Source organism: Perna viridis, chromosome 7 (assembly GCF_037379345.1).
Source record: "Perna viridis isolate PV_CMFRI_1.1 ecotype Kerala chromosome 7, ASM3737934v1, whole genome shotgun sequence".
Classification (NCBI taxonomy): domain Eukaryota; kingdom Metazoa; phylum Mollusca; class Bivalvia; order Mytilida; family Mytilidae; genus Perna; species Perna viridis.
The window spans coordinates 13,261,906-13,394,542 of NC_142451.1; the positions used below are offsets into that span (position 1 = coordinate 13,261,906).

The 132,637-nt window shown below is 32.3% G+C and overlaps 3 protein-coding genes across 6 annotated transcripts; 1 reads left to right on the forward strand and 2 right to left on the reverse strand.

Moving 5' to 3' along the window:
* Positions 1 to 3,405: 3,405 nt before the first annotated feature.
* On the reverse strand, positions 3,406 to 18,522 carry LOC148611391 (uridine phosphorylase 2-like). The gene is made up of 8 exons (XM_088591897.1): positions 18,238 to 18,522; positions 13,165 to 13,276; positions 11,062 to 11,223; positions 9,159 to 9,279; positions 8,437 to 8,507; positions 8,033 to 8,168; positions 5,973 to 6,119; positions 3,406 to 3,923 (listed from the first exon to the last, which is right to left on the reverse strand). Exons 1-8 carry the CDS (start codon positions 18,270 to 18,272, stop codon positions 3,775 to 3,777), a joined length of 933 nt encoding a protein of 310 aa, XP_088448023.1. The 5' UTR covers positions 18,273 to 18,522; the 3' UTR covers positions 3,406 to 3,774.
* A 6,648-nt stretch (positions 18,523 to 25,170) lies between these two features.
* Positions 25,171 to 32,669, reverse strand: LOC148611392 (uncharacterized). Of its 4 annotated transcripts, none has more exons than XM_088591900.1 (10): positions 32,576 to 32,669; positions 31,412 to 31,737; positions 30,814 to 30,996; positions 29,989 to 30,215; positions 29,283 to 29,450; positions 28,807 to 28,922; positions 28,251 to 28,305; positions 27,148 to 27,375; positions 26,443 to 26,572; positions 25,171 to 25,458 (listed from the first exon to the last, which is right to left on the reverse strand). In XM_088591900.1, exons 2-10 carry the CDS (start codon positions 31,684 to 31,686, stop codon positions 25,356 to 25,358), a joined length of 1,485 nt encoding a protein of 494 aa, XP_088448026.1. In that variant the 5' UTR covers positions 31,687 to 31,737; positions 32,576 to 32,669; the 3' UTR covers positions 25,171 to 25,355. The 4 variants fall into 4 exon arrangements, with proteins under 4 accessions (XP_088448026.1, XP_088448025.1, XP_088448027.1 ...); XM_088591899.1 differs by having other exon boundaries at positions 32,580 to 32,668; XM_088591901.1 differs by having other exon boundaries at positions 31,412 to 31,708; positions 32,580 to 32,632.
* A 2,210-nt stretch (positions 32,670 to 34,879) lies between these two features.
* On the forward strand, positions 34,880 to 119,017 carry LOC148611393 (E3 ubiquitin-protein ligase UBR4-like). Its single transcript, XM_088591894.1, has 115 exons — positions 34,880 to 35,010; positions 38,359 to 38,456; positions 39,160 to 39,263; positions 39,685 to 39,817; positions 40,249 to 40,615; positions 42,114 to 42,357; positions 42,637 to 42,696; positions 43,039 to 43,193; positions 43,934 to 44,042; positions 46,000 to 46,137; positions 46,502 to 46,631; positions 46,908 to 47,095; positions 47,350 to 47,435; positions 48,854 to 48,936; positions 49,734 to 49,819; positions 50,050 to 50,290; positions 51,020 to 51,143; positions 51,977 to 52,079; positions 52,408 to 52,540; positions 52,923 to 52,996; positions 53,371 to 53,493; positions 53,975 to 54,157; positions 54,737 to 54,859; positions 55,270 to 55,407; positions 55,878 to 55,969; positions 56,161 to 56,386; positions 56,665 to 56,825; positions 57,434 to 57,524; positions 57,926 to 58,154; positions 58,387 to 58,482; positions 58,797 to 58,918; positions 59,261 to 59,343; positions 59,720 to 59,911; positions 60,203 to 60,266; positions 60,741 to 60,817; positions 61,117 to 61,162; positions 61,405 to 61,470; positions 61,829 to 61,899; positions 62,236 to 62,383; positions 62,615 to 62,848; positions 63,124 to 63,294; positions 63,655 to 63,906; positions 64,154 to 64,243; positions 64,603 to 64,695; positions 64,962 to 65,021; positions 65,381 to 65,605; positions 66,322 to 66,406; positions 66,598 to 66,670; positions 67,592 to 67,769; positions 68,182 to 68,229; positions 68,427 to 68,744; positions 69,576 to 69,707; positions 69,889 to 69,973; positions 70,374 to 70,581; positions 70,959 to 71,022; positions 71,739 to 71,873; positions 72,304 to 72,469; positions 72,940 to 73,104; positions 73,789 to 73,910; positions 74,101 to 74,209; positions 74,458 to 74,579; positions 74,854 to 75,021; positions 75,894 to 75,950; positions 76,592 to 76,781; positions 77,293 to 77,422; positions 78,418 to 78,622; positions 79,265 to 79,498; positions 79,739 to 79,906; positions 80,137 to 80,214; positions 80,636 to 80,854; positions 81,341 to 81,419; positions 81,701 to 81,880; positions 82,288 to 82,459; positions 82,728 to 82,961; positions 83,385 to 83,472; positions 83,889 to 84,017; positions 84,603 to 84,667; positions 85,412 to 85,472; positions 85,691 to 85,869; positions 86,874 to 87,012; positions 87,715 to 87,837; positions 88,130 to 88,270; positions 89,120 to 89,280; positions 90,267 to 90,378; positions 90,694 to 90,876; positions 91,426 to 91,510; positions 91,929 to 92,041; positions 92,840 to 92,969; positions 93,394 to 93,679; positions 94,489 to 94,630; positions 94,768 to 94,849; positions 95,119 to 95,292; positions 95,700 to 95,821; positions 96,086 to 96,239; positions 96,852 to 96,895; positions 97,448 to 97,531; positions 97,814 to 97,901; positions 98,779 to 98,860; positions 99,488 to 99,641; positions 101,278 to 101,403; positions 101,603 to 101,793; positions 102,376 to 102,448; positions 102,880 to 102,989; positions 103,276 to 103,375; positions 105,495 to 105,623; positions 105,777 to 105,866; positions 106,234 to 106,356; positions 107,495 to 107,628; positions 108,377 to 108,502; positions 108,768 to 108,962; positions 109,238 to 109,322; positions 109,741 to 109,880; positions 110,523 to 110,616; positions 116,870 to 117,029; positions 117,576 to 119,017. Exons 1-115 carry the CDS (start codon positions 34,901 to 34,903, stop codon positions 117,638 to 117,640), a joined length of 15,408 nt encoding a protein of 5,135 aa, XP_088448020.1. The 5' UTR covers positions 34,880 to 34,900; the 3' UTR covers positions 117,641 to 119,017.
* Positions 119,018 to 132,637: the final 13,620 nt, after the last annotated feature.

Sequence of the window (132,637 nt, forward strand, 5' to 3'; positions counted from 1 at the left end):
CACCTTATTTTTAATATAAATTTCTGGATCTGCTTCTGCTTCAGGATGTACTAATACATATTGTTCATGTCTACTTTTATGGGAATATTAAAAATTAAATGAAAATTTTCCCATTCTTTAAAATATTCCTGGACAGCAAGCCACTGCATTTAGCCAAAGAAGGCCACTTTATTTAAACATCCAAATCGTCAGTAAATCAAAAGTGTAAGTACAATGCTGTACTTTCATGACACTGTGTCATAATTTAAAGGTTGCTACATTGGTGTTAAAGACATTTATTAAGAGGCTGAAAGTGCTCACAGTGAACAATTCAATTTACTGTGTTTTTTTGCTGTCATTTTTTTCCAAAACACATTGTGTATCTATACAGATAAAGTCTAGCTGTAATAGTGGACTAAGCACATACAATGTTGCCATATAGATGTCACAACTGAACCAGTTCAAGTGCCACCGAAAGAACTACCAAAACATTTGTTTTGCAAAAATTCTAACATTGTGATATATCATTGCATTGTAAGGTTGTATTCAGAAAATGTGTAAGTCCTGCTTTGTAAGTAAATCAACTAAATAATTATAAACAACACAATAACTAAACATTAAAACTACTTAATATTAAAAAATGCTTCTGGAAAGCTATAAAGCTACTAAAAAAGAAAAAATATGAATAAGAAAATACAGTAGGAACTATGAATCATTAAATATACACATAAATATATGAACATCTTAAATAAAAAGGAAAGAATATAATTTCTATATCACAGTGTTACAATTTAGCTAGAGTATGATGGCTGAGGGTAGTATGATATAATGATCAGACTTGCTTGCAAAAGCTCTAACTAGCAAGTTAAATGTACTTATCCACATGTAAAGAACATGATTATTGTAGTTTCTCGCAATTTATAATTTAGGCCCATATGGTTGAATGCTTTTTGGAACAATACAAAAGTATATCAAAAATTTACATTACATAAAGAATTTTTAAGATAAAAATTTTGGTAAATAAGAATACTAAAAGCTAGAGCTAAAACATTTCTTATTAATTAATTTCTAATGAATGACAGTCTAAATACTAAAAGATTATCAGTAATCTAAACAGGATTTTGTTCAGGATTATGTGAATCATGGAGTGTGGACCAATCGACACTAATGATGTCATAGTTCAAAGCCAGATTATACAAAATTACCTGGTTTGCTCTAAAGAGAATCAACCAACTAGAAAGCTTGTTACAAATTAAAAAAATAACTTCACAACATTGTAATTATTTATAACAATAACATCATGCTACACTTTTGAAACTTTTTTAATTTCACCCTTAAATTAAAAGGAAAGAAACACTGTACGGTGTAACCTTACTATAAGCATGATGAATCACAGCAACCTTAGATAATCTTTGGCAAGCCTTCAAAACTCAGACAAAAAAATATACATGTACCCAAATATAGCACAAAAATATTTGACAAAAAATATACATGTACCAAAATATAGCACAGAAATATTTGACAGCTAGTATTGGTGTATGAATACCATAATTATAGGACATAATTAAATAAAATGTGATAATAATTACAACATGTATATAAGGTAAACATACTAGGTAACATTAAATACAGGATGTATAACTTAATGATGAAATTGTGAACTTTGAGATCAAAAGTCATGTAGGAAGATATCTAATCTTGATTAAATCATTGCAGAATTAGCTTTTGAACTAAACTTATCTTACATGAGCATTAATGACCATCAACTGATTTATTTCAGATGACTTTAAAACAACTGAATTGAATACTAGTATGTAAAAATTACAAGTTTTTATGTAAGGCTATTCAAAGTTATTTTCCTGGTTATCAGGCTTTATTTCATTACAACTGCATTCAAGGACTCATAATGTAGTAAAAGTATTTTTAACATTGTTTAAAACCCTAATAATGAAGAGGAATAGATTTGAGCTCAAATTTTATCAATATGGAAACAAAGATGGACGATGACCACCATTTTGAGATAAAAGAGAGCCTGAAACCAAGAAATATTCATAAGTTGGCCTGGTTGATAAAATGGTGAAAAACATTTCTATCATTATGCACTTTTAGAACACTTTGGCTTAAAAATGCTGAGTTGACATATCAAATTTATACATATATCTATGAATATATTAATATTAAACTCTGCAGAAGCATTAAATACCAAATGCTCAAATACAGACACAAAGCTATCAAGTTTTTTTTTTTTCTAAATAATAATATAATATAAACAACATTTCAGCTAAAAAAAAATTTAAATATTCAAGTAATTAAACTCTTCAATAAAATTTAAACAAATAAACAAATATTGTACGTTGTGTATTAACTAACAATATGGACTTTAATGGTCTCATCTTTATACATGTACTTAGTAATCTTATAAGTACAATATCACTATAGGACGAAGAGGAATAACTCTTTCTTTTCGACTTGTTATTGACTGGGAATATTGAGTGATGAAAACTGGTCTAAATTTCTAACAATACCATTGTTTAAACCACAGGGCCATATTTTCATGAAGAATTTCCTCAAATTCTTCAACTCAAAGTTCAAGCCTGATTATAGTTTGTTTACGGTTTCAAAGTTATCTTTAATAATGGAATATATAGTATTAAAACATTCCATAAACACACAACTTGCCCATATCTATATATGTATGTAAGAGTAAATAGTCAAACTTGCCTTAGGGACCACCTGTATTCAGTAATAACCTGTCTTGGGGATCACCTGTATTCCGTAATAACCTGTCTTGGGGATCACCTGTATTCCGTAATAACCTGTCTTGGGGATCACCTGTATTCCGTAATAACCTGTCTTAGGGACCACCTGTATTCAGCAATAACCTGATGGAAATATCCATATGTAGTGCATGCTACCTAAAATTATCCTGTATATAAAGACCAACTGTCTTATGTTACCATGATTTTTTTCTCCCTTGGTAGATTACATAAAACAGATTTGACTGTATGTACTTAAGTATAGTACTGCCTTTAAACCAGAAAAGAAGTAATTCATTGTATCTCAAGATAATCAATGAAACTGTTCAAATACATTTGTCAGGTCCTAAAAACAACCTTTTTATGTTCATTTCTTTCAATCCAATATATATCGTGAAATAATTTTTGACTGGTAAAAGTGTGAAAATTCTGGCTTTTCCCATACTTTTCTGCAGTAGAATGCAACCAAATTTTATGTGCTAAAGTTTCAAGTGGGCAACTTTTATTTGCATTGTTATTTTCAAAAACTGAAAATGCACAAATTACTAATCATAAGCTTCTGCCTGGTTTTAAGGAAGAGGTGTACTTACTACTTCAATGTAGGAAATTCATGCTAAGTACATGCAATGCATTTCTATTTCTCAAAAGAGAAAATAAATATAACAAATAATCTAATATTCATTTTTATCCAATATCATATTCAACAGATGTAAAAGGTAATTTGCAAAAAATGTAAAAATGAAGACAACTGATACTTTAATAAATCTTCTTCAAAAGATATGTTTAAAGGATGGGATATTATTTTGATTTGTTAGAGGTAGACATTTAAACCTGTTATCTACTGTAACATTATACTACAGTCCACAGGTCCAGACAGTGTCAGTGTGAACCCAAAACAGTCTGAAGAAGTGTTGGTTTACATTATTCCATGCTGTTACAGTAAACAACAGGAGATGTGCCCGTAAAACCTATAGAGATAAAAAAAACAAAAAAAAACAGAAAATTTGACAAAGCATATGTATCTTAATTAATCGATCCATCAACTTTTATATGGCATTCCAAGTTTCTTCTTTATGTACGCAGCTACAATTCGCTGAGGCCGAGCCTGCCACTCCTCCATTACATCATGTGGTGCATTTATTTGGTCACCAAGCAGACGATTCAACAGTGTAACACACAGTACTGCACCTACAAATAAAATAATTCTCATGAAATAAACTATTAAAATGGTTAACAGGGAAAACAGTGGGTTCAAAAGTTCAAAGGTAAAAAAAACCACAAGTGCTAAACAAATGTTGGACCGTAAATAATTGACCTGATTTAAGATAAAAAATTCTATGCATCTGAAAAAAACCTGATAAAGACACTATGATCTAATGAAACACACTGTTTATGATAAACATTTTCTTGAAAAATCCATACATTTGTTGAATTGACAATAAGTTGCGGCTGACAACTTGCTGAAAAAAAAATATCACTTTATAGTCTGAAACATATGTTTACTAACATCAGTAACTTTAAGTCATTAAATAATGTTCTTGTTTATGCAATTGTCTGTTTTTTTTGTTTTTTGTTTGGTTTGTCATTTCTGTGAGTGCTACATTTACTTGTTATTTAAGAAAGGTTTCCAACTTTTAAACATGTTTTTCAGAGATAACTCGGTTTGAGGCAGTTTACACTCCAATAATTTAATATGACCAATTTTTTATGTTAGGAAAGTTGCCAATGTTTCATTTTATCTTGGATACAAAGTTTTTCTATCACATGATTAATACACAAGGTCATGAACTTTAAACCATGCCTCTTTTAACCAGACTACTTTTAACAATGAAATAATCATCAAGTGGAGTGTGTTTTGGAATAAATTAATATAAATTCATCATGGTTTTTTGCCAAAATATTAAATTATAATGAATGTAACTAATATTTGAATATATTATAAAGAACTTTGGTTCGATGTACACATAACATAGACCGCTTCACAGTTTATTCTGCATAATTGGAACCAAAGTTCTTTATATAAGATACACTACTCGAGACGTTAAACGCTAAACGCTCACCAAACTCATGATAAACGAATGCTTCTATCATGCCTTTAAATGAACGCTCCTATCGTGCGTTTAAATGAATGATAAATGGATGTTTCTAGCATGCGTTTAAACACACGATAAACAAATGCTCCAAGCGTGCATTTAAACACATGATTGACAAACAATCAAATTGTGTGTTTAAACGCATGACAGATGAACGATGGAAAGTAATCATTTTGACAAGTAATGAAGACAGAAAAAGTAGAAAATAAAATTAATGAAATTATATAAATTAATAATAGCAAAAAATATAAAAATAACAGTTAAATAAAAAAAAATAAACGAACGCTTCTATCTTGCCTTTAAATGAATGCTCATATCGTGCACTTAAACGAACACAAAACTATGTGTAAATGCACGATAAACGATGCACGAACGCTGAAACTGGAAAAGTGAACGTCTCAAGGAGTGTAACATATCAAAATATTATTTAAATTCCTTAAATAGATTCAAATCCAAATATTCAGAATTGATCTGTAATCTGAACGTTATTAGAGGGATTATTTAAATAGCAGAGTGCTGACATAGATGTTAATGACAATACAAAACCAGTTTATGCAAAATAACCTGGTTTGCTTAAACAGAACCAGTCAATCAGAAAACTTGTTACAAATCAAATTAAATTATCTAAGGATTGTGTTCAATTGTTGGTAAGATAATTGAATATTAAAGACTTTAGGTTGGTTTGTGCTGACAAAGTACAAAGTGGTTTATACTACAGTGTTAACTGAATAAATGTTGTTTATATCCAATATTCTAAACCATTCTTGAAAACATTTTTTTTTTAAATTTCATTAAAAAAAAAACAACATATATAATATTTGAACATTTTAATCAATACTGTCAATGTCGTCAACTGATGATAAGCATCATTCTAACTTACATACATGATTTAGTGTATTGGGATACTATCAGAATAGTTCTGTAGTTAGGGGGTGTGGCTATACTAAACGGACAACGCTGCTCGTTAATGCTGAACTATTCAGCATTTCAATTTAAATAAAAAAATATACAAATAGAGGAGATGCTATATTAAATAATGTATCATTCACTGTAAACTTCAATGTCACAATTTTTTTCAAAGAGGATAAAATTTCGTTGGATAAACTGAAACTTTTGTAGTTCTGATCATTTTCTTAGCACTTACTTTTGACACCAGCTCTGTGTGTCATAGCAGCAAAACAAAGAGATTCCATTTCAATATTTCTAACTCCTCTTTCATAAGCCCTTTTCAGAAAACCTAGCTTGTCTTCCTCTGAATAATCACAAAATGCTCCATCTAATCTAGCCTGGCCTACAAATAAAAATTTTTGTTTTTGTTTTTGTTTTTTGTTTTGGTCTGGTGATAGTTTTCATCATATTTAGTTATCCAAAAGAGTAAAAGAGTAAAAAAGGGAACCAAAATTTCAAGCAGAAATCATAAAAACATATTCCAAGGATAGACTTAATAGGGAAAACAGACACACACACCACAAAGAACATGAAACAACCAAAGACAAGAGTAAATAAGCAACCTGGACTGCTCTAAAATCTGTTGGCATGGACCAAGTGGACCAATGGGGCAAGTGTCCTCTGCTTTTCAAGAAACACCCATCAAGTTGCTCATTAAATGTCATATCCAGGATACAGTCTAGTTAAAGACACTTGAAAGTTTACAAAGTATCTTGATGAACACCCAAATATCCCGTGCTTACTCAGCAACACTGATTTTTACTCTGTGTCATTTACTTTTTCCATTTACTTTTCTAACATTCCATCCAATCCAGCTACTGAAGTTTTCATACCACTCGTAGAAAATTAAGAAGTTGTCTGAGTTGAAAACCTTTTGTACATCTACAAACTCTTTGACGGATCTATGGCTGCCATCAATTAAACTGGCCCCTTGCAGGTCCGGGTGTTAAAAGAATAGACCTGCAGCAGCGCTAAGCTTGTCATAAAAGGCGACTAAATAGTGCTCATAACCCTAGCCAGGGCTAGGGCGCTCTGCCCACAGAGCAACTGGCATGTGTGCCCCAGGTGGTGGAATGGGGTACTCCTGGCGTGTTACATGCTGGGGTTGTCAGGCTATAATACGGAAAACCTGTCCGCAAACCATAGTGGTGCACCATGTTGGGAAAGATGCCACGTTCCTTGCACGTTAAAGAACCCTACTGTGGTATTCTCCCGGAGTAGGAACCATAGGGCTCTGCCACAGAAGGCTAAATTGCCCGACCCTACCCACCTCTCCCTATTTCCAGTGGCAATCAAAATTTGTCGACCCCTTTGTCCTTGTGTCCCACCCCTTTTTCATTCCATCATTTCATGTTCATTTTATCATCAATTTCATGTTCATTGTCTGAATATAGCTGAAATATTGCTGCTCAGACGTTAAACCCCAACAAACAAACAAACAAAAATCAATTAAATTGTCCATTGCCACAATGAGACAGGGTAAATTATTTTGTCATACTTTTCTTCTTCTGTTACCAACTGGGAATGGGATAAAACATTTAGTAGGTGTCTCTTGGTAAAAACAATAAGGTGCCTTTCCTACTGAAGTACCTGGTATATACTCCAATTTTAGTCTTCTGTGTTTTGTTTCAATTTGTAGTTTCTTGACTTTCCCTTTTTGTTTCATTCGGACTCTAGAGGATCTCTTTACCTTCAAGTTACCTTGATTTCAGTTTGACCTAATGATAACCCTAAGGTTGTGCATATACCAATAAGAAAAAGTAATAAAATGCTTTGCAGTACACAGCTTAATACAACTGCAGAGGTCAAACCATGAACAGCTGGGGCAAGTATGGACACACATTTCAAGCTTGACAGAGATGCTTGTTTTGGCCCCTTTTTGGCCCCTAATTCCGAAACAGTCTGGGTCATAACCTTCAAAATCATTCCTTTTGTGTTTTGGAACAATGTCGTACAATTTCAAAAATGATCTACTTACTTTTACTAAGTTATATCACAATAAAGAGCTGCACTTTATTAAAGCTGATGATACGCCTGTTGCCCTTTTAACTTGTCCTTATGCTTTTAATGAAGTTATATGATCAAATAGAAATACTGTGAGCCCCGTCATATACCAATGATAACACCATTACACATCTTTTTTTGCAGTAAAATAAAAACACCAAAGAAAAAATTATGGAGCAATAAAACTTTCAAAGTTTGTTTTTCCTTATCAAGTAACATAACCATTTCTTCAAAAATCACATTAAATTCTACCTTCATAGAAGTCATATGTACACATAGTCATCCCCATATCAGCTGATACACCAATCTCTGAAGCAATCTCCATCAATTCTTTATTTAAACTCTGATCTAAGATTGCTGGGTGTTGAATAATCATCCCCAATGTTGGCTGAAAAAAGAGGTAAATAGAACAATATCTTGGGGATGCTAGCTCCTTTTACAATGCATCTCCTATGGTTGTTCTGTTTTTTTTTTAAAGATAATACTGAAATTGCTGATCCAATCAAAACCTGCAGAGATAATAAGTGCTTTTTTTCAGACATTAAGTCACATGTTAAGAATGAAAGTGCAAAAACAGTTAATTGTCGTTAAATGATCCACCAACACATCTAATGATAAGTTTTGCACCTGTTTTTACACAAATTGTTTTTACTCACAATTTCCATGTAAGATCTAAGAATTCCATCAACTGCTGCCTCTGATATAACAACAGTGCCAGCATCAAATCCTTAAAAAAAAAATTTTTTTTTGTGTTTTTGTGTTTTAATAACCAAATAAACACTGTATCTTCCCCTTCCATATTGTGCCTGTATCAATATTTAACCATTTAAAAAATCACCTAACTTAGTATCTCATATGGTAATTTTATTGCATTATCTGAAACACTAACTTGACTAAAACTTTGCAATTGACAAGGAGAATTGTTTTCTGGCCCAAGTTTCACCTTCTTATATCCTTCCTATGGTATTACTGACAATGTTTGATATATCTTTCGCTCAAGAACAATTAAAACTTGAACTCAATTTTCTTCAGTTTCTTCCTTCATGTAGGAAATACAATAGTTCAAGAGATTGTATGCTGTATTTTTCCTACACAATGGGTATGGTTTTGCCCTTTACCCTTTAACTTTAACAATGCTATGGAAACGCAAGTCACTCTATCATAATTATACTTCTTTACTGGCCAAACACAGTACCTTAGTTCAAAAAATTGTATCAAAATTATCTCGTGTGTTATTTGCAGAAAAATAAATTTGAGTGCGTTGGCTATGTTCTTTTTTTAAGATAGTATTTATTTCATGCGAAACTGAGTATACACAAACATTATCATAATTAAGTTCAACTAAGCAAAAAGAAGGACTTATCAATATAAACTGTACCTAATCCTCCACTGGTTCCAAGCCTAAAGAATGTCACTTCTGATGGGTCACACCCAGCATGCTGCAGTAGCTTTAGGATTTCATGAATCAGTATAGACAAAGATGGAATACCCATACCATGCTACAATCAAATAAAATTCTACAATATCATCCTTAAAACAGAAGTTAAAATGGGATTAATTCATTCTGGTTTAATGAAGTAAAGTTAACATAAATTAAACTTTTCATAGATTCTCCTTCAGTAATGAAGTATTTCTCCACTTATTATAAAATGGAAAACTTTAGATTTTTAAGATGCAAGCTTTAGCAAGCATGTTAATATCTAAATTGTACCATAGAGAATGGAAAAATAGTTTAAACTAGATAACATTAAGATGGAAACCATCTCTAAGGACCTCACCTTAGCCTAAATAAAGTCAATAATGAACACTTTGGATGATCAAAAATATACTGAAAATCTAAGCTGATCTTCCCTCATGCAAAATACCAAATGCTTATACCAAAATACAACGAAGTTACAGCCCTGACACAAATCATTAATTTGACTTTTTAGATTAAAGTTCATGAACCAATGGTACTCAATACATTGTCTTGAGCTGATATACCCTCATGCCAAATATCAAAAGCCTTCACCAAACAAAAACAAAGTTACAGCCTGGACATGGACCGACATAGTGGTAAGGCCCTTATAAAGTATCAGGTAAAGAAGAATTGGTTTCTCTCAAGAAATCTGTAGAAAGAGCAATCAAGGGAACAAAGGTTATAGCGGTAATCAAAAGAATGTAATCCAGGGACAAAGACCAGACATGGAAAACAGACATACACAACAAAGAACATAAAGTAACTGAAATCATAAATACAAAGTCACAAAAGCAAATGAGCAACTCGGACTCTACTAAAAACTGGGAGCATGCACCAGGTGCACCAGTAGGGTAAGCGTCCTCTGCTTTTCTAGAAACACCCACAGAGTTGCTCATAAAAAAGTCAAGTCCACGGTAGATGAAAGAGGAAAGAAAAACTATGACACATTAAGCAAATCAGTTTTCATGGCACAGAAAACTAGGAAAATGTAAAATAGTGAGAAATCCCTCAAAGAAATTTAATTACTAGCCACTGGCTAAAAATGGAAGAAAATAAATTTACTTATTTTGTTCTGTTTCATTTTTGTCATAATACATCTACAGAATTCTGATAATTATGTCATCTAAATATTTTTCCAATCATCTGATTAATGATGGCCTCAGTTTTTTTTTACTTTAAACATCAAGAAGATTTTTATTTCTATCCATATTCTGGAAACTTTTATTACAAATAACATATTCTATGTCTCATGCAAGGTAAGCAAGTAAATGAAATCAATTGACAGATTGTCCACCACCACCCCCCCCCTCCCTTTTCCCCAAAACAGATTCTTCAAATTTCTATGGTATTGTTTGCTCATTGACTACAAAAATCATAAAAGGAAGTAACTTATCAAATACATGTACATGTACAACTAATACAATCTATATGTACAACTATCTTTATATCTGACACCTGAACAATTTTAGGCCAAGAAAAAAGTCTGTTTCAGGTTACATTGGATGACAAAGTAGGGTAGATAGGTAAATAACATCATTTTATTTTTTATAATTATTTTATAGAGAAACTCATGGGAGTATTTCTTTGCTTTAATAGTGCTAACTAAAAAATGATAGTTAAGTGACATTTCATCCAAGAAATACATATAAAATGTGCTAGGGTAGGTAGGGTAACCTTAAACAGACAAGTTTTTTTCTGGTCTTATCTATCTAAAAATTCAGTTGTTTTTTTTTAAATCTCCATTTAAGCAAATGATTTTCCTGGAGATAAATTGTTTAGCCCTACATGTACAAATTGAAGGATTGAGTCACACCAAACTTACACTGACGGAGATGATAGGTCCAACTTTATACAAAACATATCGATCAGAGCCTTTACAAATATTATACAGAGTCTGCCCAGGGGTTAATTTAACATTCAATTGGTCTCTCATGTAAAAGGCAAACTTTTCCATTCTAGATGGAGATCCACCAAAACATACAAACTGAAAAAGAAAATACATGTACTAATTAGAATACCTAATAGGTTATTGATCATTTTTAAATGAGGTATTAGGCCAAAAAAAAAGCTCATACATATTTTCAGATTTTTTTTTAATTTCCCCACAAGACCAGGTGGTCCACATTTACTTTCAAGAACAGAAGGTCCTGTGGCCCTTTTCACCAAAGATCCTCAGAGTAAAATTAGTCTTAAGTTACAATACTTTTATTTACTATGACGTCATAACTTACAACTAATTTTACACTTACGATTTTTTGTGAAAAAGACCACTAGACTTTTTCAAGTTTAAGATTAATGACGAAAACCAAAAATCCTTGATAAAGTGTCAGTTGAAGGTCCTGTACCTGGGTAAATAAAATTTTGAAGATTCAAGGTCAGAAACTGAGGGTCCAAGAACTTAAACTTTCACCAATTTAAAACTCTAAGGCCCTGGCTAAATATCTGTATCTGAAATGAGTATTCTGTTTTCAATATTTGGAAATATTTGGAATACAAATGCATATATATGTACATTTTCCTGCTTTTAAAACTTTAGTAAATTTTACTAATTGGGGTTTTATTTTATTTTTTTTTTTCTAGTAAAACAATTATTCTAGTATGCTGCTTTAAAATTTTACATTTTCAAAACCTTAACAAACTATTACAAAAACTAAGTTTGCTTTGGCCTCATTCATGTACCAGCAATAATAAATGAAAATATGTATGCATGCACATACATGCGTTCTAATAAATAAAGGCATTATGAATATAGAATGAATCAATAGGACTTTCAAGAAATACATGTACATGTATGCTATTTTCTGGTTCAATTTATGAATATTTCTCTCATAGTTCTGCCCATAAACAAAATGTTGGCTAAAGATTGCAGAATTTCTAGCCATAATTAAGTTGTCATTGATTTTGTCTTAAGAAGGAATTAAGCTTGTCTCTTAGTAGTTTCCATAGTAATGAAGTATTTTGCTTGAATAATTTCAATATAATACTGACAAATGAAAAAAATAGTCGTATCATTGATCTACTGTGATCTAAAGATTTATTCCCAAAAACTGGAATATCTAAAATGATATGAAATGCAAGCCAGAAAGTTATTTGTTTTGAGACATCTTTGAAATAGACATATTTCCAACCAAAATCACTATTTTTTTACCATATATGTAAGGTCAGTAAATCCATAAGTGCTTTTGCTTTTCTTGTGTTTTATTTCATACACAAAAACTTTTAATTTTACAAAGAAACCAAATAGACCACAAGTGAAAACCATTTCCTGAAGTACATTATGTAATTTTATATCTGTATAGGATATTGTTTTCCTTTAGGGAGAGTACAGCATCATGTTGTCTATACATGTATACATACAGTACAGGTCGGTTATTGTAATTTATTGACCTGAAAAACTGTACAGTATAATCTGGCTAAACCAAACCCTGAATAACTGTCTTAATTGAACTTGTTTAAAGAGTCATTACATGACAGTCACCCTGCATTATTTACCTGTGTAAACCAACCACCTGTCTATAAACACAATGTTCAAAAATGTTCGGGTTTTTCACAAGGTTTAACTGTACAGTTGTATATAGAAACAAACCACAAAAATGCTATGTACATTTTGTAAGTATAACATCTATAAAAAGTTACATAAAATCCCAGTATAGCATCCTGTAAATTCAGAAAGCATTATGATTTTGTGATTTATGGTTAGGGTTTAATTTTGCTTCAGAAATAGACTTCATTCCATAATGGGACTAACATTAGTTATTGCAAATGCAACCAAGCATTAAATTGTTTCAGCAATAAAAAGGTCACATAATATATGAAAAAAAGGAAAATGAAGCTATAGATAAGTTAGTGCACTGTTTACCATAGTAAGAATCTCATTTTTTTTGGGTTCTCAATGCTTAATGATATATACAATGTACATACTGACCTTGACATCCCCAAACATGTCCTTGAGATCATTTGCCTTGTTGCTAAGGGCGATGTGATATAGAACATCTTCTTCCATAGTATCAAGATGGGGATTCCTCACAAAGGATATCCTGAAAATAAATACATTTAACAGTTACCCCTATCAAATACCAAACAAATACAACCTCAATATACACATCCTCTTGTAAAGTTTACAAATCAATCATTTTGAAGTTGTACTCAGGAGTACACATAGTTGTCTTAAAGAATTCTTCTTTGTTGATATAATTTTTTCTAATAATAAGAGTAATTTGTTGGTTTGTACAAGAATTTTTTTTTATATCAATTCCCACATTTTAATTAAAATTTTATAAATTAAAAGCCTATTTGTTATTTGAATTTTATCAATAAAAATTTGAACCCAATTTTACCACTAGAGAATCGGATTACAGTTAGTTTGCATGGCCACAGAATTATCAAATTAACATCACTGAAATAATTTCATGTCAATTGCACAGTACATGTATCTGATTTTTTTATTTGAATAAGTGTTATGAAAATTACAGATCATTTCTGTCTAAGAATATATATGATAAATTAAAGAAGATGAAGTACTTCTAACTCAATATGTTTTCATTTCTACCTTTTAAACATATAAATGTATTAAGCATGTAAAAACTTAAACTTAACAAGATTTTTTTCTTCTTGAAAATAAATATAAGTTTTTAGTCATTTACACATAATATTCAATTTCATTAACTTTTATCTTGATTAGTCACACAAAGTTCACACACACTACTCTCAGTGGAATTCCTCCATGACCAGATCAATTAGCTAAATACATGTACCTTTCATCAAAGATCACCCTACCAAATTATTTAGATAGAAGTTAGATAATGAACTCAACCCATTATATCTAATTGTACAAACATGCTGTGTATTTATAGCTAATGAATTACGATACCAACCACAGATATAATAAGATGTGATCATTCCTGCTGACCATGATGCTGATCAAACCTATAAGTTCTAATTTGATTAAATAAAAGGGGTACACAAGGGAATATATATACTAGAAACATCTATAATGTTCAATGGCATATGAAACTATAAGTTGGTACAGATTATATTGCAATACTGAGAAATCTGTGCGAACCAAAACCATAGAATTTAAAGAATTCCTGTAAAAACTGTACATGTTTTGAAATATTATACCTCCAAATTGTACCTACATGTACATGAATATAGACGAAAAACATGTATATATGTACATTTTGTAACTGTATGACCTTCAGTTTCTGATTAGAAATACTGTGTATAAGCTCACAAAGAGAATACCCCACTTCAAATGACATAAATGAAAAAAAAGCTTGTTGGATTATTTCCCTTCGGAGTATTCCAATACATGTAGTAAATATATTCCTTCATGCATATCTATATATGATACCTAACCTTCTTAAAAATATCAAACTATCTTGAGCAGTATAGGAGGAGTTGCACTTAAAAATTTTTTACCATGTTAAACCCTTAATTTAAAGATAATCTCCCTATGGAGTCCTCCTACAGTAATTATATTTCTTCATGCATATATTCACATGATACCCCAACCTTTTTATATAATTTTATCCAAATCCTTGAGCGGTTTAGGAGGAGTTGCTCTTACAAGAAATGTGGACAGATGGATGGACGGACAGACCGGGTGATTCCTATATACCCAAAAAATTGTTTGTGGAGGGTATAATAAGTGGGTTCATTTTACAGGTTTTACTGTATCTAATAAATGGTGAATTACTGAAGAAATTACTCTGCATTAATTACCCATGAGTGAAATAATCTACTGTCCACCAAAAGTTCTTGTTATATACAGTTCATATATTGAACCATTATCAAGGAAGAGCTGCACAAATTTCCATTACCTGGTCTTTCACCTTTTACACTTTTTGTACATGGAATTTGTCATATCGAGGATTCACAATTTAACAAAATAATATACTAGTAAATGTATTAAAATGTATGAAGCCCTGCAACAGTGCAATGAAAATTTATCATTTTGCATTGTATAATATTCTTATAAAATTTCTGTGCACACAATATCACATGGTGTACAGGAAAATTATATGTTTGAAAAATCTCTACAATGTGCCACCAATGTATGTTCAAAAGTTCTTGCTTTATTCCAAAATAATGATAATGTCCAATCCAGGTACAGCTTAGAGACAATGTGGACTAAAAACTTAGCTATTAAAAAAACAAACAAATAATACTTTACAGTTTTACCATCTTTATATTACATATCAATGAAAGAACATAGTTATTGTAAAAGATGACAGCTGATAATAGCTTATGAGAGACTACCAATAAAAATAACACAAAAAGCAAGATAAAAAATATTATATATATGTACATGTACTATAACACTTAAAAAATCATACTAAAATGAATGCATGTTTTTTTCTTACATCAAAACATTTTATGTACAAAACTGACTAAAATATGAACCATTTCTCTATTTAATATTAAAAATTCCAGTACAGGCATTAGTGAATAAATCTTCCTGTAAATCTGTGTAAAAATTACATTCAAACAAAAAGTGTTTCTCATCTTCAATACTATATTGTTACAGTAAATACATAAAAAGTTTATTCAGAGATATATGTGGTCTATCATATCTGCCAGTTTTAACTTTTAGTTTTATACAAAGATTTTATTGAGAAAAAAACTTTAACATTTGAGCACACTGCTTATTTCGTGATAATAGTGAAGTTTTTTTTCTACAACAGAGTAAGTCCTGGTTCAGACTAGTTCAGATTACAATATCTGAGAATCATAATTAATTGAAACAAAATTTCACTTCCTTTTTAAAACTTGTGTTTTATTTTTAATCCTATACCCAATTCATACTAACCAAGGTTTGACCTTATTCAATTAATTCTGATCATTTGTTTAGAGAAGAAGAAGAATCAAGGACCATCAAGGGACATGAACATTTATAAATAATTATAATTATATGACATTAACATAAACAAGAGGCTCCCAGGAGCCTGAATCACTCACCTGGTTAAATGTTTGACTTTCAAGGGCAATAACTCTAACAAGAAGTTGTCCGACAATTTTGACTCCATGAAGACTTTGGTAGGACATATCATGAGGATCATTTCATCAATCCAAGGCTTCATTTTATCTATTATAGTTTTCAAGATATTGATTGAAAACTGCAAAAAACGTAACTTTTTGCCTTTCAAGGGCAATAACTCTCATATGGAGTCGTCTGACAACTATGATCCCTGGAGCCCTTTGTAGGCCTTATAATAAGAATCATTTTAGCAATTGAAAGTTTCATTCTATCTATCATAGTTTTCAAGATATAGGCTAAAAACTTTAAAAAGAAAAAGTCATTTTTCACCTCTCAAGGGCAATAACCCTTACATGGAGTCATCTGACAACTTTGATCCCTTGGAGACTTTTGTAGGCCTTTTAATAAGGATATTTCAGCAATTGAAAGATATTGGCCTCATGATTTTGGAGATATATGCAGAAAACTACTGTACAACCCCTGTTCTATTTTTAGTAAAGGCGGCAATGTTTTTTAACCGATCATTAATTCAAACCGTTATTTTGTTAAGGATACCCTAAAAAACAAAAATACCAACTTTAATTGAATTCTGTAAAGTAGTTTCTGAGGAGAATATTTTTGAAAGTAATAACATCAAAACAGCAAAAAATTCCCAAAAAGGGCAATAACTCCAACATGGGACAACAGATTTTCACCAAAATTTGACCACAGATAGATTACATCATGCTGAATACTTCTACACAATGTCAGAATTTAGCTAATCCTAACGGTTTTGGAGATACATGCAAAAATCTGCTATTTGACCCCTATGTTCTATTTTTGGTAATGGCTGCCATATTTTTTAACCGATTTAAAATCCAAACAGTCATTTTGTTAAGGATACCCTAAAAAACAAAATTACAGCTTTCATTGAATTCAGTTGAGTAGTTTTTGAGAAAAAGATTTTTGAAAGTAATTACATCAAATACAGCAAAAAACGACCAAAAAGGGCAATAACTCCAACATGGGTCAACAGATTTTCACCAAAATTTGACCACAGATAGATCTCATCATGCTGAATACTTTCACTCTGGCTAAATCTAATGGTTTTGGAGATATATGCAAAAATCTGCTGTCTGACCCCTATGTTCTATTTTTAGTAATGGTGGCCATGTTTTTTAACCGATCAAAAATTCAAACGGTCATTTTGTGCAGGATACTCTAAGGAACAGTCATTATAAGTTTCATTTCTATTCAGTAGTTTCAGAGTAGAAGATGTTTGAAGAAATTGTTAACGATGACGACAATGACAGATGCCAAGTGATGGCAATGGCATACATACATACATACATACATACATACATACATACATACATGCATGTTTAAACAAGATACATTTATACATGTTTGTATAATATGCTTATTACATGTAAGAACAAAAAATAATTAATCATGTTTGTTATTTGCTCAGTGCAGTTGACATGAACTCGCTAGGCTGTTCCATATTTCCTGTACTTTATGTATAATAAATATACAATGTATGTGACTGATCAATGGACAAAAAATCAATATTCCTTCCTTAAGTAGAACAGCCTATGTACAGGAAGCTGTTCCTCAGGAGACACGAGCCAGGGGACAGAAAATAATAGATCTATGAAAATGAACATGCATTTGGAGTATCCTTCCTGTGTTTAAAGCAAAAAAGCTAGCATATTTGGTAGCTTTAATACAATTAACACCAGGGGACTGTGCCAATGGAAATATATGTTAAGCTTTTATATGGAGCATGGTAAATGTGAAAGCCTTAATATGGGGCGAACCCAGGTTTAAATTAACCCACGAATTTAGGTGGATGTAATGTGAATCTGACCCCGAATAGTTATCTAAGGTGCTCATGTGACCATGGAAGTGGGGTAAAATTGAAGTTGTGGCACATTCGTCCTAGAGCAAATTTTCAAGTGTCAACGGGTGTTATCTAAATTGTCAATATAAAGTAGCTTATTAAGTCAACAATGAAGCAAAATAGGCTATTAGTATTACCCTTCTTGAGAATCGAGTCGTAAGTGCCTATCCATTGATCTGCTTCTCTTTTTCCTGGCAGGTACTCCTGGCACAGAAAGGGATTCTGCCACACTGCCTTTAGCTTGCTTCACCTCACCGTTATACAGCTCCCTTAAAACAATCAGTCGTATTGTGTGATTTACTTAATCTCAATTGAAGTTGTCAATCCTACATGTATATATCGGAAAACTGCGTGACCACTATTATGTACTTTACTTTCCTTTTCCTTACTTTCGTTTTTGTTTTTACGGTCGCTCACAACCTCAACGGTCAAGGACGGTTGAATAAATTGACCTTGTTGTTCGTGCGGTTCCGTAAAAAAGCGGTATCAGTCGAGCTTTTTGAGCGGGATATTTCAAATTGGAAATAAATACCCCTCACCAAGGGATCGCTTAGTAGCGAGCGCCGCGAAGCGGTGTGAGCTCTACGGTTATTACGTGTATTTTCTAAATTTCCCTTAAGACCAATATACTAACGAAAAAAGTCATGTCCCGGGAGTAACAAAAAGTGATTGTCCTTACGTAGAAAATGCATCATTTCCTTCAATCAAATAAATAAAAAAAATATGGGTTAGATTACGTTTCAGTAAAAATGAATTCATCTTTTCTGATAGTTTTCAAGTCTTTTTTTTCTAATTTGTTTTAATTATTCAAAGAAGTGAATGCTATGTTTATAAAAACTTCGGGAAACACTTGGATGTAGGTTACAGACCACCAATTCAACCAATGAGCATTTGGAACGTAGGCAAAAATAGTCCTACGCAGAAATTACCCCTGTTCCTCATAGTGCTGTGAAAAAAGTTCTCATCTCATTTAAAAAATTTAAACAGTTTCTGAAAGGAAAAACATTTCTGTACATTTTATAGGTGCATTTTGCTTCTTGTGATGTGAAGCCTAATCTCCATAATGATTTCTAAATATACCCCTATCTTGTGAAAACACTGGGATTTCCCATGCTATTTATAGACACTTCACTTCCGGTGACCAGTACTGCACTGCAAGTCTGCTAACCCCACATGCCATTCTGAGGATTGTGAGCTGACATATGTAGAATCATGCTGATATATAGTCCTCTGCAGGTTAAAGTTAAGGTAAAGTCCAGAGAAGCCATTGAATATTGTGAAATTAGCATAGAAGCCTATGGGAAGTGGAATTAGTGGTTTTTAGCCTGTACGTACGTGTATATCCGCTGTTCCGCTGTGGCTGTTGTCTAGAACCTAACCCGCCTCGGAAAAAATATAATTCCGATTATATTATCAAAATCGCAGCATAGTAAGGTAATCATTTTCTTGTTTGGAATTTGCAGATGTCGTCTGAATTTTGTTTACGCCACATGTAAAAGCCCCGTGTAGGTCCGGGTGTAAGAAGAATAGGCCTGCAGCAGCGCTAAGCTTGTCGTAAAAGGCGACTAAATAGTGCTCAGAAACCTAGCCGAGGGCTAGGCGCTCTGCCAACAGAGCAACTGGGATGTGTGCCCCAGGTGGTGGAATGGGGTAACCCTGGCATGTCACAAGCTTGGGTTGTCAGGATATAATACGGAAAAACTGACCGCAATCCATAGTGGTGCACCGTGTTGGGAAAGATGTCACGTTCCTCGCACGTTAAAGAACCCTGCTGTGGTATTCTATAGGAGTAGGAACCTTTGCGCTCCGCCACAGGAGGCTAAATTGTCCGACCCTACTCATCCCACCCTTTCATCTTGGGCAATCAAATTTGTCGACCCTATTATCCTTGTGTCCCATCCCATTTTTTATTACATGTTCATTTTATCATCTATTATGTTCATCGTCTGAATATAGCTGAAATATTGCTGCTCGGACGTTAAACCCCAACAATCAATCAATCAATCACATGTAAAATATTCCCACCATCCGTGGAGAACTGTAATATTTTCGGTATCTGTACAGATTGAAACTGAAATGGATGTTGCTAGCGATGCCCTTAAGGGATAAAAATGAAAAGTATTGCGAAGTATTGTAAAGTTACTGACCATTTTGAGAGCGAGGGTAAAGGGGGTATGGGGTTGGATTTTTTTTTTTTTTTTGGGGGGGGGTGTTCAAGTTATTCATTTATTGCAAAAAGCTCCCCCATAAATTAACAAGACAGTTTTTTTCAATAGAAATATTGATTTTTCTTGCTGCTTTAATATAAATAAAAATATTGCACTTCCGAAGCAAAAATTTTCATCCGGGTTGAACCCCCCTCTTTGTAATGTCCTTTATTATTTTTACGAGTCTCACACAGACGGTACATATATGGTAAAGCTCACGGTGCTCGCTGATTTAGGCAATGCCTATCCCATATTATTTATAAGACTGCTAGGCTGGTGCAAATGTATACCGGGCACATATTTTTTTTACAGCTGGGCATAAAGATTTGTTGAAACTGTACATGTGCTGGGCAGGAACTTTTTTAAACATATAATATATAAAAAAAAGAAAAAAAATCAACAACGAATATAAAAAAAGTAATTATGCAAGTAAAGCTGGTATGGTTCCTGAGAGACAGGCGCGTAGCTGAAATTGGCAAAATTAAGTACAGGCAAAAGCTTTTTTGCCTAACGGCAGCTACGCGCCTGAGAGAGAATAGATCCATTATACAACTTATTGCTGTATTTGCAAACACTCTCCATTCAAATATGGTCCTTCCGGTCACGTCATTACGGGAGATTTGTCCATCATCGAAAACGAATCTCTGCGTAATATCCTTTCTAAACATCGCAAGTACTGTGAACCGCGCTACATAAATTAGAATTATAACTTTAAAGTTCTTATGGATGCCGTCGAGGACTAGGCAAGAAAATGGATAAAACGAGAACAAGAAGACATTGATTCTCTGTCAGAGTGATTAAAGGCCGTGAGGTCCTTAATTTTGAAACGAATGAAAGTTTTAAGTAGGTTAATGAGTACCAATGCTACATCAGTTTGCAAGGACCCTGATGTACCAAAAACATTGTCTACTATACATGACAGATATGTTGTCGTACCAGCAGACAAAGCCCAAAACAACATTGTTCTTGTCTGCAAAACATTTTACATCCAATGTTTATTATCAGAGGTAGATGTAGAAAATAATAGCAGTGATAAGACATATACTGCTACCACACTCTCCAAAAAAGAAATTGTGGAAAACCATAAATCTGTGCTTTCCTCTTTTGGTCTCTCTACCAAGGACGATGACTGTGATTTACCGTCTATGTACTGGATTCCTAAACTCAACAAGAATCCATACAAACAACGTTACATCTGCAAAATGTACCACCAAACCTCTTTCAAAACTTTTAACATCTATACTCACAACTGTCAGAGAGGGTTTGCAGTCCTACCACAACACGTGTTACTCCCGTAGTGGTATTAATTCAATGTGGATCCTGAAAAATTCGAAAGATCTTTTGGAGACAATCAGTTCAAGACTATTATCATAATATAATAGCATTAAAACCTATGATTTTTCAACACTGTACACTTCTATTCCACATACTCAGTTAAAATCCCGACTTAAAAACATTATACATCGTTGTTTTTCCAAAAAAGATGGTACACCTAGATACAAATATATAGTTCTTGGTAGAGATTCCTCATACTTTGTAAGAAATAATTCCAAATCATCTTCCAAATATACAGAAGAAGATGTTTACAAAATGCTGGAATTTTTAATCGACAACATATTTGTACAGTGTGGTGGACGCGTCTTTCAACCAACGGTCGGCATTCCAATGGGAACAAATTGTGCTCCTCCACTTGCTGGGCTACTCATACCTAATCTGAACCGAAAGAAAGAATATCGTTTAGCTAGATCCTTTAATCTCAGTTTCCGCTATATCGATGATGTATTATCTCTAAACAATCCCAATTTTGAGGATTTGATACATCGCATCTATCCCAAAGAACTTGAGATAAAGGATACTACAGACACTGTAAAGTCAGCCTCATATCTTGACCTACACTTAAAAATCGATGGTAAAGGAAAACTATTGACCAAACTTTACGACAAACGTGATGACTTTTCATTCAGAATTGTCAACTTTCCTTTCATTTGTGGCAACATCCCTTCGGCTCCTGCGTATTGAGTATTCATATCACAACTCATACGTTATGCCAGAGCTTGCCGAAACTACGCAGACTTTTTGTATCGCGCTAGAATTCTTACAAATAGGCTTCTGGAACAGGGTTATGTTGCTACAAGATTGAAGTCATCACTACAGAAGTTTTATGGTCGTCATCATATTGTTATTTTAACCAAGACTTCTGGTTTGTAATAGTAATCAAGGGAACCAAGGTTATAGCGGTAATCAAAAGAATGTTATCCAGGGACAAAGACCAGACACCATGAAAACTGATTTATTCAACGGGTCATAGTTTTCCTTTCCTCGTTTGTCTACCCCGGACTTGACTTTTTATGAGCAACTCGGCGGGTGTTTCTAGAAAAGCAGAGGACGCTTACCGGTGCACCTGGTCCATGCTCCCAGTTTTTAGTGGAGTCCGAATTGCTCATTTACGTTTGTTACTTTGTATGTATGATTTTAGTTACTTTATGTTCTTTGTTGTGTATGTCTGTTTTCCATGTCTGGTCTTTGTCCCTGGATTACATTCTTTTGATTACCGCTATAACCTTGGTTCCCTTGATTACTATTGCAAACCAGAAGTCTTGGTTAAAATAACAATATGTATGAATAAAACAATAAAGCATTTCAAAATAATTGAATAGAACAAGAAATAACATGAAGTTAAGCGACTTTGATTTACTATTATTTGATCCATTGACTTAATATCTGAAATATTATCATTCATAAAAATATATACGATTTGTAAAACTAATAATCTCTGTCACTGCACCTCATTTATAATCTACTAATTTATAATCTTTTTTTTTCTTCATCGACGTCTTCATAAAACATTTTTTGAGTTGTTTAACGGATCTAGATATCCTTATTATTATCCTATTATCCTGATTCTTTCTTGCTAATTTGTAAACATCCCTTTGACTACTTTTTATTTCTAATCTTTCAGAAAATATAATCTTTAAGTGAAATTTGATTTTAAAAAATGATTTAATAAAATTGACAAAATATTTAACATAAAAATTATTCCAAATATGAAATTTGCAAAAATATATCATCACACTTACTTATAGCAAAACATTCCTTTCCTCTCCATTTTACACATGCGTCTCGTACATAAATTAAAGTGTTATTGCTTTTTATACCAAGTCTGTACTAGTCTAATAACATTAAAAGTACATAATATCATATTTCAACGCCTTTTTAAAAGGAATGCAATTTGTTAGACGTTTTTTTAGGTTTTCGTCACACATTCAAATGAACTTATTCTACATCGATAATTGAGTGGAAATTTTAAGATATTTTCTTATAGTCACCTCTTACTACATAATGAAAAAAAAACAACAGGAAGATAGCAAAAGAAAAGAAGTTTCATTCTATGAAGTAATAAAAACCACCGTAGAAAGTAAAATAAAGACACAAAGACACATTAATGACCATCTCCTTATTGTGGAAAGGCGCTTGTCTGCAGTGGGGTTAAACCAGTATTATAAAGCCTTAATCGCCCCCTTTTAATGTAAAGTCAAAAATGAACTGAAATAACAAACAACCACACCATAAAATTCACTCAATAATACATTTAATACCTTTACATACATATGCATATGGACAAAATTAGATATCCACAGAACGCTCGCATTTACTGAAAGCTAACTCAGAACATTTTAAAGAATGACAATACCATAGCAATAATTTGAAAATCGCATCATTTACGGAAAAATCTATTATGATTCGTTTCGACAAATACCAACCGAAATATCAAAAACACATCTACCGTTCTCTTCCTTTTTTACAATAAGGGAAGTTCACATGTACTGCTTACATCTGTCATTACTTGTATAATCTTAAAGGTTTAAATTAAGTCGCATTTGGATGCAGCTGACAGTATACTTTTAAAAAGCAGAAAACTCTGTGGGAAAAGTTCATTAGGCAAAGACCCTCGCTACATACCCTCTCCAGAAATCATGTAGGACCCACCCCCCCAAAAAAAAAATGAAAAAAAATAACAATTAAGAAAAAACATTCAGATGGAAATGCAAAGTGGCATCATCTGATGAAGAATGTGTGCAAGTTTCATTGAATTCCATTCACCGATTTCTGAAAAGCTTGATCACTATAGAACTTTTAATTTTGATAAAAAAAGACCCTCATTCAGGCTCCTTATCAGTTGCTTATGTGAGCCTTTGATAAAGGTACAATCACCCACAGCGTAAGCGATTCAGCTTCTGAATCTGTTTTGATCTTGAACTTTGTGAGTTTTATGCTCGTGAAGTTTTATGCTGAAGGATATCATTTATCCGAAATATTCAATTTAAATTTTACCATCTTCTGGTGATGTTAAACATATTTAGACGTTTATTTAATTTATTGTTATGTTTCCCATCGTTTTTAACGATCCGTCACCCCGTAAAAGTGATTGTTGCCTATTATTTAGACGATTATATATATATATGTAATGTAACGAAAACCTTTTGGTATCATAATGTAGTTAATCAAGTCTTTTATGCAAATTACATGTAGAAACCATTTGGTAACAAATTTTTCTAAAAAAAAATATAATATGAACGTTTCTCTCTTAAATTAGAAAAAAAGGATGATCTGGTGATCACACATGCCCCTGCATCACTATATATGAATAAATTTACGTGGTGAAAAAGGACCTTGGAGCGGATCCGGTTTTTCAGGTAAGGTGTAGCGTACATAGAAGTAAAGGCCAAGTGGAGAACATTATAGGGTAGAATTGAAGAAAAATCAAGTTTTCATTGAACAATATTTTTTACTGATTTAAGGGGCATACACCTTTACTTGGATTTGCGTATATAACGTACCATCACTAAATAAAATATACAATAGTACAAGTGCAGTTTTATTGAGAAAAATAACAAACCGATCAACGGTTTCTACCTGATATGATAAAAGTCTTGATGCATAAATTACGCATTATAAAAAGATAATAGTCTCATTCACTGACAATCACGGAACTTCACTCATCAGCATACAATGTTACCATTGCACAATTATTTATACATGTAGTAACATCAGCTGACACAACAACAGCCATCTGCATTTTGGACAAATCCTGGAGGCTGAGGTGGTAGAAGTTGTGGGTCTGGTTCAGTAAACGTACATGGGAAATATACCCTAAAAATAGTATTACATATCATTGCTTTTAACAATGAAACACAGTATCCTGTATTGAATTAATTTAATCTTATTTAAAATAATAATATAAGTAGACACATTTATAATAATGACCTAGTAGTAATTATAATGTATGCCATATACCTCTATCTCAGCAAGTCCCAACTTGAAGATGGACGATGAAATGACGTAATTATGGCAATTTGTTAAGAAAGCATATTTTGCAAGCGGAGCAAATAGAATTATATGGTGCTTATAATATTCTACAGTGCAGACTATTATAATAATGGTGTTTAGCGGAAGGAGATGGTTTTCTCAACACACGGTTTTTCATTCATATGGCTTTTCTGGTACTTGTGTATATAATACACATACAAGAATGCCCAAATGAATAAAACTACCGTTTATTAGCAATGCTTGTATTTGGAATAAGTTTAATCATAGAGAAAGAAGAATCAAACTGAACAATATGGAATGTGTTGCCCACGCCAAAGCATAAAGTTAACGGGTAGTCCTGCCAGGCATATCCCTACTCGTATGTAGGAACTTGACAATGGACAACGTCCTAAAAAGCTTACATCATATGCCCCATCTATATAAAGCCACACACAAAATTTAAAATGAATCCACCCATTGGGAGCCGACATAAGTCGGACGGACAGATGAAAAAGGTGATTCTAATATCCCACCTACTCCTTGAGTGAAGCATGAAAAGGAGAAAGGCATCAATTAAGAGTCTCCATTGGGTCATGACTACATGTATCTGTGGTCTTCCCTTGCTCAAATGACAATCGCCAGGTGAACTTTTATATAGTTGACACTTGAGAAGAAAATTGCCTTATAAAGGTACAGTTTAAATCTCCTTTTAGTCGTCCAACTATCAAAGGCAGTTTATCAGGTGATTCTTATCTAACCAAGGGATAAACAACTCTGTGTCTTGAACATCATCAGTTTATGCTCTATAAACCATCAATTTAAACAAACCTAATAGCGGTAACGTAAATATTGCCCATGTTGGGATTTTCAGTCCATGAACATTTATCTAACTCTACTCCAAACGTCTTTGTCGTCTCCAACAAATACTGAACAGTCTCAACATTGTAAATCGGTACCCCTAAAAATGAAATACAAATAATTGACTCAGAAAGGTACATTTGTATAGCGTGGTCTTTTGTCTTTAGAAGGAGAAGAATATTAGCTGTCTAAATACATGTTAATTCTGCTATTTCTGAACTAACACTTCTTCTTTCAAAGATATTAAGAGATATGCATACCTGTCTAACATGTGATAAGCGATAAGTGTCATTAGTATGGGGCAAGTTAAAAATTAAGTACGTTGGGTTTTTTTCGACGCAGTCGGTATAGTTTCGCTTTTTACCCTTTGACCTTAAGGACGCTCTTCTATGGAAACGCAAGTCGCCTGGTCGCAATTCTGTTTCCCCATTTACCAAATACTGGTAACTAAGTGGCTTTAAAAAAACTGTATCGAAAATTTTAATATTGCGTGCCACGAGTTACAAGAAATGTAAAAAGTTAAGAGTACAATTATACTACATCGGCTATCTTTGTTTAAAGATACTACTTGTTTTCAATGTAAAATGATTTTTTTTTGCGATAGAAGGTTCCTATAGAATGAATAATTAATTTGGAAACTTGTTGATGATCTTAAGTCAATGCGTTAATATTTACCAGCCAATCTTAACCATGCTTCTATTCTGTACATAGTTTGTCCCATGCCTTCAAATGTTGCCCTCCCGATTCGAGCGGGTAGAAACAGCTTACTTGAAAAGTTAACAATTGGTTGCGATTGAATTGATGAACCAGTTGTGTAGAAAACACGTAGAATTTTTACATAGTCTCTTGCAAGTGAACTCGACTGAACTTCGTCTGTGCAATCTGTCATCAGTACAGCTTTATCTGAAAGAAAAGTTATATTCCATTTAGAGAACAGAGACAGATCCAATTTTTTTTACAGCGGGGTCAAGATAAAAAGGGGACATGGGGTCGTAACAAAACCCCAGGTCCGCCACCGGAATAACAACTAGTGCACTAAGAATATAGATACATGTGTTTCGATTCGCGTTGTTTGTTGCAGTCGGCATGCAGTGCATTATGGATAGATGTAGTTTTATTTTAACTTTAACAAATGTCCTCATTGAATGCATAACTTATAAAACATTTTATTTTTCCAAAGGAGAGTTTTCCAACTGTTCAAGATATGTTAAGTAATGGGCTTTGAAATTAACTAGAAAAGCGGGAAATTCTACATCAGTTTCCTGCAAATACTTGATGACATATTTTTTTGTACTTTCAAATTTTGGAGATTTTTATCAAATGTATCAATTTCGTAAGTTATTAGTAATAAATTAATATTACTAAAAGATTAAACTGAACATGTGTACAGTTAACAAAAACGAAACATGGTAGTTATTTACTTTTATATAATATGTACTTTAGTGCAATTGGAGAATATCAATAAGCAGCTTAAAAATGAAAGACTGGAACAAACTGATTCCGTAGAAATATACATTTTATATCCAAAGTTGAATGTTTACCCGTCAAGGAACTCCCGTTGGAGATTTCATCTTGAGCAGATGTGTGTTGTACATTATGTGTTGGAAATTCTGTTTCTGTGTGAGTTCAAAATTGACAGTATATAGGACAGCCCACTTAAACCTATATTAAACAATTGTGAGCTGAGATTCCCACTTGTTATACCAATTCAAAGCCCAATATCATATACAAATGTATAATGGCCCAGAATCATTATTAACAAGATATCAAATACCCACCAATGTGTCTCTTCATTTTAGCATTGAATACTTGAATATTAACCACTCGGGTACCCTGAAAATAAATAAATTGTTGTAATGGATTACACTCAGCTCAGTCCAAACCATAGAAAAACTGTGCATAATTACGATCTATAGGTGTCGATTATAGACATTGAAAAATATGTACAGACGCCAGAGACAGATTTAAAATTGTGAATAAAAAGTAAGATTATTCAGGCAATAATTTTGTTCATTTGCCCAAAAATTTGGCACAAAATTAACAACAATTTTTAGCAAACAGAGGGTGCAACTCCGGAACTTACTCCTTGGAACCGCCAGGAAATGTTTTCTAACAAGATAGAAAGGAATTCAGATTACATACAGTGATGTCAGCATTATAAGAGACACAGACATGACGATCATCTTGTAGAAAATGAAGCACCAGAAACCTTTAAGCAAAGGATTCGTCTAAAACTGAGAGAAATTGACAAAGTACTACTCATCGGTAGAGTAAGCACCAAAATGCATCTTTTTAAACTCCAAGTGAGTATCTCGCATCATATTTAAGACATACCGTGGTATTGGCCAGCCAACCACCAAGTTTTCCGTTTAGTTCAGCCCATGATTGCCATATAGGGTTTCCAAAAGCAGCCCCTGGTCTAATCATTTTGGGTTTTATCTCCTGCATATCTGGAAAAATGAAAAAAGGAAACCAAAGGGTCGTATGACATCTCTGATAATTTCTAGTTTAACCATATCTCAATCTACGACTTACTTCAGCATATATCGGCATATGTTAAGTAGCATGTGCAGAAAATTACTCTCATATTAAAAAAAGAACAGAAACAGATACGGAAAATAGGAAAACGAATTTGGTCTCTTCTATTTGAACATTTCTGGATCGGAGATCGGTTACGAAAACGGGGAAAGGGTTGGCATTTGCGCTGTGCTTAAATTCGACTTAGGGTCAACAAATGATAAAATTAAACTAGATTTTGTTTTATTTAGAGCATTGGTGTACGACATGTATTATTTGTAATGGTCACTTACGGACTTCTTCATGTGCTGGTGGCCCCTTGATAAAGAATATTCTTAGAATTTGTGTTAATCTTTTCATTTTATGTTCACTTGTGTAACTTGTATTATCGGGGTCAACGACTGCATCATCTAGGTACTCAAAAGTCTTCATCATTGCTCCTTCCACATTCAGTATTATTCCTGCGAAGATTATCACTTTCATAAGAATAAGGTTTAAATTTTTAAAAATTGTCTGGGTTGTGCGGGCAGAAATCACGAGAGATTTGATAATAGGAAGAATATACACGATATTTTTCATAAAGGGGAGAATGGTAACAGTCTCAAGTGCAAAACTAAGTATAACATCTAACACCCGGCGTAGGTGCCATAAAAAGCAAAGTCTGGGAATATTTTAACTTATGTGGTAAATCGAATCAGAATTTTTAGATTTTATGACGTCAAAGTATTCTTTAACTAGAGAGTAACAATCACCTCAAAGACCTAACCAAATTTTGGCAAAACGCGAAAATTGATATACGGCGAATAGAATTAGCTTCATGGAATATCAAAAAATATATACAGAGCATCAGAAATGAGAAAGTCTGAGAAAAACTTTTATAAAAGTGTATCTAGTCATATCAAGTCCACTCACTCTATTGAGTTTGGTGGAGTTCTTGTTTAAATGGGAAAGGGTTCTTGTTTAATAGTAGAAGGTTTGTGTATAAATGGTATACATTACCTGGTAAGGGATCAGATTTCAGTCTAGAATTGAGTTTAATCATGGTTTCTGATAAATCGTCATAGGTAACGTATTGGCTAGTGACCCTAGTCCTGTAAAAGGGGTCGTCGAACATGAAACCGCTGTGTCTGTAGGAGGCCCATTCTACTATCTTCTTTTCAGGGACTACATTCATCAGACCAAGTTGTTGCGGGGGACTCCTATCCGTTTTCTTTACGAGCCACATTCTGAAAATTTGAAAGTTGGTATGATTTGAATGCTAGTTAATAAAATCAAAACAAAAGCGTCCGTTGGCAATTGACAAAATATGAAATGAAAGTAAAAGTTGTATGAGCACGAAAGTTGAAGACCAAAAGAGGTATACTCATTTCAATTTCTACACTTTGATCGGTAAATATCTTCCGATAGCAGTCGTTTAAACTCCAACATAGAACAAGCAAGAGGTAAGTTCTTATAACAGCATAAAAATGAATAATTTTGCTTTTCAGTACGAAGCCAATTAAGTATACTGTTTAGTAGGTTAGACAGGGAAAGTATGGACTTTTTCCGACACAGTCGGAATAGTTTCGTTTTTACCCTTTGACCTTAAAGAAATAATAGTCACCTGATCGCAATTCTGTTTCCCGATTGGCCAAATACTGATAACATAAATATATTGTGGCGTTTAAAAAAAAACTGTATCGAAAATTGATTTCCTCAATGAAATGTAGAAAATTTTAAGCAAAAAGAACAAAGTTTTATTGCGTCGGCTATTTTTTTAAGGTAGTGCTTGTTCCTTTTTTTCTAATATACTCAGCAGATGCACATAGTAACTAAATTAATTACCTGACTCCCCTGACGAATACATTGAACCCATATGTTGCATGATGAATAGTCATTTTATCCATTTCTATAACAGGTAGTCCCCCGGCCTGTCCTGCATCTACCTTTCTTTCTACAGTCTCACATTTCCATACGGCAAATCCATGGTTGGTTCTTAGCCATTCGTTTGCTACTTCTATCAAGTAGCTGAAAACATATACATTGTAGCTTAAGACTGAGACATATGTGTACGATATTACAATTTATATAAAGATAACATGTTTACTTATCATTCTTTTCAACACCTGCTTCAATGTCAATACACTTCTGTTCTTGGTTGTTGGATTTCTAGAGATCAGCTCAAATTTCTTTTTCCAAAAAAAAAAAACCATGTATTTAAGACTAGCTGATATGATGCTGTCCTGCGACGTGCAATATACTGGCAATCAAATGTGTATTGACATAATGGTGAGACCGGAGTTCATCCAATCATGACCTTATTGAAAAGTATTCTTTTAAAAAGAAAGAAAAATGATGGAATTGAATACACAAAAAAAAATGACTGAACTGTTAAGTGCAAATACATTCTGTATTACTGGTATTGTAGATCAGAAGTGTGTACCTAAATTTGTCGAATTTTGGTGCAATTTTGAATTTGATGTTTCCATTTTCAAGCAATCGAGGCATTATATCAACGTAAGCTAGAGGAGGTACGTCTGTTGCTGTCTCTTGGTGTACGGACGTCTGTGTTTGGTGTCCCATGATCTCTTCATAAGACGGCGGGGGCATGGAATGCTCCACGTACTCCGGGAGAGTTGGAGCTGGAATCGGAACACTGGATGACGAATGGCCCAGATGCTGTCCATCCGAAAAATTGGCCTCATCAGTCTTCGACATTTCGACGCTTTGTTTATCAGACCTGCATTTGATTCAAATTATAATTTGGTCCTAAAACATAAAATCCGTTCCTGTAGTACAGTACAGTGAAGATGAGATAACTGTTCATATAAGCGGGGAGCATAAGCTCGACATCGAAAATTGCTAATGATTAGGTGAGACTGAAAACTGCTCTGAAAGTTAAATTGGTGCTGACTATTACAGATGGAAAATTAGACAGTGGTATACTATTGTTTTGTTTCATAGTTGTTGATCTTTGCAAGGTTCTTCATCCGTCATTATGTCAAGCGGGAGAACATATCGCGAACTGATTGATATTGAAAGGAAGAAGCGAAAGATCGTGAACGAAAAATTCGAAATTTCAGCCAAATTGCAACTTTACCAAACAAAGCAAGAATGTCTGTCAAAAGGAATACCTTTCGCAAAGGTTATGAAGTAATGCGTCTTTCAATTTAATATTTTTTCTTCAGAAAATACAAAAGAAACATTTTGAAATGTTAATAGACACACCATATCACGATTTCGATTTTCTCTTTCTTTTTTCAATGTTCACGATCCTTAACACCCTCCGTTCAATACTAATGCTATGCTTGACATGTTATCGATCTGTTTACCATCATTACCTTTCATTGACAGTGAAACGGGGTGCTGATCATTCGGTATAATAAATTAAATAAACCTGTTACTTTATTGTTGTAAATTAACAAACAATATTCAGTCCATTATAATATCAACTTATATCAATCTTCATTATGTTCATGTTGCATAGTCGGAGATAAATTCTATCAACAAAGTGTTTCATGAACTCCACATGCCTAATTGTTCATTTCAAATTCAATAAAGAAATTTAATTTTTTTTAAAATTATTTAACCACTCAGAATAACATACTCACGATCCGTATTTTGGTAGAAACTTTGATAATATTCAGAAAAACATTTTAACATTTCGTAAGTGTTCCATCTCAGTGACTATTGGTTCTAGATTATGACCCTAACTAGTTACGGGTATATGGTACATGTATGTAATTAACAGAAAAGTTAATACGCAAGTAATATTTTAATTGTCAATAAACAGATTTAGTTATAAAATGATGTATCGAAATCAGATAAATATAGCACTTAAATGTTTCAGCAGTCTACTTTCCGTTTAATTCAAATGCTTTGATTTGTTTTTTAGTTGCTATGTATACAAACCATCATCAATATTTAAATAACCAGTCCAGTATACAAGTATAAAAGGTGGGCCAGTTTGTGGACGATCAATATATATTATAGGTGTTAATTCCTTTTACAAACTTAATTTATCGACTATTCTATGTCACAAATTTCTCAGTTTTAAATAGTCGAGAACACATCCTGGCATCCTTTAAAAGATGACCAGTTTCATAATAACGTTATATAAAATTGTATGAAATTTGTACATGTTACTTAGGTCCCCCTTTCAAACCAAAATTTTAAAAATATCTTGGAAAATCAACACTGCAGTTGTAGGCATGTAAAATCAAATAAGGGCTTTTTAAATCCTTAGGTAAAACAATGCTGGACCCAGCCATTAACGCACTGGCGTACTGTGAAATGCCATGCAGCTGAAGACATTATCATTATTCAATTCGAAATTAGCATCTTTATTTCCAATACGTTGCATAATCTTTTATATCTCAATTGCGCACGGACGAGTGTTCCAGTTCCAGAGTTGGAACGCCCCTTATTTCATGGTAAAAATTAGCAAATAATAGCCTGGAACTCCTGGTCTTTTTCTGAAACTCTGGATCCGGCTCGCAGAGGGAAAACGGTCAAAGTAGATTATGGACTTCAATTAAAATCCCTGAGTACATATGAAGTCTTACTTGCAAATCGTGATATCCAACGCCTAATCAATGGTTTTGTAGAAATCTTACAATTGTTAAACGCACTTAATTATACCTTAAATTACAATTTACAAATTACAATTCAGCACTAGCAACAATTGTCAGTGTTTTATACATATGACTGAAAGTTATTTTTGAACGTAAAACGGTAGGTCACGATGCACTTGACAAAATTCAAAATGCCCAAAATGCGCTGACCCGAAATTTCTGCCTCAGTTTATTGACGCTCTATTATATGATATGGTGGTTTCATAAATAGATGACACAAAACCACTGCTATATAGATGATGATGGTATTTATAACATCACTAGACACATATAGAAGAATTCCATGAAACATCTACGAATAGCACATTAAGGAATGGGGTTATTAGAAACAGAAAGTGAAGTTTAAAGACTGCTGATCAAGACAGCACACTTACCAAACTGGGTATAGAATTCTATGTCAGGGTTATCAGTTGCCAATTAACCAGAACAACATGTGCAAAAGACGCAACAACTATGCTCTGGCGTCATTATTCATCAGGCGATTGCAGCAAAATGCTGTTCATTAACCATCTGAAAAGAAATCATCGGAAACTGAATACCAAGATAGAAAACATAATAAAGCTAAATACACTGACCACTGATGAACCTGATATTAACCAACTACTGCACAGGCTCTTGGGGCACGGATTGTTATGACACCCTCTTTTTCAGATTCGTCTATTTGATTAAAAATCGTATATATATATATAAGTTTTTTGTCCATTCATTGAAAATTAGATAACATCAAACATAAAATATAACAAAAATGCAGTCAGGAGGTCTTTTTTTTATTAAATCATACATCATATAAAGCTCTCAGATTGACTATCTGTTTCATTACGAACTGTTCGAATATTCGGGAAAAGTTTATTAGATATGCATACATGTACATATGATGTTGAAATTGATGTATTATTAACTGAATAAATGTTTGACTATATTCTTTATATTTGCAACAATTGCCTGTATTGGGCCTTAACCAAGGGTTCAGTTAGTGTTGATGAGTTTGTACCAATAAAGTATTCATTATTGATAATACAGGCATATCTACAATATTTTTAAAATACTCATTAATAACTGCTCAATACCATGATTTTTTTTACTGTATGTGAAATTACTTAAAAAACAATGTGACAATATTGGTACAATGTCTATTTGTTTTGCAGAAAAAATACACATGGTATAATTTTAATTCAGTCCGTTGCTGCTAATTTTTAAATGCATGTATGGCCGATATGTGGTTTTTATATGCCTTTATTTCGAAAGTCTCGTGGTATATCGTTAATTCTCGTCAATGATTTTGCAGAAGAAAAACTGAAATGGCAGGAGGACTGGAGTGGTCACGCAGTGTTCAGCCACTGCTGGCCACTTCTCATGCCACATTAGACAAAAAAGACATTGCAGAGATTCTCAAGACAATAATCAAAAGGTTATATACAAACTTCTCTTTGCCATTGCATATCCTTGAAGATGAAACCTGAATCGAAGTCTGACATTTAACTTTCTCTTTTCTTCCTTTTTTCGGTCATACATCGAAATTAATTTATGAAGTTTATATTCAGATTAGGAACAATAAGCATAAATTGCCCGTTACAGGTTGAAAAGGACTTGAGCAAGAGTTAATGATACACATGTATCAAAATTACTATTAGAAATTGAAATGGAATACTACAAAATTACACTGTACAGGAAATGTGGTAATAGGCAGTGGCTGCTCATCCATGCATTCATGGACGGGGAGCCTCTACAACCTGATAGTCCATACATCCGGTTTCTGTCAATAACGTACAAAATCATGACAGACATGCCTTGTGTCAGTGATTTTGTTCCTTGTTTTAAAAGCAGCCCCAATCCTTTCAATCTTTCCAAAGGTTCAGTATTTTTTCAGGACATTCAGTCTTGTGATGACAGGTATGGTCTAAAATGTGTAACCCATACCCGTACCAACTTTTCCGTGTACCCAAATACTACTTTGCCAATTTCGTCATTATTGCTTGATATTTCCAGCTGAAAGTTGGTACACATATACAAAATGACATGATGGTTAGGCTAGTATTAATGATTTTTAAAATGTTTGTTGAAAAAATAGATTTTATTCGATTTTCTGTTTTCAAAAAGTCTAAAATGTGTAACCCGAAATTCCCTACCCAAAATTGAAGTCCAGTATTTTTTGTTATCTGTACTAATTTATGGCATATTTGACATTAAAAAGTCATAATATTATCAAAATTTTCATTGACAATGAATTAAAATTGCATCAGACTCTGTTTATGAGATTTTTGTTTTTCAATCTGGATAAGATCGCGTCCATTCTTTGCTGGTACAGGGATTGACGCTAGGTATAGTATGGAATTCAAACTCAATCACTTCTTTTTTAAAACAATATCATATCTTTCAAAACTTTATCAAAAGTCATAAGGTGAAGTTTTAACCTCTTAATAATTTTAGAAAAACGTAAAATTCGGACAGGGAAGTGAGAAATAGTCAATGAATAGTTAGGTACGGTAATTTCCGGTTACACATTTTAGACCTTCTGACTTCTGAAAACCAATGAAACAAGAAATATCAGAAAAAATATACATCATTTTCTTTATTAGAAGTGAATTGAAACAGACTTTATCACACCTCATGCTATTTTTCAGTTCTTAACGTACCGAAAGAATGGATATTTTACTAAAACTATATATGGGTACAGGGAAAAGTTGGTATGGGTACAGGTTACACAGTTTAGACCCAACCATTATGACATACTATTTTCAGGACCGAACCAAGTTTTACCGTCCATTTTGACCTGAATCAAGAATGACTAATATCAGAAATTTTTCCAGTCTTCCATTCGGGCGTTCGATTTTTTTTACCGGTCCTATCACATTTCTATCAGTGATATCCGATGGTCAGACAAACCTTCGGAAGGACTGTCCTTTATTTCTGGGAAATTTTTGCTGTGTTTTTAACACATTGGGAAAATATGGTACAGGGGACAGAAACGTGTCGTATGCCAATATGGAACTGAAAACCGATACTGAATTGACAAATACGTACTTCTAATATTCATTAGGTTACGACTTGCCCAAAAAAACATTCCCAAGAAGTGAAGAAAGTAGCAGGCCAAGAAAATATGTCTTGATGAACATTTTACTGGCTTCTTTACCTGTTTTTCAAGAATATATGCTTGACAATTTGGAGTTTTCCTCCCTTTGGGAAAAATATTTTTCAACATATTGGGAAGTCTCAAGGGGAAACAGCTGATATTTGGCTGCAATAAAATGGGTAACAAATTACTGTGTGTACATTAGTAATGTGGAAATTGTGATAAATTATGTTTGACAAATTTACCTGAATAGAAATCATTCAGAATTAAGACAAAATACATATTCAACAAACATAAAAGACTATTTTGAATGAAGTTTGCACCATGAAAACTGATTTGTTCAACATTTCATAGTTTTCCTTTCCCCTTTTGTCTACCCCGGACTTGACTTTTTATGAGCAACTCAGCCGGTATTTCTAGAAAAGTAGAGGACGCTTACCCTACTGGTGCACCTAGTATATGCTCCCAGTTTTTAGTGGATCCAGAGTTGCTCATTTGCTTTTATTACTTTGTATGTATTATTTTAGTTACTTGATGTTCTTTGTTGTGTTTGTCTGTTTTCCATGTCTGGTCTTTGTCCCTGGATTACATTCTTTTGATTTCTGCTATAATCTTGGTTCCTTTGATTACTCTTTGCACCCCCAGAAAGATTGTTTGGCATATGGTTCAGTCCAGCACGTTTCAAATCATAATGCCAACATTCCAGACAGCAATCACAGGCTAGTTAGTTTCAAACATGCCCATTCACACTGCACACCCGTAGCCAAGGTGGGTGGGGGGTTTTTGATGTTCTTAAGACCCCCCCCTAAAAACGAAAAAGCACTATTAGAGTCAGAGTTTTGTTTGATTTGTGTCTATTAAAGTTGATAGCCCCTCATGGCGTGAGTCTAAAGAACTCCCCCCTCCCCTTTACAAATTCCTGCCTACGAGCTTGCACTGGTCTTTCTTTGGATAGACTTAAATTTTAAGAACATTCCAGTAATAGTCGTACATTTGGGGATACGTTTGACAATTTTCCAGTAACAAATCTGGTGTTTCTGTCACTATTCCGTATGTCTTAGATGCAAACCTAAGTTACCTTATGTATGGACGATTACCCAGAGGAGACTCTCCATGCACGAATACGTGGATGAGCAGCCACTGCCACAGGAGTAGGCATTGCTTATAAAAGCAAGCACAAGTTTCACCATACTTTGAAATTTGATTTCTACTGTCATGAGCAACTCCAGCAATATCCTTTATTTGAGTTTCACAATTTGTACACTTCTGTAACAAAAGCAGATCTCCATAGAAAGAGGGAATCTTTTACACATAACCTACAGTGTTCCAGCTTGGATTCAAAAACGGCAGGAAAAAGCTCTCTAAAAGGGCACTTTACTGAGTAATTTATGATGACAAAAAGGGCACACCCTATGTCTCTACATTAACAAGTACAATAGAAAAGAACATTTATTCAAGTAACTCAATAAACTGAATATATTGTATTTGACATTGTACATATATAATTATTCAACCCAGCAGGGCTCACTTTACCCTCAGACGACACCAAAAGTGAACTGAAAATTTCTGACTCGAAATCTGGAAAAGGGCAGCGCAGCATTCATGCATCTGAAAAGGGTGGTGGGACCACCCTGTGAAAAGGGGTAGCTGTAACATTGTATCATATGATATATTTTTTTTTTTCAGTGAAGCTGATATTCTTGAACATGAAGAACAGTTTGAACCATTCTACTCATCTTTCGTGGCCCTGGCAGCCCATTACCTTAGTCATAGTCTTACGGCAGGTAAGTATACACTTGTATAAATGTCGTCCCATAAAATTAGATTAGTGTTATACAATATATTTTTTATACAGAAAAATATTTAGAATATAATCTGACGTATTTTAGATTTTTGTTAAGGTATGCATACAACTTTAGGCTGCAATAAGTTAACCCCTTGCTGTGATATTTTAACCCTGCTGATGTGGTACATTAACCCCCTCTAAGGGGGAAAATATCATATGACACAGGTACCACAAAAGTTAAAAAATACTTAAATCTGAGAATATTCATAACTTCCATGGTAACTCCAATCAAAGTCTTTGTGATTGATGACGTCACAAACGGTTTAGAATTTTCTCAGACTTAAGTGATTTTTCAGGTTTTGTGGTGCTCGGGCCAAATTTTCTTTTGGTACAGGTAATTATTATATTTCTAAGCCATTGATTCTGATGTCATGTATACATTTGTGTACGATCTCATTAATTTAAATGTGTATGTGCTTCTACCAAAGTCTATTGATTTCACACCATATTTTCAGCAACCAATAGCTAAGACCAAAACCTTGACATGTATTGTAAAAAATTTGTTTAGTTGGAGAAATTTGCTTGAAATATACATTTTTTGGTACTCTTGATTTCATTAACATAAACAGAAGAGTCTTTGAGTTGATTAATTATTGATGACTTTTAATTTTTTTTAATCTGTAGTTGAACTATTTTTACAGTGCCAAAGACTAGCTGGAACAGTTTATATGATGCCTGTAAGGTATTGATGAAATACTTATTAGATAGACTACAGAATTATAATGAAGGATGTTCTATTACTCAGGTATGTTTAGCACTTGTTTATATTCATGTATTTGGTTTTTTATTTGATATAGTACTTGAGAACTTAGCATTGTGAAGTGTGGAGGAAATTTAGTAGTATTGTAAATTACAAATGAATTACTATAAACTTATTTTTGTGTTTCAGGATATCATTCAATTTCGCTGTTGTTTATTTTCACAACTCACACTTTATTTAACAAATATTCCATTATGAAAGGACATATTCATGGCCATTTATTTTTCGTCTCTTTTCTTGCTCGCAAAACCAAAAAAAATAAATCATCCCAAAAATAACTTTGGAAGCAATGAATATTTTTAATGGAAAATAATGTGCTGTTTTATTATTAAAAAAAAGTGTTATTTTTGACAGTACAAACCTATTGCAAAATAATTTATGATTATTTTATTACTGTGGATTCCAGAAAATGCAGATGTTCCTGTTGAAGAGTTTGTGTACAGGTACCAGTAGTATGTCAAAGACTGATATTTCTACTTTCACAGCAGTTTTGAAGTTTGCCAAAATACCAGCCATTGTAAGAAGTGAGAAAGACACAGGTATATAATCACAAAATGGCTATGAAAAAACTTACTACTCAGGAATTTTTTGGGGTATTTTGGGAATGGTCCTTTCTGGGCCGTTTTTTTTAAAGATTTTTTGCTAATATCTAGTAAGTTGGGAATAAAAATTAGGGGGTTAAGTTAGTAATTTTGGAAATTATGCATGATTTTGAAAAAAAAATCCTTTAAGAGACTGAGGAATACTAGAAAAATCCTTGCTACATGTATTCTTTTTGTTATGTATCAAAGCAAGTGTCTTTGATAAGAAGTTGTGCTATGTCATGCTTTTTTCCTTGTTACATGACACATTCAAAATATTAAGGGCAGGGGACTTATTGCTATGTGTTGCATTCTTGTTTAAACAAAACCTTAAGAAATGAAATAAACATTACCATAAAGGGCTCTCAATAATTTTTTATGTTTTTAAGACACAACTGCAGTCCAGCCTAAAGAGAGCTCAAGCAGAGCTAGACTTGACATTGGAACAGACATATTTGATCAGCTGACATCAGCTTTCAATGATCTTAGCGTGACTAAACCCCCAAAATCAGACACTGGAGAGGATGAACCTGTTGATCTAGAGGTCAAAGATGAAATAAAGGAAGAAATGAAAATTACCTTTGGTAAAAGAAATTTAGCCTCCTTACAGCAACTAGATGGTGGGAAGATGCTGGTTGATATATGTAGTAGATTGACCTTTCTAGGAAGATACAAAGAACGATACAGGGATGCGATTGGTGGAGTTTCATTTATTCTGCCAAACACACTCTCTGAGGCCCTCACTATGAGAAATAGGTATTCAAACTAACATCACATTCATATTGGTGTACAGACATAAATTCACACAAAGCACCTTTTTACAAAAATATTAATTTATTTACCATATTCTTCTGTGTATACATGCACTTGTGTATACTGGGCATTCCCTCTTGGCAAGGGAGATTGACGAAAAAAGTTAGTTTACATTTCCTGTTTGTATGCAAACCAGGGGTTTCACTAAAACAATGGCATCAAGTCTGATAATTTATAAAAAAGATGTTTAAATTTGCCAAGCTTGTGTATTGTTATTTGACATCTGGAAACAGTTAATGAAGCAGATTAAATGGTTAGTGGCAATTGTTTCACATTTTACATTGATATTTGTTATTTTATAATTAAAATACAATGGGCTGGAGGACAGGTTGGCACTCATGTTATTGTGTATTTAACTCCACCACACGCAGGTGAAGATTATAATTAGCACTGCGTGTTTTGAGGAAAAAATAAAAAGCTTGTCATTGTTTTTCTATTAAATTAAATTGCAGTAAAACTTTATTTGTTTATATGGCATAAAACAGTTCTCAAAAATACATAATGGCTCAATGTTGTCATTTGTTGACAACTTTGGTGCTGATTCCCGAAAATTATGTCTCCCAAAAAAAGACTAGAAACTCATTGTTTTGGTGTATACTGTGCACAGTATACACAGAAGAATACAGTATTGTTAAGTATAAGCATGGTATCAAATGAAAGGTGTTACCAGGGATTGACACTAACTTTTTTATCTTGGTTGCCACCCGGGCTCCTAAGTTAAAAAATCTAGGAGCCCAGAAAAAAAGTTAGGCGCCCAGAAAATTTTTCAGAATATTAGTTTAATGTGTAATTGTTTGAAAATACATTTCTTTTCAAGAGATTTTAAATGTATTATGGAATAAACTATTTATTTCCCTGTCTTCAGTTTATTACCTTTCGTTTTTCTGCAGGAGATCATTTAGTTTGTTCCTTCGCAATCGGCTTTACCCCTTCAATGTATCGCCACATTTTACCATGGTTTTTACTAACTGGTATTTATTATTTGTATTTGTACGCAAAATTCAACCAGTTGCGATTTCCGGTATGCCTAAAAACCGGAAAACAAACCCGACCATGTACCAAAATTACGGTCGCCACTCGGACGAAAAATAATGGTTATTATCGTCGCCCAGCAAAAATTTAAGTCGCCACGGGCGACTGGGCGACTGTTAGTGTCAATCCCTGGTTACTATAATACAATTTGTTCATTCTAGGCAAGAAAAAAGTAGCACAAATTAGATGTACAAAAGATATGAATGATAAAAAATGTATTTCCTCAGTACAGAAATGACAAAACAAGTAAAGAATGTTTTCCAAAACTTTATATTGCTATTCACATTTGTTTATACAAGTGAGCATTTAAACCATGTTCTCCCCCTGCTTGAAAGTTAATAATCCAGGGACATGGTAATGGTATTTGTCCAACATTTTTTTACTTTAAAATTCTATCCTCTGCTTTCAGCTTTTTACCTCTACTTAATGAGATATCAATTGTATGGCGAGCATTTTCTCTGCCCATCTTAGAACCACTGACACCAAAAAGGATGGAAAATATAGTTACAGTAATGATGAGTTGTCTGTATGCATCACTCAGTGTAGCTGTCACTAACACAGTTATTGCCATGACAAGTACAGCACCTGTCAAACCAGCTACAGGAAAAGAGGAAGAAAATGAAAACTATGGATGTAGCATAATTCAGAAAAGTGTATGCTATTTTGTTAATCCTTAAACTCATTTCAATATTTATGTGTATATCATATCAAAATTAGCAGTATGTGTATGATTGGTATTTTTTATTTTATTAACAAGCTGTTCCTGGGTTTCCTAAATTTGTTTGTTAAAAATTGTTTTTTAAGTTCATATTTTTATTAAATATTTAGAAATGGAAATTTTTTATTTGTTTGTGGTAATTCTAGTTGTGTTTTAAGATTAAATGAGAGCTTAGTACTTGTCATTGTTTAAGTATCATTTATTTTCATTTCAGTTAGAAATATTTGGTATTGTTACTAATGCAATTAAGAACTCAACTAGAGCTGGTGGAAATGTAAGTATGACTTTGTTGAAGAAATACCTTCCATGAAGACATGGTAAATTGTTTTATATTTTGAAATTTAAAACACCATTAAATAAATTGCAGTTTGTGCTTTGAAATGATAATACAAGAAACACTAAAAAGGTTTAAGGCTCAGATTTGTACTTTTAATGTAAAAAAGTAATTTCACTTCATCTAAAATGGAGAATCTTTTTCATTGCTTGCAAACTATATTGTAATAAATATATACACAAAGTAGTTTAAAAAAGTATGGTTTAGAAAGCAGTTGCTTAGGATACACATAAATGAGGTAAATAAAGCTTGTGTCTAATATTTTGCTTGATGTGCTTCAAGGTTGCCCAGAATGTAAACTTGATGGCAGCATGGCTTTTACTGAAAGGATTACAGAACATCTTATCACTAACACCAGCAGTCATTCTAGAGAGAAAAGACTCTAAACTAAAGACTGACAGTAAAGGAAAGGATAGCCGTCCTACTTCAGGCAAAAGGTATTTAGGAAATCCTCCATTTATTTGCACCACTATGAGGAGCACCTTTGTTTTTGTCAAATAGATTTTTATTTTATTTGTCCATGAGACATACTTCTGATGTTTTCCTATAAAGAAAGATTTAAATCGTTTATATGAGACATACTTCTGATGTTTTCCTATAAAGAAAGATTTAAATCGTTTATATGTATGTTTTCATTTGTAAATGACAAGCAAGGCATCAATGGAAAATCAGTTGCCATGGCAACAGTGACTCAAATGGTCTTGAAATCCAAAAATTTAGACTCAGCGTGTCATTTTCATTCCAAAAACAAAATTTCATCCAAATTTGAGCATTTTAAATTTTTTAAGGGGATAATTGGTTACCATGGAAATGGGAACTTTTGAATCTTCTTGAAATGTCAAAATTTAAATTCAGCATGTCATTTTCAAGCTAAAAACGTAATTTTATCTAAATCAGAGCATTTTGAAACTTTAGCAGGAAAAATGGTTGCCATGGCAACAGGCAACTTATCGTTTTTTTTTGGAAAGTTTCGTTTGGAATATCAAATTACCAGTACCAAATTTCAAGTTCCTAGGCAGCAAGGTTTCCAAGATATTGTAATGACTTATATTTTGACCTTTTTTCTTATTTTGCATCCATTTCAAAATGGCCACGTTTTAGAAAGTCTGAATGAACATTGGAAGAGAATGATCTCTTTTTATTGACGTTTAAAAAATAGACACTTTTTTTTCCATAGTGCATTTCAAGGTTTTGGTGCAGTTTCTGTTGCCCTATCATCTAAAGCTCTACAGTTAGTACAAGAACTAATGAATGATTTACAGCTTGAAGGATTGTATCAGGATATGGTATGTACTTATGTTGATATGTTTTTTTTTCATCCAAAACTGTGGTTAAATTTGAAATGCATCTAAATAAAATTGTCTGGTTCTGTTTATTGTCGAGTTGTGGAATTCGTTTTCAAATTAAAAAAAATATACTTAAGAGTATATTGCTATTTTTTCAGTAAAAAGAAAAGTATATGATGTCCATTCTGTATTTAGGTTTTTTAAAGATATTTCGAACAATGCATTCTCATCAGATGAAGTTTAAAACTCTGTCATAAGCTGTATTTGAAGCACCATCACAAGACTTAACTATAGTGCAGGGTTTTAGCTAGGATTTTGAGGGCTTTAGTCACTTTTGCATAAAGCACAAACGACATATTATGGGCAGCAGAAGTTTCTAAATAGTCAATAATATCGTAAACTAAAGACATAAACACGCTTAATATAATTATCTTAATTTTACAGATACAGACATAACAATAAATACAATAAATGTTACAACAAAATAACTATTATTTTCTATAAGAATATATGTGTGCTACGTAATAAATAAAAGAGTTACTATTAGAAAAATAGATTTTTACTTCATGGCAAAGCTTTGATGCATTCAGTCTAAAAATAGCTACTGTTTGACAAACTCTATTATTATGGTATGACCTGACACTCAACTAATAAGAGGAATTCCTCCTGTCCTTTGCCAAACACACACCTCAACCTAAAACTCATCACATCAGAAAGATGGAGACAGATCTTTAGACAAGAATTAATTAATGAAACCTTGAGCCTGTTCCTAAGATAAGTCTTAATCAGATTGTACCTACTAATCGTAGAAACTAGACAGACAGAAAGGAGCCTGTCCACATTGGCATAGTCAACTGTAGAATTTTGAACTCTGTAAGCGGTTGCTCCGTGGTGTCTTATTGCTGGGTGGTAATTTTTTAGTAACCTTTGATCCCGGATCATGAGTCGAATTGAAAGAGTAATCAAGGGAACCAAGGTTATAGCGGTAATCAAAAGAATTTTATCCAGGGACAAAGACCAGACATGGAAAACAGACATACTCAACAAAGAACATAGAGTAACTAAAAATCATACATACAAGTAACAAAAGCAAATTAGCAACTCGGACTCCACTAAAAACTGAAGAAGTTCGTAATCATTGTGATTTCGTTTCAAGAAGGAAAAGAATTGTAAAATAAATATTTATTGTTGATTTATAAACCCTAACTGTCCGATATTGCGTTAAAATTTATTGAAACCCATTAGATGACCAGTCACACATCGGAGACATTGTATATGTGTGCATTTAAATTTCTAAAAGTAGAAAGCTATATATGTGCGAGGTTTGTGAAGGGTTTGTTTTTATATGGGAGTAAATATCAGTCGGCATCCATAAAAGATCGAAATTGTTTAACACGACTAATCATTAAAATAAGGATATATATGTCTCATATTTTAAACATACTTAAAATCAGAAATGTCTTGAGTAAACTCGAAGCTTTTTTCAGCGGTCGAAAACGACCGGCTGAAGACGATTGAGAACCCTGGATTTATCTTTAGTGTTCCTAATGATCAATAGATTGATAAATTGTTGTTATTTTAAAGGCTTATTAACGATACACATATCAGGGATGCCAGGTTAACAACATTAGAATTATTTCACACCTGGCTCACCAGGTAATTACCAATCATGGGGTCATAAACTTGTCAGAATGTAAGGCCAGGTGAAATTATGTAACTTTCGATTGACAGTTTATAACAACACTTATATTAAAGGCGACGAAAATTTGTCTGAAATACTTTTTGAATGGATTTTTTTTATACGCTTTTTAAATTTTAGGTGACAAAAACGATCTAAAACATTTTTGTCATTTACGAAATCCCTTCGTAAATGGCGAAAATGATGAGTGCTATAGTTGAAAAGTGCCAATGACATTCTTAGAGGACTGCATAATTACCCATACTTTTTTCACAACAGGGAGCCTCGTCTTCAGGAAGTGGATTAGATTTTCCCATCATGCAACAACAAACCGCTTGGAGAAGAGTACAGAAGTTACTTAGCAATATTCCACTGATTGATTTGATGTTAAGTTTGGTCACTACATCATTTAAGAAGGTAAAAAAGATAAAATCTTACTTGGAGGTGTTAGAGATTTCCTAGTCTTGCATTTTCTGAAAGTGGTGGATTCTCTTTCCCACTTTTGAACTTATATTGTGATTAGTACACCATACAGAGCACCCTGGTTGCTGACATTTCTTTGTGCTAGAATCGATGTAGTGAAGTTTTATGTCAAACATTCAGAAAAAAAATAAATATTTATTGGTGATTTTACACCATTATTGAAAGTGTGCAGTGTTTTAATTATGAAATTAAGAGGCAAGTAAAATTTATTGAAATCATTTTAAACACATTTTGGATGTTGTTACATATAAACCAGAATGTTAAGCATTGTACTTTAAGTACAAGTATTTAATTTTAGGCTTGTTTATTGAGAAGACTGAAACTTGGATCAGAAACATCTGAGACTAGTTCAAGTAGTGCATCGGATTCCATCACATTCTATGAAGATGATTTCAGCAGCTCTGAAGATAGCAGTGAAGATGAAGATGGTTTGTTACATATGCAAAAATATTACTTCATGTACAAGTAAAAGAAAAATACCAACCGAAAGTTTTTTGTTTCTTTACGTAAAGATGACATGAAGCTGATTAGAGTTTTGTTGGAAGTTGGTGACTATTAAAAGTAAGGATTAGATAATTTTGAAATAATTTTTTTGTTACTTTATTTGTTTTTTTTATTAACAAGACAATATTGGTGTACACATGGTATAATGCAGAAATACCAACAAATATGCAATTTTAGCAATCATATCAATCGTATTACAGTAGAAGCAGGAGAGTCTATACTAGGCCAATGGATGGAAGAGACTTTGCGTCCTACAGATGCTACAGACACACAGACCCCACCCCCTGTCCCAGCTAGGGTAGATGTTCCTTCAGAAGGGAAAAGGTCTAGAAAAATCAGCTCAGGGGATAGTCCAGTTTTTATACCTGATAAGAGAGAACCTGCTGGGGTAATGGAAATTTTATTGGATATTTTATGATAACTTTTGTCTTAAATAATCATGCAAAATGTTTGTGGTACAAGTTTTATCTTTAATTGATTGTCTTTATTTTTTTCACCTTGAATACTGAATTGAAATAAAAATGGAATATAGCGAAGAGATAACTCTACCAGATAGGGAATTAAAACAACCAACCTGGTTTAAATACATGTCACTTTAGGAAAATTCAAACAATACTTACTAAATTGAAATTTTCTTTGTAGTTTGTAAATCTGGCTTCTGATTTCCTGAACTTTATCAATTCATACTTAGTGACTACAGCTGACACAGAACTACAAAAAACTCTCAAGTAAGTGATGAATTGTACATGTAAAAATATTTGCTTCCCCCTTATTTTGACTTCTCCACTCTTATTATCTAATTTATCTTATAATCTATAAGGATTGGACATTTTATCTTTAGAACTGGTACATATCACATATGTACAATAACCATTAAAAGTTTGCAATTTTTTATTTCTAATTGCAAAGTTAGGTATTGGACTGTTTTTTTAATTCATTTTTTTTTACTTTCTTAAAGGATAACTTGCCCCAGCAATACATCACGAGAGGACATGGAAATACCAGGCGTCCTTCCGTTTGTCTGTCCGTCTGCATTTTCCGCACTTTATTTGTTATGCTTTTACCAAATAAGTTTGTTTTTGATATGTGGCCTTATTATGAAGAGTTACAGATTAAGTTCGACTTTGGTTACGGTTGAATGATTTTTACAGAAGTTATGGCCCTTGGACTTAAAAAATTTCAGTGAATTTACAGTTTTCCGTACTTTTTAGCTCACTTGGCGGATGGCCCTGTGAGCTATTGCCATCACTTGGCATTTGTTGTTGTTGTTGTCGTTTTAAAAATTTTTTTCAAAACTCTTCTTTTCTGACACCACTGACCAATTGGAACCAAACTAGGTATGAATGTTCCTTTGGGTATCGTGCATAGAACTGAGGTGGGGATTTTGGATCCATCGAAAAACATTGACGCCAAATTCTGACATGGGGTTAAAGTGTTCAGCATGATGAGATCTATCTGTGGTCAAATTTTCATTTTGATATGTTAAGCCGTGTTGGAGTTATTGCCCATTTTCGACGTTTTTTTGCTATTTTGAATGATGTTTCTTTCAAAAATCTTCTCCTCTGACACCACTTGACCAATTGGAACCAAACTTGGTATGAATGTTTCTTGGGGTATCATGCATAGAAATGTAGTGGGGATTTTTGATCCGTCCAAAAACATGGCTGCTGTTACTAAAAATAGAACAAAGTGGTCGGACAATAGAAAAGAAACAAAAGAAACTTTCTGTCGCTGAAATGATTCTTATATTAATCCTACCAATGATCCTTATGATAATCCTACCAAAGTCTTCTTGAGTCAAAATTGTTGGACAACTCCTTGTTAAATTTATTGCCCCTGAAAGACAAACTTTAACCAGGTGAGCAATTCTGACTCCTGGGAGCCTCTTGTTTTTGTAATGCTTTCCCCAATTGAATTAAGATTTTGTATGTAGTCTTACTATGATAAGTTACAGATTAAGTTCAAATTTGGTTAGTGTTGATTGATTTTTATGGAAGGTATGGCCCTTGGACTTTCTATGAATTTAAAGTTTTCCTAACTTTTTTTGCGGGGACATTGGAACACTGTTCTTTTATTTCCACATGTTATTCCAGTGTTTATATGACATATTAATGAAAGCTAGTTGTACTCTTTTTTTCCTTTTCAGAAATTGTTTAAATGAAGAGCACATGAGCAACTTGTCTACTGTTATAAAAGAACTTGACAAAGAAACCTTAAAAACTGGAGCAGGTAAAACTCATCCCAGTTCAAGTTTTGTAAAATTAAAGCAGTCCAAAATTAAAAAAGTTAACAAAAAGTACAAAATAATACTCCTGTTATTGAAAATATAGAATCTACAACGATAACGAGTTGATTATGGAATTTCTCACATCGAAGGAAATAAATTTTATAGTTTTGATCACGAGGCTTGTTATTCAAACTATAAAATTTATTTCTTGAGATGTAAGAAATTCATAATGAACAAGCTTCGAGTGTAGATTCTGTTTCTCTAATGCCCTAAAAACTTCGAAAATATCCAAAAATGAAAAGCATGTGAAATGTTATGATTTCGATTCGTAGGAAACATGTTGACATCACACAAACACAAACATTCCAAACAAAAGAAATTAGATGATTTCAAAGATTTTTTTCACTTCAAATCATAATTCTTATTGAAGGTAAGAAAACACCAAATTATCTCATTTAACTGAAATATAACTACAATGGCGATAGAGGCAGTTCAAGATGGAGTCCAAGACAATCGATTTCTAAGCCAATCAAACTCTGAGAACATAAAAAGTCACTAGTGATGAGAACATTTTTTTCCACACCGGTCAAGCGGTATGAAAATTGAAGCAAAATTAGAGAAGAGTTGTTTCACACTTTGTAGATAGTAGGATATAAAAATGTAGAAGCAATTGACTTATGGAATATAACAATCTAATCTTATCTACTGGTCAACTATTAGTTCAATTTTGTTTCCCCAAAGGGGCTTAAAATAAAACTTTTCAATTGTTGACATCATTTTGTGGTTTTGTAATTTTCAGATAAGACCTTTGAAAATTTGTCAGTATCCTTTGCCAGGCTGAACCACAATCTAATTGCCACAGGATGTCTTAGTGAAAGACTGCAGGTTAGCTAGGCTTTTAAAAGATAATGTAATTTTCTGTTTATTTTGTAGTTATTTGGTTTACAATTGAAGTTATGTTTATCAGATTAAGCACTTTAAAGTTGATATTAATCGATTAATAGTCCTGCTACTGGTACATTTGTTATTTTATGGCATTATGATGTTCAGAAAGACTATGTATGTGTATAAAGACTGAATTTTTACTTATAATCTGGTAATGATTTATTTTACAGGATGTCCTATTAGAGCAGTTGAATGTTAGTCCAAGTGCAGTTGACCCTTGGCCTTTGACTGTTCACCCTAGAACTTTAAGTGTATTGGCTGAAGTTATTCTACTTAAGCAACAAAAGGAAAGAGAATCAAAGACATTGAAAAGTCAGAGTGAGGCTGCAGTGATCACTATCTGGGTCAGGTTTATGACAACATTGAAGAGTGCTATCATTAATTTTGACAATGCTACAGAAAGTTGTGAAGGTAAGCCAAATTTTATAAATGAAATACATTATTGTTATGATAAATAGTTTTCTAACTAGTAATTAGTGGTGATTTAAAGTTTATTTTTGTATATTACCACATCTTTATCTACAATATAATCAAATTTATCTAGTTAGTTATTGAAAGATTGATTGATTGATTGTTGGGGTTTAACGTCTGAGCAGCAATACTTCAGCTATATTCAGATGATGAAATGAAATGGATGATAAAATGAATATGAAATGATAATGAAATGAAGAAAAAAAAAAGGATGGGACACAACGATAATAGGGGTGAGAAATTTTGATTGCCACTAGAAAAAAGGAGGGATGGGTAGGGTCGGGCAATTTAGCCTCCTGTGGCGGAGCGCAAAGGTTCCTACTCCCGTCGAATACCACAGCAGGGTTCTTTAACATGCAAGGAACGTGGCATCTTTCCCAACATGGTGCACCACTATGGTTTTCGGTCAGGGTTTCCGTATTATAGCCTGGACAACCCGGCATGTAACATGCTAGGGTACCCCATTCAACCACTTGGGCACACATCCCAGTTGCTCTATGGGCTGAGCGCCTAGCCCCTGACTAGGTTTCTGAGCACTAGTTAGTCGCCTTTTACGACAAGCTTAGCTGCTTTAACACCTGGACCTGCATAGGGTGTTATTGAAAGAAGAGTTGCCATGTTCATATTCTTCAAAAACTTAACATCACTAATTATATATATTGATTACAGATGTGAATGTGGAACACCTACAGTTGTTGATTTTCTTCTTCCATAGTCTGCCATTGATGCAGAAAAAGTCTCTCCTGTTACAGATTGCTCAGAATATTATTGCCATATCTGAACTTGATCAAAGGTATGTGTAAGGAATTTGTTAAGAATGATGTATCACAGGTTTTTACTCAATATGTAGGTGATTCCTATTGTTCCATCATAAAAAAAATGAATATGTTTAATCCATTGAAAACCTTTATAAGTCTTGAGATCAGGTAGATTTTCACTTAAATAGTATTTTCAAGCTCTTAAATCAGATGTAACCTTTTTAGTGAGTCATGCATTTTCAGCTCACCTGGACAAAAGCCATGTAAGCTATTGCCATCACTTGGTGTCCCTCGTTGTCGTTTGTCGTCGTCATGGTTAACAATTACACAAAACTCCTCTCCTCTGAAATTACTTGACTAATTAGAACCAAACTTGATATGAATGTTCCTTGGGGTATCCTGCATAGAACTGATGTGGGGATTTTTGATTCGTTAAAAAAACATGGCCGTTGTCACTAAAAATATAACATAGGGGTCAGACAGTAGTTTTTTGCATATATCTTCAAAACCGTTAGCTTAAGCTAAATTCTTTCATAGCTGAAATGATCTTTGTTATTAGGACTACAATAGTTTTCAGGGATAAAAGTTGTCAGATGACTCCTTGTAAGAGTTATTGCCCTTGAAAGGTGAAAAATTCCTTTCTTTTTTAGTTTTCAGTCATTATCCTGAATACTATGATAGATTAAAAGAAACTTTCAGTGTGAAATGATTCTTATGGTAAGTCCTACCAAAGACTTCTTGAGTCAAAATTGTTGGTCAACTCGTTAAATTTTTTGCCTTTGAAAGGCAAAATTCAACCAGGTGAATGATTCAGGCTCCTGGGAGCCTCTTGTTTACTTGTTATTTACATGCCTGGTTTCATTAACAGAAAACTAGAGAAGATGGTACCATTGCTTCTGTCCAGGCTTGTGTTGATTTTTGAATATCTACTTCACTACTTTTATGACCCACCGGAAGAACTTATGGAACAGGTAAATCATGTCTTTACAAATTCAATGTAAAATGAAAGTTTGGTTGTTTCTTAATTTTGTGGAAAAAAACATTTTGATTTTAAACGCACAACAGGAATACATGTATATGCATTTTGTGTTTGGCTTGCAGCATTATCTTATTGTATCAAAGTAAAACAATTAAAAATGTTAGTTCTATGCATTTTTATTGAAAAAATAATATGCATGCTGTATTTAATAATTCCAGTTTTTTTTTTGGTTCATTTGTCAGTGTTAGATTTGTTATTGTTTCAAAATTGATTTTACTTGCAATAACAACATGTAAGATGTTTTTTTTCTATTTCTTCAGGTTAGATGGAATCTGTTCACAATTCACACTATGAAAAATGAAGGAGGTAAATCATTGACGTCCATGTTTTATTCGTGGAATGATTTAGAGGAAAGATACAGGAATAATCTTACACCACAAGAAATCAATGAAGGTATTAAGTACTCATATAAATACACATGTACAATGTAAAAATGTTACATATAGGTAATACATACTGTTAGGAAGAACAAAATTTATAATTTTTTATAGAAAAAATTAGTAATGTGAATGTTTCGAATGCAGTTTTTCAAAATATAAACAGAAATATTTGTCAGTCATTACCTTTCAACATGCAATTAATCAGTATCTTTTATGTGAAAATATCAATGAAACAAATAGTAATGAATAGACAGTATATAATGTTGTTTAAAGAATTATGTGTTAAGATGTATATGACGCTGCAAGTATTGAAAAGAGTTGTAACAAAATTAAAAAAATAAATATAATTTTTTCTAACCAAGAAAAGATGCTAGCTTATTATTACTATATTCTAGCCCAGAAACCAAGGTTTTATAACATTGGTCCAATAGAAATCAGAAATCAGGATGCTCCTAAAGTAGATGGATTAGTAAGTAGTGCTTCCTATTTTGAAGAAATGTTTGAAAAATGATTTTTTTTTTGGTGTTTATTTTTCGTTATACATGTACATATCCACCAGTACATTGATCCATCTCTGTTATTTCACTGACAATCAATACACAATGTTAGATCTGATTTGATTGAAACTGAAAAAATTATAATGGCTAATAAAAATACATATTACTCAATGGTAAGGTTTTATGTCTAGTATAAATTTAAGGTATAAAAAAGGGAAAACTGTTTTGAAACTATTCTTATGGGTACCTCCTTAGTTATTTTGTAATACAAATATAGGATTAAACCATCTGTTTCAATTTAATTGAACTTTGAAGGTAGCTGTAACTTAACATTCCTACATTACAGGCATGTAGTTTCCTGCTGGCTACCTCTGACTGTATGGTGTACAACCATCTGTATGATGCTTGTATTTCTCTACTGATGGTAGGAAACAAAGTGGATAAGGTTAAACCAAAACTTACTTTACTGGTATGTATGAGCTTTCTAAAAAGTATACAGTGATTAGAAAGCTCCAGTTATGAGATTAGAAGTTGAATGCCATTTTCTTAAGCTTGAAAAACTTCTGAAAAATCATTTTTGCAATTAAAATAGTGAGAAAGAAAGTGAGCTCTCATTAAAATTGAACTTGGAGTTATGAAATTTAACCGTTTTTAGTGGAGTCTGAGTTGCTCATTTGCTTTTGTTACTTTGTGTGTATGATTTTAGTTACTCTATGTTCTTTGTTGTGTATGTCTGTTTTTCATGTCTGGTCTTTGTCCCTGGATTACATTCTTTTGATTACCGCTATAACCTTAGTTCCCTTGATTACACTTTAACATGTATTCTTAGTTCAAGTGTTCAGTCTTCACATATAAATTTTACCTACATGTATTATAGAAGCTTCTTCGTGTCAATGAACAATTTGTTTGATTTTAAGTTTTATTTGTTGGATGCTCCATCTTTTCTGTAGGATTCTGTTTCAAGACACTGTCATTTTCTGGTGACATGGAGACTGCTTTCCTGTTTACCCCCATCAATACAGTACCTTAAACTTCTAGAAACTGGTACCCTACAGATGAGTAACGGGCATGTCTTGCACACACTAAGATGGACTCCCAGATGTGGACAAAAAGTTTTCATCAGTTGGATGAAGGTAGACACATTTTGTATATGTTCATTCATGTTCATTTATTATCAGGATCATCATTTTATATGTACATAATGAATTTACTGCAGTGTAGTTGTGATTTAAAACACTTGTTCTTTTTCATCATGTTTTATCTGTATTTAATTTGTATCTCGTTTTGTTACAATGCTACCTTTTTACTATTTATTATTCATATGCATGGTTTAATAAGCTGCTCCACAACTTAAGTAAGCATGAAAATTAAGTCTTAAGAAGACCAATGAGCAGAGTCAGAAAAAAATAACAGCATATGTGGCAACAATGAATTATGTGTAATTCCTCCTAATAGGCAGGGCTGAATTTTTTCTGCTTATCAGTGATTTCCTTTTTTTAAAATCCAGATTTTAGCTGTATGATTCTTTATTTTGGTGTTTATTATTATTCTCTGCTTTCCTGTTCCAGCTTAAAAAAATCATCTTGAATAGTCCATTGTATATTAACAAATATGAAGTTAAAGCATTTGTCCTTCATTGAGATAGTAAAATCAACATATTCAGAAGACTTTTGACTTGTATGGTCTGTATTTTGTAATGTTTCTATTTTCAGGACTGTCTGGTAAAACAGGGATTAACTATACAACAGTCTGACGCCCTGATAACCAGTGTTAACAAAAATGCCAACACTGTTAACTTTGATATTCGTCTGGCCATGAACTTCATACAAGATCAGGTAAATATTATCGAAAATAATTATAATGTGAAATACAAAGTCAATCTTGTTTGAATTGAATCATTTTATCTTCTATAATTATGCAAGTTAAGGTATTTATAGATTGATATAAATGTTAGTTTTAGTTTCAAGAAAAGACACTGAATCAATTGAAGTATGAAATGAACTAATGTTACATTTAGTACAGAATTGACTTATTCCCTTATTAATTGCTTCAGACAATTTTTTGGAAGTGATCAAATCAAGGATTAAGTGAAGAAAACGTAAATATTGGGTAAAATACTTGCAATTTCAGAAAGGCAGTACAGAGTATCTATACAAATGTTGGTCACTGATGATTAATTGATGTTATGAACAAATTTTGTTTTCCTTGTTCAGATCATGACTGTGTAGTATTCTTGTATTAACAGATTGCTGTACTACCATTGGTTGAAAACACAGAGGTTTTACCAGTTGGAGAACTTCCAAGCCTCTTCTCATGCCTCATGTTGGACTGTGTAATAGCTAAGATTCAGGTTTCTTTAGATGATACATTTGCCAAAGCAATGGTGAGCAGAAATTTCGTGTACTTTGTATCTCTACTTCATGAAGATTTAATTTTCCCTTTTTTTTCGCTAGATTTTGGGAATCACGAAAACAAATGCTTGCCAAATTTAATTCCAGATATTTTAAGTATAATTTCTATTTCTTTAAACTAAAGAAGCAAAAGATGAAGATTGTAAAAATGTATAACTCTTATTGAGAGAGAAAATTACAAAATTTGCGTCTGCAAAAATTACCCGCTATACAATATTTCAATGCTTGTTAAAAAATATGAGGGTTATAGATTTCAGTCGGTTGAATCGTCTGTCACACTTCGTATTATGGTTTATGTTAAAATATTTTCTTCTGTATGCAACTCAGTACACATGTTGAATAGTTGATATTAAAAAGTCATTTATTGTATTTTATTATCAGTAATCAAGCAGATGTTTTAAGTGAATTTTTAGGGTAACATAAATTATGAATCCATTTCTAGGATGATATTGACCCGAATAAGACCATGGAGATAGCTCAAGACTTAATTCCAGCCACACTGCTCTTGCTGGAAGCATATGCTGTGTTTGCTAGGTATGATATTAATTTGAATGAGATAGAAGTAAAGAAACTCTTGAAAAATCTGAATGGGTTAAGGAGTCTTAAAATTTTAATTGCATTTTCTTTGATTTATATCATGTTATGTTTGTATAACTTGATCAAATTTAATAAACTTTTAGGTTTGATATTTGTTGGTCTGTGTCAAACTTTGATTCTTTTTGCAGATCCTGTATTCTTGGGAAACTACATGTAGAAGAAGATGGAGATTTACAAGTGACCAATAAACAGCTAAAGGCCTATGGAATGGTGATGAGTATTGGCTCTACCAATCATTCTACTACAACCCTGCTAGCTAGGGAAATCATGGCAACACTACCTAGGAAACTTGGGAATGCTATAGACAAATGGATCACTTCTACTAAAGTTGTATTTCCTGGAAATGCTTCATGGGTTAGTAACTTATGTTGTGGTTTATTCGATCTAAGCAAAGATTTTATGAAGCTAAGTATAGAAGCTAATTGTAATAACTTATTAGTAGCCTCACTGAACACTCAGAAATGAAAAAAAAGGTTTTATAAAGAAATGTTTGTAGGTCTCCTCCTCATAAATTGTAGAGGTAGAAATTATTTTCAAAATGGTTAGGTTTGTGTTCATTGGATAGAAATTGTGCAGTCTTTTAAGTTTTATAAATTAACAATACATTTTAATAGAATTTTTTTTTTTTACAGAAAGGGGATTACAGTAATGATTTGATACCAGGAGAGAGTTACATTGAAGCCATACTAAGTTCCCACATAGAGACATTGTCAGGAGAAGCTTCTTTCACCGTTGATCTGTCAATCAGACACATGTTATCATCCTTGGTCAAGTTTGCTTCTGATCTTACCACGTAAGACTATATTTATACAGCAATTAATAGTCCACTGTCTTGACAATGCAGCATATCCTTATACAATGAAGTCCTATATGGAGGTTTCATACTTCATTAGATTTCAAGTTTAGTCTTTAAAATAGTTAAACAAAGGTGTTTACTTTTATATATACTTGGTAGGTTCTATGAAGTTTGATTTCAAATAACACTCTATGGGTTATGAATCTCTCTTTAGTATGTGAGTTAAAATCACACAGTTTTGGATTTTACCTATCATTTAGACTTCTCTGATTAATTTTCTGTTGATATAATGTACAGTTACCATGGAATTGTACTTTTGCTGGGTTAATTTTATTATACATGTTATCATGGCTTTAAATGAGTGCTAAACAGTACCCATGAGATACTAACTATGACAGTGTACATGTGGCAAAATAAAAAAAAACCTGCACATGTTTTACAGTTAATTTTTTGATAAATAAACAATACAGCAGAATAAATTAGTCTTTTTGGATGTTTGCAGTTCAAACATTAAGAGTATTGTTTTATCTACTTTTGACAACTATAAATTATTGGAAAGTACTATCAATAACACAATATTCTTAATTAGATTTATTTGACTGTAGATGGTGTCCTGACACAAACAGTAGCAAAGAGATGGTGAGAGTAATGTTCCCACTGACAGTAGAAGCTGCAGCTGTATCAATGGATGAGACTGTAGGTTTTATTGTGATATTATTATGATGTTCATTCCATTCCATATTATAGACATGTAAAGTGTTATTAAAATCACTAATTTTGGTCTTTAGTCAGATGCATGAGTTTTCATTGACATTTTTTATATCCCACCACAAACTTCAGAAAATTTTGTTTTTCCATTTCCTTTTTTGAGTTTTCAAACAACTGATATTTATTTACAGCATGCTAAAGTTTTCTATAAGTCAAAGACTACATACAATTAATCAACACAAATACAGGACATACAACCTTGGAAAACTTATTTTTCATTTTTTTTCAGAGTACATGTATTTATTTAGAGGCTTCAATAAATTTACAATCCTTTTCAACTTACAATAATCAGTGACTTTGCTTTCATTTTAATTTCAAACTATTTTCAGGTATGGATGGCATTAGAAAAATTCTTAGGCCCAGCAGATGGAGAGGAATACTTAGAAAAGACATTTTACTTTGTGATATCAGTATGTAACAATCTGATTGTGAACTATTCTGATCCTGAATATGGACTTGAAGAAAAAGTCTTTACAGAATGCCTTAAGTTTATGGAAACCCATTTGGAATCTAAAGCGGAGAGGAAAGCATTTGAAAAATTCTTCTCTGAGAAAGGAGGTTTGTATGAGAAGATTAGACGCTGCATTAATTTAATCCTTTATGAGTTTTATAATTATTTTTACAAATTTTGAAAATTCAGTACTCTTAATTTATAAAATGGTTGATTACATTGAAAAATATAACCTTGTAAGTTTTAAATCTAATTTTTAAAAATTTTGTATAACAAGTATCTATAAACGATGTTTGAATGAATTCACAAGAATTATCATCATATTTCTATTTTTTTCAGACCTGACAACTTTACTGTTGGCTGCAGCCAAGAAGAATCTTTCTTCCCAGATCTCTACTTACATTCTCAAGTTTTTGAACAAGTTATTGGCATTAGGTATGCTTTTGTTCTTATAAAACTGTATTAAAATCGGGGTTTTCATTTTAATGGAGGGGGGATATGTTAAAATTTTAAATGGAGTCTGAAGCATAATGTACAAAGGTATACTGTTAAGGGTTGAAAATTAAATTTTCAATTTTCAATATAGGTGGTCCAAGAATTTCTACTAATTATAAACACAATCAAACAATAGAATTTTGAAACCACTGAGTAAATTAGTCCATACATATAAATTTTATAAAATAATGTGTGAAAAAAAAAAACATTGGACTGAAAGTGTTTAATTTTAAAATTTCCATTCTCCTTTTCAGCTGAGAAGAATTCGTCAGACAAGAGCTATGAAGTTTTATGTGGATCCCTGTCTAAACTGACAGAAGTTGACAACCTACTGTTACAGAATTGGTTATCTAAGATGATTGTATCATCATCACTGGTAATGAGAAAAAATTCAATTAATTTTCATACTGCCCATCTGTCTGTAGTTCACACTTCTTATGATAATTTAAAAATGCTTTAGCAGACTTATGACTTTGATTTTTAAATTTAAAGCAATGTACAGAGTTTAGTGTCAGAAGAGCTATAATATATACTTGTTTATCTAAAAGAATATTTAGAGTTTTGTACAAAAATATTGGAAGGGCAATTTTCAAAGTTAATAAATTCTATGCTGGAATATATATATTTGAATGAAGTTAGTTGATCAGCTTTTAAGTACACATATGCTTGTATTAACAGTGAATTTATTATTTATCACATCTTGTATTTTATTATGAAGGACCAAGAAGAGGAAGAGAAGAGCCTATGTGAAAACAGATTGTTATTGAGAGCTGTAACTATTTACATTGTTAAAGAAAAAAGGTAAGTGTCTCCTCCTGCTTTACCTAGCACAATAAAATGCAACTTCATGTTTATATAATCTCATCTTATATGATAGTAATTTTGGCTATTTTTGATTTTTTTTTTATAAAAGCATGATAAGTGAAATAATTGAACATTCAAAAAAAAGGCTATGAAAAGATGAATGTTGAGAGATAACAGTGTCTTAATAAAAGAAAGTTTTTCTTGTCTTTAAAATTTCAGCAATGTGATAATTCCAGATGGCCCATCTTTCCCACTTAAAATTTATTTATTATTTTCTTACTCTTTTATGGGAACTTAACTTTATCTGTTGGTGGAATTCTGTATTGGTGATCATCAGTATTCCAAAATGGTGTTTAAATTTGTTCTATTCCAGCTCTGTAAATGGTAAGGTAGCCTTAGCCATTTTATCAGCCATGATTCCTATGGGTGAAGTGATCCTCAGTAAAGAAAAGAACACCTCCTCATTCCCCGAGTTAATGAGTGTGATGCAGACTCTTGCAGGAGCAGGTCAAGGTGAAGGTCACAGGTCTCTGTTTCCAGCAGCTACGAAATGGCTTGAGATATGGTAATATTTATGTATAGTCTTTCAAATTGTTAAAAGTGGTGCAGCTACAGATAAAGATTTTTTCTCTATAAATGAATATGTGAGGCTTAATCAGAAGATACAGGATATACTGTATAGTGGGCGTAAAATTTGGTGATTTTGAGGTGAAAAGGTACATGAAATATTTTGGTGGATGCTAAGTGGTGCACTAAAAACTTTAGGTCCAGAGTAAATACTTTGTGGAATTCATTTTGCTGTTTATAGACCAGCGTCATATACCAAGTTCTGCTACATTTATATTTTCCTTTTTAGTAATGAGCAGCTGTCAGAGAAGGAGGTTCTTGATAGTCTTACAGACAGCAGTAACAAAAGAAAAGTTTGTATTTTATGTCATCGTTACAGGAACTGTTTCTACTCTGTTTTATTAAAGATGTGACTAAGCTGTACAGTTAACACATTAATTTGAATACTTGCTAACTTTTATGAAATATATTAAATTATTCACAGGTGTTTATATTGGTTGTTTTTAAGAAAATAATTAGTGTTTTATAGTGAATTATATCCTTTTCCATGAAGAGGCTCAGATCCAAGGAAAGTCATGATTAGTATACCCACTCCTTTCTAAAATTGGCATAAACTTAATTTGCATTATCTCTTGATTTTTCACGTGATAACATAACATTACATAGCATTTTTTCCATACTGTATATAAAAGGATAGTTACATATACATTGTAGAGGTTCTTACAGGTGTATCCAAATCTTATATATTTTGTTAAAACTTTGAAATTCAGCATCTTAAGGTCACGATACTAACCTTTACTTTTAAAAGTTATCTTCTTTTTATTCAGGCCATTCTGGATACCATATGTTGTTTACTATCCTATATTGGTGACATACTTGGTGCGTTGAAGAGGAACTCAGAAAAGTAAGTTTTTACCCTCTGTCTCTCATTAATTTTGAGAGTATTTCAATTATATTCATTTATTAGTTTGCACCTTGAGCCTGCACTACAAAGTTGGTCCATCAACAAGATATCAAAGATGCAAATTTTAATTACTGATTCATTGAAATTATCATACAGTGTAAAAAATGCATCTGAATATTTTACTAGATGTTTATATTATATATTGACTTATAGGAACAAAAGAAATAATTTGATATTTGTTATGGTTAGAGATTTGTTTGTGTCTAAATGATAACTCACTGAAGTTTCTACAATTGTAGGACTGGAATTGTTGCTTCAGAAGACACTGAACCTGCAACAGTTGTGGTAAGTGAGTTTGAGTCTGAGTTATATCTTCAATGTTACATGTACATTTAATGTAATAGAAATTAGAAATATACCTAATATCATTTGTTGAATTCTGCAGGTTAGTCATAAGTTAATAATATTATGGTAAAACTGCCATTGTGTTTTTCAAGCAGAATATGAATCATAAAATTATTTTTGATTGACAAACCAAAATCTCAAAATATTGAACAATATGTTATATTTTTTTAATCTCTTTATAGGAAGCTGACAGTGATTGGGCAGAAGATATTGCACAAGAAGATGAGGACTCAGCTGGGGAAGATTCTGTATGTATTAGTATCAAGTGGGAAAATGTCAAATGAAATAAAAGATAGCTACGCATTAGAGATAATACATTAAAAAGTAGAGAAATGGTTTCAGGTTGTATAGAAATTCAATCTTTAAGCCAATAACTGTGGCCTACAAATTAAAGGCAAAACAGTTTGTCATGTACATATAACCATTGATGTGAAATAAGGACAAATTTAAATAAAAGCTGCAAAACAAATTAAAAAAAAAATTATATATACATTATCTTTCAAGTACTGTACATTAGAAACCTCTGACAGGTATTCATAAAATAAAATGATGTTATGAATTTATCGCTTGTGTTTATTGTATGAAATTACTTCTTAAATGCCTTAGGATGAAGAGTCCTTGAACAACAAACTGTGTACTTTTACTGTTACCCAAAAGGAATTCATGAACCAGCATTGGTAAGTACCAGTCTTTGTCCACCCCTTATCATCACTGTATATTTTATCATTTTTCAGAGTAATTTGAAATAAGCTTCTATAGAATCTGCTTTTGGACTATCAGCCATTAACTTGTATTTTTCTTTTTGGTGGGTGAATATTCCTGAAGTTGGTAAAATTTTCTTGTGAACATGACACAGGACTCCAGATAAAGCCACTACTGATGGAAAAAGAATGCTAACAGTTGTAGTGATCATAAGATTTACATTCTAACATGACAGCTTTATGAAATTGAATACATCTTCACAGTTTAGTAAGAAAATATTCAGTATAGTACTTGTACTTATTGTAATACAGGTACCATTGTCATGATTGTAAGATGGTAGAAGGAGTAGGGGTGTGTACAGTGTGTGCTAAGGTTTGCCACAAAGGTCATGACCTCACATATGCCAAGTTTGGCTCATTTTTTTGTGACTGTGGAGCCAAGGATGACAGTAGCTGTAAGGTAAGACTCTTTTTGTCATCTCATTGGTTAAAATAATATAAATAAATGTAGTATGTTAGTTTAACTTGTAGTAATAAGATCATCAATATGTGCAAATTGTATTCATATGACAAATGCCACACCAAGTATAAGCATAATAGATTTTATGAATTGTGAGTGAACCATGTGTTGATGGTGTGTAAAAGCAATGTGGAAACAAATAGCTAAGAGACATTTTGAATTATTTTACAGGCATTAGTTAAAAGATCACCACAGAGTGGAATGGATACCAATGACAACTTAAGTTCCCAATCTCCATTCTCTATGGATAGCATTTTGCCAAGCAGTCTCCGTAGACGTATGTCGGGAACTGGAATCTCTGAGAAACCTTCTAGCATTACCAAAGTTGTAGAACAGGTCAACAAGGCTAGAGAGGCTCTATGTAAACAGGTGGAAGGAAGTAAAGAACTCTTATTAAATCAGTTGGTGAGTGTCATCTTCTAGTATGGTTTCCTGTATGATCCATTGAATTGAATGGAAATTTTATTTCCTGTTTCTTCAAGGAGTAAGCTAATTTACAATTCAATTCAGCTATTGTAAGAAGCAGTGCTATTAAAAATTGTTCAAACCGATTAGTCTAAAACTATCTTTTCAAATGTGATTGTTGAGGTTTTAGACATAATTATCTTTTTCTGGTTTTAGAAATGGAATTCTTTGTCTTGTGTTTATCCTAAATTTTTTATTATTCGGTTTCATTTAAGGAGAAATCCCAGACTGTGAAGACAGTGCTGAACATGCTAGAAACAATATTACCCACTCTTACTGAGAACTATCAGAAAGTTTCTCCAATGGGTAGTACCAAGAGAGCACAGAAGGCTTTATATGATCTACACAACCTGCCCAAAGCTACAGAAAATACAGAAAATCTAATGGTATGTTATTTAATACTCATACCATTTCATGTGAGAAGTATCTTAGGGACATTTTAAAAAATTTAAAACGTTAAAAGCTTCATTAAGGAGGGATGTATTATTTTTTAATGTGAAAGAACTATTAATTATGGGTTACTGGTTTTCATTTATTCAAATTCAAGTCTAATACAAAATGTAAGATTTCTATTGAAAACTATGATGCTGTACAGAAATACACATTTGAATTCTAACAAACCATAAAAATTGATACCGTTGAGTAAAGATAATTTCACAGTAGATACAAGTACATGTTTTGTGGTCCCTTGAATTCAGTTTGTTTCTTTATATTAGTGAATAGCTATTACCATCAATCTCTTTCAGACTGTAACCTTAGGGTCCCAAGAAGGTGCATTTGAGAACGTTAGGATGAACTACAGTGGAGATCAAGGGCAGACAATTCGACAACTGATTACTGCTCACATGATCAGGCGTGTGGCTATGTGTGTTCTAGCTTCACCCCAGGGCAAGCGACAACACTTGGCTGTCAGCCATGAGAAAGGGAAGATTACCATACTACAACTGTCTGCATTGCTGAAACAGGCAGATTCCAGTAAAAAGAAACTGACTCTCACTGTAAGTGTTTCTATTAGCAAGGGAGTCTATTTTCATGCTTGTCAATACACATGCATATTTAGTTTTCTTTTACAAATTGACTGTTGAGCAGATTCCTTAATTGTATAGAAGTCTCACTCTGAGCAATAACATGTAACATACACAAAACTGTTAGAATGATTAAAGATAGTCTATTGGAAGAAAACAAATAATTTGAAGTAATAATATCAAAGAGTTTAAATATGCTTATTTCATTTCTCCTCCTTAGAGATTGGCATCAGCACCAATACCATTCACAGTTCTGTCCATCACTGGGAACCCATGTAATGAGGATTTTTTGGCTGTTTGTGGACTCAAGGTAATTTGTACTGAGAGAAATTTTAATTTATGTTTGTTGACTTAAACTTAAAATGTGTGTTAATACCCACAACTTTTGAAATAGGATGGGAAATAGTTCCAATTAAAGCTCAAAATATATGTAGAAAATTATAATTTTATTACATGTATTTCAGATGTCCTAAAATGTTGCAAATATTTTAATAGTAAGCAGGTTTAGCTTTGGTAACAAATCATGTCTTTTCATGCATAATGGGAAGCACCTATGATAAGTTAGGTTTGCATGTTATGAATCTAAATTTTACTATTTAAAGAATTCTCTTTAAACCACTCCTACCTGAAGAAGTACTTATGTTTATTTTACTTTATTTTTTATTGTAGGACTGTCATGTACTGACATTTACTAGTGCTGGATCAGTAGCTGACCACTTGGTTTTACACCCAACACTTACTACAGGAAATTTCATAATCAAGGTATATTGCTATGGTATTTATTGTATCTCCTACAAATAAAGTTAACTATTCAACAAGGTACACTTATTTATTTCCATTAATCAATATTGGAAAGAAACAATATGATGATATAGATATGCTCACCAAATACTTATTGTTATTATTATTAAGATAAATTCTGATTAAATGCAGTCAGACTTAGTTTACGAATAACATAAATATTATATGTATATGGATTTTTTTTTATACATGTAAATATGTAATTGTTTATCTTTTTAATCTTTCAGGCAATATGGTTGCCAGGAACTCAAACAGAGCTAGCTGTAGTGACAGCTGATTTTGTGAAGGTAAATACAGTGTATTTGCATTGCTGTTGTACATAACATTGTTCTTTTCAATCAACTGTTCATTTAATCAGTCCATGCACCATGTAAGGGCTATGGCTCCTGAAACCTTTACTGGATTTTTTTTTAGGAAACTTTATTTTAAGGTTGCAAAATGGTAACAGAAATAAGATTATTGTCAAATGCTTGCAATGGAGAAAATCCAACTTTAAAAATTTCACATTGAGAGTTCAGTCAAAAATTGTGGGTGTATAATTTTATTTGAATTTGCTAACAGTTCAAGTTTGAATTTTAATGATCATTGTCAATTTTTAAATTCAATAAAACAGTGTAATATGAAGTCTATTACTATTTTTCTTCAGATATACAGTCTTGGATCAGATGCCCTGAGCCCACAGTATTTCTTCCTGCTTCCTAGTGGCAAGATCAGGGATGCCACATTTGTGACAACTGAAGATGGATGTCACATGGTCTTGATGGCCTCCACTGGATATATCTATACTCAAGTTCTGGAAGAAAGCAGCAGTGCTAAACATGGGCCATTCTACATCACTAATGTAGTGGAAGTTAGTCATGATGATTTGAAGGTAATAAAAGTTTTTAGCCTACAGAAGTAGTTAATTTTGAAAGAATCAGAATCAAGTTACATTAAATTCAATTGTCATCTTTTTTTGACTACAAAAAAATGTTGTTTTAACTGAGATGTTAGACACAGATGAGTTAACTAATAAATTTTCATCTAGATTCAAAATTGAAACACGAAAGTAATGGTCTACAAACTGAATACCATCCATTGACATCTAGATGTATTATGCTGAATTTACAGTAACTACCACTAACTCTTTAACATTTGTTTAACTGTTAATTCATGTTATTTCTTTCCGTATTTTACTATAGGGTTTGTAAGTCTTGTTCTAGTTTCAATTTTCCTTCCGGAATTTTAGATGTAGAACGTATTGAAATCCAAAGGCCGGTCTGCATTTTATTGTTCACTTCTGGGAAATGAAAACGCTGTATCACTATGCAAAATCTTCTATTTCTATGCTTTTCCTAACATTTTTATTCTGTAGAATTAGATATTTGTCATTTTTTATCAGTATTTTTTTTCACAAAAATATATTTTGCTTATAACATTGAACTCAAAGCTATGTTAATGAAGAATCTCTATGCATTTGAATGGGAGATGAGGACCCCTTCTCATGAGAACACGGAGTCACCTGATGAGACTTACATACCCTACTATTTCATGGTGGAAATTGAAGTTTTCCTTTCATTGATTATGCCTGACCTTGTTACTTTACAGGAAACCAATGGTAATGTAGCAGGTGGTGGTGTATCAGTCTACTACTCCCATGCTCTACAGTTAATATTCTTCAGTTATACACAAGGTAGGTCTTGGGTTAAACAAATTCTGGAATTTATTTCATTTATTTGTCACCACAAACAGAAGTTATTTTAATTCCTGAAGATAAAAAAATATATATGTGAACATGCAAACTAAATGAATTTAAGTGATAAAAAAAATACAATAAATTTATTGCATTTTTATATTGCTAACAGCTTATTTATATTTTTGTAGGGAAAAGTTTTGCTGCAACTGTGAAAAAAGATTTATCAACAACTTCAATGTTGTTCCAGATCAACCTGAAGAGGTAATGCTGATAATTAAAAAAAGCAATTTATTCTGTTCAATATCTGTTATATAGTTAAGGTTATTCTATCTTGAAAATTGTTACAAATGTTTATATCTACATTATTTAAGGACACTTTGAATTAATATGAGAAATCTTATTTATAGTTTCTTACTAAAAATTGCTTGGTACTGCTACAACACTTTCTTGTTTTCTTTGTTGGATCGGAAATAGTCTTAGCAGGATGTTCAAATATTTTTCCTTATATCTACCAGAGATGGGGTAATTGTAATTATAATCGTTAATCGCCTGTAATTGATTACATTTCTTCTAATAATCATTGTAATCAGTAATCAGCCAACAAATCTGATTACATGTAATTTAATTTAATCAATTACTTTTCAAAATACTGTGTAGTTCTGATTACTTCATGATTACATTATGATTACAATGGTAATGTTAAAGCCTCAAATGGTATCTATGGATATTGCATATAATTTCGAAGATTGATGATGATCAAGTGCAATGGTTCTTAAAAATTCAAGTGAAAGTCACAAATTGTTACATTGAACTTATATATATTTTATAGATCTATGTGCTTTAATAAATTGGTGAAGGTTGATATTCTACTATACTTTAAAAAAATAATATTACCTGTAAAATTCAAAGAATTTAAGGCCTCATGAAAAAATACAAATAACAAACAAAATGTTCCAAACCTTTCAATTAATTCATAGTTATTTGCAAATTCATTGTAATCAGATGTAATCATGATTACTTGCCAATGTAATCATTAATTTAATCAATTACTTTCAGAAATGCTGTAATCATTAATTTAATTTAATCATACATTTGATAAAGTAATTGTAATTTAATCTATAACATTGAAAGTAATTGGACCCATTTCTGATATCTACATTTACTTCAATATTTGGATTTCAGTAATGGCACTGGTAAAGGAAGTAACAATAACCATCCTTTGGTCCAGTGGTCTGAGGTTCCTGGCCATGTTGGACTAATGTATTGTATGACGCAGAGCACCAACAATCCTGTGGTTCTCATGATCAAACCTGATGCTATACTGGTTCAGGAAATCAAAGTAGTTCCTGCTAAAGCCAAGGTAAATTCCAGTGGTCTGTAGACACTGGTTCTGATTGTGGTCCTTATGTGTAACACAAAGGTTCAAGCAATATGCTATTCAGTTTGCATATGTTCATAGCTAAAGGGTGAAATATACATCAATTGAAAATTTGCATAATACATGTACTTCGGTGTATATGACAGGAAGCTAAGTTATTGTAAACCATCTTATTTTCGTTAATTTCACAAGCAAGGAAAAATCATGAAAAGAAATTGATATGAATATTTCCCTTCATAATGGAATACATGCTATGTAGTGTTAGTCCTGAAAGTAAATAATAGGGAAATTGAATGGATACCTTGAGACACAAAAAACGAGTAGGTTAACTGTAAACAACAATTGATATTTTTGGTATGCTCCATCATGTTGTTGGTTTTTTTTTTTATTTCAGATCCAAGATGTTGTAGCTATCAGACACACTGCTTCCAACAGTGATCAAGTAAGTAGTAATTACTATGATAACTTTAAAGAATTTCGATGAATTTGATTTGGATTGCTTTTATTCTCTTTAGTTTCATAAGTTATTATAAAATATATAAATAGAACATAGTATTGTTGGGACCAAACAAAAGCTATCCATGCCTAACAAGAACGGTAAGTCTTTACAACAAATATAAACTAATCTTATCATTACAGCAAAGAACAACCATGATATTACTGTGTGAAGATGGAAGCCTTAGGATCTACATGGCCAACACTGAGAATACCAGTTACTGGCTGTCACCCTATCTACAGCCCCAGAGTCCTATAGCTGTGCTCAAACCTGCTAAGAAAAAGAAAGTAACAAGATCTGGACACACCACAGGATCTGTATCATTTCCTGTAGATTTCTTTGAACATTGTTACCAGACTAATGATGTAGAGTTTGGAGGGAATGACTTGTTACAGCTATATAACACTCAACAGATAAAACATAGACTTACTGCCATCGGCATGTATGTTGCTAGTACAAAGGTTAGTAGTTTGTCTGATAATAAACATCTTATACACCTTTGTCATTTTCAACATGTAAAGCAGAGCAACAGCTGTTTATATTACAACCATTAAGCTCAAGGCAGCACATAGTAAAATAATCATCATTTACACATAAAACGAGTGACATATATTAATATTTGTTATACCCCGACTTCGCAGGAGATATGTAGTGATTGTGGTTTGTGTTTGTCATCCATCGATCTGTCATGTCTTCTGATTACAGTTTACTTTGCAACTAGTGATCACAGACCTTCTTTATTTTGACAGAAGCTTTGTCTGAGCATGCTATATTGTGGAATTTGATTTCAGAGGGAAATTGCATCAAGTTTTTGTCTGATGACTGTTTATATTTTGATCTCATGCTTATAGGGGTGGACAGTGTGGGTATCGTACAGTGGCCTTTGCAAAATGCACAGTTTTTCTATAGCTATAGCTACTGTAAGTTTCAAATAGGTGTATGTTTTATTTGGTACCTTATCAGATGTATGTTCTGTTTGGAGGTTGAGTATACACAGGCAAATATTTTTCACGTGAAATTCTTGTCATTCGAGCTTCAATGAAATTTATGTGAAATTCACATGTAATTAACATGATTTTCATGTGAAATTCACTGAACACGAATTTCATGTGAACATTTCGTGTGAATTTCATGTGAAGGTTCCCATTCACCCGAATTTCACATGAACTCTGTCACTTAGTTTATTTGCTCAATTCAGGTGAAAATCAAGTGAAATTCATGTGAAATAATTTTGTCTGTGTACATACTGAAGGTTAAGTTAAGTTTTATACCTTTACATTGTCCATTTGTAGCCTGCAGGATTTACTATAGAGATTAACAACACCAATGCCACTAATGTAATGGTAGGATTACGTGTACAGATTGGCACTCAGAGTGTAGAAAGAGTACCATCATACCTGGAAATCTTCAATAGAACCATACCTGTAAGTGTTGGAATTCTAATTATGTTCCCAAATGAACATTTTTTGGGCTTATTGTATTTATTATTAACCACAGATCTACTTTCTCTTGTCAATTTTTGGAATAACTCAATACATGTATTTGATTTTATAATGATGTAACATTAACACTTCCTACAATTTTAACTTCTAATTTCCATTTAAGGTGACAGTCACGAAGTCCAGATGGTATGATATGCCTTTCACTAGAGAAGAATCTCTTACAGCTGACAAGAAAGTCACTCTGTTTGGTAAGTGTTTTAGTAATATATTGCAAATTTAAACATCTACCAGATCTAATCAGGGCTCATATTATAAACTTTATAAATCAAATTGAGATTTTCATGAGTTTCGTTAATTCCATTTTTAAGGTATCCAGTTGGTCCAAATTTTGGGAAAATTTTTGTATGAAACTCTGAGCTGTCAATTACTACCTTAAAACATGTTTCAATAAATTAAGTTTATGATTTTAAAATAGAAGTTCAAACTTTGAAATATGAAATCTGTTCAATGTGATGAATAAAAATTGATTTGTTTGACAGAAATGTCAATCTTCAACACTAATGTTATCTTTATTTTCTTTTTCAAGATTTGTGAGTTCATCAGCATGTATATTACTACGGCTAATTATATATATTTTCTGTTTTGTAGTTGGTGCCAGTGCTGACCCAGGAGGAGTGACCATGATTGACTCGATCAAGATTTATGTCAAAACAAAAGAATCATTTGGATGGCCAGAGGAGTCAGATGAATTTCCAGAATCCTCTGTTACTAAAGCTCTCCAACAGCCAGGAGTAGTCACTGTGACAGAAAGTGAGACAGTATCATTTGCCCCTCTCCCACTGACTTGTGCTGACAGGTTAGTTACTGTATGGATAGACAATTACACTGCGTTTACTTGATATAAAATCTATTAATGAGGATATGCTTAGCATTTTCATCTAATGAAATGGTTTCGAAAGGCATAGTAAACAGCTTTTGTTGCAGTTTGATCTTACACAAAAGCAGTTAAATGGGATTTGTGGCTGCCAATTTTTGTGGTTAAGATAATTATCGTTTGTTTATGAAGTCATGAATTGACTGTCTTTGTTTTTCAATAGGATCCTATTTCAGCTTTGGAATTGTAGTTTCAGGTTTCTTTGCATTATGGCAACCATTTAATTGTATTATACATTGTATAAATATGTTTTTTGGTAAATTCCCAGAAATGTAAACGAAGATCTCTGTCTTTTACAGATTACTAGGCAGTGCATTAGAGGTATTGGATGGGGCCTTTGTCAACACACTATCTAATGAGAAGGTAAGATAATTCTTAGTGTTAGAAATAACCTTTCTTTTTGAATTGCCTTAAGGGTAAGCAAACCTGTCTTAGCTACCACCTGTAATCAGCAATAACTTATCTTAAATGACTTTGATTGAAACATATCCTTGTAGTGGAATCTATAGATTTTAACTTATACATCTGTCTCGTGTAAACAGGATATTGCTCTCCCTTGGAAAGTCACTGAAGCCGGGATTCACTGTAACTGCATATTAAGTTACCTATGGTGTAACAGTCTTTGTTCATTGGTTATTTATGATCACATGATGCGATGGATATTTCACATACATGAAGCCTTGTTTCTATTTTCATATGTATTAACACTATGTTTTTGTTTATATGTATATTGATGCTATACTTTTAAATTTAGATCCGGATATAAACCATTATGTTTCATGATTACTCTCGGCAAATCTTGGTGGATTCACTGCAGATGAAGCAGACAAAAACAAAATACATAATCTAGATATGTAATATATAAATTAAGGACTTTCACTCAGTCAATACATTATATATGGACCTATTAGATTATATTGAACTCAGACTTCGGCTGTGGTCAATATAATCTGAACAGGTCCATATATTACATATTGATTTCGTTAAAAGTCCATAATTGAAAAATATGCTTTGGTATTATTATGCTCATGTCATTACTTATTACTGCCAGACTTGTAGGTGATATTTCTTTTTTACAGGATATTACAAGAGACAAAGCTTTGACAATAGCTACCAAGTTACTGACATTACCTACTCCACCCAGTGTACAACAACATACCAAGTCTCTTATGGCTTCTCTCTTCCCCAGTACTCCATCTTATTATAATCACAAGGTAATATCAAGATCTACATGTATGTGAACAAAACCAAGAAGGAAAAATATGAATGCAAAATTCATTGAATTTAAAATCATATCTTATTGTCTCTTGCAGCAAAGTGATATAGGATATTTATGTCGAGCTGCAACACTTTTTAAGAAGTAGGTCTTGTTTAATCACTTTGATTTAAAGATGCTTGTAAAATTACGTTGGAAATGAAGATGGCATTTGTAAGTTTTATGTATCTGTATAAGTGTGTTAGTCATCTTTAAAGGTAAGAAAACAAATGTATACAATGTCATGGTACAAGATATCTATCTATTATTTAAACTATGACAATAATTATACAAATTATATAGTTTTTGCCTTCTATTTCCCTGTTTCCACACAAAAAAAAATGACTGCTGATTCAGTATTGTTGTGATTTATCATTTTTTAACCATAGGATCAAGCCCAGCTTGCCCATGTAACAGATAGTTTATCTAAAGAAGAACTTGACTTGGATGTTGAAGCTTACCAGAGACTACTGGTCACCGCTAGGTCTGTTGCTGTGGCTAGAGCAAGCAACCTTGTTAAGTTTGCTGAAACAGGAACAAGTCCTAAGGAAGAAGGTGCATATATATCTTTCCTGCTTAAGTGCACTTTTCAATTAGTGAAATATATTATATTTAAGCTAGGTATTTCTTTTCAATTGTGAAAAAAACAACCCAAAACCCCACTAATTTTGATTTACATATTTATACTCCCTTTTGTTGATGGCTGTATCTTAATATACCTCTGTCTGTCAATCAGTACACATGTTATATACATGTAGTAATTCAAAATATTACTGATTTTGATAACTTTATGGTACACCCTTGTCATCAAGGAATGATGCTCCCATTTAATCAATGCTTTTTTAATTTTAATTTCCAAGTTATGGGACTTTGAAAACAATTGGTGATAGGCATATCATGTGCTTTGTTACAGCTGTTTATATTTACTTATGATACATTTAGTGAAATTTTAGAATTTCTAATTTTTATATCAATAAAGACTTCTAAGCATTTCGTTTTAATGCCGATTAAAATTTTTTTTACAGTTTTAGAAGTTACTGATCTTGAAGATGAGAAAGAAGCCCAGACTAATTTGTCTGTCAGCAATACTAAGGACAGTCGTCACTTTGTTACCATGTTGACTGAGGCATTCTGGAAGTTATACAGTGCTAAACCTGCCAATTCCATGCTGGCTCCTGTCTGCCTCCCAGGTTTGTACTATGAACAATGAAATTTGTTATATCCAAACCCCTCTCAGGCTGAAGATTTCACCTAGTATTTGGTTTATTCAGGTTCAAATGCATTAAAATTAATATAAAGCAACCAGATAATTTCTGGTTCATTCAAGATTCAGTATGTACAGTTAATACTGTTTATCATATATTAAGGTTTTGGGTGCTACCAACAACCATTTATACAAAATAGTATTTTATTATAGAGTAACTTTTTGTGTTGTTTAGTTAATGTGTAAAGTAAAATGAGATTAAGAGTAGTGTTAATCCTGATTTTCTTCACATGAAGGGACCATAGTTATGTATCAATTCTTTTGACCATTGACAGTAAACAGTTTGTTTCTGAGGCCATTTTTCTTGAAAGCATGAGAGTAAGGCATTTCTTTTTTACCTTTTCATTGCCCCAAAACCATGACGTTGCTTTTTGTATTGTTCGTTGCCAGAAAAATAATGAGGGAAGAGATAGTAAAAGCAAAGAGACCTTGATTAGAACAAGGAGCAGGATATCCATATCTGGAGACAAGGACTTGAACAAGAAACACAGACAAAGCACTGTTTTTAGCACAATAGAATTGGTTACCTTCCAAAGAAACCAGGAAGGGAATCATTTTTGTTGGCCTTATTATGTACATTACTATTAACCTACTCAATTATCACCTTTAGGTTTGTCCCATGTGGATGCTACTGTCAGTGCACTTGTAGAGATCATCAATGCCTTTACCTTATGTGATCTTGACACAGCCAATCTAGCGACCAAGCTCTATGTCAACTTCTTAATGTCACCTGTAAGTAGTGGTCTACATGTATATGTTTATATAGTTACTTCATAATATTTTTTGCCAATTGGCAAATTAACTAATTAATTGCAAGGATAAATTTAAACTAGTGAATGCAGTTTATTAATTTATCTGTTTTAATTTTCTGATGTATTTAAATCTCAATTACAGACATATCTATTTGTTGTTCACATTTTAGGAACAGACAGTAAGCTTTGCCTGTAAACAGGCCATCATTAGATCATTGAGACCTAGACACAGAAGGAGGAGAGTGTTTATCCCATCACCTCCTAGATGTAGTTCTCCAGGTTTGTATGATTTGTGTATTGTATTCATGACTGGGGTCTCTGCACTAGATTGATTTAATCATTTCCCAGCTGAAAATACATGTACATCAATAACAACCCAAGAAATTTTATAAACTTTTATATGAAAATATTTGCAGTGCTTTTGCCTTAAAGGACTTGCTGTAAAAATAGCCAAAATTCAATTGTCATAGAAAATGTCCTGGTTGACAACATATTTAAAAGATCAATAACACATATATAACTTGTAGGAGGTGGAGATGATGATGATGGTGACAATGATGACCGTCCTGATGATAATAAGCCCAGCATCCGAGTCCCAGCTCCAACACCACCCACAGAACAGGACGCTGATGAGGCTTTTGAAGTGGTGGTAAGTTTTATTGTATAGACATGAGGGTAGCCCTATTTTGTATTTTAATTATTCTATTATAACCAATGATACAAAGCATTCATTTGAAAATATACTCGTAAACACTCCCTTTGTGTGCCATTATATTTAAGTAGAACATTGCATTACCAATATTTAGTCCATTTTGAAATATCTGAATTTTTAATTAAAATCAAGATCATAAATATGTCAAATACGTTTTATTAAATTTATTTTTAAAGATGTAATGGTCATAGATTTTTACCTTGTCTAACAGGAGCATAGTGAGCCAATGGATATAGAGCAGGCAGTGTCTGGACGTCCCCTTGGTCTGGAGGAATTATTATCTGGAGGTGTTAACTTCCCTCCAATGGTAGATATTCCTCCTGATGCTGATGATGAGACTATGGTAGAACTTGCTATAGCCCTTAGCCTGCAGGAACAGGTAATACTGATATTTATGGCTATTTCAGCATATCAAGTGAAATATTATTTTCTGCCGTCCATTATCAAAATGTGGAACGACCTTCCAGTCACCACTCGTGATTCTAAGTCTTTGAATATATTCAAAATGCGTATTAATATTTCAAACAATCGTAAAAAACCTATGTACTATAATAATGGTAGTAGATCTGGTCGGGTCTTGCACACCAGATTGCACATGGGCAGCAGCTCTTTCAATGAGCATCTGTACAGGCGAGAGATTTGACATAATACTATACATACTTTGAATTTTCATATCGATATTGACATTCTTCTCAAAGGGTCTGATGCTCTAACTTTAGGACAAAATACAGATTTATTCTTAAAGGTGCCGACTTACATTTTAAAAAGTAAACGATTTGTCAATGCTTAATTGTGTATATACATATATCTCTTTGTATTGTGTGTTATCTTCTGTGCATTTCAACTCCTCAATATCCTTTTGTATACTTTCCTATCCATTCCTCTTCAATTTTGATATATATACTTTATTCAACCCTTACGTCTCCAATAGATAGTTACATCAAAGATACATAATTATATAAAAGCATGCTATTATTGTCTTAAGTTCGTTGTTTAGTAGGAGACAGATTAGGATAAGCTTCAGGTTGTTACGAATCCTTGTGTTGTATTATAATATTGTCATATCATATATTGATGTATTCTTTAAAATAAATAATGTTTAAACTAAGTGAAATGTTGGTATCAATTTTTATGTCATTTTAGGAGATGGGCAGTTGATGGCTTCATCAAAGTTTTTCATAGATTATTCTACTTAGAATTATTTTTTTTCTTGTGATTTATTTGCTGATATACATGTATGGTCTTTTTTAGCCTGGAAATGGATCTCTTGGTTTACAAGGATTGAGTCTAGCAGCAGCTCAGCAAATTGTAAGTACCACAGATTAAAATTATTGATAGACCTTATTCTATCCATTTCTACAAGCTTTCCATACATTAAATGGATACACTTCCCCCATTGAAAGTTTTAATGTTCTTGATTTATACTTTTTTTTGTAGTTTTGGTGCTTATCAGTTAAGTAGCACTTCAGCCAAGAATCATGCAAAATGTGATACATGGTGGGAAAGCCTATATATTTTTATTTTTGATATTTTGTTTAAAATGCTTTAGTAAACAGAAATTAACATTCGGTTTTCCATATAACCTGTGCTCATAGGAGATAAAAATTATATAGAATGCACTGTAGATTTCAAAATTATGGGAGATAACTCTGTAAATGACACTCAAATACTATAGAATCTACTGGATTTTCAATGTTGATTATCTCCTGAGAGCAGACAGATCAGAATGAATAATTACACATTTCACAACATACACAAATAAAACAACTTAATTACAAAAATAAAAATATGTAGCCATTTTGGGGTGTATCACATTTTTCAGATTTTGCATGATTCTTACAAAGACAGCTACTTAAAATTTACTGAAGCAAACAATAGAGAAAGGCCACAAATTAAAACTCTACTAACTTGTCTTTTCTCTTTCATTAAATTTCTTTGCTTTTTACCAGGATGATGATGAGTTAGAACAAGGACCTCTGTCTGATACTACAGCATCTGCCCCAGGAAGTGATGATGAGGCAGGAAGTAATGCTGCTACTGATGGATCTACATTAAGAACATCCCCTGCAGAACAGGGTGGAAGTGGTGGCTCAGAGAGTGGGGGTAGTGCTCCTGAATCAATATCTGGTGAACAGAATGGTAGGAATGATTTAAAATTGAAAATTTTAATATTTTGCCAGTATGATTTATTTTTAGCAATTATACTTGCACATTGGGGTTTTTATACCGTTTATTGACTTTGAAAATGCATACATTGTGCTCTTATTTTATTTTCAATAATAATAATAATGCCAATGCATCAAAGGTTATAAATAGTAATGTTTCTTTTGTGACAACTTTTTTCAAATCATATTTCATAAGATAAAACAAAAAGAAAAAAACTAAAGCATGGACTTTAAAATGCTTAATGCAAATTAAGAGATAAATTTCTATATCAAATATTCTGAAATATATCACAAAAAGGGTCATGTTGGATAAAACTGCCAATTGTGTGAAAGAAAATTCTCTCAGAGGCAGATTTGTTAAGTTTTATCTGAAGAAGGCAGGTCAGTTGGCAAATACATGAAAGCTACAGCTTTGTATAAGTATTTACACCTGTTCTAGGAAAGAGTATTACCTTTTACCCATATATCAATTTACATTTTTGTAGTGAGTGGGAGAAGCAGTTTATATGGCGACAAGGACAGAGAGATTGGTGGTAGAAGTGAAACCAGTAGTGTAGGAATACCAAGTACATCACTTCACCAGGAGGCTGATACTGATTATGATACATCTCTCAGGTACATAAACTGTTTTACTGGATAATCAGGATATAGTTTATAATGCAATTGGTATTGTTTCCATTTACATGTAAAATTTTGATTTTTAGAAGCTCTGATTACACTCATAAAAGTAGCTTAAATATGGGAATTTTTCCTAGGGTATATACATGTGATATTTATTTTGTTTTATTATATGCTTTCTTGAAAGCATGGATGCATGCTACTTTACTATAATTGCTAAAAAAGAGTTTTTTTTCATAATTTTCCTTTCTTAATCCTTGTTGTGCTATATGTGATATACAGGGCTTAGATGCTGTGGCTGGCCATTTATATTCTGATTGAAAAGGGTATGGACTGTTCTAATGCTTATAGCAAATTGATTTCTATAATAATGTGGTCGTGTCATATATCGTTGGAAAGGTGACTTTTATATGCTAATTATAATTTGTAATTATGACCTATTTTTATCTGTAAATATTAAGGTGTGAAAATAAGGATATATAATAATGTGATTGTATTTTTTGTCCCCAGACAGCCAATTTTCGATCAGGAAATCTCCATTATTGTTTTCTGGTGGCTGTTCATCATCGTCTGATGAATCGAAACCTTCAAATTCGCCCTCACTATCAGAATCATTCAGAAGTTCACAAAAAAATCCTTGTGATGAGGGAGAAAAGCAGCCATTACGGCTATTCATATGCAAATATTTTGACCCTAGATATTCTCGTTAAAATTACAACAGAAAACCAATCAAATTGCTTGTATTAAACATTATTTAAGCAATATAAATGTTTATTTAAAGCCTACATTCGATTGGCGAACATATATAGCTGACTAAGAAGGGAAAACCCCAAACCCGAACTAGTCTGGGTGTAGCCAGCGTCTCAATATATGATACCAGACTAGTCCAGGCACAGCACGATAAGGGTTAATTAAGGGTTTAAGTAAACTGCTTGTTTCAGCAAAAATATGGATAGAATGTTTGAAATATGTTTATTAAATAATTCTTATAGATTACACAGTCTACGTCTGATTTTGTTGGAGAGACTGCTTCAGTACCTTCCTGAGTTCAGAGAAGTGGGAGGAGTCAGAGCCATACCTTACATGCAGGTGTTACTGATGTTGACCTCTGACCTTGATAGTGAGGAGGAAAAGGATAAAGCTGCATTAGACAGTCTGCTGACTGCTTTGATCAAGGAATTAGATCTCAGTGGAAAGGTAGGAGCAAAGCTCATCATTAGAAATTAATGGAAACAGTCCTGATTTTCTTCTGCTTTTTCAATCTGGATTTTACTGTCCTGATTCTTTTTCACTGTGTATACTGTCGATTTTGCTGATTTCAGCTTTGTTGACCTTCTGACATCAGGTCTGGGTTAAGGACTGAGTATACAACATGTGAAAATGTGTATAAATATAATACATGGTTTTCTAATGGAATTAAGGCATACATTTATGTATTACATATGATGTAAGAAAAAAGTATATTTTAATGTGGTTAAACTTGCCAAAATAACATATTTAAATGCAGGTCTTAAATATACTAATATACTTGCATTTTCTATATGTTTTAAAATGTATGAAAACATATGTAAATACAAGTATTAGTTATTGCTTTGTTTGTGGTGGAGAAAAAAGAATACAGATGAAATATACATGAAAACTGTTTCTCATACAAAGAATGTTGTCACGCTTTTAAAAACTGAAAAATGGATACCCTGTATTATATTCATTTGACATTATCAAACATAAACATGCATGTAATTGGTAGAAATGAAGCACTTATTGCATCATTAACATGTTTAAGTCTGACTGAATGAAGTATAAAGTGAAAAAACTTGCAATTATTTTTTTCTTCTCTAGGATTTAGAAAATGTCTCAAATAGAACCAAGAGCTTTGAATTCAAACTTGTGCTTCTAAGACTATTAAGTGTGCTCCTATCTCGCACCAAAGCTGGAACAAAGTCTTCAGGGGAGACATCATCCTTCATCAGTAATATGACAGCTTCTGCTCTAGTGTCCAGTGGAGCTATTCAGTACTGTTTAACAATACTTAGGAATCTCTTACCTTACTGGAAACAGTATTCTACACAAGAGGTAGGTAGAATTAAACACTATGAAATAAGATAAAATTAATAGATGATGTCTGGTTGGAATGAGCTCAGTGTTACAAAGAAAATTTATGTTCAGAGTTGTGATTTTATTTTTTTCCTGGAGTTTCCATGAATTAAAGATATTGTTATATATCAAGCTCAAGTCTACCTAGATACAATGAATGAAAAAAAAATAAACAACATTACATGAAAGATCAATGATTAATTTTTTTGTTAATTTCAGAATGATGGAAGTCCAGTGACAGGATGTTTATTGAAGCCACACCCATCATACCCTCCACCAGACATGTCCCCATTTTTTCTCCGACAGTATGTCAAAGGACATGCCAGTGATGTGTTTGAGGATTACCCACAGCTTCTCACTGAGATGGTTCTTAGACTACCTTACCAGGTGATAGAGATTGACACAATAAATGTCAAATTAAATGCTCTTCCATCTCCATGATAATGCATCAGATTTATTTTATTCAACCTTAGTTTTTAATGATTGCAATGATATCAACAATTTCTGTCAAGCTTCTGCTTTGTAGAGGTTTTGTAAAGGAACCTAATAAGCACTTGATTACTTTCTAATTGTCATTTTTTTATGATTAATGTTTATGTATATTTATCTATTTGCAGTTGAAGAAGATATCAGAGAGTAACAATAGTGTTACTCAAACCAACTTTGACAACACCTGGAATAATATACTGTCTGAGGTAAGATTGAAGATACTACATATATATGGAAGAAAGTAGTACCATTGTTTTTTTTTAAAGAAAATTGTTTCTAAAGAATTAGATAGTGGAAATAAGTTATTATTCTGATTTTAAACTGTCTTTTTCAATGTAGAAGACAGGTAGACATGTAAATTCTGCCAAAACTCTTGGTCTTAAAAGATAAGTGATGTTCCTTGTTTCTGGTGCCTTATTGCTATATGCATTGTCTGGTATATCATTTTTCATAACATTGCCTACACTGTTTTTATATTTGAGAATTATGTGTAAAATTTTCCACTAAATAGCTTGCCTGGTTACCTCCAGCAGCCTCCTCCCTCACACAAACAGATGTTTTGAATTCCATAGGAGGTCATGAATTAACTATGTTCCCTCTTGTTATAATTTTACTTGTATTTTTTAGTACATGATGACCCAACAGACACCATTTGTAAAAAGACAAGTCAGAAAATTATTGATGTTCATCTGTGGAACGAAAGAGAAATACAGAGAACTAAGAGACTTACATGCTGTAGAGATGCATCTGAATAGTGTGATGAAATTGTGTAAAGAAGGTGGACTTACCCTGGAACAGGTTATCTCCCCAGGTGTCATCCTAACATATGATACACTGCTCAGTATAGTAAGTATTAAATGTAGTGTTAAATAAAAGAATTTGCTTAAGTATGACTGTTAAAAAAGTTGAATGAAAACACAAATTGTTATCATTATGTAAGTTTCAACTTCATGGAACAGAGTTGGTCTTGCCATGATTGAATGACAATCACATGATGAATTTTCTTCAAATTTAGTTGAAATGCACTATGGAACAATGGTGGGAAAATTTTCCTGCACTTTTTCCTTATATAAACAGTCAAAAAATATCTACGTCACATATGCTTCAGGATAAATTTAAATACCTTTTCAGTTGTTTGTTAGATGTATTGAATATATTTGAGGCAAAAAAAGACTAAATTGAGAAATATGATGTGCCACCCATTGCCTGATTCTTACACAGAATGGTACTTAACTCTTTTCCCTGAAATTTACTATTTGATACATTTGAAGTATGTATGAAGACATATTAACCAGTTTCTGTCATTAATATGGACCATTGTACCATTTTCAGATTGAACACTTAAAGGCTTGCTCAGAAGTTGCTACATCGAGACCTGTAAATTGGCAACTTTATTGTAAAGACAACCAAAGTAAGTAATTTGGCACATTATTTCAGGGTCTGGCCATATGGCTCCATAGTACAAATGTTGTGGAAGTCAATATGCAATTGTAGTATATTTTCAATTTTTAAGTAAAAAGTGTTGATTTGTTTTTGCAAACCCTGCTTTAGTAATATTTAAAAGAACACCTTTATTTTAGAGTTGATATACTACTCAGTCGTAATTTTAGAAATTTAGCATAATGATTCCTTAATTTACTGTTGTCTAAGACCAAGTTCTATATATATATGCATGATTATACTACTTTACAGATGTGTTGTCATTCCTGATAAGAGCCAGTATAATGCTTGATGAAGGAGTTGCCCCTACTCTACTCCAGCTGTTACAGTGTGCCCTGTGTGGGCCTAACAAGTCTGCCACTGCCAGCCTAGATGGTCCAGGGTCCACCAGCTCACCGGCTAAACACAAGAAAGATAAGGACAAAAATGAAGGTAATGAAAAATGTTAAATATATAAAGTATGGCTTGACAAACTATTCTTGTTTGCAAGTGTACTGTGTTATAACATATTTATTGAAAAGCAATTACATGAACTTTAACAAAAAATCTGGTCTTAATTTCTTGTTTAACAAGTAAGCACTGAAATAGGAAATGTATGATTCACGAACAGTTTGATTTTGACTGTATTCAACACTCTGAAATAGAAAGTTGTTACATGTACATGTTTTTTACATATTTCTTGAAATAAGAATATATCAAATTTACTGAATTGGTTATAGATGATGTGCTATTGTAATTGTACTTGGTTAAAGTTTATCACACTAACATCAATGTAAAAATGGATAGAAAATTTATATCCAACTGTAAGGATTTGATAAGGTAATCAATATCATTTCTAGATTCAGATGATGGACAGAAGGTGGATGAAACTTTATGTGTTAACTTAATCCAGCTTCTTAACAAGGTGGTAGAACCTGAGTTAATGATAAACTTTATAAGAACATTTTTGTTGGAATCTAATTCTACCAGCATCAGATGGCAGGCCCACAGTCTGGTCTTCCATATCTACAAGTAAGTTTCTACTTCAATTATAGCAACTCTAAAAACATCAGCTTTTGTGTCATTCAATGGATATTAACCATTTCAAATGCACATCTGTTTTACTTTGGGTTTATTGCTATAAGTGTATATACCAAAAACTACAGGCCTTTCAGATGTTAAAATATTAACTTAAGTCATATATAATATATTTTACAGAGGTATGTGTACATAGTAATCTAACAGTTAGATATGTATGTTCATGTGTTGCTTTAGAATATTCATATTTTCAATATTTAAGGAACTGTTCTCTGACTGAACAAGAGAATATGATGGAGATGATGTGGAGCTTATGGAAAGAGTTAGCCTTGTATGGCAGGAAAGCAGCTCAGTTTGTAGACTTACTAGGTTACTTTGTACTGAAGACACCACAGACATCTGAAAAGAAGACAAAAGAATACCTTGAGAAGGCTATAGCTGTTCTGAGAGATGAGAATAATATACTTAGTCATCATCCTAATGCTCAGATTTATAAGTAAGTTGTTCTATGGATATTGAACACTTTCTGAATGTGAAGATAACCACTAAAGATTAGAAACATGATTTTGATTTTATGTAATATTACAAATTTGGGTTTTGATTTAAAAAATAATGTAAATTTGTAGTAGCTATTTAAGCAAAGGTATGAAATGATGGAAACATACACATTGTACACATGTTGTATATTGTTAGTTCATAACTATCAGGTTTAAGAGATCAAACATTGACTTCCCAATCTGGTTTCTGTTTTCAACAATCTTTTCCAAGCTTAAGGTATTTTTTTTTGAAAAAATATTTCTCAGTTAGGTAAAGATTAATACATGTGTAATTTTGTACGATATTCTTCCATTTTTTAATACTTGTTGTCACACACACAGGTATAATTTTCATTTTTCAATGGTTGATGATTATTTTACAGCATGCTACAAGGTTTAGTAGACTTTGATGGATATTACCTTGAGAGTGACCCTTGTCTGGTTTGTAACAATCCAGAAGTTCCTTATACAGTAAGTATTGTATTTTCATACCTAGGGGTCAAATTACCATAACAGGCCTGGGTTTCCCTTAAAAAAATTAAAATCGAAATTTTCCTTAAGTCCTTGAGTCTGTCCTTGAATCTTTAATTTCAAGTGATTTGATTGGTTGAACTTTTAGTAAAGGAAGGATTTTAGGAACATCTCAGCTTGAGATTCTTTATGAAGTTAGGCCCAGATCTTCATTTAGTATGAAATCAGAAATACAGAAATTTTGATTTTTCTTTTTAATTAGATTTTCAAAATATTTTTTTTAGTTATTTTACATCTCCCTAGAACATATCACTGCTGTGCACAAATCAAAATGTAATTTACATGCTGTCATATACACTTGAATTAGTTTAAAATATTATTTATATATTATAAAAATGCATTGATCTTTGTTACAGAGTCTGAAACTGTCTGCAATCAAAGTGGACTCAAAATTCACTACAACTACACAGATAATAAAGCTGGTTGGAAGCCACAACATCTCTAAAATATCACTCAGAATCAGTGACCTGAAGAGGACAAAAATGGTGAGAAAATTTAAAATTAAAAAGAAATTTTCATTTTTAAATTTTATTTGTATAGAATGTGTATGAAGTACTGTCATTTTAGTTTACTTTATGATTCTTGAAAAAAATTGTTGTCAAGCCAAAAAGAAAGCACAGATGTTGTTAAGGAGACAGTGTTATTTAATTTTAGTTCTCATTACACCTTCAGAAGTTTGAATGGTTGATTTAGCCCAATAAATTTGTGATTTCATGTCAAAGATTTTGATCAGTGCTTCACTTGTTGTTCTCTGAACTTCTTTAATGTAACAAAATTGCAACAAAATGTAAGTAGAACAGTATATGGATTTACATGGAAGTAGACCAGGATTTGATGCCCCACTTAACTAGTGAATGTTCTTATGAAATCACCTTGTTCGTCTGTCCAGATTTCGTCACAATAATCTTCAATCTTATTGAATGGATGTATTTCAAATTTGGTGTGTGGCTTTATAAAGATGGGGCTTACCTTTTAAGTAAATTTTGGTTGTCTTTCTGTCTGATATCAACTTCCTGTAAGTGTTGGGGTATACGTACTAAAGCATGACATCAATGTTTATCCCCTTTTAGGTAAGAGTAATCAATTTCTACTACAACAACAGGACAGTACAAGCTGTGGTGGAACTGAAGAACAAGTATGTCATTATTTGTACTTGTATGTTAATATTTCTTTAATGCTTCCCTTTTTAACCCAATGTTTTGGCACAAATGTTACATAAATCTTTGTGGTCAGTAAAATTTTTTGACATATTACAAATATGTTTTTCTTTGATTTTTTATTAAACTTAAGAGGCCTTGATACAAACCACATTTGTTAAGCATATTGGTGAGAGCTGTAGCTATACAGTAAACCTCTCTAAACCAAACTCTTCGTGAGATATGTAGTATACACTAACCCCCTTGATAAACTTGAAACTATTGGACATCTTCTGAAGTTCTAAGAATTTTTAATTTGTATTAAACACAAACACAAGTTTTAACATTACAAACCTTCAGTAATATTGGGTTTTAGTCAGGTTTTAACATAACAAACCTTCAGTAATATTGGGTTTTAGACAGGTCTTAACATAAGAAACCTTCAGTAATATTGGGTTTTTGACAGGTCTGAACATAAGAAACCTTCAGTAATATTGGGTTTTTGACAGGTCTTAACATAAGAAACCTTCAGTAATATTGGGTTTTTGACAGGTCTTAACATAAGAAACCTTCAGTAATATTGGGTTTTAGACAGGTTTTAACATAAGAAACCTTCAGAAATATTGGGTTTTGGACAGGTTTTACTGTATTAAAAATATGGTAATGAGAAAAATTACTCCTAGGTGACAACTAACATTTTCTATGAAATCAGTATAGTTAACTTCTATTTATTTTTTTTTTAGACCAGGATTGTGGCATAAGGCTAAGACAGTTGTCCTTACCTCAGGACAGACAGATGTTAAGGTAAATTTTATCATTTATTTACACTGAATGAACCATTAACTGGAAGTAACCTTTATGCACCTGCGTGTACATTTTTAATTAATACCAATTTAAGTGTTTCATAATGATCATAATCATAATTTCATAACTGCGTAATTAATAATATTGTATAAATAATATTAAAAATTCCAAGTTGATGTCTTTCTGAAAGAATGATTTACTAAACTTGTCTGTTTCAGGTTGAATTCCCTATTCCAATTGTGGCCTGCAATTTGATGATAGAGTATGCTGATTTCTATGACAACCTACAAGCAACAGCTGAGACCTTACAATGCCCACGGTGTAGTGCCTCAGTCCCTGCAACTCCTGGTGTATGTGGAAACTGTGGAGAAAATGTATTCCAGTGTCACAAGTGCAGGTAGATATAACTATTGTAGATGCTTATTAATTCAGTTGTTGCATCTCACTTTATGAAATGAAGCAAAAGCGAGAATTTCTTTTCAAAAATTTTTTTTTTTTATTATTGTTTCTAATAATTACAAATATTTAAGTAGCTGTCTTTGTAAGAATCATGCAAAATCTGAAAAATGTGATACACCCTAAAAAAGGCTACATATTTTTATTTTTGTAATTAAGCTGTTTTATGGGTTTATACTTTGAAATGTGTAATTATTCATTCAAATCTGCCTGCTCTTAGGAGATAATCAACATTGAAAATCCAGTAGATTCTATTGTATTTGAGCGTCATTTACAGAGTTATCTCCCTTAATTTTGAAATCTACAGTGCATTCTGTACAATTTTAATCTCCTAAGAGCACGGGTTATATGAAAAACTGAATGTTAATTTCTGTTTACTATGGCAATTCAAACAAAATATCAAAAATAAAAATATGTAGGTTTTACCCATGAATCACATTTTGCATGATCCTTAGCTGGAGTGCTACTTAACATCAAATACAAGGTTATATTTGTGTGGATAGTTTTGTTTGTGCTTATCTTTTTAAACACCAGTAATTAATTCCTAGAGCAATCATGTATATTATTATTATTATGTTAAGAAATACTAAAATGAAAATATGAAATTTTTATTGTTAAAAATAACATGACATAAAAGTCCAGTATGAATATATACATTTCAGACAAAATAAACTATCCAACCTTATATGAATATTGTAATATTGGAAAACTTGTGTTTAGGTTCCTATGAAATTATAGACAAGTATTTAATGTTAGTATCAGGGATGATTTTCTTCCATCTTTAGTGGATATCCATTTGGTTAAAAACCTGTTTGTCCATTACAAACGTATCTGTTTATTTATTTCCACATTTACCAGTTTTCCCCTCCCCTGTTGTTCCTCCTTAAATGATGTCTATAGTAGTCATTAATATAATTATAAATCCTGTACTTTGTCCATTTACAGAGCCATTAACTATGATGAGAAGGATCCTTTCCTATGTAATGCCTGTGGTTTCTGTAAATATGCCAAGTTTGATTACACTCTGACCGCCAGACAATGCTGTGCTGTGGATCCTATAGAAAATGAAGAAGACAGAAAGAAGGTAGTATTTATGTTCATTAAGGATGTGTTAAGCTCTACAGTCTTTGTAAACTTGTTGAACTGTCTTTCATTTCCATTTAAAAGTACATGAACTTTATTCTGAATAAGATTTGTGCAGTTGTTTTCTTCCATAAAGTACAGACCAGTAAAACCTTATTTGGTCCAGTAAAAATTTTAAAAAATTCATATGATCAAAGTTCCAATAAAAAAATTGAAAGTTTTTGGACTTGGTTCTATTCATATAGCACCCTTTACAGTGTTTAAGTATGACAGTACATCAGACATACTTAGTTTTATGCTGATTTAATCTCTGCTGTTCTGGAATTCATCCAAAACCTGAATGAAAATCTTCCAAGTTCCTTCAGATAGAGTTAATTCTTACACATCAAGCTAGAAAATAGTTTATATATATATGTATGTATGTATCTTTACACTGGAGATTGATAAGGTGTTTGTTCCCCCAGATTTTGGGGAAAAAAATATATGAACCCTGATCTTACTTGTCATAGTTGTTAAGATTGTTGTAAAGTGTGAAGAGTTTTAAACTTTCTCTGATTAATGATTGGTTAATGATTATCACTTTTTAGCCACAAGAATCACACCCATATATAGGTTATAACTGATCATAAACACTGCCTATGTATACTAAAAAACTAAGCATTAACTTACTTATATACATATTGTTTGTATTAAATCTCCGTAGGCTATAACGACCATCAACACTTTACTGGAGAAAGCAGACAGGATCTACAAACAACTCCAACAACACAGACCTGTGTTAGAGAAACTTCTGATACAAGTAACTGAACATGGATCAGAGAGATTGGTGGGTATTGGAATTATGAAATAAACTTTTATCTATTAAGCCTGCACTGTATTTTGTAAAAGTCTTGTATTTTCTTCATTTTGATTTGTGTGAGAAAAGTTAGACATTTTAGAAATTTTTGGCCTATTTTATCAGTTGATACAGAACAGCATAAAATAATTGCTTCAGTGTTAACTTACAACATTTTATTACATCTGAATATTTAAATGAAAGAAACTGTTTACAAATTGATAGAATTTATGTATTTTTACATTTATGCCATCTGTTTTTATTGAAGTGTTTTGTATTTAAGGATGATTTACCACCTCAGTCAGGAGGGGGCAGTTCTTCTAATGTTCCATCTAGTAATGTCAACAAAGCTATACAGTCCCTTGCCATGAAATACTGCAGTGAATGTAAATCATCATTTGATGAACTCAGCAAGATCATACAGGTACTATCAGTTCAGATCAGTTGCAATATATTTGCTAGTGAGAACCATTTTGTTTAAAAAAAAGGTCATATTTGAGCACCTTTATTATACATCAGCCCTATAGAAAAACAGAGATGTGGGATGATTTAAATGAGACTGACACTCTTCAGCAAAATCAGTTGTTTGGGATGTTGACGTGTCACGAATTGTCATTTGCATGTATGTTGAATATACATTTCAGAGATCAAAGTATCATTTTGAGAAACCAGTTGATTGATACATTGTGTTACAGTGAGTAACATGGTTAACTTTAGGGAATGGAGTTGGTCTTCCCTGGATTTACTGACCATTACCATAAGAAATGATCTTACATATAGGTAGTTAGTTGGACTATTAACATAAGGATTTGAACTATCTTATCCTTTCATAGGTATTTTAATCAAGTTTGATAGAATGTTTAAATCTCTTTTGTCCATTGTCCCATTTACTACGTAAGGAAGTACATTAGTTGATCGTCATTGAATCATGAGAAAACCAACTATATTCCCAGAAATTAACTATATTACTTGCTGTTGAGGTAGCTTACTGCTATAAACGTACTAATTTTTGCAGTGTTCTAATTTTTGCTATTTTTTGTGGTTGACAGAAAAAATGCAAAAAATAATACCCTTGAAATTGGTATTTAAACTATATTATGCTTTTGAAACCGCGAAAATTGATACTCACGAAAATTAATACGTTTACAGTATTTTTTCATCATAGAGGAGGATAACATTTTTAAATACTTGTACTGTATGAACAATTGTCATAAGTGAAACAACAGTACTTGTAAGTTACCTAACACTCTGAACTTTGTTTTACTGATAATAGAAAGTTCTAGCATGCCGTAAAGAGTTGGTAGAGTATGACTGTCAACAGAGAGAGGCTGTGTCAGCTGCTTCACAAGTCTCACCAGTATCCAGTCCCAGAGATGATCCTTTAATGAAGGCCAAACCAGCGCCATCTTGTAAACCCAAGATGACCAAAGACAGGTTAGATCTTCTCATTATTATACCCTCTACTTGCAAAGTGGGTGAATATATTGTAATGGGGGTGTCTGTCCTTCCATCTCTCCTTTCTTCTGTTTTACAAGGGTGACATCTCTTATCTGTTACTCCTCCTACACCACTAAATGGAATTTAATATAACTTTCACAGAATCTTGATTACTTGTTCCCATTGTGCACCATCTAATCTACTTTTTGATGAGAATCAGTTTTGGGGTTTCACAAAGGAAAAAATGAACATTGTTGTGTCTGAATATGGGGATAAGGGGGGACCCATCCTCTTATCCGTTAATTCTCCTTCACCACTAGATGGAATTGAATGAAATTTTTACAGGATCTTTGTTACATGTTCCGACTGTGCACCTCCTATTTTAGATTTTAATCAAAATTAATATGGACGTTGAAAGTTGTTATCATGGGGGAGTGGGGGTATCAAGTTAGTGAGCAATACTCACAGTTATTCTAGTTTTATTATTTAGTTAGTGTTGAAATAAATTGTTTTAAGTTTCCTGAATATCATCCTGGTTGTATTGTTATAGAATGTTTTCAATGAATGTGTTAAGTCAAGAGTGATATCTATTAGTCACATCAATAGCTATACCATTCTGTAGTGGAACTCTACTTAACGTCTTAAGATTCTTTCATATGAAACCAATTCATTACATATGTTTATGAATTGATAATCTACTTGAACTTTTTATTAATGACAAATGATGGAATATAACACCTTGTAAAATATGAAATGATGTAAAAAGTAATGTTCTGTGGAGTAAATGCTGATAGGTTGGGCTAGATGATTAATTTTAACTCCTCTATACATGAAAACCTGATGGAATTTTCTAATTTTTTATTCCTGTCATTTACATGTATTTGTTACAATTCATCCTTTATTCCTTCCCAACATTATCAATTTGTGACCATTTCTCACATTAATCATAGTTTTTTAATTGAATACAAACTTTCTCTTTCCAGTGTGAAAGCCAGCAATTGTTATGGATGTGCTAGTTCAGCTGTTGAACATTGCATAACCTTACTTAGAGCTCTAGTTACCAATACCAACTTGAGACAGATCCTTTGTGGACAGGTCAGTTTCATTACTCTCGATTTATGGACTACTATTAAGTAACAAAAGGAAATTGACTGAAAATTAAGAATAATATAAAGGGTTAATTATCATTGGGGTAAATATAGACTCCTGAGAATATTTACAGATGTATATCATGTACCAGTACTTGTATCTATGGAAGAAGTTCTTTTTGTCATTGTTGGCTTGATAATTATTTTTTAAATGACGTCCGATTATTGAACTATCATATAGTGTGCATATTCGTAACATTTTTGCATACTTTTTTGTGTGCCTTTTGATAAAATTTGAATTTCTATAATGCCGTGTTTCTAGGGTATGATCAAAGAACTGATAGACTACAACCTGCGTCATGGATCATTACAAGTGAGGAATGAGGTCAGATCATTGTTATGTCTCCTCACCAAGGATAACAGGAGAGGGACGGAGGAAATGAACAACCTAGTGATGACCAGGATAGCTTCAACACTGAAAGGTTATCTGTCTAATCCTGATCTGGTAAGAACATCAACTATAAACCAATTTAGAATAACAACCTATTTAATTTCATGAGAAGGAAAAATCGTGAAAACAAGATGCTATGAAAATGTTCCCTCAGTAGAAGCATTTATGTTTTACATAATGTTTATTGCAAATAGCAGCAGTAATGGATAGATATCATGAAATGTGATAGTTATAATAATTATACAGGAAAAATATGTTGGTTTACAGTATGGATAATTGAGTTTTTAATTGTGAAGACAACTTAGTTAAATGTAAACTTATTAAGGACAATATGATTTAAGGGTAATCTGTTTCTTTTTAACATAAAGAGCCAATTTTAATCATGGAATCAAACGTAATGAAATCGGACCAGGTTTTCTCCTGCTTTTTTAATGCAAATTTTATTGAGACCATTACTGTATACATGTATATACTTTTTATTTTTTTTTGTCAAATTTCGCTGTGTTTGTTGACCTTGTAAAATCAGGTCATTGATATACAACACTTTAAATATATACAGCATATATGAGAGAAATAAAATATTGTATAACTTTTTATTTGTAGGGTTCATCAGTACGACATGAAATCATGCTGCTGGCTTCCTCATTACAACAGGAGGATAGTTGTTGGGAGCAAAGAATTAGATGTGGTAGGTACTAAACATAGATGTACTCTGAGGGGTTTGCTCTAGTTAGAAAATGGTCCTTCATGACAAATTTAAAATTATATCTAAATTGAAAAAGAATATTTAAATATCAGTTTGTGTCTTTTAAATGAAATGAAGTTATAATTTTGAAATTGTATTTTCTTTTTTAATACTTGAAGCATTTTGTGTCTTTGGAAGATGATAAAAATTTGAAGCAATATATTTCCCTAACAATAGATGTAACAACAAACGAGGGAGGCAGTCGTAGTGATGTTTATTTTGTTGTTTGCTTAAGTATAAAAAAGGAATGGGTCACAATATTTCGTTAGTTTCTTTATTAATTAAAACTAATTTTTTCTGTATTGTCATAAATTATGAGTTAACTATTTTTATACTAAATTAAACTATTGATTGTTTGCAGTGATGAGGTTATTCCTGATGGGAATGCAGATGAAGAACCCTGTAATAACAGACTGTGTTACATTACCTTGTCTTAGGATACTCCAACATCTTATGAAAGCAGATAATAAAAAGGTTTGTTTCTTTATTATGTTATTTTTGTTGATTTTAGACACTGAACTTAATGATGAGGTCATGATAGTTTTCTGATGCAGTATAATGACAATTGATGAATTTAATGCAGGATTTAGCCACTGTCACCACATACTATGCATGTAAAGGTTTTTTTTTTATCAAAAATATATTTTTAAAAAATCCCAATTCTACAAATGTCAAATGATATGTTACTCAATATATATATCTGCCCCTGAGAGATTCAGATGCTGATATGGTCTTTTTGTCATATTAGAATAGAAGTACTGCATGTTAGGTGTGGTGATATACTTATTTACACATGGATTGGCTTTTATATTTAAGAAATTAATTACAGAAACTCCATTTTATCATTGTTTTACCATGGGCTGGCTATTATGTCGCATTGTTTTAACCTGAGTGATGGGACTAGTTTCTTCATATTGTTGAATAGGCACAGTCTATGACGTTGGTCATATGTGTATCACTTTTTTTCATGGCTGTGATGTTAAAGGCTTTGAAGCATGTCATATTAGAATTGGATTTTTTTTAATGCACAGTATTAAATAATTGAATATAAAGACCCAGCTCATGAATAAATTAGTACAACATTATACCCCCATGAATTGTTTCTTAAATTGAGAATTAGCCCATGTCTTCAATTTCAGGGGATCCAATTGGTTGAAACTTAGATGAGGAAGTTATTTTTTAAAACAACTGGACCCTGGATTCAGATTGATTATACAATGTGTACAACCAATTACTATTTTTAATTACACTTACGGCACTTCCTTTTCACAGGATAGACTGTCAGCTGAAGCTGAGGTTCTGAAGCAACTTCCTGCTGATCTCCATGTCAACAGTAAACAGTGGCTGACTGGAGATCATAAACACTCCTTCCAAAACTGGAGAAAAATATTACCGAAAAGAGGTGTGTGAACTTATAAAAATCTTATATTTGACTGTAAACAGTGTCATCTTCATAATCAGTATTAGCACTATGTTATACTGGTGATCATTAATATTGATTAATAGAAAACATTGAATAAAAATGTTGTACGGAGGTCATTGTTTAAATATAAGTATAATCAAGGAGACCATGATTAGAACAATCCTGACAAAATGCATTTGGATTATGGACCAAGTGTACTGATAGGGTATGCTTCCTTTGTTTTCTATGAACACCAGGTAATACTAGACCTCGTATAACTAGAACATATTTGCCTGGTCCCTCAGACTTCGACTTAAACAAGATTTGACTGTATGATGATTATGTTTTAGAAAGAAAAAGTTAACTTCAAAACAGGTTGAGAAAAATGTTAAGTGAACATAAATTAAGTTGGATCTGTTTTTAGCTGTACCAGAGAAGACTGAAGGGGAGAAATCTGACACTAAACCTGACCAAGAGGAAGCTAAAAAAGTCACAAGAGCTCTTTATCTCACTGAGAAATATGTTGGCAGATGGAGACAAAAAATGAGCAAGACTCCTGCAGTAAACCTGAAATTGACTCAGACTTCTTGGCTACAACAAACAATGTTCTCATTGTCCTCTAGGACAGCTAGACAGACAGCCTGTAATATCATTGAGTCTATTGCTCAGATACCCAGTAGAAGGAAGGAAATAATTGATATGTTAACTAAGTATGTTGATAATCAGTCTTTATATAGAGAGACTATTAAAATACCAGTCTTAATAAAAATCAGACTAGAGATGGTTCATGCATGTCTAAAACTTACAAAATTTGTTTATCAATTGGTTGTTGCATTTTTAGAAAAAAAAAAAGTTGTAAATTTTACATGAAAATGGTGCTTTGTAAAAGTTGTTATTTTTTATTTAATTGGTTCAAGAGTGGTGAATGTATGGTTTTCTGAAAAATACAAATTTATTTTCAGAAAGGACAGCTATGGTATGATAAAAAAAAGAAAACAGTGTTTGTTTGGTTGTTTTTTTTTTCAGCACCTCTGAATCAGCTGTACCATTGGCAGTGGCAGTTTGCTACTGATTGATACTTAAACCAATTTGATACATTTCCAATTTAGGCAGTCCTTTAATTAGTCATCATAGATAGTTAAGCACTTTCAGAAAAGTGTACAGTTCCATGCACACACAGAATACACACATGATCCACAGAACTAATGATTGTAATATACAGAGCACAAGAGTGAAATGTCCTTAGCAAAATTGTTAAATTTGAGAATATACTATGAATTTGATTATAAAAGAATTTTGAAAGAATAGATACATTTCAAAATGGTGAAGAAGTACTTTGAAAAAGTTACGAAGTGATGTGATACATTTCACATATACATGTATAAATTAGTACGAATTCCGAGGTGACATTGATTTAAATTGCCTACATAGTCAAAATCCCAACTATGGAACATATGTACCTATTTCAAATGTTCTTGATAAAGGTGCATCCTTCTACTGCATTTATAATCTGCTTTAGGTGTTTGGATGGTATTTGTAAGAGTGGAGAGAGCAGTTCTGAGTTCCTGAACCTGTACAAGAAACTGATACAACCTGCACACTGGAAATATTACCTGGCTATTAAAGGTGTTATGTTACACCTGGGTGACCTTATTACACAGGTAAATAGTGTTTTTCTAGACGTTAAATGTAAAATTTGTTTATATATATATATTTTTTTTTATCTATTTTTGATTTTACTTTTAGTTGACTTGGTTTATGTTTGAAGTACTACATGTATGATATTTCTGTGTTTCAGGAAGTAGAGATTTTACAACATTTAGAAGATACCACCCTCAGTTCTGATCTAGCTCAGGGATTTGCATTGAAATCACTCACTGGTAAGGCAATAATAATCAATGCTGTTTGAACCAAATCATTCTATGTCTGTCTGTATAAGGTTTGTGACCACATTAATTAGTGATTTAATTAGAAATTGGGTGATTGTTGATTGTTGTGGTAGAGATTTGTTTCAATATCATAAATTTCTCTCCTGAAAACATGTTCTATTTTTAATTCCAGTATTTTTAAATATTTGAATAACTGTGAGAAGATCTTCTTCCATAATATCCAAAACTTACTATATTATAATGGTTTGTTGATTTTTCAGAGTTGTTAGCTCAGTTTGTTGAACAGGATGTACTGAAACAGCACTACAAGAACAAGCTGGTGGGATATGTACTGAATGGATACCTAAGTCTTAGAAAGTTGGTGGTACAGAGAACTAAACTGATTGATGAAACACAGGATAAACTCCTGGAACTTCTGGAAGAATTGACTAGTGGCAAGTTTTATGTGCATAAGTTCTCATCACAGGCCATATTTTTCTTGTTTTGTTTAAGGATATTTACTTGGTGTAGTTAAATATTTTCCCAAATACAAATGCTTAAAATGAGGCATCCAATTTAACTGTTCATCATGGTTCCTTTGAGAGACTTTAGTTGTTCATAATGGATTTTCATGTAGCTTTTACATGAATGATAAGATCTACCCCTACACATCATAGTGAATTGAATTCAATAGGTAAAGGTTCAAGGTCAGTGTTACTTAAAATGGATTTTGAAAGGCAGGAATGTGTATTTTCTGATATGAATCAGATAAAATGACCAGTATGCATTTCAGATGGACATAAATATGTGGACCTTTGAAAAATAAAATTCTATTATGCTCAATTATTTGTTTCCTTTGTAGGTACTGACTCTGAGACCAAAGAGTTTATGCAGGTGTGTGTGAAGACTGTGAAGAAATACCCTGCTGATGATTATAGATCTCCTGTCTTTATATTTGAACGACTTTGTAGCATCATTTTCCCTGTAAGTATTGTAATACATGTATTACAAAACAGACAGATAAATATAATTCCATTGTGAAAATTGGTGTGAATTTTTGTTTTTATTTTTGTACTATAAAACAAATAATCTGATTTGCTTTATTCTAATCCTAAATATTACATCAGCATGTCTTGAAGAAAGAAAAAAAATGTTTTCTTTTTAAATTTCTCCAGGCATCTTTTTCAATTAAGAGTATTTAAGCAATGTGCCCAATTTTTTTTATATGTTTCTCAAAATGTTTTGAAGGAGGAAAATGATGTTGAGGAATTTCTCCTTATCCTCGAGAAAGACCCCCAGCAAGAAGACTTTTTACAGGGGAGGATGTTAGGCAATCCTTATAGCTGTAATGAACCTGGACTTGGACCCCTAATGAGGGATGTCAAAAACAAAATCTGTCAAGGTATATATTGTTCAGAATAGTAAACAAAATCTGTCACGGTATGTATTGTTCAGAATAGTAAACAAAATCTGTCACGGTATGTATTGTTCAGAATAGTAATTAAAATTTTCAGAAGGTATGTATTGTTCAGAATAGTAATTAAAATTTTCAGAAGGTATGTATTGTTCAGAATAGTAATTAAAATTTTCAGAAGGGCTTCGTATTGAAATCTAACTTTGTTCACGTTAAATTTGATTAATTTGTGAAGATTATGTGCAAGGAACTTGTTTTAAATGGATAATTTTAATTTTAGATAATGCATATGCAATTTTTATACTGTTGCCCTCACAGCAAGTTGTGGATAGATGTTGATCCTTCTGTCCATACATTGGTTTCTTGAAGAACTTTTCATCCTTATTTTTAGCATAATAATATTGATACAGGTCAGGGTCAAGATTAGCTTTAGACTTTATTTGACATGTCACTATATGCAATTGAGAATTTTGACTCTTTTCAAAGTTTAAAACATTTGGAACATGGACTCTAGATCATCGAATCAACATTTGTATAATATGTATAGAAAAGTTAAGTCTTAATTGAATGGACAGTGCATGTGATTTATACTCTTTACAGATTGTGAACTGGTTGCTCTTCTGGAAGATGATAATGGAATGGAGGTATACATTACAAGATAACTTGTAGACATTTTATTAGGATATTTTAATTACCTATTTAAATGAACAGAGTTTGTAAGTATTGTTTCAGTTTCCCTTCTGGAATTTCCGAGGTAGAACGTATTGAAATCTGAAGACAAATCTGCATTTTATTGTTTACTTTGCTTTTAATATTGAACTCAATGCTTTGTTAATGATGAATCTTATTGCATTTGAATGGTAGACGAGGACCCATTCTCATGTAACCATGGAGTCATGTGACGAGACTTACATACCCTGTACCAGTACTTAAAAAAAGTTAATTTGGATGAGCCGTGTAAATTTTATTTATATTTTTTTGTTATAGTTGAGTAATGAAATCTTTTTTCACATACATGTACTTTAGTTGTTGCTTTTTTGGTCTACACAGTTTAATTTAATGTATTTTTAGTTTTAAATTTCAAGTGCAAAAAGTATATTTATTAAGTAGGAAATACAAAATTGACAAAAATAAGGTTATATGAATAGTGATTTCTTTTTGTTACTATAGAATCTAAACTCCTTTACTTTTTCCAGCTATTGGTAAATAAGAAGATTATAAGTTTGGACCTACCTGTGAAAGAAGTGTACAAGAAGGTCTGGGCCCCTGAACACGGAGAAGTAAGTATCACAGGATATGTCTCATGGTTGTAATGGAAAAAAAAGGGAAATAGTTCAATACAGTAGAATGTTTATTTGAAGCTAAGTCTATTCAATAAAATAAGCAAATCTTGTAGTCAACAATATATAATTTTAGTAATTTTTACTACTAAATGCTACAGGTCATTCTGAAAACTGGCTGATATATAACAAAACAGCACTGAAACCAATGACTATTTTGCAAACATCATTTTGTAATCTGTATAAATTAGGATGTAACAAAACTTCATATTACTATTAAAGGGAGAGCCCATGCCAGTTATTTATAGAATGAGAGGTTTACTGGGAGATGCCACTGAAGACATGGTCAACTCCCTTGATACAAACACTGGTAAGATTTCTAGTAAATACATGTAATTTATGCGACAAAATTGGAATATAATTCCAGGATGAAAATTTGGTTGAAGAGTTTACAATAATTTATGATTATAAGTTAGGCAATTTTGCTATTACCTTTATTTAAAGCCAACAATACCAGAAATAAGGTTGATAAGATAATATATTTGTCATGATTGTGAACCAATACAATATGTAAACAAGCTTATTAAACCGAATGCAACGCATGCAGGTATTAACATAATTTTTGGTAAATAAGTTCACCATAATAAGTTACAGGTCAATTTTAACTTTCGTTCTGCTCCGATGATTTTTACCGAAATTACTGGCCTTGAACTTAACAAAATTCACAGAAATAATAGTTTTCTGGACTTTTTTTCTAAACGTTGGCAGATATTTACATGATTTTTAGCATAGAAATTAACCATGATAAGTTACCGTACAAGTTTGTAGTTGGTTCCACTCCGATGATTTTTACTGAAATTATGGGCCTTGAACTTAGCTAAATTCACAGAAATAACCGTTTTTCGCCGTTTTTTTCTAAACACTTGCAAATTATGACATGATTTTGATATATAAGTTCATCATGATAAGTTGCAGGTCAAGTGTACGTTTTGTTCTGTTATGATGATATTTACTTTGGATTAACTAGACCTCAAAGAAATCACAGTCTGGAGTTAGAAACTACCATTCTTAGTAATAGAAGATAAAGGTCTAAAGCCGAAAAAAACATTCTTATTCCCCTTTTCTTCGGGGTCCTTCTACATATATTTCTTTTACAAGCAAATTTACTTGAGTATCCAACATGGCGACGTGTGGGGTATGTGAGTGTGCTCACTAAGGTTCTTTATTTTCGAATGTTTATACTGTAGTTGAGGATGTAGACAAGGAAGAGGTTTATAAGATGGCTAGTGTACTTGGTGAAGGAGATGGCCTCAAAGTCATGCTGGAAAGGTAGGTTATGTTCTAATGTACTAAGTGAAAGAGATAGACTCAAAGTCATGCTGGAAAGGTAAGTTATGTTACATTCTCACTGAAGAAGAAGGCCTCAAAGTCATGCTGGAAAGTTAGGTTATGTTCTTTCTCACTGAAGAAGAAGGCCTCAAAGTCATTTTGGAAAGATAGGTTATGTTCTGATGTACTCGGTGAAGGAGATAGCCTCAAAGTCATGCTGGAAAGGTAAGAAATATTTTTTCATTTAGTTTTAATCAAAGGTGCACTATAAGTACATGTGCATGAGATGTTTATGTCATACTGCATGGAAACTATAAATAAAACAATTTGCATTCTTTCTGATGAATTATGGTAAAGTATACATAGTACATATATTTATATTTTGCTCTTTTGAAAAGAGATTAGTGTTTTATAGCTTAAAAATCAGTTTCTTGGATACTGAGGTAGTCTTTTTTTCATTATTGTTTGACTGCTGAATAAGCAAAAATTACTACGCCACAAAAGTACTATAGACTAGGAAATCATTAGAAATATGACTCTATATGCAATTAGAACTATCAATTACTTCAATTGAAATTTAGTATATAAATTGTATATATTTGATCCCTTCCCTCTTTTTTTTTTCAGATTGGCTTCAGTGAAAGACCTGGTGTTAGGAAAGCAGTTAATGTCTGTATTGTTGAAGCTGTTTAGTTATGCTGTGAATGTGAAAGCCAACAGACTGGAGTTACTCAAACCTGAAATGAATACTCTGACTGTCATGTTAGGGGCTCTTAACTTGGTAAGAAGTAGACATTTTTTTTATTTAGTGTCTGAATTTATTTTGGACATGTTTTACCAGAATTGAAAAGGTATACTCAACACTTAGTACAGTAGTCCCTCTCTTATGTGGTCACCCATACTGCAATCTAAAACAGGCCACATTAAAGAGATGGCCTCTCATAAGAGGTTTGGTCAATTTCTGCATTTTATTGTATAAGTTTTTTTGCTTCTGTTACTTGTACACTTGTATAGTGTATATTGTTGTGTACTAGTACATAAATGATATACAGTTTTATTTCATATTTGTTATGTTTTTTTTCAAGAAAAATGGCAATTAATTATTGAATTTTTTTTGTTAAATTAACAAAAAGATATTCCATAGTTAATTGCCATTTTTCTTGGAAAAATACACAACAAATATGAAATAAAACTGTATATCATTTATGTACTAGTACACAACAAGAAAATTCTATTATTTTTTCAGCAAGTCTTCAGCCCAACTTTATTTTCTATTTCAACTTACTGGTATATATGCAAGACATTTGTTTTGTAGGCCCTTGAAATTTCCCCACCTGAGCTTACGTTGTATAATGGGTTGATTACATTCATTCTTAATTTGGTGGTAATCTTTATAAAATGTACTGGCAATCAATTGAAGAAGATAATTGATCACTGCTGCTATCATATTGACAGTGTTATATTAAATCATCTGTCAGGGCTTTAAGCAAATCGGAATACACAACTTAAAATCGTTGAAATATGTAAACAAACTATTAAAGACATGACATGTAAAACAGTATAAGATCAAGCATTTCAGAGTTATCGGTTCATAATATGCAAATTTATGCCCACTTTCGGTAAGTCATAACACATTCACACATGGCGCTAACTAAAATCAATTAAAAGTGTGACCTAAATGGTTAATCGCAACCAGATTAAAAGGTAACACATCTTGTTTGTAATTTGAATACCTTGTCATGTTTTTTATTATCAATTAACATTCGTAATTATGACTGATTCAGTAGTCTAATTTCACACCTGGGTGACCACACTTGACAGGTTTACAATTTCGTACTACTGACGTAACGGCTTCCGAGCAATTGAATACCACTAACCAAACCCCACGTTTACGTTACTATTTATTGAAAATATTCTGTGGCCGCTGGTCGCTTCATAGGGGTGGCCATTTATAAGGGGTCCATTTGCACTATAGGTCATAAATGCAATTGAAATGTGGTCGCAAAAGACTGGTGGCAATTGACCAGGGGAGCCGTTTCAGAGATGGACTACTGTATATATTTGGTGATGTCAATGTTTGTACTTGTGTATGTAACTATTGGTTTAAACTGAGAATTATGGATCCATTGTTGACTTACGACAAAAGTTAACATCCATTTTCTTCTAAAAGATCAAGGGATCATCTAAACATGGGTGGAGCACCCTTCTATTGACAGCTAGCAGGGACGTTAATGTATGTTGAAATTTATAAAACCAAAGCAGTTATTTTGGGAAATTATCAAGCCGTGACTTTTTTACATCATTGATTTATATCATCTTATGAACTTCTTGTACTTAAAGGCCATAATATTAGATTAATACTTTATATACAGAATGTCATGTAATGATATAATGTTAATACCTTTTTTTGCCTGTAGGCCTTGTGGGCAGAGCAAGAGAGTGGTACCAGTGCTACTAAAGGGCAGACAATAACAGAACAAGTTCTACAGATCATGGAAGTTATCTTACTGGAGGCTAGTAATCAACCCTCTGAAAAGTTTAGAGTAAGTAATACTTAGGTTAAACACATTCTTTAACTTTTGACCAAATTTTAATACCAATATGATGACTTTTCATTCCGTATTGTCAACTTTCCTTTCATCTGTTGCTAGACTTCTTACAATTAAGCTTCAAAATTCATAGGATTGCATTTAAATCGACTGTAGCTTATTGTTTTAACATATATAAATTTTGTATTATTAGGAGTTTTCTAAGATGTGTGGTGATAAGAGTCAGCTGATGTTACTATTGGACAGAATTAATAGTCCTTTTGTGAGATCTAACAGTAGTGTACTACAGGCTTTGATGAGATTAATCCCATTCATGGCATTCGGAGATGAAGAAAAGATGCTAGCATTAGTCAACCATTTCAAACCTTATCTAGACTTTCCCAAGTATGTTGCATGATTGTAATAAAGGCAATACTCATATTCCTAAAAGAAAATAGAAGTATGATTTATAGTAAAGTGAAACAACTGTAAATGAATATAGGCTAATTAGTAATTTAAATAGCTCTCTTAGTAGAAACGTGCCCTGAACTTTCATGGACTGGTACAGCTTCCATAAAACACTGGTGAATAGGTTATACATAGTAAAATCTAGATGTTAAGGTCATCGTCATTAACTGCTGTTCAAACTTGAAAGATTACATGTATGTTGTGTAGTGATTAAGTAGCACACATTTGTATAAAGTCGGCAGATTAAACTTGAAAGATTACACGTATGTTGTGTAGTGATTAAGTAGCACACATTTGTATAAAGTTGGCAGATTTCTACTTAGATTTGTATTGCAATCAGAAGCTGTGTTTTCAATTAACTGTAGCTTTTTTCCTTTATGTATTATTAACATGACATAAGCAACTCATTCTTTTTTCATTGGTCCAGTTAAGATTGAAGATTACATTTATTTGTCATTTTAGGCACTTATTACCTCAGACCTATCACATGACACTTTTGTTTTATCTTCGTGTTTATAGGTTTGACCTTGAGCACTCACAAGATGAGACTGTACATGTAGATTGTTTCTGTGTGATTGCTGCAGGGATAGAGGTATGTACACAGCTTAAGTCCACTTTTTGCAGGCCCTTATCTTTTGATGGACGTATTATGATTTTACAGCTGTCCATCTGCACATTATACTATGAATAGAAAAAATTCTGTGTAGGTTTTTACATATTGTTTTGGTACAATGTTTTTGCATTTATAGGAGAGGGATAGGCTTGTTACTGTTGTATCAATCTTTTTTTTCCTTTTAACTATGTTAACATATTTATTACTAGATGACAACAATGAGACCTGCTGTAAATGCCCCCATTTAAAACTTGAATTTCTTAAAAATTCCTATCACATTAGAAAATTACCCATTTTGAATCACTCAGCCAGTCAGGGCCCTTTCATAACTTAACTTTAAAACTGTGAAATGGCAGTAAAGCTTTAGAATTTGGAGTGTTAATAAGTTGTATAATTGCTTTTTGTTTTAGAACAATGAGAATGGTAACAGATTGAAAGATCTGATCTTAGACAATGGTATAGTTAAGATGTGTATAGACTATATCCTTCAGAACTCTCCTGTCATCAAAACACTATTACCGTAAGTTGTAATCTAATGCTAACAAAGTCAGTTAAGTAAATGCAGATCTCCAAGTTTAGATAATAGCTATTTTTTTTCCATTTCTTGAAATATTATATGGCTTTAATACTTGTAATTGCAATAAGAAACTTATTTAATTGTGATCTTTTGAAATGTCAGGAAGATTATTGCATGGGAAAAAAAGCTTTCCAAAAGTGTTTATTGCCACTAGAATAATACAGTATTAAAGGTTTTAAAGTAGTATTTGCAATTAATTATTTATGAAAGTTATGGTTTTGTATTTCAGAACTGATGTTCATAACTGGAAAGACTTTCTGGAGAAACCCTCTCTGAGCTACATACTGAGGCTTCTAACTGGACTATGTGCTGGACATACTCCTACACAGGTCAGTTGGTTGATGTGTCATATTTATTTGTGTGAACTTTGTCACAGTTTCTGTTGAGAACACCAGCTGTAAGGATTTGAGTTGTGGTAATTTGCCCTTTTGATACCATATAGGGTTTTGTTTAAAATTTTGATGTAAGTAATTTCATTGTGTAAACATGTTATTAACATTCTCATTGTATTCTGACAGAGTTATCTGTGGTGATTTAGAACTTAATATGCCCCATGCAACGAAGTTGCGAATGGTATAATGTTTTTGACCCGTCTGTCAGTCCATCTGTCAGTCCATCTTCAGTTTTCTTGACTTTCTTTCTAAACGCTTGCAGAATTTGACATGATTTGTGGTATTTAAGTTTACCATGAAAAGTTACAGGTCAAGTTTAACTTTCGTTCTGCTCTGATGATTTTTACCGAAATTACGGGCCTTGAACTTAGCAAAATTTACAGAAATAATAGTTTTCCAGACTTTTTTTCTAAACGCTTGTAGATATTGACATAATTTTTGGTATATAAGTTCACCATGATAAGTTACAGGGTCAAGTATAACTTTCGTTTTGCTCTGATGATTTTTACTAAATTGTTAATGTTTGCATAGAGAAAAAGGGCTGGAAATTTTTTTCTATCATTTTTCCATAGTGCATTTCAACTAAATTTGACCTATTTTAAAAAGCCAAACTTAACAAACACCTTGATCGTTGTTTTCGAGGTCATAAGATGTAATTTTGGATTAACTAAAACTCAAAGAAATCACAGTCTGGTGTTTGAAACTACCATTCTGAGTAATAGAAGATAAAGGTCTAAAGCCTAAAAAACATTCTTATTCCTCTTTTTATCGTGGTCCTTCTATATGTATTTCTTTTACAAACAAATTTACTTGAGTATCCAGCATGGGGATGCGTGGGGTATGTGAGCACGCTCATTAAAGTTCTGTAATTTTGACAGTAAATATTATTAAATTTCTTGTGGATTCATAAATAAAATTGTTTAAAAAGTCATAGTTATTATTCATTTTTCACAAACTTTCAATAAAATGTTAATGGACAAAACAGTTACAGCTGGTGTTGGGAACACATTAACATACTGTAAAGGTACTTTTTTGTGGGTTTCAATTTTTATTCCAAAATTTATAGTTCATGTATTCATTTTTTAATTTTATCAGAGCATCTGATTTCTTCAAAGGATTCTCTAAGATTATTAAACATTCACAATATTTACGGTAATTTCAAAGCATAAGATGAGGTATTATAATAACCTTTGAGTAATGGCAGTATGTGAGATATTGAAATACACTATTGACAAAGTAGTAATAATGAACATATTGGAGGTACCTGATCTTGATTTAGAACAAAAGATTTTTCAAAACTTCAATAAACTACCTTCACACAAGCAGTTACATAGTTAAGTGTAATACAGTTACAAAAAGATATGACTAGACTTGAAATTAGATAGGCTAGTGAGTAATTTATATAGCTCTCTAGGGAAAAATCTGCTCTTCATTATTCCTTATTTAACTACCACAGAACACCTGTGTGATCTTTTGGTCACTGTCTTTTAAGTTTGAATCGCTGTCAATTTTGATGGTAGACAGCAAATTTGAAGGTTAAGGTCATCATAATTGACAGCAATTCAAAATTAAAAGACAGGGTCCAAAAGATCTCACAGGTGTTCTGTGGTAGTTAAATATGGCACATTGGTATAATGTAGGGCAGATTTTTCCCTAGAGAGCTATTTAAATTACTCGGCTAGCCTGCCTAAATTTGTATTGAAATTGGAACTGGTCAATTCCAACTAGCTGTAAAACAGTTATTTAGATTAGAATTTTGAGAATTTTTATGATCGTCAGAATTTCAATGGGCCATTCTTTAACATTCTTTGAAAAGAACATGTGATCTAAAAGGACATTTTTAGATAGAATGTTCTTAATGGCACATGACCCTCCCCTATTCTTATTACTGTTAAAAGATTAAGACATTGGGGCAGTGCTATGTTTAAATGATTTTGGAGACTTCTTTATTGACTGCCCAGACTACACACGTCTTATGTAATTAGAGGTCTTTACTCTCTGTTTTAAAGACTTCTTATTTTATTTTATTTTGTTTTATTTTGGTCTTTTTTTACAGTTGCTTGTAGGATCAGAATTAATAACAGTATTACACAAACTAGAACAAGCCTCCTCTGATCAACATATAGGTACCCAGGCTGAAAATTTACTGGAAGCATTGTCTGGAAATGACAAAGTTGCAGAAAAGGTGAGTTCATTAAAAATGTCTATTGTGGGCTTTACTTGTTTCAATTACAATGAAATCAAAATAATTTTTTTCTGTTAATTTTTCAAAAGAAAGTAAAATATTCATAATTTTATATATATTAACCATGTTGATAAATTATTGAATATTTTTTAGATTGAAGAGTTCAGACAGCAAACGAAAGCTGAAAAGAAAAAGAGAGCTATGGCTAAAAGAGAAAAACAACTTGGAGCCTTAGGAATGAAGGTACTATGAGTTTTAAATCTATTTAATCAGAATTCATCAGCCATACATCCAAGTCCTTTTGCATGATGAACTCCTGTAGTACATCTATCAAAATCTAGAATCCAATTTGTTTTAGATTAGTATTTTTATATTTTTTAGTTTGTTTAGCTTTCATTGAATAATCATTGTTTTTGTTTGCTTTTGTAAAATGTAGACATTGCAACCTTTTTGGGGAAATATTATAGTTGGATTGATACAGTTATCATCATTTTATAGTAAAATATCAACATCAAGAGAATTTAGCTAGCTAGGCAACTTAAAGATTATGATAAATTGGTTATAAAAATGAATTAAATGTTTTGTGACATCAGTATCTGTATGATTTCAGACAAATGAGAAGGGCCAAGTGACTGTGAAGAGTTCAGTGCTGAAACAGATGGATGACATTAAAGAAGAGACTGGGTTGACTTGCTGTATTTGTAGAGAGGGATATAGATGCCAACCGCAAAAGGTAAAAATTAGATATAAACAATATCATCTAATGGGCTCTTCTGTTTTGTCTTTCATTTGCCCCACTAAAGTCACCTTTATTTTTTGGGTTATTATAAAGTCACCTGGTCGAAGGCCATATATTAGCTATTGCTGTCACTTGGTGTCTGTCGTCTCCATTGTCGTTAACAATTTTTCTAAATTCTACCCCTTAGACACTACTTGACCAATTGGAACTAAACTTGGAATGAATGTTTCTTGGGGTATCCTGCAAAGAAATGATGTGGGAATTTATGATCTGTTAAAAAACATGGATGCCAGCACTAAAAACAAACATAGGGGTCAGACAGTAGTTTTTCATATATATCTCCAAAAACTTTATGTTTAGCCAAATTCTGATATGGAATTAAAGTGATCAGCATCATGAGATCTATCTGCATTAACATTTTCATTTTAATCTGTTAAGCCATGTTGGAGTTATTGCTCTTTTTCAACATTCTTTTGCTTGAATTATTGTTATTTCTTTCAAAATTCTTCATTTTTGACACTACCAGACCAGTTGGAACCAAATTTAGTGTGAATGTTCCTTAGGAAATTTTTCATAGAACTTCCCTGAAAAAACATGGGCTCTGTTACTAAAAATAGAACAAAGGGGTCAGTAAGAAGTTTTTCTCATATATCTCCAAAACCATTAGGTGTAGCCAAAATCTTTAGTATAAGGCCTACAAAAGTCTCTAGGGATCAAAGTTGTCTGGGGACTCCTTGTAAGAGTTATTGCCCTTGAAGTGAAAAATGACGGGTTTTTTTTACAGTCTTTAGCTAATATCTTGGAAACTGTATTGGCTGAAATGATCCTTATTATAAGTCCTGGCAAAGTCTTCTTGAGTCAAAACGTTGTGACTTGTTAAATTTATTGCCCTTTAAAGGCAAAAAATTATTACCAGGTGAGCGATTCAGGCTCATGGGAGCCTCTTTTTTACATTAGATTTACCTTTTGAAATTATTTCCTGTATTATATGTGATTTTATAAAATGCTGAAAAAATTTTAACTTGCCTGTCTAAACATACTATAGAATAAATCCATAATACACATGTAATATTTTGATTTATTTTGTCTCAGATATTACACATATATGTATGTGTATGTATGTCTAATGCAGGTATTGGCTATCTATACTTTTACAAAGAGAGTTAACCTTGATGATTACGAGAACAAGCCACGTAAAGCAGTAGGATATTCCACTGTATCCCACTTCAATGTTATCCATGTTGACTGTCACACTGCAGCAGTCAGGTAATACCGATAAATAAAATTTGTATTGCTAAGGCCAAAAAAATAATTCTTTTATTTCCTGCTACCAGCAAGAAAAAAATAGGATAGATAGGTAAGGAAATTTTTTTATTTTTCAAGAAACATTGTACATTGAGTTAATCAAACAAGCTAGATTTGCTTGAGCCAAACTGGCCATAAAATGGTTGGGGTAGACACAAAAATAAGGTAGGTAGGGTAGCAGGAAACAGACATTAATTTTGGTCTATTTGAAATGCCATTACACTTATGCTGAGTGCAATTTAAGTACTGGGTATGGAAAAGGATGTAGTAAATTTTAAACTAAATGGACCCTATGAAATTAGACAAATATTAAAATAGAAGAAAATGAATAACTATATTTAAAGAAAGTTAGCTTAATTATGTTATTACAAATCCTAAATCGATTTCAGTCTTTTGTCTAGCAACTTTACTTTATCATTGGGTATGTTTTCTATAGGAAGGAGATAACATTCTGAAAGTAGACTGTCTTCCTCATTTCATTGGCAGGAATCACATGGTATCCATCTAGTACTAGAACTAAATTATATTTGTGATTTAAATTAAAACACACCTGAATAAAATACAGAAAAAACATTCAGTTGATCATTGGTAAATATTAATAAATAAATAAAAAAAAAAAGACAAAAAAATAATTATAAACTTATTGTTTTGGGCATGCTTGTGGTAGAATCAAAGAAGGAATGGAATAATTGTAAACTTGTTGTTACAGGCATGCTCGTGGTAGAGAGGAGTGGGAGTCAGCAGCACTACAGAATGCTAACACAAAGTGTAATGGACTGTTACCCCTCTGGGGACCTCAAGTTCAAGAGTCAGCATTTGCCACTTGTCTAGCCAGGTGAGTAAATAGACTACTGCCCCTTTTGATGGCCTGGGGAATCGGAGTCACATTCAGCAGTGCATGATCAAGCAAAAAAGTCACTTATAATTAAGCTAAGGTTATTACAAAAGGCTACATTCATTCTACAGAGCTAGAAAATCTGATTATGTTAGAATTTTTAATAATTTTTTCTGATAAAAAAAAATATTGTAAATTGAACTGCATAATGCTTTGACATTGTTAATTGTTACTGTTTCTGTATTGGTAAATATTATTTTTGCAGACACAACACCTATATACAGGACTGCACTGGTATTCGTGATCCTAGCTACCCTTACAACATACATGATGTCAAACACCTGATTCTCAAATTCTCCCAGGAAAAATCTTTCAGTGAAGATAGTGGCGGAGGAGGAAGACAGAGTAACATGCATGTCCTTCCTGCCATGATACATATGGCACTCTATGTCATCAACACGTAAGTTATGAGTTGTCTCCCCTGTAATTTAAAGAAATGTTTTAATTTTCAAAACATTGTTACCAGATTGTTGAGGTTGTTGAAATGTAGGATATAATACTTCATAATTTAATCCCTTAGAAATGAAAGTCATAAGCTGAGGTTGGCTTAGAACAGTCTGTTAATTTAACTTCCAGATTTTTTAAGGATTTAAGAACTATCATTATCATTATCAAGGTGCATCTTCTGAAGATTGTCTTACACAAAGGTATTATACTTCAAATATTCTTTTTCAGAACAAGATCAGTGAGTAGAGAAGAGAAGAATTTCAGTAATTTTATAGCCTTGCCTAAAGAGAAATGGATCGAAAATTGTTATGAGGTAGGTTAAAAGTTGCTAAACTGAAATAATTAATAATTTCTTGAATTATATCTCTTAATCCAAGAACATCACATTGCATCAGGAAAGAGGAATAAAATCTTATGAAAAAAGACTAGAATGCAGAGGTGTTAACCTTTATAGATTCTGCTCAATTTTTATGTAATTTGACTAAATTGCCCTCTACAAATTATGAATCTCTCCATATTATCAGCGTTTGATTCACACTAATTTTAGGATTCTTCTGATCATCTTAATGAAGTATAGCGAAAATAGATTGTCATCATAGTAAGATGAATTGGTCTGGAAATGTGAATATTTATTTGGATACATTCCAAAGAATGTAGAATTAGAAAACTTATAAAATTTTACAAATGACTGTATAAACTTGAATCTCTGAAGTATTGTTTGTATTAAACAGACTGAAGGAGCATTATACTGGACTGTGATGGCACTACACATACATCCATATAGTAAGTGGAAGGAATTAAGGAAAGATCTAATACAAAGACTATTGGTCCTGGCCCAGACCAGACATCTGTCAGCAGCTGGTACTACTAGGTAAGAAAATATGTTGGTCCTGTAGAACTTTTCTAAAAGCCATATTTTTTTTCTCATTTTTTTTACCAAGAACTTTGTGGATAATATCAATATTCAATGAACATTTTACATTTGTCAACAACTTTGTGGATAATATCAATATTCAATGAACATTTTACATTTGTCAACACTTGGAAAGATTTTTTCAGGTAAAATTTGTACACCATTTACTGAATTAGTGACACTTGGAAATCACCTCTCAGGAAATGTGCTTGTAGTGATTTAGTGCCTCAGCTGGAATCAGGCAACTAATGACACTTGGTGGCAAGACATTACTCCTGAGAAAGTGTAGTTATACTTTTTATATCTTCAGAATCAGACATATTTTTTATAAATTGTACCAAACCTAATAAAAAAATGAGGGAGTGTGTTTTTTATTTTATTGATTTGGTAATAAAATAATAAAATATAGGCCACAAGAATGAAGGAGGGCCCAAGAACCAATGAATTAACTGTGCATGGCCTTAGATAATATACAGGTAGTAATTAATTTCTTAGTAGTTAATTAATGATAAATGATATTTGCATGTCAGGGTAATTAAAGTCTATATAGTGGTCGTCTTAAAGTAGAAAAGAAGTTTGAATTTTCTTTTTTCTTTTCAGTTTGTCAAACAAGACAGTTTTAGAATACAATGTTTACAAGCCATGTCTTGTGTTTTATGGAATTGTGGATCTACTGTATGAAAAACTGTTCAAAGTAAGTTTTGGTTTTTACAGTGTTAGCAAGTGCATTCTGGGAATGATATAGTTAATTAAGTACTAGGAATTATTATGACACATGTAAAAATCAAATGTGTAAATAACAACTTTAATTCATGCATATTGAATCTTTTAATTTCCCAGTTTAGTGTCCACCATGCCAATCGTGAGGGTGTGTGCCATATCAATTTCCAATATCAAGCAATTCTTTGTTTTGTTTTTTTGTTTTTTTGGTTTTTTTTTTCATGTTTTGGCTTAATTCTTTTTTATCCCCTTCATCCACCTTGCATATAAGTGTATTTACTTTTCCTGCAACTGCCATGAAAAAATAAAAGTGATGCAATGTGTTAATTGTAATTTGTACCATTTATGGTATGACCTGAGGGTATAGGATTTTAAACACATGTTTCATGTTGTGAGTACTGGAAATTATTCATTTATGTTCATTGGCTAGATGTAGAATGATAAATATTTTTGAAAAAAAGAAAAAAATATATAATGATAAATCCTATGATAATATCTAAATTTACAGTATTAATTAAAATCTTTACTCAAATGATGCATCACAATCAAGTAATTTTTTTATTGTATGCATCATGATTCATATGTATGTTATGTGCTTGTACTGCGTGTATCATAGGCCATGGGTCAGTATATTATGTATCCTGTGTGTATTATAGGTCTCAGTCTTGTATTCTTTGCCCCATAGGCTTCTATAGTATACCTTAAATTTTCATGATTTTTTAAAAATACACAAGGAGTTTCAATCTAACTTTTAACCATGTTTTTCAATTAATGTCCAAAATAATTTTTAGGTCCATTTTAGAAAAAAAGGCACAAAGTTTGGTACACCAGGACAGGTCAAACTAAAAATAGACTTATTCTACTTTCACTTTTATTTTGAGTTCATAAAATAGACCCCTTTTCTGAAGCATTATTTTTCATGAAAATACTGTTTTTCCTCGAAAACAAGTTTATTGTATCATAGCTTGATATTTACCCTGTACTTTTGATGAAAAATTATAGCCATTTGCCAAGAAACAAAAACAGGAAAAAGCAAAAAGGAAGTGCAGTATATTTTTAGCCTCCATGTTTTGATGTACACCCGCTCAGGAATATGTAATACAAGACTGATACCTATAGGCAATCATAAGTGAATACAAGGCCCCCATTTTAGGCATGATAGTATATATATTTCCTAATCTTCCTTGTATGACTATGGTTATCTTTCTTTGTTCAAGATTCCTCTGTGGGTAGACCAGAATTTACCATTTAAATAGATGTACAAACAGTTTTTTGTTTTTGTTTTTAGTTTTGTTTGTTCTTTTTTGGTAAAGTTATCAAAAAGGATGAACATTTCTGCACTTTTCATCCTTATTTTCTTGAGTTGTTAACCTTTTTTACATTTTCTTTAATTTTATTTATTATTAAAAAATAAAAATTCTATTAAAATTGGTTTGTGACTCTGAATAGTAAGCAGCATACATAAAATGTGGAGTACTACAAAGTTCAAGATTATTAGGGCAGATATAATGCATTAAATTTAATATAAATGATAGAGATTTGGGTAATGAGTTCAGAATACCCAATTTATATCCAAAATCTACAGATGGTTTGTTTTTAAAAACATGCCTTCATCTCTGACTGTAATATAGATCTAAAATTCCCATACAAGAACTCCTAATTAAATATAGGTGAATGACAAACCGTTTCCTCTTTGATGTCCCACAGATAAAAAATTTAATACATACTGTATGAATATAACTTTAATAATCAAATAAGTATATAGCATGAATCTACAAACTATTAGGTATTCTGTGAAAAAAATTACTATCTAGTTGGTTTTTTTTTTTTTTTTTTTTTTAATGGATCAGAACTAATATAGATATCACTTGGTTGAGGTGCCAGCTACCGACTGTTACATTAATGGGAAACTTCATTGAAGGTCTTTGTTTATTGCCAGACATTTTCAAACAGTTATGATTTTTCCTTGAGATAACTCGAACAGTAGAAAACCCAAAGTTTGATTCACAATTTTTTCCTTGATTAAAACAGTTTTACGGTGTCAAATCTAATATCATGTAATATTTAATCTAATACAATATAGGGCAGGATTTCAAACCTTATTCTTATCATCACAATGCATCTGTTTTGTGAAAACATTGAAAATGATTTATTCACATCAATTTTTTGACACTGACAGAAATTCATCTCTTTTTGTTGAATCTTTTGAATAAATTGTTTCATTATCCTATTTATCTATTTTTGTCTTTGTACAAAGTGTGAAAAGAAAATTTGTGTATCTAAGATTCATTGATATTTGTTAATCCAGTAGGTGACAAAAGCTGACAAGGGGAAGGGGTTCTTTGGAGGAAGGGGATTTTAATAGTCTTCATCTTATCAGGTAATTGGTCCAAAACTGTCACAATCTTATTTTGACTTTGTTGTCTTGTTTGACAGAGAATTTTCCAGAAAAGAGTTACTGTAATCGAATTGCCCTGCAAGTGGCATTTTGTAAAATGTTAATGCAATTTATTATGTTTCAAGTTACATAAAATGCACACAAGTAGGACCTCACACTATTATTGAAATTGTACATGCTTAAACTTTTGACAGCTTGTAAATTCGATCAATTTTTCATATCAAAAGCGTCCAGCAATTCGACCATGTGAACAGTGTTCAGATAAATGTTAAGAGGAAGAGGGAAAAAAAAAGAATAATAATGTAATTTATTTATAGTTAATAAAGTATTCATTTTTCATATTCTTGTATTTTGTTCATAATTTTTACTTGTTTACATTTAAGCTGATTTTTCTGAAATACTGATGTATTTTTTCTCTTTTTGTTGTGTAACAGTTAGGAACTAATGATTACCAAAGTTTTCTTTCTATATCAAAGACACATTAGGCTAAAATGAGTATTTAATACAGAAAAAAGTATCTTTTTGATATAAAATCCTTTTAGGTCTAATTGAATGGTAGAAAAGTACTTACAGTTCTTTTTTAAGTTTACTGAAATAAAAAACTGTTTTTGCAATACTTTAATATGTATAATTTCAAATGTAGATTTTTTTGGTGAAGTATATTGATCATTCATGAAATTTTATTAGGTTAAATTTGGTTTTGATTGGCTGTTCAAATGAATGGTAATTGATCATTAATGTGAATTATAAGGTCAAAACATGCAGAAAGATTTGTAAATTTCATAAATTAGAATTTCAAAATAAACCCTATACAAGAATTAAGTGTAAAAACCATCATAGCTACTTGTCTACCTACATTCTTGCATATATAAAAGATTTCCTTAAGTGTTAGAACGGCAGGTATTGTAATTATGCACCACCTACTTAAAAGAAGTAAAACCCTTCATGAATGAGTTTTTTATCTCCGTATACCACAAAATGACAATGAATTATTCTTAATTCATGAAAAGAATTCCATTGTGAATAAATTTGAAATCATCCTTGCGATGTTTTTTTTTTTTTACATTAACCTCTTTATAAGTGTCATCCTTAAATGGAAAATAATAGAAGTAAGTGCTTGGTGTGGATTATTTTATAATTATCTCTGTTGAAACAAGGATTTTAAAAGAGATTTTTAAAAACTTTTTTTTTCAATTTGTTATGCAATTTCAAAATTTAAAAGTTTGACACTGTGTCATAACTTTGTGTCTCATGATTCATCAAAATTTTGTGGAAAAAATGTCTTTTGAAAGTAAAATGTCCATTGATTTTAGTGAAATGCTGAACACCTGCAAAATCCCGTTTCTGTCAACCGCATTAAAGTTTCTCACAAGATTTGTTGCCTTAGCCTCATTAAATCTACATGTAATTTACACTTGAAAGCAAATTTTGATATAGTGACTAATAATATGATTGAAGTTAAAGTTACAAGTTTTACTTATGCAGTGGAATTGTAGTTCAAGACAAAATCTGCATATTAAAGAGCTTTTGACATTGTGTATATAATGATATTGGTTTGGGTTTTCCTAGCATTTTCAAGCTTGATAACTATAGAAAATTCAGTGAATCCCTTCCAGTATTTGTCACATCCCCCCTCAATAACTTGAATAAGTATATTTTACAGCTTGATTTTTTCTTTTTATTAATTTTTATATGCCTGTCTATGTATTGTAGTGTCCATCTATTATTCACATTCTGCACAACAGCAAAAAAAAATCTATCTTTAATTTTTATAAAACTTAAGTGAATTTTTTCTTTCTATTGATGTGAACTCCCTTTTGGTTATCTTTTGTTTTTGAGTTATAGGACTTTATTCATACAAAAATTGGGAAATTATTTTTTCAGTATACTGACTGCTAATATCACTATAAAAACATTTTGGGAAATTTATTAAGGATGTTTTCTTCTTCCTCTGTTGATGATTTTTTATACAATCATTTGCTTGTGTCACTATGAAAATCTTCTTAAACATGTATATTGCTCCAAACTGTGTGCAAGGTAATTTTAGTTAATCAATAATTTGACTAAAAAAGATGTCCAAAGTACTTTAACATGCAAACTCTAGTTAAACTACAATTAAATCTCAATTTTCCACTTATATTCTTTCAATGTTATGGACAGATTTAATGTGATCATATTTTTGGATGTTTTCCAAACAGTACTTTATTTTCTTGTCTGATTCAGTGTGTGAGGATTCCTTTACTATCAAGGAATGGATGTATAAAAGTTATGTAACAGTAAATCTCTGGTCCTGCTTCGTCAGTCCAGACTTAGCATGAGCCTTTGTGTCATACATGCTCCCATTGTAAACCTTGTCAAAACAGTATTTGTTCAGATTGTTAAGATTCACACTTTGATAATTCCTGTAATCTTTACCGTGATCTGAAGGTGTATATGGGTCTTGTTTGTTTGCCTCAGCCCATTCCATCTTATCTACAGAAACACAGGTGTAGGACATTAACATAATTCCTCGGTTTTCTTACCAGCACTGCGGAGATTACGTGGGGATCTTCGTTTGTCAACAAAATCTGGTGTAAGTCGAAGATTTCTAAATAAGACCTGTCGAGTGACGGAATCGGACATTTTCCTTAAACAAATAGTAAAGATGTTACTCTGTCAGATTTATCAAAATATTTGGGCAGATAAATATTTTTCACTGTGTGTATGTGCCATGGCAGATTAGAGATAATCTCCACAGTATAACTAGTGGGATTTGCAGATCAACATTCTTTCGTTTGTCACCAAAGTTTGTCAGCTTTAGTGTGTATATGCCTGTTTCTAACTCAATTTAAAAGCATACCTTTAACATGGCATTTTTTTATCTGTCAGTAGACTTCTACCACAGTCTTTCAGATTGCATGTACTGTCAAAGATATATGACCTACAAAAATCAGAATGAGTCAGCAACTGAAAATAATGTATTCTTATGTAATTTTTAAGTCATTAGGTGCTTCAGTTTTATACTTACCTGCCTATTAAGGTGAGGAGACCTGAGATGAGTTCTATGTAGCTGGCTGTGTTGTAGGGTAGACTATGTATTTAAGTATGCCAATCAAAGAGTGGCATTAAGAAATATCAAATATTTACCTAAAAATAGTTTATGCATTTAGAAAAAATTATGAACATTTAAAAATCAGTGAAGCACATTTTGTAATTAATATTGAAAACATCCTGTCCAACTTGAGTGTCTACTGTATGTTATTAAAGTATGCATTATCTTTTGACTTACAGCTAAAGTTTTTCATACCAGTAATGGCTAGGGCCTTCACAATAAATTCTAAAACATTATGAACAAGTAATTTTTCTAGACAAATTTCCCCATAAAGATTTTATAAGATAAAATACTTTGCCCAACTGTCTATTACATTAAAAATATTAAATTTACCCTTCCATATCTTCTGTAACATATATGTGGGTATCAATTTTCAAGATTTCAAAAAAATAATTAGCACTATATTGCATTAAAAAGCAATGAGGTCAGCATTATTTTTCATTGTTTTCTGTCCGCTGTGAATAGCAAAAATTAGTACGTTGTATGTTGGCAGCACCTCATTGCAGTAAAATCTGTCTTAAACTAACACTGAAAATCTGAAATCTGTCCCGACACTTTTTTAAAGTTCTTTTGTATCAGTTTAAATGTATTTTGAACCTTGGTGTAACTTTCTAAACCAAAATGATTCTTAAGTTTAAACAGGGCTCAGTTTAGACAGGTTTCATTATTTTATAGAGCAAGGTCTTAATTAGGTGGAAGATTTTTTAGAATTTCATAATTCTGTTCTCTTTTTAATAGAAAGTGACGGTAGCCCCTGATGGAAGCTGGAGCAGTACCCTGGCTGATTACATCAGGAATAATGACAAACCATTGATTGAGGCGTGTGATAAAGTTTTGCGTGGGTATGAGGATGAGTTATTGCCTTGTGAATCTGTTGCAGAGATCATGGATGTCATAGGTATGATAAACTTATATGGAAGGTTATGTGAAAACCCTATTAAAAAATTATGACAACCAAGGTATCAACGAAAGTAAAAATAAAATTGGGTTTCATATTGAATCTCAAAGATTTTTTAATCCAAATCCTTCCTCAATCCAAATTTCAACCAATCAAATCATTTGATATTGAAGGGTTGAGTATATACTAAAAATGTGAGGAAAATACCAATTTGAGATTTTTTTACATCCAGGCCTAGGTTCTAACTTTTCATCTGTAATAAAATCAACTGAAAACAATTCAATTTTCAACTATTTTTGAAATTCCATAACATTTATCTTTATTTTACTACTTTAAATCACTTATGACAATGTTGCAAAAAATATATTGATATTTAAAGATTTAGTAGCTTGTATGAAAATTATCAATGAATATCATGTAACAAGCCATATAAATTGTAAATTATTAAAAAAATAATGATGATTTAATAGGCAATTACATGAAAAATGATGGTTTTTAATAAGTATTATTACATGTCAATGAATGAAAACTTTAATTTGATTCCAGGTTTGCTGGATGAAATACCTGATTCTTCAGCCTTTATGACTGATTTGTTCAGTTCCCTGCCATGATTATGGACAATGTTTTATATGTAATGCCACAAATTTGAAACTATTGCTGATTATTCATAGAACATTGCTTAGGTGTTTGTTTATTTGGTTGTTGTAGACTTATAGCATTAAATATTAGAATAATAAAAGTTTTCAAAAAATATGCAATAAGCCTAGTATGATTTTACATCAACTGGGTATAAGGTAAAAAAATAATAACTTTTTAAAAAAGGTTCTGGTTACAAAGACTTTCAAACAATGACTTGTAGTAAAATGGTTGGTTTTAAAAAAAAAAGTTTTAGACATTGGAATTATCTGGAAATAGAAACATTTAAGAATAATTACTGTTTCAATTTATTAAAATGCTTTTGTTTACATTGTTACAAAAACAAAATTCTGTGTCACTTTTTACAAGGTCACTTCAACATTATTAAGTAATTATTTGATTACAATATGTCATTATTATAGAGCTATAAATAGAGTAACCATGTGTATGTACCTATTTCCAGCATTGTTCCTGGTTCTGAGTATTTCATTTTTTTCTAGTACAGACTATTTGGTATCATACTTGAGAACAATAGGTGGAAAAGTGTTGTATTAGAATTTTGCCAAACCAAAGCAATTAGCTGTAGAAATGTGCTAATTTTTGATTGTGTTGTACTTTAAAGAGTTCTGCTTTTATAAACCTAGTTTTTTTGTTGTAACAACATTCAGAACTATGATCCCCTTTGTATTCTAGTGACTGTCTTTATAAAAACTGCAACCTCTTTAATACTGTTGAGATAAAACTGGAAAATGATGAAATAGAATAAAAATGCCATTAAATCTGCATTTTAATGATTGTTTTAATTTGGAATATGATATTGATTTGAATTGTTAATGTTTTTAGTGAGTCATTTACTCAGTGATAGCTATTTAGCTTACATTAATTTAAAGGATACTTTCTTACAACAAGTTTATTGCTATTCAAATATAAATAATCATTACATTTACTTATTTAAAAAAAATCAGAGTTAATGATTTCGTATATCCAGCTTGGACAGAATTATCAAAAAGTTGGTTGTTCTTCTTTTAACATGAATTAATTCAAATACTTTTCTTTCTGTTTACTACTGTAAAAATATACTCTCATTTGCTACACAGCAAAACAAAATATACAGTTACTATTGAGTGGATTAATAGAATAATGGAAAGAAGGAGTAAATTATGTTAAGAAGGAAAGATTGAGTCGACAGAGGAGTATTAGAAAGGAAGTATGAGAGTTCATGGAAAGAAAAAGATTTAGGTAGATTCTCATTCTTTGGTCAACTCTTTGTGAAATATCTATTACAAGAAATACGTTTATAATATTATCCTCTGTATCTGCTTCTGCGATTGTAATAAAGTATGTGGCATAAATTGTTTATCTTTTATTAAACCTCTACTCATGGGATGGGTGGTATATTGGAATGAACTTGTCCAGTTGTCTGAATTGCTGCAATTATCTTGGCTCCCAATGGAAAACTTTATATTATATTTTATGTGAAACAGAAATACAATGTATGGTGTCATGTGATCATTTGTAGAGTTAGTGATGTAAGGTTCATTTCTGGGCTTGAAAACCATGATTAAGTGGTGCATTTCATTACGAAAAAAACTGCATTTTTCCTACACTTGCTACCTTAAATGTGCAGTTTATGGAAGGTCTGTTGTTGATTTCAAGGCAGAAAAGGCTAGTGCACTGACCTTGTACTAATTGAGGTTCTGATGGAATGTAAGCATTGTTTCTGTCAATCAGAGACATAATACCAACAAGTCTGAACAAAGAAAAAAATATGAATTCATCTTCATTTAGATAAATATATAAGTCCAGACACCATGACTTTATAAACAAACAACAAAAGAGAAATCTATTTACATGGACAATAACTTGCACCATACATGAAATATCAAAGACGATTATAACTCATTAGCGTGAATTTGTCTTATCAAACGGAACCCATTAAGTATCAATTTGTTTTTCTCTCTATTTTTTCCCATAGATTTCTATATTTTGATAATGATATGAAGCGAAACATGAAGATTTTCGATTTAAGATTAGTAGACATCTAGCATCCTGGACAAAAAAGATGATGTCAATTTGCTTTATCGTGTATATTAATCTTTTGGTGGCATTGAAAAGAATCATGTTAAAACTAAATCGGTTAACATAAAAGGTCATCTACAAATTCCATGCATCGCCTAAATAGGATACTGTTTGGTAAAGAATAGCGGCAATGACCTGCAAAAAAATTCAAACTTGTTGCTGAACGCTTTATAAAATTCACTCCATTGATTTTAAAATTGTTTTCTTGCTTAGATGAAAAAAAAACAAATACTATCTTTGAAAATGATAACCGACGCAAATTATCGCTTTGTTAATACCCAAAACTGACAAAGATTTTATTTGGTGTACTGTGTGGTCACTGTGCTATGTTTCGTATTTCACTTATTTCATTGGTTTAACAAGTAAACTATTTCCAATTATTTAATATATAAAAGTGATTGAAAATATTTTGGACACCATTGCCCCCGATGGAGCCTTAAATTTCACGGTTACTATTTGTCCAATGAAATGCGTGGTTGTAAGCTACATCGGATAGGTTGCCATGGTTAGGCATCATGGATGTCAGGTGGTGTCAAAGCGAACTCAATACCGACTGCGTCGGAAAATAACAATGTCTTTCTTATTTATGTTTAGAGGATTTGTGTGTGTCTCATTATACCCCCTTGAAAACTGAGAGGTATAGGGTGATCATGGTGTGCGTCCATTCGTCCTTCTGTTTTCTCTTCTAATCCGCATCTCCTCTGAAAGCGCTGAATGAATTTGATGCCTTTAATACATGATCCCATTGTGCACCTTCTGGGGTACCCAATATGGTTTTCTGGGAGGGGAGCTGGGTAACACCGAATGAGCTTCGCTGACAGTTTTTTCTAGCTTCTCTTCTGATTTTACTACATTTACATTTTTGTGGATAACATGAGAAAAGTTAACGGCTAAACCACAAAACTTTATTTTTGATGAAAAAATAACGATAAGATTTACTATTATACAGAAAGAAGCAAACTTATTCGAGCTCGAAGCGTCTTAATCAGCAATACGTTCAGAATATGTATAATTTAAACTTATTTTTAACAACATTTCCCATTTTGCCTACTAAAATAAATAGTCATATTAATTACTTTCTTCAAATTTGCGTGTTTGCAATGAAGATTCAAGAAGAACCCGATAACCGAGATGAGATTTCCGTTATTTGTAAGCAGAGTGTCCACTGCTTCGAACCATATCTAAATGATAGACGATTTTAAAATACATTTGAATTATCATTACGCATTTTATACTTCTTTACAGAAGAGAAGAAACATACCACAGTATCCCGCGTTTCTATTCTGTTTATGATGATAAATAACAAGTGTCAACTTATCCTCGATTTAACCTGTACCCAGCTCAGACGGTGAAGGTATTAGAAATCTGTTACACACACCCAAATTGTATCGTCAAATTTGCCCGAAAACACGTATCTGATTACGTTACTCTGTTTTTAATTCTTCTACAACTGTGATTGCTCCTCCGGAGAATCCGACATAATCCGCTAATTTGGACTGGTGCAAAAACAAATCTTGTCAAATGTAAAACATATTCTTTTGATCTTCTTACCCTATGATAACGAAAATCTAAATATTTACAAAATGCAAAGCTTTAGTTTGTTTTTTGTCCAACGTTGGCACTTGGAACAAAGCTTTCCGAAATCATTTATCTATTAGACATTCAAGAGTCTTGTCTAAATATGGAGAAGGTTGCACAGTGACAAAGATTCAATTCAATGCTTTTTTGTAAATGATGTGATTCAATAAAACAACATATTCTTGGGTATTTAGGAGGATCATGTTGTTTACTAGTTTTCATAACGCAGTGCATTTTGTCTTTAAGTGTTGCGTGTAGGGGGGTCCTGAAATATTATGAGACATAACTGCACTAAGCCTTTATCATGTCACTTAACAGGTAATAACACTGCTCTAACTTGACAAAAAGAAATATGACTGTAGCTGAGAATCGTGAGAAACTGAGGCTGTGCTGAGCATTCTGAATTCGTATATCAACGCTATTGTTTTAAATGAATTATAATGCAACTTTTAATACTTTACTTTTGTCCATTTTCTAAGCCATCGTTTTTTACATAATAAGTTCGGAATAGGCTTTTTCAAAGAAGTCTCCAAATATATCCTTTGTCGGGCCTCAAAATACAATACAGTGAAACCTGTTTAAACATAACCGTTATCTTTGGTTTGGTTACTTTTGGTTCCGTCACCTTTGGTTTAGTTACTTTTGGTTCCTTTACCTTTGATTTTGTTACATTTGGTTCCTTTACCTTTGATTTGGTTACATTTGGTTCCGTTACCTTTGATTTGGTTACCTTTGGTTCGGTTACCTTTGGTTTCGTTACTATTGGTTTAGTTACCTTTGGTTTGGTTACTTTTGGTTCCGTCACCTTTGGTTTAGTTACCTTTGGTTCCGTTACCTTTGATTTGGTTACCTTTGGTTCGGTTACTTTTGGTTTAGTTACCTTTGGTTTGGTTACCTTTAGTTCCGTTACCTTTGGTTTGGTTATCTTTGGATCCGTTACCTTTGGTTTGGTTATTTTTGGTTCCGTCACCTATGGTTCCGCTACCTTTGGTTTGGCTACCTTTGGCTCCGTTACCTTTGGTTCGGTTACCTTTGGTTCCGTCACCTTTTGTTCGGTTACCTTTGGTTCCGTTAACTTTGGCTTGGTTACCTTTGGTTTGGCTATCTTTTGTTCTGTTACTTTTGGTTTGGTTACCTTAGGTTCCGTTACCTTTGGTTTGGCTCCGTCACCTTTAGTTTGGCTACCTTTGGTTCCGTTACTTTTGGTTTGGTTACCATTGGTTTCGTTACCTTTGGTTCCGTCACCTTTGGTTACGCTACCGTTGGTTCCGTTACCTTCCGTTTGGTTACTTTTGGTTTCATTACAGTTGGTTCGGTTACCTTTGGTTCGGTTACCTTTGATTCCGTTACTTTTGGTTTGGGTACTTTTGGTTGGGTTAACTTTGGTTTGGATACCTTTGGTTCGGCTAAGATAGGTCTTTTGTTAACTCTGGTTCAAATCAAAATACAAGTCCTTTTAATTTACATGAATGGATTAAAAAAGTGTCTGGTGTGCACAGGTTTTCGTTTTTTTTAGAGTTCGGTTATGACAGGGTTCGCCAGTTATAATTAAATTGCGCATTGGGAGAAACGTTTCTAAAGAGTACATCTTATTATTTTACTAGTATGACTAGAATATCTAAAATATTTTACCATTTAAAGCAGGAAGTTAAATAAACAAGACTATATGTCTTGTAACCGATTTTCTCCCACTTAAAAGACTACATTGTACTGCAATCATATACATCTTAACATAACATCCATCAACTAGAATTTCGGGTAGAAGTTCGGTTCATTTCACGCCATTTTAAATAACTATAGTTGTGCACTATATCTTATGACAATATATTTATCTCCATTAATTATACCTGGATCTCCCTTCACGTCAAAAAACCAGCAGTGTGTTCGATTTTGTGTTGGCGTCTTTTGAAAGACATACTGACGATCATAAGTTTATCGACAATATGTTTGAATATTATTCTGCTGAATACATGTTCTACACCGAAGATTCCTTTGAAGATGCATGCATAAGAGAAAATATGCGATCCCCTCGTAAACCCCCTGTCAAATACATTACGTCATTATCGACATGTACACAACCATTCACTTGATCACGATTTTTTATAAAGTGTATTCAAGATATTTTTTTCGTATATTACTATGTAAGAAGTATAGTCATGAATATGTTTCACGATTATTTATTAAGTTTAACCAAATTTGATTGTCGGATTGAGGGTGATTTTGATATCCCATACTTTGTTTCATTTGTCAATGTTCCCAGTTATAGACCCAGCCTGATGATCTATAATAGACCCAGCCGGATGAACTATACCATGCCCTTTTCCGATTGTTTTACTTGCAAAGTCGCTGAATGATGTCGTTGTTTCACAATAGCGATAAAATGAATATAAAATGCATGTAATGGTTAAATGTGAAATGAAGTAATAGTCTCCGATTCTTTAACAAATTGAAGTGCGTTTACTCATTGACCTTACTGCTAAACATGGATCAACATCAGCGAGTTCTTGGGCTGAGTATAGAAGTGTTTAATATATGTCCAATATGGTATTGGATATCTTTTGAATTATATTTGTCTACATTCACCAGAGGTTGGGGGGAGTTTGGTACCCACCAAACTAGTTCAGTCTCGCTGGATCTTTTCCGTCTGTTCCAAGTCAGGATTCTCCAGCTTTTGTTAGTCTAAATTGATTCTGATTTAGTCTTCTTGTGTTCAGGGTATATTATGTTGTGCCCACCATTTGGATTAACAGGTTTAATTGTTTCAGGATCTAGTCATAGCAGACTCCAGGTGTAGGAAATTTCTCATTGTTTATTTAGGGCCCATGGACTGCCTTCGTTTTTTATACTCTGCTAGGGTTTTAGTTTAATTCCTTTTCCCACTCCATTCTCTATATTCTATGATTTGTTCAACGTCTCATAGTTTTCCTTTCCTCTTTCGTCTAACCCGGACTTGACTTTTTATGAGCAACTCGGCGGGTGTTTCTAGAAAGCAGAGGACGCTTACCCTACCGGTCCACTTGGTCCATGCTCCCAGTATTTAGTCGGGTCCGGGTTGCTCATTTGTTTTTGTTACTTTGTATGTATTATTTTAGTCTGTTTTCAATGTCTGGTTTTTATCCCTGTATTACATTCTTTTGATTACCGCTAGAACCTTGGTTCCCTTGATTACTCTTTAATATACTTATAGGAAAATATTAGATAATTTAACTGTAAAATAATGATATTACTTTCTAATTTCGTGATTTTTTTTTATAACTCACCAAAAGCAGTTATCAATGTCTTCTTGTAATATCACATATCTTTCAGTAAAATTATCACTTGGCTATCTGATAACTTCGAATACGAAGAAGTTAATCAAATGTCATTTTTCATTTCATATATGTTATTTGCCATTGGTCAGATACAACCTTCATGCCTGTGGTTCTAGCGCTGAAATCAATAACATTCGGTTAGTTATATGAGAATGCTATAATTATGAATATTTTCATATATCTTCGAGTTTGTCAATTTGATAATAGTCAACAATAAAAATGCGGTTGTCAGACTGGATATATATTTTTTACCACGGGGTAAAATGGGGTTCATATGGAGACTCTCGCTCAAGGTCTTTTGAAATATCAAAAGACGCCATTAAAATTTTTAAGAAGACTAAGAAGGCTTGTATCAAACACATTGACCTTGTTGTATAATCAAAATTGATTGTATTAGACATTCTAATCAAAATAAGCTCTTTATCATGAAGTTGGTGTATAAATCTTACAATTGCCACTATTAATATAACATTTAGTCTTGGTCCGGTTTTAAGGTCGCGGCGATATTATTTGAGAAAAAAATACGCTTTTGTTAATTTAACGGAAAGAATTAACGTAAAAAAATAACATTTATTACATCTGGATATGTTGATTTCTTTTTTACCTACTGTTTGATACCTCGATCCATAAAAGGCCCACAAAAAGTCGAACAGTTTTTGCGCGGGCCAATATGGACACTTTCAGACAATACTATATATAGTCTTTAACCGTAATTTTTGTTCGCAAGAGTATACAGTTGAGGTATTATAGAATATATAGGTTTATGTGATTGTATATATTTGGTTAGTCTCATTGTTTAGTAAATTAATGTCCTGATTCTTATAAACCTTGATGTTGAAGAATTAGTTTTTGCTTTATTTACCCCTTACGTGCATTATTTGATATCTACTTTAGGTTGAGTTTTAGCATATTACTCACTAATCTAATAATATGCCAAAACATATGAAAGGTAACCAATATTTCGTAAAGTTTAAGAGTTAGTTTTGCTTTACGTACTCCATTACATGTAATTTTCTGACCTTCTTATTCAATACATATGTTTGAGATTTTGAAGCCAGGAATGTTTAGCCTATCAGTAACCCTACGGTATGATCTGCCAAAACCCACAAACGGTATCTGTGAACCAGGTCTAAGTAGTGACAATATAATACAAAGAAATATTTATCTTCAGTGTAATTGAAGTGTGTTTATCTTGTTTTAAACCCTCTTTCTTGCTTTTTGGATACATTTATACCTCCAGTAGAAGTCTTCAAAGAAAGAAATCTGTCCTTAAGTTTGTTGAAATGTTTATTAATTGTAAATTATGTGATTCAGTGATTTCTGCAGTATGGTTTTGTTTGTCATATCCTCAAAACATACTTGTAGAAAACCCACATGATTTCACACAAAGTTTCGGCGTCACTGTTTCAACGCTTTCGGTATCTTGGATGAAATGAAGATTATAATTCCAAAATCAAGATCGGTGAAGTCATAAATTTCCGAGCTGTCCGTTTTTATCGCAGCTCAATGTATCTAATGGGTTGCGAATTGAGAAAATGTGTTTGCATAGTTTGGTGATAGATCTTTTAAACTCTTTATATCAAATGGTTTATCGTGAAGGGAGATTCGTTTCTTAGGTTGTTAAGATATCATAACTTTTTGTGATGACTACCACAACAGTCATTTTCTAACTCCTTTTTCAAAAGGATACGAGGGTGGACTATTTTATTCCCAACCTAAGGAATGTTAATTAAAGAAGAAAAATCAGCTTCATCATGTTGAAGTTATTATGGGTCCAGATGACGGTGAATTTAAAACACGCGAGTCGTGTCTTTTGTAGGATAGTACATGTATAACCGACGCTGCATGTGTATTTAGATAAATAACACAAAACATTTTGGATCGCTTTCACATTTGCAATCGTTTTAAATACTTTAATGTTTTTTTTCTTGTATCCTAACATCATCAAGAAACTCGATACAAAAACATAATTTACGTCATGATTTAAATGTTATTTATTGTTTGGACTGAAAATTTCCATCCGGAAGTATCAAAACCATGTTCACTAATTATGTTATTCTTATTTTTAAAATAAGTGATAATTCTGAAATATCAAATGCATTATCATGACCTTCGCTAATAGCCATAAAATCTGGCAGATAGTATTCCTCTAAAAGTTTGCTTTGAAATCTGTGATGTTTAAGAATTTTGGTAAAGTATTAGAAAATGTATACAAGTGTCTGTATGTAATGTAATACGATGTAGGCTTTATTGGGTTCACTTCAGGGACAAATTTAATGCCTTTTTTGACGATTTCACTCATTCATAAAAAAATTAAACTCAACTGAACGTTTTATACTGGGTGTATTATCAACAACACACTTAATAGAAACCAAATACGGGCAATTAATCGTTGAAACAGTTTTGTGGGTAAATGATCCGTAAAAATCATTTACGCTGCCCGTACTTTCTGAGTTTGTTACTAGATGCTGGAATGCGCCATCAGCTGACCGAAGAACAGTTAACTTGACGTAAGACATCGCTTTTATTTGAGTAAACAAATATTACTGTATTGCATTACATCGGGTTGATCCGATTACCCTTCAGTAAATAGTATTTGACAGGCGAAACTTTAATAACGTGAAGGCTGGTAGGGGAGAGGACGGTCTTACACCAAAAGAAAAAATACACCATAACTAACGACATTTTAAAACGCAAAATCCATTCAGACTTGTCTACCCGGGTTGTACAGTCCACGGTGATTAGTTATGACAAGGGTTTATAAATTTATAAATAATGAACTGTTTAAATTGCTTTTGTTTTCCTTACATTTTGACATCCTCTAAATGATATGGAATTTCACAAACCGTCTTATAATGACAAATTCCTGTTTAAATACTGTTCCGGCATTTTCACGTGTTTTGAATGCAAAGTGTCATGTATTTATACTTAGCTTAATGTGCTTTTCAGATGTCAATCGGGCAGTTAGTTTCTATTTTTTACACGAAATTTTGAAATAATAGATTAAATTAATGTATGAAACTATAAGTTTAAACTTAGGTAATTTATTTATTTGGAAAATGATATCGAATCATCAAATCACGTTCGAAAAAATATATTACTCGTACTTACTTATTATGAACGAAACTGTGGAAGAACCAATGTTTGTGAGGTTCCAACTTTCGTGGTTTTCGAGTTGTTGACCAGATCAACTGATCTAAACAAAATGTAAGATTTCTGTTGAAAACTGAGAAGATCTATAAAAATCAACGAATTCGAAGATCCACGAGTTAGGTAATTTTGATATATCACGAAAAGTACATGACTTTGTTTATTCTGAACTAAAATACTAGTAGTAAAACTATAATTTAAAATAAGGAATAGAAATCATAAGATCAAAATGACAGACTTCGTGTTTTTTCATCTATGTAGTTTTTTGTTTGGTGTTTTTGTTTTGTTTGTTCGTTGTTGTTGTTTTGCTTAGAGGTTGTTTTTTTTCTGACCTCATACAAATAATTGTATTCTGAAATAAGTTTTGATTTCATGCTTACCTCCTATGCAAAACCTGAATGAAGTACCAACCTTTTTTTGCTTGCAGAAAGATAAATATTTGTTGCAATATATATCACTGAAATAACAAGCCCAAGTGCAACAACCCTTCTTGTGATAACGACCTTGGAGTGCAAATATATTTATCTACGTTACCAACAAAATATATGACATCAAAGTGCAGAGGGCTATTCTAACGCCCATCTCGTTTTGACCAATTCTAAACTTGTTAATTCCATTTATCTGTGAACGATGATGTAATTGCTCCCACATCATTCCTTCATGTGATTTATTGATAAATTATATTTGGTTTCCAAAATGTCCTACTGAACAACTTGAATTTATGAGCTTAAACTATCAGCAAAGCAGTTAGAAATATAATCAATGTCGAATGAAAGCTTTTCATTATCATTACACATCAAGAACATTTAAACCCAATAAAGATATCTTGTTATTGGTGTATCATATAATAGTACCCGGATTTAGCGAAAATGATTTACATTTGAAAGCAAGCACAATGTTATCGTGGACCTAATCGCTAAATAATCACCTTTAATAGTAATCTAACACATTTTTCTAGTTCGCAGTGTTGCGACAATCTGTACGACAACCGTAAGTTAGAATGTTGGATTTCCGGCCTGTCATACCACTGTCCGTTTGATTTTCGAGACAGCGGGTGTAAATCTCCATAATCTAACTAGATCAAAGACTGATAATGTCCTTGTTTAGTTTAAAGTGTGTTTACTAATGATAAGTGGTTGACTACTTTCGATCGTTTGGGTGATGAAGAAATAAGAAATCATAGAATGTTCTTCCAAAAGGTAAAACTACGTGGTTTTTTTTACAATAAAGGGAATATGAAGTCTGAAATTTCAACCTAATCATATCTTTTTTAAAGTCGAAATACGAAACAATTGAATGCCGAAAGTAGTCGCCAACTGTTAAAATTTCAGAAAGAATTTGAGCATGGCCATTATACACTGTCATTTTGATTACGTCTACTCATCGTGGTATGCTGGGGTGAATAAATTCCTGCGAAGTATAATGCAGGTAATGCAGAATAAAACAATAAAATAAGCGCGGCTCAACCACGAACACACTGGTTATATTACAATAACTACCCAAGATATATGAAAAAAACATTTTGTGAAAGTAACTAATACTCATGTCTATAGAACGAGGTTTAGTGAATGTAATTTTTATGTTTCATCCGTTTGTAGTCTGATTAAAATGAATTTACTGAATAATATAAATATTTTGTGAATTCTTATTTAATACTGTCTATCAAAGTCTTATACTGGTTGTAGTTCTTTAACTACTTTAGCCATAGTATTTTGAATCCTCTGACTCATTAGAAATAAGCTTTAGGGTTTTCATGGGCTATCCAAGGTCCAATATCAACTCTTTTGGCTTTGTTGAAATTTAACATAACTATTACATGTAAATTTGAGGGTTTTTTTTTACATTTTATATGTACCCAAATTACTTGTAATATGCATTTATTATTCATAGGAAGGAACTGTGTTCAATTTTTGTTTGTATTGTGATATGTAAAACTATACAACACTTAACTACTGTGAAAGTACTATTGTACGTGGAGTACCAATATTCGTGGTTTTCGTGGATAGACCAAACCACGAAATTTGATTCTCAATGAAATGGAGATTTTCATTGATGTGTATACTGAAAATCTTAAAACCACGAATTCAAGAATCCACGAACTTGTGTTTCTTCCCTAATCCACGAATATTGGTATCCACGAATAAAAGTACTTTCACAGTACTTGTATGTACTCGTATGTCATACATATGTTGATATTTAACCAAAATAATCTATCTATAAAGCTAACGGTACTAGGATGCCGTCAGCTCTAACAGTACTAGAAGGCTGTCAGCTAACATGATTCAAGGTTAACCATATACTTGTTCAGAAGTCCTCTATAGGAACCTGTTAAGAAGAACACATTTGTGGTTCGCAAGTTTCCTAGTTTGTTTTTGTAAATATTTTCACAATGTTCATTTTTGATGATGAGTTACTGCATAAATTTTTAATTTTTCTATTGATCAGATAGAATTATGTGGAGGTTTTGTCTTTGTCAATTAGGTATTTTCAGTATCTTTTCCACTAAAGGCAATTAATATCTTTGTATTTAAATTAGTTTTGTGAAGAACAATACGTTTTCAAGAAAATTGTGTCCAAGTTCCTGTCATATTTAAATTATACTCTTCAACTGAGTAACTTCATTTGTAAAACTTTCTATCGTTCTTCTGAATTCTGAAAAATTCTTATCTGTACTCTCATAATATTTTTTGAAACTCACTTGCAGTATGAACCAAGCGTAGTAATGCGTTCCTGGTGGTATCATTTTTTGAAGTAGAGATAAATGATCAATAGTGCCTATAAGTCCTCCAATCTGAGACCACATATAGTTTATAAACATAATATGCATTGTCTATGGTAGTCGAATTCCATTGTATCAGACTATCTGTCCCATATAACCAAATCTTTATCCTGCTGTTTTTATAGACCATGGAATATATATACTAAATGGTTTGAAACAAACATGCAGCTTTATCTTTGCGTAGTATAATAAGGGTGGGAAAATCTTTAGTTTGTGTATTTGGATCGTGGCATGTTACATTTACGGTTTTCAAACTCACAAACCATTAATTGAAACGTATCTTAAGCCTCATATCAACCTGGCTAAATTCCCGAACTGATGCTGTATCAATGATTCTGATTGGATGGATTGTCATCATTACTGTATGTCGTCACACTCCGGAACATCTCTTTCTTTTTCGAAGCGTCTATCACTAACATCAATTTATAGGTTCACCAACTTACTTTATGTGGTTGACTTATTTTGAAGCGTATCTTTGTCACAAGAATGTCTAGATGGTTAAATAGCTTGTTTGTCTATATATTGTTTATTCTACAATTGTTTAGAGATAAGTTTCACATATTCAGTCCATGTCTTAGCTAGGGTTTATCAATGACAACTATTTTTTTAACATATCGGTCCATCTTTTATTGTTGTTGAAATGGTATACAGTATTCCAGTGTACAACCGTCTTTATTCAAGCTAAGCAACCAAGTTCACAAAGGGTTGCTTAACAGACTTTACTGGAAAAATATCAAAACTTCACTGTTGTAACATAAAATACACGACTGATCTCAAATGGTTATTCGAGGCTATGTCTCTTAAGCTATGGTTATTTCATTATGTGTATGAAATCCAACATAAAAAAATCAAGTTTGTTTATTTCTTTGAATAATGATTATTGATCAGATAGTTAAGTATTGACGTAAACACTTTCTAGAAATTTGTAAAAAGATATTAGCTTGCAACATTTATATAATATAAAACTTACAAATATGGCAACATATACAATACACATGTCGTACATATTGTTTTAATATAAGAGGCTAAAATGAGAACATTAAATCCCTACTGTAATGATCCTATGTCTTTTGAAAAGATTTCTGTTTTTGATGATCATCATTAACCAGAGAAAGTCGTCTTTACCTTCTCTATCAATAGAATAAACAGAACTTAAAGAAAGAAACCTCTCAATCTAGATATTACAGTTCATCGCTATTTTAGATAAACCAATTTAATGAAAGCTAACGTTACGGAAATTCGTTTCTCTTCCTGACTGATTTTGTACTTTCTTGCGTTACCGCAAGAAGTCGGGGTAGATCATCTCATGCCAACCATGACTGCTCGGTTCTTTTCTGTTACTAATTTGGGCTTCCCGAAATATTTATATATAAACAGCTATTACGCTATAAAATATTTGCGATCAATTTGCTAACTTTAATTTTGTTGCACTCTTTTGATTACTGCACCAGACGGTGATGGGATGCGACCTGGCGTAAGTGGATCTCGTGACCTTTATTTCTCTCTCGCCGTTTTGCCTACCAAGAGGAAACATAGCATCCATTGATACCAATGGTGCTCAGACTTGCCCTACGTTGCATCGGTATTTCTGAATATCTTGACAGGTTCCGTCAAATCAACATTATACTGCGACCATTTCATCCATCATTCAGCCACTATTAGTTGCCCATATTGAACGAGGTCTTTCATTAAATAGTCATCACACCAATGACTTAACATTTGTTGTACCATTACGTATTTTATTTATTTTATGAAATTAACTAGGAAAAAATTTGGGATCATATACTATGACAACACAAACAACACACCTGCCTTTTACTTCAACACAGACACCCATCTTATAACGTTTTGCCATTGTTGCTAGTGACAATCACCCCCCCCCCGCAAAAAAAAAAGAATTAAGTGCAAACAAAACATGATTATTTTGCTAACATTCGGTGGAGAATCGTAGTTGTATTTCAAAAGTCAACAGGATTGCAGCTGGTTATTTAATCAAGAATCTATTCCTAATTAGGATTTCTCTAATTTCTTTCTCTGTGAATGAGTGGGCTGTGTCTGAGTATGTGTTCACAGTT

Coding starts and splice junctions, on each gene's coding strand:
- LOC148611391 (XM_088591897.1), bottom strand. CDS start 18,272: ATGGATAGGCACTTACGACTCGATTCTCAAGAAGG. Junction 13,277..18,237: donor CGACTCGATTCTCAAGAAGG/GTAATACTAATA, acceptor ATTTATTTTCAG/GATATCCTTTGTGAGGAATC. Junction 8,169..8,436: donor TTAGATCTTACATGGAAATT/GTGAGTAAAAAC, acceptor CTCTTTTTTCAG/CCAACATTGGGGATGATTAT.
- LOC148611393 (XM_088591894.1), top strand. CDS start 34,901: ATGGCAGGAGGACTGGAGTGGTCACGCAGTGTTCAGCCACTGCTGGCC. Junction 43,194..43,933: donor CGTCCTACTTCAGGCAAAAG/GTATTTAGGAAA, acceptor TTTTTTCCATAG/TGCATTTCAAGGTTTTGGTG. Junction 56,826..57,433: donor TTTGCTTCTGATCTTACCAC/GTAAGACTATAT, acceptor ATTTGACTGTAG/ATGGTGTCCTGACACAAACA.
- LOC148611392 (XM_088591900.1), bottom strand. CDS start 31,686: ATGTCGAAGACTGATGAGGCCAATTTTTCGGATGGACAGCATCTGGGC. Junction 30,997..31,411: donor CCAAAATTCGACAAATTTAG/GTACACACTTCT, acceptor ATATGTTTTCAG/CTACTTGATAGAAGTAGCAA. Junction 26,573..27,147: donor AGCATGGTTAAGATTGGCTG/GTAAATATTAAC, acceptor TTTCATTTTTAG/GGGTACCGATTTACAATGTT.